The sequence below is a fragment of the Pieris napi genome, chromosome 21, assembly GCF_905475465.1.
Source record: "Pieris napi chromosome 21, ilPieNapi1.2, whole genome shotgun sequence".
In the NCBI taxonomy this organism is placed as follows: domain Eukaryota; kingdom Metazoa; phylum Arthropoda; class Insecta; order Lepidoptera; family Pieridae; genus Pieris; species Pieris napi.
This window is the reverse complement of record NC_062254.1, coordinates 3,996,330-4,140,508: the sequence shown is the minus strand read 5'-3', so window position 1 is coordinate 4,140,508 and position 144,179 is coordinate 3,996,330. Positions and strand designations below refer to the sequence as shown.

The following is a 144,179-nucleotide window of genomic DNA, read 5'->3' as shown; positions in this document are numbered from 1 at the left end:
CATACAGGGGTCATAGAAGTTGCAATCTCCAATCGCGTATAGTAAAGTCATTATAGGGGCTTTAGCGCATCGAACCCACGACCTTAAGGTTGGACCGCACGCTAGGCTAACAGGGCTCTGGTTTTTTAATGATAGCTCATGGCTCATCAGATGTTAAGTGATACCACCGCCCATGGACAATCTCAATGCCAGAGGGCTCGCGGGTATGTTGCCGGCCTTTCAATATTGGTACGCTCTTTTTTCAAATACTTCAGTGGCCAGCTGCAAAACTGCCTAAAAACGGTGAATCTTTGTATTCCAACTAATTCATAATGGTCTACTTATAATATAATAAGATATGATTTTGAATTTCGTTCTCAAACAAAAAGCCACAGCCTATTTCAATACTAATTTCATTTACACAAATATGTAAACTAAACCATAATTGCTTTATGCCGATTTCACAATACAGTGTAAATAGAAGCAGCGAAAATGCGCAATATTTGATATACCTTACATTCAAATAAACAATATGCACGAGCAAACACTATAAAATCCACATAAAACGCTAGCACTGGCTTCCGTGCAAAGCGATCGCATAAAATGCAGCTTTATTTATTTCTGCGAGATAAACATTGAAGTGAGGATATTCTAAGCACGTACCGACTCGGACTTGTGTCAGGTGAGGCTTATAGCCTTCTTAGGCCGATACAGATCGCGCGCACGTGCCCCGCCGTTGGCGGCTCTGTGATAAGAATGTGCGTGTGTCTATGGTATTTTTAGCAAATTGCCACACGTGTCACTTTCGATAACAGTTAAGTCAATTTATAAATATTTTGTTTTGGAATACCGATAGTTTGGTCTAAGATCCCGCTATACAACGACCTTCACCGAGATGCTTATTTAATGAAACTTATTTTATATATAATTTAATATGTCCATAAATATAATCCATATGGGTTACCTAGCAAATTTCAGTCCAGAGTATTTTTAATTAATTAAAAAAAAAAATATTTTTTTAAACATTTCACCGGTATGATTATTAGATAAATTCTATACCAATCGAAAGTATGAAGCCCATAGAATATGCAAAAGTTAGGTTGTTTTTAATCAATTAATTATTTATGTGTATATTTTTTATGTGACACTAAAGTATATATACATCTTTAGTATAAAAGAAGGTTTTAGTGATACATTTATAATACTACCCTGATTAAAAATATTGATTGAAAAAAGTTCAAAAAATTTACTACATGCAAATTATAAAAAAAAAAAAAATTTTTAATATTAATTAAACATACTCTGGACTGAAATTTGCTAGGCAACCCATATGGATTATATTTATTGACATATTAAATTAAATATAAAAAAGGTTTCATTAAATAAGCATCTCGGTGAAGGTCGTTGTATAGCGGGATCTTATACTAGTTTATCACTGCGATCATTTGAAGAATTTGTCATTAAATTCGAAAAAGGAACACCGTTATTTAAATTGGACTCTAAAAGGATTCTAAATTTAAAAATAACAGGGTGACCATACCGAGTTAGTTTCTGTCTAATTCGAAAAGTAAAATATCGAAAGTTTTAAACAGAATTTGTCATTAAATTTGAAATAAGAACACCATTATTGAAATTGGATTCTAAATTTAAAAATAACAGGGTATTCTAGTTTCTGTCTTATTCAAAAACGGAATATAAAGCTCGATTTGTAGTGAGAATAGCAATTTGAGGCTTACGTAAAATGAAAACAGTAGGTAAAACATAGACAAACAAACATATATTTAATACAAAAAACTAACAAACTAATATAGTGTGCGGCTCACCAGCAGTTCCAATTACCAATCTATCCTTATTTATACACCACCGTTTTATTGTAATATTGGTAACAGAAAACGTAGACGGCGCTTGTGAGTAAATTCACATCGACATAAAGCAAGTTCCCCGAAGCGCCTTAGGGGCTACTAATTCAATCAATTTACTGACCATAAATAAAACGGAAGGCATTCTCGATACTCACGTAATTGAGAAGCAAGGATACAGACGGCTTAAGCGACAAATCAATTAAGCGAGATAAAAAGGATGCATTTATATGGGCGAAAAGGTTTTTGACTTGTTAATAATTCATGTTGAGCAGTGTTGGCCTAGTAGCTTCAGCGTGCGGCTCTCATAGCTGAGGTCGTAGGTTCGATCCCCGGCTGTACACCAATAGAATTTCTTTCTGTTTCGCATTTAAAATTTGCTCGAACGGTGAAGGAAAACATCGTGAGGAAACCGACATGTCTTAGACCCAAACAGTCGACGGCGTGTGTCAGGCACTGGAGGCTGATCACCTACTTGCCTATTAGATTTATGATCATGAAACAGATTCAGAAATCTGAGGCCAAGATCTAAATAGTTGTTAAGTTAATAATTCATGTAAGGCTATTCAAAGTTTCAGCAATTAAATATGGGACACGTGCGTAATATTTTATTATATTTTGACTGAAAAATATTATTGATTTTTTGTAGTTCACGTGGAAATCTGAAACGTGAAAACTCAATCATAGTATTCATCTGCATTATAGGTCATTAACAATTTGACCCGTATTTGAGCGTACCAATTCTTAAAAGGCCGACAACGCACTTGCGAGCCTTCTGGCAGAGCGGCGGTATCACTTAACATCAGGTGAGTTTACTGCCCGTTTGCCTCCTGCAACATAACTAACCTTGTTTTAGCAGTATTTAATATCTGAAAATAGACTGCTGTAGCTGAAAGCCATTGGCGGAAGGTGGCATAGAACAGGTAGTGCTGGAAGTTTCTCGTTTCGGAGGCAAAGACATTTTTTTAGTAACCGCAGTTAGTAAAAATAGATTATAATATTATACTAGCAGACCGGCCAAGCGTTGCTGTGGCTAAGGTTTTTGTTATATTACATAGTAGTAAACTATTCAAGGGAAACGGTAGGAGAACACCAGTCATGGGGACCACCATGCTTTATTGGTGGTTATGCCATTAAATTGTAGCTTATATGAAACGTTAGTACTTTCAACACAGCGCCATCTGTTAGAATTGTGACTATCAAATAATAAACAAATATTTTGCAATAAAATAATATTGCGGGTATAAATTGAGATGTAAGCTATCCTTTTAAGTTAGATCAAACTGCACACGGTGTGCAAATTTGATTTAAATCGGTTCGGTAGTTATAGATAAGATTGGGCATATTTAAAATTGATAAAATCTTTAGATTATGTAATAGGCCACTTATTAGGCAAGTTATTTTATTTATATGTACACGCAAATGTTGTGTATATTTTTTACACAATATTTTCTTTTTATGTTTTAAAAACTAACTACTTTTAAAAGAATTATTTATAAAATCGAAAACAATATGCATGAAATTAGATACAAAAAAGGAAAAGAAGTACATAGATATAGGCAAAACAGACAAAAGACTTATATATCTATATATTATATAGATAGATATATACGTATATCTAAAAAGAATTGCCAAATCAAAATGGCAGAATGCCGCCCAAAACTCATGCCCATCTGTCAGCTGTTGTCTTATATAATTTATATAAGAATGTTCCAGTCAAAATCCTGCAAACAATAATTACATTTTAAAGTTTCCTCTACAAAATCCACGTAATTAATAATAATGAGGATTAAGCCGATCCTGTCTATTTTCGATACAGCTTAACGTGAACATAAACAGGCTTCCCCCATACGTGGAATAAGATAGCAATACCTAGAGGGCTTAAGCGTTAATCCTTGTTTTTGTCAAGGGTCTACACAAATGGAACTGACAGCCCTTTGGAAGGGAAAAATCTTTTAAGCGCATATTATGAAACAAGCTGTTTGTTATTAATTATTTTGTACAGCCCTATATAGTTTGGTTTCGGTATTTCTATGATGAGTTTGACAAAATATTAAACTGCAATATTTGTTCGATTATGTCTTAGGTTACTTAAAGTAAATAAAAAAATCACTTTATTTGACGAAAAACATTTGGTACTTACATTCTAAAGGTTATAAACATACAATGTGCAACGAATCGTTGTGTTTTCACTATTAATTTTGTTCAACCTCGTTCATAAAATAAATAATAATAGGTTATGTATATATATAACCTATTATTATTTATTTTATATATATATACACTCTCTAGGTACATACTATATGCTGTGTTGGCCTAATGGCTTCAGCGTGCGACTGTCATCCCTGAGGTCGTAGGTTCGATCCCCGGCTGTGCACCTGTGTACACATATACGTGTACGTGTGTGTGCTTTTACGATAGGGATGGTTTAATACTGATTCGAGTTCCGTTTAGTTTCAAGGACGCCCACGCATCGCTATGCAAGTAATGTTACTTTTTAAATGACACAATAGCATCAACTATTTGATTTTTCGTATTACAATATGCAAATGAGATTCACGCAATAAAAATATTCTTTTCTTTGCTATACGTCGTCGATTTTCGTACGTTTTCTCGTAACGTTATTAGAATTGATTGCTAACTAGAGAAGGATGGGTGCGCTAAATCTGCCACGTGCGTCGTCTATTAACAGTTGACATTGTTGGGAGGACGCCAAGGGGTGATTCAGTTTTTAAGGCCGGAAATGTGTAAGCAATCTTTGATAAACGAATTAATATCAATTTACTCATTTAATTATTATTACTTTCATTGTTAGTACACTTAAACGGAATGAAGAATGTTTTAATAACTAGAAAGTGTTATTTTATAATCAGTGGCGCTATAACTTATTTAGGTCTGGGCCTCAGATTTCTGTATCTGTTTTATTATCATTCGTATGGCATATGGGTGATCAGCCTCCTGTGCCTGACACACGCCGTCGACTTTTTGGGTCTAATGCAAGCCGATTTCCTCACTATGTTTTCCTTCACTGTTCGACGAATTTTAAATGAACAAAGGAAGAAAGTTCATTGGAGCACAGTCGCACACTGAAGCCACTAAGCCAACACTGCTCTAAAAAAGTCTTTATAAAGGTAATTAGATACTTCTTGGATGATTTGCTTTCTAGCAAGTGATAGTTGCACAGAAAGAAATAATAACCGCGGCGCCTAGCGTCCACACCCCACCTTATGGTTGCAAATCACACGTCTAATTTGGCTAACTAAATAACTTGGAAAATAAAGAATTATATAAAAGTTTAACAAATGTATGTTTCCTTATTAAAGTAAGAAATGATACCAGATAAACGTCAAGTAATAAAAGTCGATAAAAATATTGCAGTGATTTCGAACTTCCGAAGCAATATTTCAACTACTTTGTCCTCTCATTATGGCATTACTTATCTCAGCAATAACAGAGAGTTATGGACAACAAATTACCAAGTATAGTGTTATCATTGGCGGGAATCGTCAATTGATTCTTGGAATTTTAAAATTATCTTTATGGTCAAGGACTGGAATAGATAGTAATATGTGACATTCTTAGTTGATTGTTAATATCTATGAAAACAAATGATAGTCTGTGAATATTATACTCATTTTGTGCTAGTTCTTTTTTCAAAATTTCGTATATTTTTCTGTAGAAATGCAGCTGTCAAATATATCAAAGACGCACTTTCTGTAGATCATAATCCGACTTCGGTGACGAGTGGACAAGCTGAAGAAAAGATTTCTAAGTTTAGTATATTTAACATTAAATCAGTATTTTATATCCGTTATATTTTTATGATCTGTGAGAAAACGTTTTTTTATTATTATCATTATAAGAAAGTATAAAATTAACTCTTTTGCCGATAAGATGGTTATAAAAATACTATAATAATTGTCAAGATAAATGTAATAAATATGGCACATAATGGAAAAGCATTATTATGATAAAAATATATTCATATTTACATTTAAAATCCCGTAATTATCCAATTAGCTGGCATATATATTTCTACTATTTTATGAATCTATTACTCAGCTGGTAGATAATAAATAGTGGATGTAGTTACCTACTACTTACTACGGTATTTATTACCATGGCTACCACGGTTACCATGGTGACAATGGTGGTACAGGTTCCATCATTGATACATTGATACAATTGAAATAATCCATACATTAAACAATGCATGTTTACCTTTTGGACAAAAACTATGTTTCATATCGAGCAATTATAACCGTTTAAGTAACACGGTATTGTCGCAGTATTAATAGTAAATTCACTTGCATCTGTTACGCAAGATACATTAATTACCTACCGCTGTCATTTCAAATAGGATCTTTATCTTTATTTTTTATATTTAGTTAGATAATTAAAAAACAAAATTGTGGTTAGTTAATGAATTAGGCGGAGTTGGCTATGATGGCCTGTCTCTATTGAGACTGGCCATTTACGCCGAGATATTATTCAGAAATGTGTTCGCATATAGACGACAGCGACTTAGAGGTAACAAGGAACTTAATAAAGCTCATTATAAATAATGTTACAGAAGCATTCTGTTAATTATAACAGTAAATTATAAGCTAAAAGTATACACAAGATAGTATCATACGTTATAAGTTTAATATTATATTCAACTGTTTAAAAAAAAACAAGATTTCCTATTTATTTCTGCAATTCTACGGACGAATTATGTTCTGATAACGGCGCTTATCAGCAGTAAGCCCCTAAGGATGGGTAACATGGGTCGGGCTTCTTCTTATCGTCTGCTAGGGATACAATTATTCTAATATTTATTGGCTATGATTACGGAATAATCTGCTATGGAAGATATTATGTGGTACTAATTCTTGTTTATATATAAGCAACTATACTGTTCCGTAACTTAGTTGGCATAGGGTTTCAGGAGTTCTGGTTCGTTTCCTGTCGAAACAATAATTTCTTCTTAGTAAATTTACTAGATAAGAGATACTTATTATTGTCTTATTAGTAGTATGGTAGGTGTTCCTTGTGTATTCGCGCGTTCACCAGAAAGGGTTAGATGCAAAGAAAGTTAATTGGTGCTTGGACTAGACCTGTGACATCAGAATTTTCATACGTACTCTTAGTACTTAACACATCTTTATATATACATATAATTCTTCTGTGAGTGTGTATGTCACTGAACTTCTCTCAAACGACTGGACCGATTTTGATGAAATTTTTTGTGTGTGTTCAAGGGGATCTGGGAATGGTTTAGATTCACAAATCAGCCCGCCAGATGGCGCTGCAGTCGGTACTTTCATACTTTGCTTTACTAATCGCTTGAAATATCATGCAGGACAACGTCTGTCGGGTCCACTAGTCTACTATATAAAATTGAATGAAAAAACCTGTTTAAAAAGAGAAGGTTCTACTTAAAACGGTGCAATTTGAGTTTGATTACGACACTTACATAATCAAAGATCTCGAGTATACATTAAATACCTTTACAGCCCCACAACACATAGACATTAAAAATAATGGCCTTGTGGTACAGATATAGCAATAATGCCGTGTTCACAGTACATTTGCTCAACGACTGCCGCTGATACTGTGACAAAATGTCCTAAATAGGTTGCTGTTATCGCTAAACACACGTTTGCAAAAATGTGTAATATTTGATTTTTAATGTGAGTAAGTAGGAGAAACGTATTTTTTAAAGGAAAAAAATATATGTATGAATCGCCAAAATTCTTGCCGACAGTTTGAATGTCTTCATATTTTACGAGTCAAATACTTTGAAATTTGTCACCTAAAAAACCTTTTCTAAAAAATAAACTTTTTCACACTGCAATACTATATAGACGTTTTATAATGGGCAAAGTGGTTTCAGCTTAGGCTTAAATATATTCCAACCATAACCAAAAATCTTTAATACAGGTTATTAAACTGTATTTGTAATAATTGAAGTTTACAAATACAGTTGAATTGAATTGTACTATGCAAGAAATTTAAACATATCTAGGCACTTTTTGTCCCTAACTTTGACTATGTGTAGCAATACTAATTAGAAAAAACGCGTTCCAATTTTAAAAAACTAAGAACCGAAAAGACTCTTAACTTAGACTTTTTTTTTCTTTTTTTTTTTAAAGACAATTCACACCAATTGACCTAGTCCCATGCTAAGCTGGTGAAGCTTGTGTTATGGGTACTAGGCAACGGATATACATACATATTATAGATAGATATACATATAAATACATTTTTAAACACCCAAGACCTAAGAACAACACCAAATGCTCATCACATCGATGTTAGCCTCAGCCGGGGATCGAACCCGGGACCCATGGATTCGCAGTCAGGGGTACTAACCACTAGACCAATGAGTCGTCAAATACGTCTATACTTTGTAACCATATAGGAGATATATTATTAAAGACAGTGAATCTAACGAAACACACCTTTTCATAAAGTCAAGCTTCAACCCTAAAATGCTTCCCATAAAATCGTGAAGTAGATTGTTTCAATACTCAACCGGATGCCAGTGAATGGATTCAGTGTAATAGGGATCCCTTCCTTTGTCCTTGTTAAATAGAAAACATTTCCGTGGCACAGACTAGGGCGTTATCTGTCAGCTTTGGGAAAATCCAGAAAAGGTTTGACGAGTTTATCCTGTGTAAAGTAACATAATGCAAGGTAGGACAGTTTTTCTCTAATCAAAGTAAGCAAAAACTAAATGGAAATTTTTAATAGCTTTAAAAAAATCAGTGGGGCTACAACCTTTTTAGGTCTGGGCCTCAGATTTCTGAATCTATTTCGTGATTATTTGTCAATCTAATAGGAAAGTAGGTGATCAGCCTCCTGTGTTGTCTTGTAACTAGCAATTTTTGGGTCTAGGGCAAGCCGATTTCCTCACGATGTTTTTCTTCAGAAAGTCCATTGGCGCTCAGCTGGGGATCGAACGCTGAAGTCACTAGGCCAACACTGCTCTTTCTATTAATAGCCTACATTAAAGAATAGTAAAAATACATTTTATATGCTCCGCATATTTGGAAAACCAAAGCGTGAAAATCATTCCTGCAGTTCAGTAAGTCAATACGTAGGTGTCAACGGACGTAGGTAATCCTATCGACCAAATGTACTCGACAAGAGGGTCAAAAAGGATGTTATGACACAAGTAATTACTTCAAGGCGTAAAACCCAGAATTTAAATCCCAATGGTGAGCATCATGGCAGTAATGATGCGATGATAAATTAAATAAATGTTATTGAAGTTATACTTCTTTTGGCGCGTTAGGGAAAAATGATGAAAGTACATTTTTACGATACGCGCGCACGCCGTCCCAAAAAACCGACACCCTGAAGTTAGCTATAGTCAACATTTTAGATTTTTTGAAGTTATACACCTTTTGGCGCGTTAGGGAAAAATTATAAAAGTAATTTTTTTCTATTGTTAGTGTCGTTTTTTCTACAAAATAAGGCGAAAGATAAAATTTTTGAAAACATTTTTATCTTGTTACGCCAAAGAAGTATAACTTCTAAGTACACACACTTTTTTTGTATTATTTGAACTCAATTTCACCTTGTTAATGTTCTGTGAAGTAGACATAGTGCGTTTAGTATCGTTACTTTCGCACCATATAACTTTCCTAACAATGTAGGGCTCATCGTGTATAACATTATATTGGTGATTCACCTTTTGTTAGCCCATAGTGTGAGGCAAACAGATAACAAATATAATAGGGAAAAGTGTCTACAAGCTGCTTAACACTTTGCTGTCTGAAACTCGTTATAATCATTAACACATGGGTTTAACATATACATATTATGTATTTACAAGTTAATTGATATTTCCCAGCATTTTTTATATACAATTTTTAAATAAAATATATAAACGAAATGCACCATACTATATACTAACAAAGACAATGTAATAATAATGTATTTGTTGAGATGTGTATGGAAATGTCTGTGTGTGGGAGGGGGAGGTGTTTAAGTGTGTGGGTGCGTCTTTATGTTATCTTAAAAATCAATTCGATTTGTTTCTTCTTCGAAAATGCGCTTTTAGATACAATATGGAATAAGCCACGGCTCGCGTACTCTTTATTCTATTGATGTACAATACATCTTTTTGTTTCATTAAAGATTTTAAAGTCGAAGTTATGTTTCTAGTAACTGGAAATTCTTATTTTGCCAGGAGTCGAATTTAAGACATTATTCAATTAGCTCTGATTAAGTATGGACTCCTGTAGTTATTACCTTCCAAATAGTTAAATTAGTTACCTTTCTTTAATTTGGAGTATTCTTTCGTTCTTTTTTTAGAGTACAAACATTTTTCAATAACACGTCTAAATTATTGGTTCTTTCAGTATATACAAAAGAATTCTGTTGAAGACATTTCATATTTCTTACCTTATAAAGGTAGCGTCCCCCGAGGCCGGGATTGTCTAGACAAGGCAGTGTTTCGTAATGTGAAAGGGTATGTACTAACGCATTTCGTAGTGACAAGCAAATTGGAGGCGACAACATGCTTTTAGCGTCTCGTCTGAAACTCCAGTGGGTACAGGAATCGCGTCATATAAGAGCGGGCTAATATATGAACGAATTGATGAACTAATAAAAAAAAAATCAGTGGCGCTACAACCTCTTTAGGTCTGGGCCTCAGATTTCTGAATCTGTTTCATGATCATTTTTAAATCTAATAGGCAATTAGGTGATCAGCCTCCAGTGCCTGACACACGCCGTCGACTTTTTGGGTCTAAGGCAATCCGTTCGAGCGAATGTTAAATGCGCACATAGAAAGATCAAACAAAGTCCATTGGTGCACAGCCGGGGATCTAACCTACGACCACAGGGATGAGAGTCGCACATAATAACAGGATAATGTTCGGTCGTTCTTTCCACGGATATATCAAAGGATGTTGCGCATTAAATATTTTCATGTAAGGTGAAGGAAAGGGAAGAAACCAGCATTTTTAGACCCAAACATTGTCATAGAAGCATCATGTGCCTGCTATCATAATACACCGTTAATCGAACATCCGGTCTATTGCCATGAGAGTTATGGGATAAGGAATGCACCTGTGTATCACATTTTCTATGTATAAACATAGGAGTATAGACCACATACTAAGTAACAAGACGTAAAGGAAATTTTTACTAAAAACATATCACTACTTTTCCTGTCTTAGACCATACCACAAAGAACGTCGCCACAAACCACAATAAGACATTTTTTTAACGTCTTGGCAATTAAAATATTGAAGTGAGACATCCATTTTTTGATTATAATTAGCTTCAAGCGTATTTCATAAAGAAAATCATTAAATATTTATAAGAGGTTTTTTTGCATGTGTTAATAAATATGCAAAACAAAATTTTGATAAGTGCTAAACTTTAGCCTTGTCCTTAATACATATTAAACCGTTTTATGTTGACATAGAAATTACATATTAATGACAAATTAAATAATCCAAATTTGTCATATTCCTGGACTGCTGCTGCACTGTATTGCTCGCCTGGGCGTCTGTAAACACGGAGGCGACCATCGCAACGTGTTAGACGGAATCGTGATTCGTTACATATAAACAGACGTTTTGATCCTAAGATGCTATTTTTTTTATTGAACATGGGCAAACGAGCAGAAGGCTTACCTGATGTTAAGTGATACCGCCGCCCATGGACACTCTCAATGCCAGAGGGCTCCAAGTGCGTTGCCGGCCTTTAAAGAATTGGTACGCTCTTTTCTTGAAGGACCGTAAGTCGAATTGGTTCGGAATACTTCAGCTGTTTCTACATAGAGGAGGTGCGGGGGAAAATCTGCCTTAAAAAAAGAGTTTTCTGATCACTCAATAGTGAATATGGTAGAAGATGCAAAGTGACCCCATATCCCTACGCAACGCCAAGGGATCCAGCCGGTCGGAAAGGGATTGGTCGTCGTACGCTTCGATTTGTGTATCTGTTTCATGATCATTTGTTTTGTATATTAGTATATAGGCAAGTATGTGATTTTCTTCGGCGCGCCAAACGATCCCGAGAACTCACGTTGAACATTAAAAAGAAGATAAGTTACTTGGGACATGTGTTTCGACATAAACGGTACCGACTTCTTCAAGTAATCTTGATGGGCAAGGTCGATGGGGAAAAGATGCGCTGGCAGAAGGAGGAAGTCGTGGCTCCGCAATATTAGAGAATGGACGGGAATGTCCAGCGTAGAACAGCTGATGCGCTTGGAAAAGAATAAGAAGCATTATGACGAGCTGACCGCCAACGTCCAGTAGTGGAGAGGCACTTCAAGAAGAAGATGTGATCAGCCTTCACACGCCGGCTGTTTTTGGTACACCAGCATGTCATACATGCTGGTCTCCTCACGATATTTTCCTAGAGCGAGTATTAAATGGAGGTGCCGGATGATGCCGGGTTTCGAACCTTAGTGATAAGAGTCGCACGCAGAAGACAACACTGTTTATTATTATTATTAAATATTCGAAATAAATTAAGTGCTTTATTCGTTTTAAAGTAATTTTTCGTATTTAGTACTACCCTCACTATAGCCACATATATATTAAATGAAATGACTAAACGCCAAACACAAGTCTGATTGCAATAAAAGAAGCCAACATACAAGGACAATTAGCTTGCATATGACAGGTCGTTCGTCATCGCAATGAATGAGGGTAGATCAATTAATGCTCACCCGAGCCAGACGGATCGAGTGATGTATTAAATGAATGTACGAAATTATTACCAATCGCTTTTATTTATGATATTCCATGATTTTAATTGAAAATAAAAATGCAAAAATCGCATACATTGTTTTATGTAGATGTATAAAAATTAATATCCCTTCTTCATTAAAATATCCCAACATGCATGATGGTGTTACAATTTCGCTATATATTTTTTTTTGTTTTTATTATTGTCAGGAGAAGGTTCTTGTGTAACCAAAAATTAAGGAAGAAGAAAGATTAGTATTTTGTCCCGTTTGGATTTGACTGGGCCCTGGTGTTCAAGTGCACAGGCGTTAATCAAAGAGTTATGTTGGCGCCTAGTATAGTACCGGTGACCCCAGAGCTGGTGCTTTCCTCGCTCAACGAATAAGTATCGCAATACAGCGAGGAAATGCTGTCAGCGTTAAAGGTACCCTGCCACAGGGACCAAACTTTTTAAATTTGTTTTAATTTTTAATTATTGTTATTATTACTATGTAGGTTAAGAAAATTGTAAATACTGTAGATATGCTTGTTTTTTTTAGTTACATGAATATAGTACTAATATATTTTAAAAAAGGAAGATTAGAAAATTTACGACAATATTAATTTTTCACAACGGTCAGTTGTTTGAAATAAATGGCAGCGATTGACAGAATGCGCGTTGCAAATATCGTTTAACACAGACCATAGAGCATTACAATACTAAACACTATGTTTTTGAATATTTATTTTCATTAATTATGCCTATTCGAATTCAATATTCATAGTCAGGACATGATAACGTCCGTCGGGTAATGACTCATACTTACTAAGGACTTAAAACTACATACATATAACATCTAAACATCATAAATTTATGGAGCCAAGCAATCGCCGCCTAGGTTGCTCATAGCTAATAAAATAAATTAATATTTTCATTAATGTAAGTAATTTAATTCTTAGAGCGAGATAGCCTATTTACAGGAGCATTAAAAGTAGCAGAAAAGCGAACCGTAGCTAAGTATAAAAGGCTTTTATTTCTAGTAACTCTAGGGTTACAAAGAAAGGAAAATTTTGCAAGAAGGTTATGACTAAGTTAAGTATTTTATGCAAACAAGGTCATTTTTAACTGTCTCAATGGTATTTTTGTGCAATTTGTAATGTGACCAGATGACAGTGGCATATTCTAGATTACTACGAACAAGTGATTTGTTTTTTTTTTACAATAATTTTAAAGGTTGTATATGATTTACAGGAATTCTTTACACTTTATATATTCTTAATAAATCCTCCATTCGTCTGTACTACAATAGTTATTTTGGGTTGAAATTCCACCTTGCTTAAATAACGGAGAAATGTTTCCATTTCATTCACCAACACAAATTTACTGGCGAAAATACAACAATGGAAATTGACTCGTACTAAATCACGAAAATCTATTCCAGTTTGGCTGAAAGACCCTCAACAATCGATTCGAACTAATCCTATCGTCTGTCAAAGAGGCCGGCAATTAGTGGAGGGATAACGCGCTAACGAATTTCATGACACTTCTAAACCTCGTCAATCAAATGGATTATTTAGGAATACATAGTTTAAAAATGATTCGCATAGAAGCAACAGAAAATATGCGTACACGGGGCAATGAAATTTATAGTTTAATTATTATCTATCTACACAGTACGCTAATGTTATAAATAGGAAAGATTTGATTGCTTGCATTGCATAAATAAAAATAAAAATGTGTTTATTAATTATAACAACGTGTAAGATTTGGAAACCCTTTTATGTAAAACATACCTGTGTCAGACTTCCCAGTTCTTCCATAACAAACTTAACAAAGTATTGAAATGAAATGAAACGTTTATTTGCAAAGATAGTGGTACAATTTCATACATTAATTATAAAAATCCGCACAATCAGCCATATAAAGATAGGCATGGCATGCAAATGTCATATTAATTTTTATAAGTTTATATAATAAAAACATTAAAAACATAATATCATAATAATAAGTTCAGTTATTTAGAATTAAGGTACCCACAGCCGTGTTGGATCCCTCGGTATATACAGGCTAGTTTCTTTATTTTTTTTTTCAGTTACAATTTTGATTTTTTTTAAGTGTGTGAGTGTATGTGTAACTAAAAGTCTATAAAACATAGTATATAACCACAGAGCACAGCTAGTAATTCAATAAACATGAAAAATGCTCATCAAGGAAACATGTAAACATGGAAAAAATCTTATAGATTAAGTAATTCTTTTTATTATTTAAAAAATCTACGTAGGAAATTTAAAGTCGTATATAATCCCATTACTAATATTTGGGTAGAAATATGTATTACTCTAGCCACAGACTCTGCATACTATGGTTAAATAATACTAGTATTCTATAATTAGCTAGCAGTATATAATTAAAAGTGCTACCTCGTCAATCAAATGGATTATTTAGGAATACATAGTTTAAAAATGATTCGCATAGAAGCAACAGAAAATATGCGTACACGGGGCAATGAAATTTATAGTTTAATTATTATCTATCTACACAGTACGCTAATGTTATAAATAGGAAAGATTTGATTGCTTGCATTGCATAAATAAAAATAAAAATGTGTTTATTAATTATAACAACGTGTAAGATTTGGAAACCCTTTTATGTAAAACATACCTGTGTCAGACTTCCCAGTTCTTCCATAACAAACTTAACAAAGTATTGAAATGAAATGAAACGTTTATTTGCAAAGATAGTGGTACAATTTCATACATTAATTATAAAAATCCGCACAATCAGCCATATAAAGATAGGCATGGCATGCAAATGTCATATTAATTTTTATAAGTTTATATAATAAAAACATTAAAAACATAATATCATAATAATAAGTTCAGTTATTTAGAATTAAGGTACCCACAGTCGTGTTGGATCCCTCGGTATATACAGGCTAGTTTCTTTATTTTTTTTTTCAGTTACAATTTTGATTTTTTTTAAGTGTGTGAGTGTATGTGTAACTAAAAGTCTATAAAACATAGTATATAACCACAGAGCACAGCTAGTAATTCAATAAACATGAAAAATGCTCATCAAGGAAACATGTAAACATGGAAAAAATCTTATAGATTAAGTAATTCTTTTTATTATTTAAAAAATCTACGTAGGAAATTTAAAGTCGTATATAATCCCATTACTAATATTTGGGTAGAAATATGTATTACTCTAGCCACAGACTCTGCATACTATGGTTAAATAATACTAGTATTCTATAATTAGCTAGCAGTATATAATTAAAAGTGCTACGTAAATAAAACTCATTTTTATAGTAAAACGCAAGCGCAAATGTCGGTATAATGAATTCCTAGAATCGTTAAAGAAATACTAAGTATATCTAACTGAAAATACTCGTGCTTTTCACTATCAAATGCTGGATTCTGTTTAGCAAACAGACACTGGAGCACAGAATAATTATGTATAATAGTACTTTACCTATTACCTAGTTTCTACTCGCTGTCTGTCCTGTTTAAGTAGATATGATTATATGTGTCTTCAGTAGTGTCCAAAAGTGGATTCTATAAATAGCTGACAAGAAAAGCCAGTTGATTTTGAAATTTTTAAATAGATATGGATTTAAAATTGTTAGTAATTATTAATATACTTAAAAGGAGTATTAAGAATATCCAAAACGCTAAATCACCTGCATGATGAGCACACCCTACACACCCTTACTTTCACACCTTCACACAGCACAGCCGAATTAGTATTACGTATTTAATAATTTTTATTGATTTCTTTCCTTTCTATATTTGAACATTTTTGTATATATTTTAGGTACTTACGTATTAACGCTACCGCGGCAAAGATTTAATGGTTAGCAAGCATTGCCCATAGCGCCGGAGCTGTCGAAAAAACCTATTATTATTTATTGGTTGGTTAGTTTAGGTTAGTATATTAATATACTAAATTTTTTAAATCGTTACGTTACGTTTTACGTTAATACGTAAGTACCATATTTTATGTTTACATTTGTTTTTTTGGATTAAAATATCGTAAGGTGTAGGAATACGCAAATAAATAAAATATTAATGATAATTTGTATTTATAATGGTTAATAGTTTAGTTCGATTTTCGACGAAACAATTGTTTAAGCTTTGACAATAAAGAAAAATGAAAAGAAAAAATGTCTTACTGACAAACATCACTACTAGAGCAAGATCCCAGGGCCGCCAGACGTCACGTATTTTCTGACGGATGAAATGTGGACGATTGGGTAGTGTTAGTATGTACTATGATCGTATGCCTACCTGCTAGCTTGGTCAAACGGCCAATTTCCAGGTATCAGGTAATCAAGGTACACAAAAACATTACTTACTTCACGTAAATTCTCATGGCTGATTTTTATATATGTTTTCGAGTGTATAGTTAAAAATAAATTGTCAATACTCCCAGACACTTTCCGTCGGCCATATTGCTTAACAGACGCTTTAAGGGTCTCAAAATAATTAGTCAACTTCACGTAAATTCTGACGCTCCATTTTTATATATGTTCATCCGACAACTATTTTAAAAGCTTTGACAAGAAGACAGACCGATCCAAGGGGCCAATCATCCCCTAAACTAAATTTTAATATCTCTATGAGTGAGAGAGCATTATCTACGCGCATGAGACTGAGTGAGACCGACTGCGCTGTTAAAGCCATGAAAATTACTTGAACAGATATTTTATAATTTTTAGAACTTTTGTTGACAAGTAAATTATAGCAACAAATATAAGAAAAAAATTGACACAATAAATAATACTAAAGTTAGCCGACATTTTTTTTTTTTTCAATTTATTAATTAGAACTAAAAAATATTTTTTAAAAATACCACTTATATTTAAATAGCAGCAATTTTTTTAATTAATTATTTATTGGAAATTTGGAAACAAAGTGGAAAAATATTAATTCTTCAATATTTCTTAACAGTGGCTTTTAATCTTCATTATCATCATCATCAAATATCAATCTTGAAATTGAATATCTAAATCGTGATCGTCATCATCAGCATTATCCTTATTTTCTTCCTCTGTAAAAAACAAGTTAAACAATGAAGGTCTGAAAAAACTAAAAAGATACAAATAATATGAGAAACGAAAATAATTTACCTGATTGTTCTTCCAGCGACTCACTGACAAAACCCGGTAATTGATCTCCATCGAACCAATGAAAATCATATTTACCATCTTGTAGTGTCCAGCCATTGTTTTCGGGGTTGAAAATATTTATCATCTTCATACTTGCATTGTTCCAAAGCTAGCCCGTCGAAACTGTTGCCAAAGCTCACTTTTACAAGGTGGTAAGTTACTGGCATCGAAGTTTCTTAAATTCTTTCGATTGAATTCTTCATTTATATCAGATACCATGTATGTAAATGATAAACAACTGTAGTCTGGCAGCATCTACATCAATTATTCCAGGAAAATTGTAAACATCACAGATAAATTTTTGTATTATGTTGAATACACGTTCTTCTTCATCTATATCACCAACAAAATCCAACGTACCAAAACGGTGAAATGCTTTGTTGGTACTCTTCATTTTTCTTCAAAATATTAAACGGCTTTTGCTTGCCCTTTTTGAATAATAATAATTTTTCAAGTAATTTTCATGGCTTTAACAGCGCAGTCGGTCTCACTCAGTCTCATGCGCGTAGATAATGCTCTCTCACTCATAGAGATATTAAAATTTAGTTTAGGGGATGATTGGCCCCTTGGATCGGTCTGTCTTCTTGTCAAAGCTTTTAAAATAGTTGTCGGATGAACATATATAAAAATGGAGCGTCAGAATTTACGTGAAGTTGACTAATTATTTTGAGACCCTTAAAGCGTCTGTTAAGCAATATGGCCGACGGAAAGTGTCTGGGAGTATTGACAATTTATTTTTAACTATACACTCGAAAACATATATCAAAATCAGCCATGAGAATTTACGTGAAGTAAGTAATGTTTTTGTGTACCTTGATTACCTGATACCTGGAAATTGGCCGTTTGACCAAGCTAGCAGGTAGGCATACGATCATAGTACATACTAACACTACCCAATCGTCCACATTTCATCCGTCAGAAAATACGTGACGTCTGGCGGCCCTGGGATCTTGGACCATACAACGTACTTCGTTGAAACGTACCGGACTTCTTAAATAAATGAACAGATAATAATTATTGAATGGGTTTATTACGGACCCTACTCTTTGAAATATTCTATAGTCTATAGCACGACAATCGATTCGTACTAATCCAGTCGTCCTTCAGTGAGCCGGGCAATTAGTGCCCGCACGGATATCCGTCTATCGATTTGCATGTGTGTGTGTATTTATACTTGTCTATACCGCTACACCCTCGTATAAACCTGTATTTATAATGCAATAGATGTTTGATGATACTAGGAAATGGAATCAATATTAACGAGTGAAAGTACGCAGGGTTTGGTCCATTAATTAATACATATATTTGAAATTTGCGTTGTGTAAAACTCACGATGGTTGTTTTTCTAGAACGTACCGTACCCTATATGTATAAGTGTCAAAATAGAAAGGTCCACACCAGCAAGCATCTCTAGTTTGACACTTAAGAACGTGAGCACATTACTGAAAAGTTTTATTCGTTCTATGTTACTTGCAAATCATCATCAAGGCGCTACAACCCGTACTTGGCCTGGTCGAGAAAGAACCTCCTGTCTGTTCTGTTGTCACTTATTGTTTCTAGTTCGTTTCCCATGGCTTGGAGGTACAGGTCATCACCATCCAGCCATCATAACTTTGGCCTGCCACGGCTTTGCAAATACATATTGTAAATAAGAATATTATGCTGGTAAAAGTACTTACTTCTACGAGTATTATATAAATCCCTATACGTTTCAATAGTATATTCTTCATCAATAGGTAGTCGACATACGGTCAATATTATTTTTAATTCAAACACGAATTTTAACTTACATTATTTTGATTACTGCATATTATGACTAGACATCTTTCATATGTAGTCCGATTTTTATAGTATGAATATAATTCTATTACCTCTATAGGGTTGCCGAAATTTGATTTAATAAAAGGCTTTTTGTGATTGAATTTATCCCTTAACCTTTGATCGTTCAAATGTAAAAACATTTTGGAAAATACATAAGGGTGGGCTGGAGATGATATATGTTTGGTAATATATTTACCTAACATCAAAAAACGAGGTGTGTTTTTGTTCAACGGTGCCTAACTAATATGGAAAAATAAGTCATTTACTTAATATATACGTATAGTACAAAGACCAAAGGCATGAAATTGGAAATAATTCTTTATGACATTTTGAATTTTCATCCAAAAAAAAATTCAAAAATCATTTAATCATATGGGTAACACATTGTACACTTATGACTTGTCAGTAAAGAAATACATATTAATGCTTCTAATTTTACATTTAGTGCCAGTTTTCAAATCAAGGGCGTAGAACGGAAGAGAAGAACTGGCAATAAACTCTCCGCCACTCTTTTTAATCGCCATGTTTTTTTTTTACACAACGTTTGTAAGGAGCTGCAACCATTAAACCATGTTCCACATGACATCTTAAGTAATTAATAATAATAACTACTTCCTTCCTTCAGTCGATAAAAGAATAAGACACTAGTATAGAGCTTTGCCATCTCAAAATCAAACTACTATACTATAAAGAAACGTAATATAAACTGAAAATATTTCATAGAGTAAAGAAATAATAATTTCAATTTTGTCATCACAAGCAAAACATTTGCATATTCAGAGGGGTGATTATTAAGTTACGCCTATTGGCATTTAAGATTCCTAGATCAAACAAGACTGAGATATTTGTAACACAATTTAAAGTTTGGAGCCCACATGAGCCTCCGTCGGTTGCCATGGCAACGCCCCTGCTCCCATGGCGGTAAAATTTTGGGAAATGCACGTATAAAGGAAACAGTTTACGAAGTGAATATCATTAGCTCATCTGCGCCTTGCTCAATATTATTACTAAAAAGCTATATTTAGATGTTAAGAGGAGCTTAGTGTTTAAATAAAACTATTTCGACGGACACATTTAAATTATTTCAATAACTCAACTATCACAACAAGCAAAGAATCTTTGAAAATTTAGAGAGTTATTCACTCTTTTGGCTTTGTAACATCGCATTTTTAGGTCTGCAAATGTTTCTTGCTTATACAGACTATTCTGTCTATACCTAACTGTTATTGAAAGGAAACTGGCATCTTTAATAAATATTGAAGTGTGGAATTCAAGCCATTTGCCTATAAAGGTTAAATATACTGTCCTCATCACTCAAGTGTCATTCAAATCATTAATCAAATCCATAATTACTCGGAACTAAAAGTATTTTGTGTGTAATGAGTAGGACTGTCGAACTCGAGGTATAACGCAAACTAAACAAAAATATAATTTGAAAATCGAACAAAATAAGCCTCTCTGGATTTCCTATAACGTAAATGCTTTGGAGTCATCCTATTACATTGAGTAGGTAGGGTATTCTTATTCAGTGAGCGAGAAAATCCTATATCAGACCCCACTCACATTAGTAGTGTACCGAGCATTATGATTTCGGCATTCATTAATAGGCATATAGCAACCAATATTACTGTCGACTTGGATTGGACTATAAACTAAATATATTATGAGAATGGCTAGACCAATTTATTAATTTATGATTAAAATTTTTGTTATTTTAGATTTTTCTTAGTTCGGAATATGATACTATTAAATAATTTATAGATAAAAACATAAGTCTAGGCGTTCATATTAACGGATGATGGACGGATGAAAACCATGAGCTTCATTTGTTCTTGAGTCAGAAAAAAAAAATAGTCTCAACGTGCTTAACTGTAGAGTGCAAGTAATGCACCAAAATGCATCGCCATTGCTTGATTATATGTATTTAAATTTAATATCCTTATTTAAAATATATATAACTCTTCAAATTTACTTAAAAAGCCTTCTTTTTGATCATTTTTCTTCTACCTCGTAATTAGCTACTACTTATATAATTGTGGCACAATTGACCCTTTTATTAGCTTTTACATTTTTGTTTATACAGAATTATTGTTTATTTATTTATTTTTTGTTTTTTTCTTTAAATTTTTAATTTATTTTAGTTATAGGTAGTGTTATATGTTATTTTGAGTTGGAGCTTTAGTTAATTATTTATGCACTTCTTGTACTTTACTGTAGGTGTTTCTTTTTGTATTGTTCCATATTAGGGTTGCCTGGAAGAAATCACTTTTTAGCGCTAAGGCCTCCCGTTGCCTAATCACTTATGTAACCTGCTTTTTTATATGTATGCTTTTGTATAAGGTAACGAAGTGTAAATATATAAATTTGAACTTATAATTTTAAATCCAACACGGCCGTGGCTGCCATCAATAGCACCGCGCTGTATTAAAAATAAAGGAACGACATGCCAATCAAACTATTTAATAACCCTTCCACAGATTACACAACACTACCGTATCATGCTTTCAAAGTATAATGTAAGGGAGCTATTAGATTATAAGTTTTGATATACTAACATATGGCATAATAAATAATTTAATTGCTTTTACTTATAATAAAACATTACTTACTCATAAATCTGCTCATTAAATGACTTTTAGGCGGAAGAAGGTTCGCCGTAGGGCAGACATAAAATAGTCACAATGATTTAATTTGTTTACTAGCTGACCCGTCAAACGATGTTTTGCCATGTATATTATTTACATACAACTACCACGCGTCTCAGTTCAGTAGCCGGGGGATGAAAAATAGATGTTTTGCGATTCGTAGACCTAACCGACAGGCACACAAAATTTCACGAAAATCGGTCGAGCCATTTCGGAGGAGGTTAATTACAAACACCGGGACACGAGAATTTTATATGACGTGTCACAGGGTAAAGTCGCCCTGTCTGAACTTCGTTTATCGTAAAACGAACGTTTTAATGTGAGTTAAAACCTGGTATTATGGTTATAAAACCTAGAATGAAATGATATCCGTGTTTATATAACGCTAAAATAGACAAATACAGAATTCATTTCGCTCGAGTTTTATTTCGCTTTACGGAAAGCTTTTTGTTCTTATTTCCGGGTTTTTCCGGATCTTACAACTCCTTTCTTGCACAGACAATGTTCTGTTTGTTTCTAAATATATTCTGTAACATTTAAAATAATACAACCTTTTTATATATCCTTTGATGAATTGCTATTTCTATCAGGATTCGTGGTAAAGGCACTTAAATAGGACGATTCAAATTCCAGAGTTGGATTCTCGGCTAAAATAATTGAGTCTATAGTCAAAATAAATTACAAGACAGCACAAATTCTGAGTGTTTGCCCCATGACCTTTTTTTTAATACATCTGCAATCAGCCTCTTGGCTTTTATCAGATTTTATGAGAAATTATGGCAATTAGGGAACGCAAATCCAATATTTTTTTATTCCCTCCGTATTTCCTTAACTGTCAGACTGTCAGAAGTTTTGCCCTTTTCAGCCGATACACACGGTCCGTCGTTTCCAAGAGGCCCGAAGCTAGGGGGTTGCCCCTACAGATTTTTTTGAATACATGCTCAATTTGTATTCATCAAACTTTTTTGACAATCATGAACCATTTACTTTTTTAATATTTAATTTAATTTTCAAATCAAAACAGAAAGAACATTTCGTGTGTGTAAGTCATAACTTAAATTAAAATTAATTATTATTTTTCTAAAATCACTTTTATATAGTCAATTAACTAACACCGGCTCGAAGTTAGCTAGTTAGCTAGTGTATTATTAATCTGTAATATGATATATGACATGAAACTTCAATTTCCTCTAAAATTACGCGCCCACGGAAGGGTATACGGTACAAACAAATGAGCGATTAATCTAAATTAAACAATTATCTAACCCTTTCTCTTTGTTAGTGTGGACGTGACTTACAACGCATAACATTTATGCATGGAAATAACCTTTACTTGTAGTATTTATCCTTAGGACGAATATTTTACAAGAAATAAAAAACTTCGGTTAAAATCTAAAACCAAACAGTAATAATTTAATAAATAAACGAATGGCATATACATCCGTTCATGCTTTTATGTCTGAGCCTCAAATTTGTATAATAGTCAAATAGGTGATTAGCCTCACGTGCCTAACACACGCTGTCGATTTTTTGGGTGTAAGACAAGCCGGTTTCCTTACGACATTTTCCTTCACCGTTCGAGTGAATGTTAAATGCGCACATAGACAGAAAGTCCAGTCGGACATCGAACCTACGACCTCTAGGATGAGAGTCGCGCGCTAAAGCCACTGGTCTTTATATAACTTCATATAAAAATACTAGTATTTTCTAGTTTCTAATAGTTCTCAAGAAATTTAAAACCATTATTTTAATTTCGACTTAGGATCCTTCAATAAAATAGCGTACCAATTCTTAAAAGGCCGGCAACGCACTTGCGAGCCCACTGGCAATGTGAATGTCTGCGGCGGCGGCATCCCTTAACATCAGGTGAACTTATAAAAAACTTTGAAGTGTTCTAAATATTAACCAATTTACAAAACATTAAATAATAAATCTGTAATTATTGTAATATGCACTCTGAGTTAATAATAAGCTGTGAAGTAATGACAGGTTTGTGCCCATCAATTATATCAAAAACACTTTAAAGTATCCAATTTTCGTTTTTTCGAATTCCTCCTTTCCCGCTTGTTTCGCGAAGCTTTAAAACTTGTCAGTCTGACCACATTATTCATCATTCTGTCAGATCTGTTAAAGCATTTTCCCAAATTATATTCCATATATTTCTTTGCTGAAGAATAGAATATATAACAACGGTTATTCTAAAAACCAATAACCTTTAAAGACTATCAATAAGTAGTATGAATCACGTCTTATTAATCGTTTAGGAATTTGTTGTATAAGAAAGCACGCACCATCCATATCATAATATGGTGAACAATAAACCGATTGTCAATTGTTCCAAAAACAAATTAAACTATTAGTAATCGGAAAGAATTGAGCGCGGCCAAACGTGTTGGCACGTTCGAAATTCGAACTTTGTCGTTGGTCCACTACGTATGTAAACACGCGACCATAAGGTTATCGTAATTATACTTGTCATTTTACCGCAGTCAGTCGCGTTAGCGAGACTATGTTTTTTGATATGATATCGACATGCGCTTGTTGCTTGTGCTAATTTTGTTTTCGTGTTTGTGTCAGTGTTGGAATTACGACATGATTATCGGTGATACGGTGCATAGGAAAATGGTTTTTCACCAGAGGATAAAGGACATTGCAATACCCTTCAAGAAGAGGATTAAAACCTTGACATACGCAGATCCGGAGAAAAGGATAATAAAGGTAGAATTTATTCTTATTCGCGATACTGACAATATAATAATAGTATAATAATAGTCTATGTAATTTACACGGTTTTTTGTTACGCACCGTGTGTACTTTGATTTTAATCCTGCAACATTTCTTATCGTAACTCGTGCTACAGTTATTATTTAAAATCGTGAACATGGCCGTGAGAATTCTATATTATAATGTATAAAATGAACTAAGTTATAACTTTATATTAGTAACTTCACTGTAGACACTTTTGTATAAAATGTCGAACTAGTTAACACCTAATTTTTATGTATTTTTTATACTAATTTTATACAGATATCACAACATTTAAATGTCTTTGCAAAATATTTTAATGATCAACAAAAACCTTGGCACGTCATAAAAGACAGATTGTTATCCTTCGCTGATGGACATCAAGTTAAACTGGTTTTAAGTGAAAGGAAAAGTGCATTCCATAGATTCTCAAATATAGATTGGATTAAATAACGATTAAAAATATTATAAGATGTTATCATTTTTTACAAATTTTTAAAGTGAAACTTCTTTAGGCGCATGAGGGTAAAATTGTTAGACGAAGACGTGCAGCGTTGTTGTCGAAGAAAAGGGAGAGAGCGATTGAGACCGATTGAGAGAGAGTGAGAAGGGTGAATTACTTTATAGAAATTCTATTTTTAAATTTAAAATTTCGTAAAGAGAATTTATGAAATAGTATTTATAGTGTTTTATATTTTATGCAAAATAATTTATTGAAATCTCAAATGACGAATTGTAAATTGAAATGCCACGTGCTTTTATTCTTTTAATATTTTTATGACAATTAAATTCATTAAATTAACTAACTTATCTTCCTTTTTCCCTCCAAGTCTCGAAAATCTAAAGTTTTAGATTTGTATAAATATGAATAACATTTAAAAATTAGTTTGCCAAAGAAGTTTCACTTCTGACATGTGTACTTTGTACGCATGCACTTTTTTATTTTTAATTAAACAAATTAAAAGTAGGCTTTACAATAAAACAGCTATCCTTTTTCATCAGTTAATGTGAATTATATTATACATATATGGTAAATTTTAGATGTATGGCACTTATTCTTGCCATAATGTTTGAAGTTGTTAGATCTAGATGGCCCAGAGAATGTAACAATCAATGGTTTGCATAAATATCATTTCCATGGGAACACCTACACGTTTAGATATACAGTTTTTGAAGTTATACTTCTTTCGGCGCGTTATGAAAAATTGATGACAGTGAAATTTTACGATGCGCGCGCACCGTAACACAAAATTAACAGAATAAAGTTGCCCACGGAAGATGCTACGGCATTGGACATAATTTAAAAACAACATTCGAATAATAATAGAATTTATGTTTTGTTTTATTTTTTTTTTAATGTAAGAGAATATAGAAGAAAATATTTATTTTATTTTTCAAATGTAAACTGAACTTTATTGACTGCAATGACTCCTTTTCCAGTCTTTGATTATTTAATTGTAATTAATTATTTGCATGCAGTCAAAAACTATTTTTAATAATGCCAAAGAAGTATAACTTCTTACATAACTACACGCACCCTTTTTTAATTAAAAAATGCGTTCCATTTTCAAATTCATAGATTCGACCTTTGCATTTAAGTACGTATCACGACAATGTAGTCTTTGTCTAACCAGATGATATTTACTTTTTTCAGGGTGTTGCCGCCATAGACAATGACTTTTCCCACGCCAGTGCCAACATAACTGATGGGGGGGTCGGCTACACACACGTCACAGTAAGGATGAAAAGCCAACGACACCACCCTCTTAACTTTGAAGTCGAAATATACGTCTAGACGAGTGAAGAATTTGAAACCTTTGTTAATAGTTAATTTGTTATGTTTAAAGTATTTATAATCTTATAGCAATTCCCTGAGTAAGATTAAAGAATGTTCTAGAAATCTTGAAATCAATTATAAATATAAATGATTGAATGTATATTTCAAGCATATAAAAAATCGTAAACACTTATGATATTAAAGTGAAATCTCAGTTTTCCTATAAATAGTATATCGTCGACCTAAATTGAGTTAAGTCTCGGTAAATGCATGTTTTCGCAATTTTTGTTATTGTATTTTGTAATTAATTTCAAATATAACCGTTGGGTTATAAACTTGAATATGTCTAGTTTTTAATAAAGAATTTTATTAGTCGTGCTTATATCTTATAGATAAATAGTAAGTACTGTTCTATATTAATTGGCCGATATTTAACCTCCTTATTGATAAATACTGTCCGTCTCTTTCTATCAAAAGGTTTACTTTTGGATAGCAAGAGACAGCAGTTCTTGGGATAAGTTTTGAAAAGCTAATTTACTCTTAATTGAATCAATGATGTTAATCACCAGCATTTTTGTTAATTAAAAAATGAATGTAAATATATTGACAGAAGGAAGTAATTAGTGTCATTATTGCTGGTTTATTGACAATTGTCTTGCATTCTATTTATAAATATTCTCATTTACTATAAATTGCTTATAACGATTGTTGGTTAGTAAATATTTGATGTCATTCGCGTGGGTCATCGATGACGCATGGGAAAATATGTTTTGAATTGTCTTTATATGATCGAAATATATAAAATAGTTTGCTAAAATGTATTTCTATTACCTTTATTATTACAATTATCAACTTAACCATGGTTCGCCACTAGGGTGCGACAATCATCCCAGAGGTCGTAGATTCGACCCCGGCCGTGCACCAATGGACTTTCTGTCTATGTATCTAGAATAGGAGAATCTGAGTCCAAAGACCCATCTAGGGTTGTAAGGCCACTGGATTATTATTATACATTTACTTAGGCCATGTACCATAATTTATTTTATTTGTCGCTTGGTTGGCTTTTCGGTACATAATGCCAAGTAATTTATTAAATTATCATCATGAGAGGTTTCCTAAGTTTTAGTAGAAATTTTAAGCGAACTTGCCCATAACATATTGTTTATTAATGGCAATTTTATTTTTTATATAAGTGCAACGACCGATAATCGGAAACCTATTAAGTTTTATTAGGAAGTTTTAAACCTTCTAAACCTATTAAGGAAGTTTATGATTCCAACATACTATATAAATCTATAATTTAAAGAAATAAATTCGATAAATCTGCTAAAATTCAGAATGGAGGAATGGAGGTGGTTGAATTAGGGTAAAATTCGAGAATAAGCGCAAAGAAAAAAAACAATTTAATTGTTTAAAGCAAATGCTTAACCCGAACCATGACTACTATAATATTATGTGTCATTAATGCATTTTTGACACACTAATTGTGCGGTTTTTATAATTAATCAATCTGAATGTATCACTTTCGTTTACGATTTATTTTTATTAATATTAAGTCTCGATTTAACTTGACTCTTATTTTGAATTGACTCCGCGTCTTGTACGTTTTATTTAATTTATCAAAAGCCAAATAATAAAGTGAACATTTAAAACGAAACAAATATTGTATAAAATCGTGTTATTTCTATTTGTGTATGAAGGAAAACAGTATTAAGATTAATGGAAGAAAGGAAAAAGTATTTGAATTGTGTGTCGGTGGAAATGGCTTATGATGGTGAGCTTTTTGTCGAAGACCTCCATAATAAATCAGAGAACAGCTATTCTAACAAGGAAAATCTCGACGAATGTTATTTCTCGTTTTCATTTTTATTGCAACTTTTTTTTTATGAAAGACATTTTGAAACGATTTTGGTTTTAACGAATATAATTCGAAATACAACTTAATATATCTGAGTTAAACATAAGGCATTTTAGAATTATTTTATTTAATGTAGTAATTTGGTTGGTTATGCTTATGGCGTATATGGTCTTGTTCGATTCCCGGCGAAATAGTAACTTTACCGACGCAGCACTTGCTTTAAGCCGGGTCCACATTTGTAGCATTTCGGTGTATCGTATCTCCGTTGCGTGGCTTCGGCGCGTATCATGATCGTTAGTTTGGACGCAAAATGATACCCGTTTATGATACATGCCGTATCGGATACGGCCCGATCCGCACTAAGCGCGTATCTTGATACACCTCGTATCCGATACGCGTATCACGATCGGTGGTATGGACGTATTTTGATACTGTATCACGATACTGTATCGCGATACGATACTTGATACACCCCGAACCAAACTGTGTCGGTTTTTTCGCGATCATCAAAGGGAATACACATCGTATCGAAAAAGTTTGGACTTGAATGCAGTGAAATAAACATTGTTGAGCTAAGTGTAGTAGTTGTTAGTTGTAGTGAAAGAGGAAAAAAATGAGCTGGGATAACGAAAGCAATTGACTTTAATGAATATAACGTGAGCAATTGCTGACATGGCTAAACCGTTTGGGAACGAAGACATGACTGAACCGTACGAGAAGGGAAAGGTGCACTGAAAGATACGCGCATCAGGACAAGATACATCGGAAGAAAAGTGAAGCGTCTATATTTGTAAAGTTAAAGCCGATACACTGACATGATACAGCATTTGATAAGTATGGACGCGTTTTTTCAAGATACGCCTTAAAAATACGACATGGACAAAATGAGCGTCCATATTTATGATACAAATACTAGACACGATACGACTGATCGTGATACGTCAACATGCTACAAATGTGGACCCGGCTTTAGGGAACTTCAAACATATTGAGTGACGAATTATAGAAAAATTATATTATAAGGACATTTAAACAATGTAGATTCGAAACCCACATCAAATTACAAAGAGGGCATAAAATTCTATGTAACAAAAAAGTTTAATATTATTTTTTATACTATTAAGGTTAATGTTACTATTATAATATTTACCAAAATATTGGCACTACATTTCCGAAGATTTTTTTATAAGAAAAATCGTGATAACTACATAAGTTAATCGCGGCTTGCAAAATTAAATAAACGTGTTATAAGAAGCATTAAAGCTTTTTACAAATTTCACGTATATACCTCATTCATTATTAATATTTTTCAAGTTAATTCAACAATTTAGTGAAACAAAATTAATATATTAACAGAATTTGCAAATGACAAATTACAAACCGCCATTTTTTCTGGAAAAAGTACAATAGGACTTTGAATTTAGATCGACAAATGGGCGCCAAAAGCCAGCACGTCGCCGCGCATGCGCTAAAGCGGTCACCACAGATAAGTTCGCGCGCGCACGTTTCCTAGTTATACTAAGCAGCAAAAATTTAATGATGTAAGGTCATTGGTAAGTAGCATTTTGGACTTTAGACTGTCCCACATAGCAATGGAAAAAATAAATATTATCATTACTTTGCTAAAGAAATGTGTTTATGTTTTTAATTTAGTTATTTTGCTATTAAGTATTAAGTTACGATTTTGTTTGAAGGTATTTTGAATTGCTAATTTTTTGTACGGCTTTCGCGTATCTTGTACATAGTTTCCATTATTAAGGATGTATTTTCTTTTATTTACCATGGTAAAAGAATATGGAAAAATTCGAAAGTGATGTTTGTTTTTGAAATTTACTATTATTATCGGCCTGTATAAACAACAAATCCTAGGACATATACTATATAATAAACATAGTGTTACCAATATTTGATATATTCTTAAGTCAACATGAGCAATATAGTAATAGATTTATCTACTTGCATTTCCTCATTTCCCAGAAATCGATTTACAAACTCACCACGAACTTGATAAATGTTCTCTGACGGCCAAACTAAGGATAGTCTGACGTTGAATTCGATCAGAATTTTAATAAGTACTTAGTAAGGGTAAATTTACGTTTTATAATAACTTCAAGCGCTTTGAGCGATGAATTATATTAGTATAAAATAATTATTTATAGTATAATTTATTTATTCATTTGACAAACAATTCATTATAATGTGATCTGGGAACCCTTTTAAGTAAGAAAATACCTGTGTCAGGGTTCCCAGCTCTTTCATAACAAACTTAATAGTAAATTCCACAAAAGATATAAATAAATTTTTTAAATACACTGTTTTTATTATTTGTTTTTTCAATGAGTGAGTGTGTGGGTGCATGTGAGTGAATGGGTCAGTGTGAGGGTGCATGTGAGTGAGTGAGTGAGTGAATGAGATGAGATGTGTAACAACATAATATTAGGTCGCAGGAGCATCTCCAAGTTCCAACACTGAGTAAGGTGTGTTCATAAGCCAGTCCTTTCGTCGTATTTTTAGATGTGGACGGTTAGCGGGTAGATGTTAAGCAGCCTATTTAAGTTATTACAGATATATGTATATTTATATGTTTGTTTGTTACATTACTTATGTTGGAATTAAAATGAACTTGAATGAAATTTTTTTCATTCGTAGTTTTCTCAAGCAAAACAAAATATAAATTTTCGTACAATTTATTTTACACGGACAATGTGGAAAGCATTATCTACGTATAAATGCCGCTAGCTATACATTTTCATTGGGGTACGGAAACGACCCGAGGGGTAAACAAAAAGGGTTGCCTTTTTGCGGTTAGCCCATCCTTATTAATGTAATAACTGACACTATGTTTTAACTCACACTATACACTTTAAATAATGAAACTAGGGCTTGGGAAAGGTAGTTCTTACAACATATGTAATTTCTAAGAATTTTCAAAGCACCTACGCTCTCACTTATTAATTGGCTTGATACCTGCAATGGACACTAATGACGTCATCTAACAAAACCCAATTTAGATGTAGTTCTTTCCACCACAATCTTGGAATTATGTTGTCCAAAATTTCAATAACACTTAATGAAATTTATTGAAGTTACTTAGTAGGCATACAAGGTATTGACTCACTCTGCTGACACTGTGACCCAAAAAGTGTCTTGGACTCCGAAACGAGAAACCTTTTAACAATTCCTGTCCTGGCCACCTCCAGTCAATATGCCATTAGTTGCAGCAGATCCTCCTCCATTCTGTCGAGACCTACCTTAGCCGAGCTACTGGTCCGACCATTGTTTTACATATGGCAAATAAATTATTTTTGAAACACATTTTCCATATATCTGTTTAGTCCTATAAGGGATAAAAATCTCTAAATAAACAATGAAAAATCCAAAAGACCCAAGACGCTACATCCAATTAAATTTTATAAAGGCTTTATGAAGACATTAAAAGTTTACGAGCATATAATCCTATAATACTTTAAAACCTTTTGCTTGTACCAAAGTTTAATCCGCTCAAAACAAACTTTAACAAACGTAAACAAGGGTTAAACACATTAATAATTAATATGAAAATTCGCTTCTTTATTTTCTAGGTAAGAATAATTTATAGGTAAAACCAATGAGTCATGTTGCATTTTCCATGTTATTAAATTACTTTTTATTAGGCTTAGATTACAGTGAAAGGGAGGTGTAGTTTCCATTTAGTTTACTTTTTACTTATGTTTGGTTTTATATTGTTAATAATATTTGGGTACAGGCTTCCCACTGTAATCTTCTTTTTTAATCCGACACCTGAGTACTATTTGTAATTCTAGTTATTTTATTATATATCAATAAAGATATTATGATGATATCGTTATGCATTTAGCTGATTATTAAACGATAAAAAACAGATTTTCTGCAATTAAACTTGTATGAATTGAAATGAATTTCCCTGTAGTTGAGGATAAAGCTTTACGTAAGCATTCAATTCAGTTCATTTATTTAAATTTTGTGTACCCTCTAGATGCCCCAGGCATGTCATTCCCTCCTTTCAGAAAAACGCATTTTGGCTAAAACTCAACGATATCTAGACTAAGCATTCTTATAAATGAGCTAGCTGGATCCATAGGTACTCCCCTCGCACTTTGAAATAAATTATTCTTAAGTTTTTATAATTTATGAATATATTTTTATTGCCGATGTATTTTTTTTAGTGTGCCTAGTTTTAGCAAGCTTTTATAAAAACAAAAGCTTCTAATGTTACTGCTAATACACATACGGACCAATCGTGCAATCAGGCGTCTGCCATGACTAATATTACACGGAATACTATCACACCTAAACTTCTAAGTAGAACATTCAAAATTGCTAAAATGCATACAAAAACATATACAATCGCACTGATAATCGCTAAATCGATATATGTATTTTAAAACTGAAAATGCTCCTTCACGTAACTGGAAAGCCAACACGTCCGTACTCCAATCGCAGTTCAAACTGTCGTCGTCGACATTCGATATCAGACGTTTTCGACATTCAGGAATTTCCAATAATACAACCCCTCTTATAAGCCTCATACCTGGAAAATCATAAAACGAACCATATTTTCATACTAATAAGGTTTCAATTTAGTTGGCGTTTTCAAATAAGCTCCAAGTTTGTGCACGCTCCTGCACAGGTAAATTCTAAAGAGTTTCAACTTTGTTTGGCATGATTGTTGTTTAAATTCCTTTAATTTTGAGGCTAAGATCGATTACATTTCGATGTAGCTCTAAGTTATAACTATTGCGTGGTAAATGAGCAACTATAAGCACACATACACACTGTATCCCCCTGATTGACCCCCTGGTATGTTGTGCCCTGTTACGTTGAGAATAAAAAAATGTAACAAAATATTATCTATATATATAAAAATGAAACCCGTTTTCCGTTGTCACGACATAACACGAAAACGGCTTTTGTTGTGTTTGTAATTGTCAGGAGAAGGTTCTTATAAAAGAAAAAAATTGCGCGGAAAATAAGAAAATTTAAGAATACTTAACCACCATACAATTCGAACTTTTTGATGTAACCTTATGGCGTTTGACATAACATTGACAGAATGCGTGCTGCAAATATCGTCAAAGAGGATGTAAGAAAAATTAATATCGTTTAAAATAAATGCTTCGATCGGAGTTATTATATTGATAATATAATAATATGTGAGCCAGAAAAACAAACAAAGAATGTTGTATAACATAAAGCATTAGAATAATAAACACTTTGTTTCTGCAATATTTTTTAATTAATTATACCAATTCGAAATCAATATTCATAGTTAAGACAGGACAACGTCTGTCGGGTCCGCTAGTTATATATACTTTCGTAAGTCTAATCAGGTGTTTATTGTAATGATGTAATGATATACTCACACCTTGGGTTACATTATCAAGAAATTATGCCTATGTTCATCAGGTACAATGTAGGATTCTAACTTTATTTATTTATTTACAGCCTTATATCAGAATACAAAATATATACATTATAACTGTTATGTTCCTTATTCTACGATAACTGATTCTGTGTGCCTACGGGCAAAAGCCTCCCCCATTGTCCTCCATTTTTCCTTATTGTATACCAATCTCGTCCAGGTCTTAGTCTTTCCAGCCATTTCCATGATTTCATCGGCCCACCTTTTAAATTGCCTACCTCTGTTTCTTTTATGGCCTCTTGGTTGCCATAGTGTTACAATTTTGCTCCATTTATCTGCTCCTCTTATGGTATGTCCAGCCCATTTCCATTTTAGTACTTTTGTTTTATACACAACGTCAGCATACCCTGTTTTATCTCTTAATTTTTTGTTACTGTTCTAACTGTGTTAGAATTTTTCAAATCAGTTCTGTTGTTTTAGAGCCTATTCAATACAAACAATCAAATATTTCCTCTCTATAATATTAATGTAGATAAACAGTATAGAACTCTTCTAAACGATAGGCTTTCCTAAAGGTAGTTTAACTATTGTTTTCATTTAATTTAGAGTTTAACAACGTGGTACAGTTCATTAGTCCGAAATTTCCCTCCAAATTTCGTGTACGTTTTGTTAAGTTAATTGCTCAAGACTATCTGCGGGTTCCCATCCATCAATCAGGATCTGGCGGGCAATTTGCTCGTTTGTTTTGCCTTAAACCCGGCTTATACTGATAGGTATTTGAGTGAACCCTTTTCATTAAATTGTCTTTTGAATATATCACTTTTTGTAATGTGTTTTACATTTTGTCTATAAAACTACTTCCTAACTCGCCTTAGAAGGATTATTTAATTGTATGACTAACGAAGTACGAATTACAAGGATTTGCTGTTTGCATTAGTCAATTCTAGGGTTTAAGGCTATAAATAAAGATTGGGAATATGTGATTGATTGCATTGGAATTAATCCTACGAGTTATATTATGTTTTTTATAATATACTAGCTGACCGGGCAAACGTCCTATTGCCATGTATATTATTTATAATAAAAAAATTGGGGTTGATCGTAGAGGGATGAAAGTTAGGGGTTGTATGTATTTTTTAATGCTGTATCATAAAAACAGAAAAAAATATGTAAAAATAAAATTTAGGGAGGGACTATCCTTACCATTTAGGGGGATGAAAAATAGATGTTGTCTGATTCTCAGACATACCCAATATGCACACAAAATTTCATGAGAATCTGTGGAGCCGTTTCGGAGGAGTTTAACCACAAACACCGCGACACGAGAATTTTATATATTAGATTTAGTTATAATTAATATATTTAGTAGTAATTTTGTAATCGTAACAGAAACTACGACGTGAGCATTTCTTTACTACGAGCAACCGGCCCAGGCTACGCACCTTGAAAAATTATATATACCTACCTAGACCTTACTCATGAATTTTTCTAGATATTGGTGAAAATCTAAATAAATGTGCGGTCGTTTTTGAGTTGAGAGAACAGACAGATGATTTTTTTGTAGGTATTATCAAGTTCTACAACTTTTCTATAGACCTCAATCATATATCTCGCATTGTTAAGTTTTCTTTCGACCGTTTATGTCCCAACTTACTATGCAAATCCGACCACGAAAAAGTCTAATGCGAAATGAAACAGTTAATATTTGACACTCACAAATAACATGGTTTTCTATTAGTAAAATAATTTTCAAAACAAGTTCAGTAGATCCAGAGATACCCTCAAAAACTCACGATGTACTTCTCAGCGAAACTTTCTAATGTAGGTAATTAATTAAAGTACAATAAAAACTTTCCCGAATTACAGGAAAAGGGCGAAATGGAAAACTTGCGTATTTAAAAAGTTCTAGACAAAAAGGGACGAAGAAAAACGCCCCGAGCAAATAAAAAGTGTTCGACGAGTTTCTTCTAAGCAATAAATTCTTTTTGAATCGCGAGGCGGCCATTTCGAAGTGTATTTGTTGGGTGACCCTTTACTATAGTATAAACTACGCTATCGGCAGTTTTATTCGAACTTTGATATTACTGTTACCTTTTGTATATACAACAATATGCCTTACTTTGCTATTTCTTGACAAGCTATTTTGCTATTAATATTATAACAAGTAATCTTAAGAGACTACCTTACATATAATAATAAATACTAAATTGTTATATATATAACTAGCCGTTTCCCGCCCGCTTTGCTGGGCGATCTAAAATAGGAAATAAATAAAATTTTATGTTTCATTATTATTATTTTTTCATATTTTTATTATTCTTCCTTTTAACTTCCCGCTAAGAAAATAGAAAATTTTCGAAAATCGAGTTTTTAACAGATGTTGACGTTTTGAGGTTCCAGGAAGCCTCCCCGAATGTTTCCGCGGTGAAGTCCGTATGTATAAATTTTCATAAAAGTAAAACAGAATTTAAAAAATAAATAGCCATAAACCATCTAGGAAAAATTTCGCATCGAATGGCAGTAGTTTCATGTCGGTGAAGGAGTCTCAAACGAAAACAATTTTCTTATCTATATATATATATAGATTTTACAGACTAAATTTAACTCGATATTATTTACATTTTTTCCAAGAATATAACATTGTTTTTGTTTATTAGTTAAGTAACTTTATAAAGTTTAACAGTGAAACTATAAACATAATAATATTCTTTATTAATCTCCTCATAACAATCAACCAATCTAGAATAACAAAATAGTTTTAATCCTGGTTAATTAAGAGGAAATAAAAACAAAATCCGATCACCAAAGCCTTAAACGTTACAACGTAAACACGCGATTATTGGTCTTTACAAGTAGGACTGTAATTCTTATTAAGTCCCTAATTAAAACCAAATATCTATTTCAAGCTAATCGTAAAATTTAATATGGCCCAAAATTAACAAATAGCCGCATTTGTAGGCACTTAAATTCTTAAAAAATAACTGGCAAGCGTAACTGATATCTAACCGAAACTAATTAGGAGTGACATTTTTATAATTACAATTTTAATTGAAGCTTGGAATAGAATCTTACGTTCGTAAAGAGTCGTTTATTTATAGATATCTAATATCGGTACATTAAGCTTCGAAATTGAACATACTATTTTCAGCTAGATTTCATTAATTAAATTAACTAGCTTAATGCTCACTCAGCCCTGCGATTCTGTATCTCACTTTTCGAACTCACACAGCGGTTTTCGCATCGGCGGTCGCTCTCAAATCAGTCGTGAAGCAGTCATATTATGATTTGGCATTCTGATAAACAATAAACTATAAGCTCCCACATTATCAGAATGCCAAAAATAAACGGAATATTTGGAAAAGACTCTATTCTGAATCAGAAAATTCAGCGTCATTATTAACGCCAACAACGAAAGATAAATGCCTGAAAAAGTCGTGATACGTAGCTGGAATAATTTCAGTATGACACAGGTTTATTAAGTCATCGTAAGTGTATAAATAAGTTTATTTTTGGACGAACGTTCTATTAGACGCTATGTACGCTATCACCTTCTGCCTGACCTTTTTCAAGAAATGTATGTTTGTTAGTAATATTTAGCTTATGAGCAATATAAACATAAAACGCAAACACAATACGATTGCGATTCTGACCGGCACAATTGTCAGACACCAGAATCTAAATTCTTTTGCACCTTGTTCATGAATTTTACGTATAAAATGAGAAAGACAGCCTGATACCTCATTAGAACCACGTTTGGCTTCTCCCTTGTGCCACATATAACAATGACCCTCTTTATTTGCTAAATCAAACAAAGTAAAATTAAAGACGGACACCTTCCGTTTGTAATATAAAATAATTCCGTTAAGATTTCTGAAGATGTGACACTGATCGCACTGATCTTTCTTAGGAATATGAAAACTGAGCTTAAAGTTTTCATTTACAATGTCTCGATATAGACGTTCGGATTTAGCTTTCTCTTCATATATTGATTGAAGCCACTCATTATACATTTCAAATAATTTATGAAAATTTAAATCTCCATCCAAACATAACTTATTTGACCTTTGCCTAGTAAAATGTGACTCAACTGGCTGCAAACTCTTGATATGGTCACACACACTGGTTATAACAGACTCTGTCTTTTTTAAAGGGTGGTTTGATTGTTTTCCTCTTTGATCTGGAATTAATACTCTAGTAGTCGCAGCCATCTTTTCTAGGGCCTTATTAATAACCTGATCACAGACAGAAATAGTGCTTAAGAAATGTTTTTTGCATACATCCACATAATTATCTTCACCATGATCTACTGGAAATTAGTACTTTAACGTGTACTTTCGTCTTGAAGTGGTATCTGTGTAGACTCTGCGTTTATTTTGCTTTTTTACTAAGTTGACTATATACATCTATTGTTTTTCTCGATTGCCCGAATTCCAAAAACTCTCAAATATCTTCTGTCTTTTACCTTCACTTAATTTATCAAAACACTTCTTGCGGCATTGACATGGCGGCCCCATCTTTGCTTGAATTTTACCATTTCTTGACATGTACTCTTTTCCCATATTACGTAAATTATTTCTATTAGTGTCTATCTATTCATTAAAATGTCTTTTTCTTATATTACCTTTATCTTTCCTTGGTTGACGACGGCGATCGCTTGTGCTAGGACTATTATTCGAAATATCTGACAGCGGACTATAACTGTTTATTGTTGTATACGTTGAGCAGCTAGACAGATAACCTGGTGAGGGTACGGGCAAAATATCAAAAGTTGATAGGTTTTCCTTTTGTATATAATAAGGGCAGATATCATTATCACAGTCGTAGTCCAAGTGGTTGGTACCACAAGAAGGTGAAGGGTGCGATGTTTCGAGATTTGCAGTATAAGAATCTGAAGCAACTTCTAGGTTATTATAAAAGATATCTGCTGCTAAAACAATGCACTAGGTATGCATCTGGCTATTGAGGCAGTCGGACTTACCATTTAAAGATCAAATTTTGAACTGATGACTTGACTTACAACGTAAATTTTCAGTAAAAAAAAAGTAAATCCAACGTAAAATATTGCATTTCACTATACAACTACATTTTGATGAACGATTTCCGAAGTAAAACGATGTATTTATTAGATACAACAAAATGTTTAACTTCAACGAAGACGTAAAATATTGTATGTATTACATACAACATTTTCGATGAACGCTCACCGGCGTATATTGTTGTAAGTAATCTATACAATAGTTTAGGTTGGGGCCACCATGAAAAGTGTTAGTAATCTAATTCATGCGACTAAAATAATACAAAATGAAACTTATTATTAATATTTTGTAGGTTTGAATCAGAAAAACTGTTTAATTCTTTTTCATTTTATGAAATATTGTCCTTTTCCATGGGTGTATCGGAGTTGTTATTTTGTATATTCGCATTATTCAGCAAATCACATATTCGATGCCCTCTTGATAATATAATACTTGCACGTTTCATTATAACAAATAAGAAGTAAACTAATTACTTCAATGAATTATCAAATAATATATGCGATGGCAACGTGCGTGCGGCCGGTTGAAAGTCCGGCGTAGTCTGTTGTATGTAACCAATACGAGGCGCGAGCGCGTGATTTTACCCACCTCGCGCCCCGCGTACACAAATGCATAGGCATATACATTGGTCTACTCCGTTCGCGTTTGAAAATTACAACATTATGCGTCTGACAAATCCTTTAAAAATAGTGTTTTTGTTGTTTTTTTTACTTTGAATGGATATAATAGTCCATATTAGGATCTTTTCAGCAAAAAAGCAAAATAGCATTTTTGTGGCATACAACAACTTACGTGGGAGGTATCGATATATGGAAATGTGGGGTCAGAAAGGAGTGTCATTGGATTAATATTAGAGAGATCTAGGCTGGACATTTGTCAAAGACTTCCAAGAAGATATATTATGTAATATAACTGTCATTGCTACGTTAGTATATTTGTGGCCGCCTATAATAAGAATGGAATCGGATTCCATGAAATTTTACATCGAAACACGTATAAAAATATATTCTTTCACAATTTAAAAGTTATTTCAAATGATAGTGGTAATGTATAGTAGGTTTATTTCTTCCTTATCTATCATAAATTTTTTGGTGATACACAGCGATAATCAGATTCAGATCAGCCCTGCGATTCTGTCACTCACACAGCGGTTTTCGCATCGGCGGTCGCTCTCAAATCAGTCGTGAAGCAGTCATATTATGATTTGGCATTCTGATAAACAATAAACTATAAGCTCCCACATTATCAGAATGCCAAATCATAAAATGACTGCTTCACGACTGATTTGAGAGCGACCGCCGATGCGAAAACCGCTGTGTGAGTGACAGAATCGCAGGGCTGATCTGAATCTGATTATCGCTGTGTATCACCAAAAAATTTATGATAGATAAGGAAGAAATAAACCTACTATACATTACCACTATCATTTGAAATAACTTTTAAATTGTGAAAGAATATATTTTTATACGTGTTTCGATGTAAAATTTCATGGAATCCGATTCCATTCTTATTATAGGCGGCCACAAATATACTAACGTAGCAATGACAGTTATATTACATAATATATCTTCTTGGAAGTCTTTGACAAATGTCCAGCCTAGATCTCTCTAATATTAATCCAATGACACTCCTTTCTGACCCCACATTTCTATATAATATATTTAATTGATAATTTTAAGGCATTTAGGTAAATAGCCTTCTGACACACTTCTCTCTCTCTTCTAGTGTTTGGGACACAGACAAGCTGGCCGTTTAGTTATTATAGAAAGAAAATCATTGGGACACATTTTTGTGTACAAATACACAGTCTCACAGCATCACACAACACTGCCGAATTAGGTTTTACTTAATATGTTTAATAATTTTTATTGATTTTTCTTAGGTAACTGTTTGAACCTTTTTTGTATTTGTATTCCATGTTATGCTATATCTTAAGTTTAATTGTTTTTTTATATATTAATTATTTACGTTAGCTGTAGGACTACTAAATAAATGGTCAAAATAATCAAAGTCGGAACTATGATTTCCGTATATGAATGCATTACATTTTTCAATAAAACTACTTAACAATAAGTGTTCGAACTACGATGGAGAATCGTACACAAGGTGGATATTTTTAAGGTTTTAACAATGCCACTCTTAAACAGTAAGCTAAGGAAACAGAATAGTATCTGTCTGAGATAATATGACCTTTAGATCACCTATTATTAGAGATGATTAATGGCCTAGTGACTCTAACGTATGAATCTCATCCTCTTATTAGTGCCACCTAATTTCGGTAAAGGAAAACAGACGAAGGCGTGAGTCTGGCACAGACAGCTCACCTACTTGCCAATTAGAAAAAAACAAATGATCACGAAACAAATACAGAAATCTGACCCAGACCTAAAAGGCTATAACGCAACACTTTTTTTAATTATTACTATATAGATGTGTTACGTAGATACAGTAGAAAATTAAGTAGAAGTAATAAAATTGGATATTCAAGCAATAAAGGCGATTTAAAAGTTGTTAAATCCCGTTATTACGAAACTACGCGATTAATTTAATTAATTTAACACCAATAAACGCCACGTAATGGCTAACTAGAACTTCAAGCCAGCTTCATTAACATGGAATAATCCGCATTTAAACATAGATTAATTTTATATTAAGATCTTCTCATATAGCGGTACCATGGCTTTCGTCAGCGCATTTGGTGTATATGTTAACGTAAAATTGTAAATACCGTTAGATTGTAATCTATCTCGCGAGATTGTAAACTGTCGAAAGATTGTGAACCTCAACGAACTGCTTACAATTTAACGTAGTATTATTCGGTAGTTATATGAAATTGTTGGGAAGTAAAATTAATCTGTAATTGACCAAAGAAGTTTGAATGATAACTAAGTTAGTGTAGTACAATCTACCGAATAATAATACGTTAAATTGTAAGCAGTTCGTTGAGTTTCACAATCTTTCGACAGTTTATAATCTCGCGAGATAGATTACAATCTAACGGTGTTTACAATTTAACGTTAACTAGAATCTGGGTTAGACTCCCGGTGAAACAATAATTGATTAGGCCCAGAAGGATAGGATATACTTTTAATAATACGTTGAAAATGGGTTTCGACTTAGGGTCTTTCGAGAAAAGAACGTACCAATTATAAAAGGCCGGCAACGCAATTGTGATTCTGCATTGCTAGTGTCCATAAGCGGCGGTATCACTTAACATCAGATGAGCCTCCTGCCTGCGTTACCTTTTCTATAAAAAAGTCTGTTCGATCGATTGAAAAAATATCATTAATTTAATTTTGTCTAGGTTCCAACTAGAAGATAGATTTTCCGCAAATAGTTTGCTACTTGTAATAAAAATTGCTAATAAAGTAATGTATGGAGATTTTCGCAAAAATACGATTTCTTTACAAGGTACGTTTCAAAACAATGAAAACCTAAACGTATTTGAAAGTGAGTGTTGGTATATTTCGTTGCAAGGGGAAGAAGTTTTATGACCCCGCGCCCTCGACGGGGGCTAAGTCCGGGTTGATTCCTTGATAACCTAGTACATGGAAGGTAACCAGATGAAATATAGCGCCTGGTAGCTGCGACTCGCAAATGCATGTCGTCTACTAAAACCATTAAACAAAGCAATTCTAGCTGTACATAATAAGTTGAGTGCGACATGCACAGACTTAATAATATCAATTTATTAACAAAAAGAAACGTTTCCACTTAATCTCTTATGTCTCCTACAGAGGGCGTACCAGTAGTGTTCCATCTTCAGCATTATACATCGCAATTTATTGTGTCTAAACATATTCTCTGTTGCCGACATTGATATGCAAAATATGTATTGTATATTACTTACTGGCGATGTGAACTAACGAAAGTTTTCAACTACCCTCACACATATATATGTATATATACTCCTTTTATCGTGTCGACGGTACTTTAAATAACGTTGAAATCACTACAATCACATTCCGGGTTAAAGATGTAACATATTTAACAACACTAAATTATTAAATGTCCATTTAAGACAATAATTAATTTGGTAGCTTGTGTCTGCGAGTTACAAAGCCTTATACACGGGAAGTTATTGATGAGGGAGTAATCGTATTAACCAGGTTTAAAAAAAACACTTAGTAAATAATATTTGATATCACATGTTAGAATTATTGTAGCATCTGCGACAACGTATACTACACAAATAAGAATGCAGGCGTCTTGACTCTTGAGACGTTCCCCTCAGGGCTGACTGCAATTTTACGAGTAACTGCCCCAAGCCATCTAGGACTCCCTCGCACGCACAATCCTATACCATATATTCTCTACGTTTTCTTGAGCCTTACACTGTGTTGTTGAAGCTTTGTGAATGTTTTAATAATGAAATTATGTTACATAATTGTATAGAGAAGCTTTAAGATTTTTTGTAAATTGCGTGCTTAAAAGCTATGGAGTAAATAAAAAAAAACATTTTGTCGACTTACCTGTTCAAAGCGGTTTTAGCTCCGTATTATATCATATCAATAAAAGTAAAATGTGGCGTCCTGTCAAATATTTTTTTTCTGTATTTTGACATATTTGACAGCTTTAAAGACGAAATTATAAGTTACTGGCGGCTAATCTACTCTTTAAAGGCATACCAATCTTTTATTGTTTTTATTTTGGTCACCTATTACAACAAAAAAATTACAAGAGTTATGTAATCTAACATTAGTTAAGATATATTTGAGTTAATAATTAAAAGAAGCCAATAACTTTTTACCACACTCATAAATTGTAATATAACATTCTCGTTTCTGATGATGCCCAATAACATATTAAGTGTCACTTAGATATACGAATTCTTCAATAAGTCAAGTTAGTTTTTAGTCCAGCGTCGCAACCCCTAATGTTATCTTAGTTATAAGCTCATGTTTTAAACAATTAAAGCCAGTCGACACCCACCTTCAAACAAACTGATCCATTTAACATATATCAGAACTTATCCATACAACAACCGCCACCGAACTTAATTCAGGCCATGAATTCTTAAAAAAAACTATTTAAAAAAATTTAGTTTCCCAGAACTCTGGACTTATAACTATTTTATAAATAAATTATTATTATATAATTTTGACTGCGACCCAACTATTAAGTAATTATAAAACACCAAGATCGAGATCCAAAGCGTTTCGTAGATGGGCAATTTACAATTTCATTATACAAGATGAAGATTTATTATAGAAAGCTTAAACGATCCAATTACACGTAATTTATCGTTAATGCATAGCCTAGTTTGTTATTATACAGGTAAGAGCTTGTGACACCTGAAGAGCATGTCCAATTTAAATCCAGGATATTGAAAAATAACTCAATATAACCGGGGTAAAGTAATTATTATGGCAGTAAAAGACGTCTAATACGCTTTATAAATAATATTAGAAGCCAGTTCCGACAAATTCTCTAAAATGACAAGTTTTTTTAGTAAGTAGTTTTTGAGTTTTCTCTTTTCTCTCAATAATATTTGAACAGATTAAATTAGATCTTTAGGCTAACTCGTGGCTGAGCATACTTACACTGATTGCGTTATACGAAATTTCTACTACGGAAGCAAAACATTCGGTATGTCTTACGACCAAATCGATGAAATATGCCACGTATCACCTTCTTTTCTCTTAATGATGCATTCTAACTTCCAAGTACTAAAGGTAGTTTTTTAGAGATATATAACTAATTAATTTTGGTGTAAATAAATTAAATATAACTTTTATATCACTTGAAGAAATGAGAGCGATCTTTGAAAAATTTTACCACTACTGGAATGTTGATTATGTAACTAAAGACAGACTATATAAACACGTTTGCGTGGTCCGTTTTCTGAATCTATTATATCTATGTATACTACTAAATAGTACTTGGAACTAGATACAACGTCAAATAGCACAAATTCCCGAAACTCCATTAGTTGTAAAATTAAACAAAAGGAAGTGGCGCGTAAATGCCACTTCTGAAATACATCGGTGTTAATGTGTTGATTTTTTCAGAATGCAACTCGAAAACGATGCAGTTTTACAAACTATGGCCTGTTTATTTGCCGTGCTGTGGGGAATGGCAAATTTAAAATTCCATTTTCTGGCAACCCCGAAAGTTAAAATTGCCGGTGTGTTTAAACAACGATGCAAAAAAACCGCTACCTAACGGCATACACTAGGGGCCTCATAGCCTAGCGGTCTTATTAAGTGGTAGCTAGGTGAGGGGTACCGGGTTCGATTCCCGGTTCGAGGGCAAGTTTTAATTTAATTTATATTTGCTCTCGGCCTTTGGGAAGGTTGTGCGGTACCGGGCGAGTGCCTACAACCGTACATGGAGGACATGGTCGAATTTCTAAGGCAAAAAGCACTAATTATAAAAATCGTATACTTGACGCTGGCTAATGCACAAACCGTGCCAGAGCCATAAAAAAAACGGCATCCACTGCCACTGTGGCTCAAGGATCAGTATTAAGTTTTTTCAACGTTTAAACTTAAGGACATAGTAATACTGTGACGAAACAGGAATGCAATTTGTTTGTAGATGAAAGACACGGAAAGCTGATTCATTATAAAGCATCAAAGACTATTCATCTGCTCCACTGATCGTTTCCATTCATACTATGAACAAAGATATAATAAACTGACTTTCTCAAGCATTGATACTACAGTAAGAAATATAAAAAGTCAGTAAAATCGTTTCTGATGGTGTTGAAATTTAAAAATTTAAATATTTTCGTAAATAGTTTTATTGCACTAATTATTTGCGACAATTAAAAAATCAGGATTTAAATAATCGAAATTACACGTATTCGATGTATATTAACTTTATTTCATTGAAAATTCAATGAATTTGCAAAATTACGGCTTTATTTTGATTTATGTTTTCTGTAGTTTACGCCATCTATTCAAATCGAACCTAATTCCAAAAATAACACTGAACAAATAACATTGAAGAAACTCATATGCTGCAAGACAGGTGGTGCTTATTTAGAAAAAATAATAAGTATACTTTTGATTTGATTAAGCGCGTTGCCGCTAGATGACGCTATACAAAAATTTACGTCCGGAATATTAAATGAGATTATTCACGTCCACTGGTGTTGCGTCATAGAAAATTTAGACCATCCAATTATCCGCCACCTTTCTAGTTTCTTCTCAGTTCAATGTTTTTTGTTTAATTTAGGTTACATTTCGGGATAGCACTATGAATTTTACATAGCCAGGGTGACAGTCCGATACAACGTGATTTTTCGTTCTCTATCTAGACCAGAGTTCCCCAAACTTTTTTGTGTCGTAGACCCCTTGCCATGTTTTTCCGTGTTGGGTAGACCCCCTACTTATCTGATATTGATTTCCTGTACATTTCTAACTATAGTGAAGTTTAGTGTTAAAAACTTAAAGTAAAAACGCATGTTAATTTATACATTTATTCATTGAATTTAAATTAAAACTACTCAAAATAATATTTTGTATCTGTTTGTTTGTAATGTATATGTTTTGATATTATAAGATAGTATGATGTAAGTAAATAGGTACTATCAGTGTATGTGCTAAGATCCACTATCGTGGACCTCCATTTCATGGACCCCCAAATTTTTTTTCGCTGACGTAGACCCCTTGCAGGTTGTCATAGACCCCTAGGGGTCGATAAAGACCACTTTGGGAATCACTGATCTAGACGATCTCGTAGATTCTACTGTGCTCAAGAGATGCCGCTTTAGTCAAAAATATGATTACCTTTTCAAACGTTCAAAAATTTACTTTGATTTACTTTTACGCATACTTAAAGGCAAATTAAGTGAATAAATAATTCAATTATACCTTAAAAAGTGCATAGCTGTGTGTGTGTGTGTGCACATTGGTTAGTTAGTTTTCGATAAAATAATGAACATATCTTAGAATTTTGGTCATGCTTAAGATTAAATTAACGTCTAGCCATTATACCTTGATAGATATCGACCCTACTATTTATATATTTATATGAATATTACACTACTTTGGACGTCATATAACTACATTAGTTATGTTTGTACTAGATGGCGCAACACGAAATATTTTACACTAGTAGTATGTTCGTATTTTTAATTAGACGAAGCCAACTGACAGTAGCTAATGTCACTTTGTAAAATAAAGTTGCCATATTTAAAGTAATAGTGATACGTTCAGTTCTTGTTCAATCAGATGAATGAACAATGAGTGTGAATAGTTCATTTCAAACAATAAAATAATATTATTTCTATTTTAAAATTGTATAAAAGTGCTCTGATATAAGTAAGGTACTAGAAGTATGTTACTACAATCAGTTTTTTGACGGCTTATTACAAAGCGCGGCTTGGTGACTAGTGCCATCACCGATCATTAATTCAGGAGTTTTTTCAATCATTCGCTTTGTCACAACACTATTTTTATTTCATTAAAAACTGACAACACCGTAAACGTCAGTTGACTTCGTCTAATTAAAAATAGGACTGTAGTGCATCACGCATGAGCCTGACTCTTATCTGACTAAAAACCTTTTCTCCGTGAACAACAAATGCCACTTTATGACTAATACTTCTGTGCCATATTATAGCAAAAAGTTCAAAGAAATCGTAGCCTTTGAAAAACATATATGTATTTTCTTGTTCTTTTTTTATTGAAACCTAGCATTAATTGCGAATCATGAACCTCAAGATTCGCTTTTGTTTTTAATATTTTAGATTTTTGTTCAGTATTTGTATCGTTTTTTATTGATACTTGTAACTTTATTTTTGTTAATTTGGTTACACTATTACACTTTACCTTTAGTATTTCTTTTTCATTACTAGATTCCTATGAGATCGCATGTTGGTGATAAGGCGTAATAATTCATTTTTTGTTACCTGTTTTTGTCTATAATTTTAATAAACCAAAGTTTTAACATAAAAATCACTGTCTCCATCTGGTATGGTCATGGTTCATATGTGATATTCCATGTTTCCATATGTACACTTTAATTATAGTTAACAAGGAAATTATATCCATTTAAAAATGTAATTCTTGTCTATGTCAACCACATAATGTCTGTCTCATTACTGCTGGATGAATTGCCAAAATCGGTTCAGTAGTTCCAGATAAATAATTTCTACAGCTCACAATATATTTTTTTTTAATTTCTGTAAATTTAATATGTATGTATTTCTTTACTATAGCTATACAATAGAGGTAACTATAAAGAAATAATAAAATCTCCATAAATTTTGAAATAATATATTTACTAATGCCAAATCTTAAACACACGTAAACACATAAGTAATATGCACAATCTCACTTAACCAAATTTTATCGTAAAATATCTCTATAATAGATTCAATATAGATAATTTGTTTTTGGAAAACAATTTTAAGAATTCATTTCCATCTATAATACTTTTTGATATATAATTATTATTTACACGTTCATTAAGGCACTTGATTTTTATTGCCAAGAACAATAAGTACAATTAATAAGACGTTGGTTTTACACGTCTAATGCCCTCATACTCAAAGACTACATCAATCAGAGATCTCCAAATATTGCTATTTCACCGAGTAAAACATCCATCGATAATTTTTTAATTGTTCGGCCTTTTGAAATACAACATTTTAACACCCTTAACTAAAGTTATCTATTGCGTATTTAGGCATGCATGGCACAGTTATATCGCGTTGCTTTTGCAAGCCCTAAGCAGCTGTATATATATGTATATTTAATATACTTAACATATGGTGAATTAACTTTGTACGACAAATTGTATTCTTATTCTATTGCTTTTGTATGGCATCGCAAATTAGTAAATGCATATATTTGTTGATAATTTGAATTCAAACTAATAGACTAAAAATAAAATTTGAATTTAGAACATCTATCGAAATATTTTTAAACAAATTTGAAATTGGAATTTTTTCGCGATGCGTAATATGTGTATAGTTTTCACCCGTTATGAGCGTTGGCCTCAGATTGCATCTCTTATTTTTATATAAACCGATAATGATAAACTTAATTAGTATTGCGGATTATTGAATTTACCAACAAATTAAGTACTAACACGATGAAGTAATAATGGACGGACAGCGTTTTAAAAATGATGTATATTCTGAGGACACGTGTACTGTAAGCCTAAGGCATAAATTGCATTCTTCAACTTGATTCAACTAAATATTTTCACTCTATAAAGATTTAATCTCAATGTCAGATCTCGTAAATATAAAATATGAAATCGTTTCAACATAGAATTTATATATCTATTGCACTAACTAATAAATGATTTTATTGAAAATATTGCTTTATACACTATTCCCAAGTTGCGGATCAGAGTCGAGACAGTTCTAGAGATTCTCGAACGAGATTGCAACAATGGCTGATATAAAAAATACCAAAAATACAAACTAACATTAAACCTACGAAAATAAAGAGATTAATTTCTTACTCCATTGATTTAGATGATAAAATTAACATTTAGTAAAGTTAACAATAATTTAATCTCTTCTATCCTTAACTACTCAAGAATAACAATATGTATAGAACCAAAAAACATGAACATTTTACAATGTATTAAGGCACTTGGCATGCACGTTTTATATAAATTATTAAGCACTAAAAATAAAAATAAATCTATGTAACTGGACAATTCATGTACGCACCGACATTTTTATTTATTTTAGGAAGACTTCTTCAATAATACAACAGATGCATCGTCTGTTATCAATAGTCTTTGGTTATAAAGTTATTTTGCCAAAATTAAAGTCGACTCGTACACGAATAATCGAAAGTCAACAGTCGAATCTTGATAACCGGATGTCAACCAGAATACTTACTACCACTTCCGCCATCTTGACCTTCCAGATTCGAAAATCCATTTTTAATATTTACTTTGTACTAAATTAGACTACCACATAGATCAGATGTTTTCATTAAAAACATTGAAAGCATAATATGAAATAAAATCTAGAAAAAATATAAAAAAACGTAGAAAAAATCTTGTGAAAGTTTTACAACTAAATTTTCACTATGTTTTAGATCGTAAATATTTAATGCAATAATCATAGTAAATAAAAATTTAGCGCTAACAGGAAGGGAATCCTAGCCTACTCGTGCTAAACATTAAGATCAAGCGACAACAAAATACATTACAATAGTGAATATAGTCGATGGCGTGTGCCACAATAAATATATATTGTTAATATCATTATGTTATAAACATAACAGGCATATGTTAATAGTTAGGCTAAAAATACATATGTTAACGTGAAAGGCCCAACATAGCTAAATGGTGGACGATGTTCCGATGATAATGTTACGACGCGCCGGGTAACGCCGGTCTTCTTCTGTTAGTGCCTCGGCGCCTTAGCACGCACCTAGCCGGGTTAACGAGAAGAGAGAAAACAGAATGTTAGTATCGATTGAAATGCCATGGTCCGACTACACGTAGCCTCAATCGCGAGCGGGTCCAACGCCTGTGCGCTGCAAGTCCCGGCGACAGTCGTTTGTTTCTCTCATATCCCAGTCATACTCTAGATATTATCAAACGCGTATGTACTTACCAAACATCATTGATTATATGTAGAGCTAAACTGAGGGTAGATGTCATAAACAAAAGACAGTCGATAAAACCGGGGCATGCTAACAAAAGCGGTAAACCGAGACCTCGGATCGACGTAGGTGTACGGAATTTAATATAAATAACTTAACAGCGGGAGGCTATCAGGCATTCGTGCCGCAACATTCTAGTTAATAAAACAGGTACCTATTTAATTAGTTGACGCGGTTAATGGTTGATGTTAAATAATAATTTAGTATGATGAACTACAATATAGGATTAAATGCCCAATAGTCCCCATTGCAGTGCTTGAGACATTTCGTGTCAAACACTGCGCAACAAGCATAATAATAATATTCTAATATAACCATAGCACCCGATGCAAGTATGTAAGTTATTCAACACATCGTTCAAAATATCGTATATATGATAGCATTCAAGTTGTTAATAAGTTTGTGATAAGATTTACATATTTGCATGTTAGTGACTCATATAATAATTACATATCTTTGTGACTCAGCAGTTATGACAGTGCATATCGTAGACAAACGGTACTTGGCCTTGTGGAGCGGTTAGTGTAAGCCTATACCATAGACAACGTCATCAACTTTATCGACTTTTATAATAGATGTCAATATCGCGGTCAAGCTAAAAAGAAAACCCAACGAGAATTTCAGATAGTTTATTGAATATATCAATCAAAATGCATTTGCTATTAACATTCAACAATTGAAACATTTTACAATATAAATCTCCATAAATCTATTTAGCGATTCGATTTTATAATAAAGCGTGAAAAATAAATCTAAATACGCCTTTATAATCCACAAGGACACAAGTGCATAATATAAACTTAAACTAAACCTTTCAAATACGAAAGTAATAATCTAAGGCAAATAGAAACAACTATAAAAAAACTTTTAATTGACTAAGAAAACTTGTGATGTTTATATCGAGTCAAAGGAGGTGCATTGTCTAATACTGGATAGATGGCACACATAAATGCTCATTCCTTTGACTAATACTGGGGTAATAGGGAAAGAAGGAGTCACAACCCGAACTAAGCACCTCGAGAACTATTTGGCAGGAAATTGAGTGAATCAATAATATAACACCGATTCCTTCTTCCCACACTTAAATTTCTAAATACCCGGATATAACAATAGCTGTTAGACATGTTGTGACATCAAACAACATTTGGTAACGTTTACCGGGTCTCGGTTGTTACTGATATCGCAACACGTAATAAAAAAAATCTATAAAATGAAATATAAAAATCACAGTTTAAAATTATGCAGATTCACTTCAGATCCAGTGTGAAGTAGTGAGGGGCATAATACCTATACGAACTAATTATAATTAAAAATAAGTACATAATAAATAAGACACAGAGATACCATAAGCAAAGGCGCTTACGCATTCTTACTGACGAACATGATTGCTAGACAATCCTACAAAGCGATATTAAATAAAAGAACAAAGCTAATTAGACGAAATTTGGATTAAGACAGGCAATACTTAATCTTTTAATTCATATTCGTGTTTATCACTTCTTAATCAAACGTAGCTTATTTTCTTTAATTTAATAGATTTAACAAGCATATTCATAGTAAGCATGCGTTCCGTGCGCGCTTCTCACCTTTTCAACAAAATGGCGGCGTGAGAAGTTTTGGCGGGAAATTTAAGGCGCGGGTAAGGCAGTGCGCTGGTAAGGGTGCTCCCTCACTTGCGCTAGACGTCCCGCCCTCCGCACGACACCTAGCGGCACAGGATATTTATCATCTGTGTCTGAACAGAGCATTTTCATCAACCAATGTTTTTTTTTATTACCACCCAGGATTTGACAACCACAAATATGACATATTTGCTGGGAGTCTCAGTCTGGAATGAACTTTTACGGGATTTAGTCCTGGGTGATTAGTAAATGCTGTGAAAAACATAATCTCATGAGCTGACTTTATTTCTACATAGTTTTTACTAAAGTGTGTATAATTTCGAAGATATATTTTGGCAGAAATCCTATCAACTAACCTACGTGCTCTATTCTATACAACCTATTTTATTGCTTTGGAAAAAAAGATAAATTGGGTATTCGACCCTCAATAAGGTACAGATAATGGCTGGTTTGAAATTTGAAGTTTTAAATGACGTCAATTAAATTATAAAGCTCACTCGTTCCTAAGCTAAAATATAAATCTTCAGAAGTCTAAAAATACTTAAACCTATGGTATGTGTATAAATACGATTACACTAATAAAATAATTCAATGAAACGATCGAAAATTGGGGAGAAATGTAAACTAAATATCGTCTAACTTCGTGTTTTGTAGCTATCGTGTAAGTGATCAGTTCTGTTAATCAAGTTAAGAATTAAATTTGTTTCAAATCGCAATTGGTCCCTTTTGCTTGTAATCGCTGAAAGTTCGTAATTCAGAGATTTCACCGTTAATAGAAACTCGATGTTATTTACAACTGGAAAAAACATGCAAGTGTGAAGTCTAAATGTGAATATTTGTTAATTTATTAGTTTTGTTACAAGCAAGGGCATACTAAAGTTGTTCGTAATCGATAAAACTTATGTGAACGTATCGGTAACTAATAAATCTACGGGCAGTAAAACACTCCGTTACGCTACGCCCTCTAACAATACTGCCAAAGCCCGATTCGATAAAACCATATAAACATTTGCAATAAACATATATTAATTCTGTGTAAATATTAAAATCTGCTATATATTAAATAACTCTTTGTTTTAAACAAGTTATACTCTGTACATAACAGACGATAAAGAAATAACGTTTAAGGTACAAATATCGGAACTAAAACTAAATTGTTCTTAATTAAATCTTATTCTAGATTAATCGATATTATGACTCTAGAAAGGCATTCGCGTACAGATCTGTCAAGGACGGTAAATATGTTGTGAAGGCCGGTGACTGAAGCCTGTCGGATCTTATCGAGGTCTGCGAATGCGGCCAATGTCAAAAGCCAGCAAGAAGGTACCTCGACGCTGTAACCCCACGAAAAACATTTAATTCACACTTCAAATAATTTAGCCTGGTATTAGTCCGTTAATCCGGCGGTCTTGGCTCTCCTTATTAGTCTGTTACCATTTTCTAGAAATACAACTCACACGTGTTAGCGCATCGCGATAAAGGGTTAGGCGGGCAAGTCATACCAAAATTGAAATTAACTTACTCAACGAAATCAAGCTGCAAATTGAAACATGCAGTTATTAATCTATTCTATAATTTCATAATGAATTTCCCTACCTAGCTTTATACTATATTCTTGTATCGACGTACCCAGTACCTGTATTAGTATATATTTGCTGACCCCGAGATATCGGTGTCAACAAATATCGTAACGCGTGGGTCGCAGAATAAACGTTACGCAAAATATCACTACACTAAATCAATGAAATTCATTCAACGTAATTTTTGGACACGTTTACGAGTATTCTGCCTCCCTTAAGATTAGCGGTCGAATAACCCACCGGTATGGTCGGCAGCGTACTCCGCAGTCAGGAGCGGATTGGCGGCGGCCGTCAGCGCAGCGTAGTTGGCGTAATCAGCGTAGGGCGATGCGTAGATCAGCTGGTGCGCCTGCTCGCCCGGTGAGAGGAGTCCTGCCGCTGCGCCCGCGCCTGTACCGTTAAGCAGGCTAGCTTGAGCTCCCGGCCCAGTGGTCATGCGCGGGGAGAGGATCAAGGGCGCACCGAGGGGCGCCTGGGTACGCAGGGCCACGCTGCCTACTCCCCCCGTCGGGGCGAGGAGCCTCTGAGTCTCCGCGGCAACGCGACGCCACTCCTCGTCAGCTGTGGAGTCCTCGTTTGTTATACAGCGAAACTTATACACAAACTTGTTGTACCATGGGCGTAACTACGTTATCAGTAGAAGAATAATCTCCGCGTGAGACATGTCAAAAATAGCAATTTTTTTTGACATGTCCAGACTCTACCCACTAAAATACTCATACTTTATGAAGAATGATTTGGAGCAATAAGTTCCTCTGAACAAAAGCGCATGAAAACCCTTGGCAAGTCAGCAATTTGTCATTATGAAATCACCGATGTTAGTTAACAACCGTAACAACGCGCCAATCAATTAGTCAGTCCTGTTGCTTAGATGATTCATTAGTGAACAAAAGATTTAATAGCAAATGTATGGTAAAATTATTTTGAATATACCCGCAAATCCCCCGTCTTAAAAACTAGACTAGACGTATCGCATCAGTCGTTGAAATTATAATTTTTCAGCCCTTATTATGTAGTTATATTTAGAGCTTAATGGGATAATTTTAGGACCACGTGTTGAATAAACTAAACTTAATTACTTAATTTCAGAAACCAATATTCGTGCAGCAACTTTTTCATTTGTCATAATTTTAAAGTTATTTATGTCCCAGATAATTTAGAACATATTTTGATGTCATAAAAAATGGATTTTAAAGAGTCTGTATGGATTTTCAAAACGTAGTCCTTGTAGTTTAAGACACTTTTGAAATACGAAACACCTGACCGCTTGGTTCTGATTGGTCGACAGATACTACCAATCATAATCAAGCGCAACACGATGATTCGCATTTCAAAAGGGCATTTAAACCCGTGTTAGTAAGATCTTAAAGTAGATTAGCAACAAAACATAAAAGTGTCCATACTTAATACGCACTGACCGTTGACCGGTACCACACCCTTTGCGCTTGAGTCGCGGTACGTGCCATTTATAATGGCCAGTTCCATCAACTGGCGTTTCTTTAATTCATCTTCGCCATCGGCTTGCTGAAAATTATGACATAAGAATATGAGGGATAAAATACTACTGGAATGTTTTTTAAATAGTTTTTTGAGAACACATGATATACGTTAAAGAAATTATTTATTTTATGCTCCCATTTAACTTATTTATAACTATATAAACTATACGTAGATTTTGTCTTGGCAGGCAAATATTTCAAAATTAGGTTTAAGTTTTAAGAGGGTTTAGTTCAAGATCTATTAGACTTTTAACAATATGAGCAAACGGTTTATCGGAAAGGTTTATCTTGTCTTTGAAAAATTATTATACAAGTATTTGTCACGCTTTAATTACAAAACCGATCCCAATGAGTAACAGATACATAGAACAAAAAATGTTACTTTTATTCTAATTCTAGACTAATAATCAGTGAAACGATTTCATTATTCTAAATTAACAAAAAATATAGCGACAAAATTGTCAAAACATTTATATTTCTTGACAAAATAAAGCTTCTACGCAAACACAAATAAATTCTAATTTAAAAGCTTGAACACTTACAAATTGGTGACTACCTTTTCTAAGACATGTAATTATTACAAGTCATGATCAAAGACAGATTTAGTTTGACCTAAAATTGTTGTTCGTGTATACCTCATTTATCTTCATGCTTTGTAGAAACGCGACGTTAAAGTTAATGTTTTGAAATGCTAGATTTCGATGTGTTTTGGCAACTAGCTGCTTTTCATCGGGATTCCATTGATGAATTATCGGAAACTTTTTAGGTTTATATTAGTAAATTTCTTTAATTTTGAAGCGAAATTCGCAATGCCAAAGATTATTAGCTAAGTTGGTAACTTACAGGGATGAGCAAGCGTTTCACCTCCTCGACGGCTCTAGCGAGCTTTACTTTAGCCCGATTCTCAGTGTCCTCCACTGTGAGCAACACGTGAAGATCATCCGCTAGATGCTCCCAATTCGGCTTGCCCCTGTTCGCATCCTCCTGGAATGTACCCAACAAATAAATCATGGAACACTGCGCAACGTTAACTTCATTTTAATTTATATCGTACTAAGAAATTATTGGTTGCGAAAAACCAATTTTGGTGCCAAGAATGCCTTGGTCCGGAGTTTCTACTATTCGCATAGCGGTTAAATTTTACGCATGCATGTAAATGAATCGCATTAGTCAATACATATTAAGCAATAATAAATAAATAATAATACTAACAAGTACATAATGTATCTGTATCAACTTTCTCCTGAATTACGGTAATGCTTGTGAAGGAAGTTCAATTCGACTCTTAAGGAATTGCTACATATTAAGATATTTAAAGAGATAGTTAGTTAAACTGCAATGGACTAAACTAGTGGAGTGAGATGAGATTTGAATAAGAGTCGCCCGGTTCGACTTCTGAATGCAAACTAACTTAAGTGACCAAAATAAAATATAATGAAAATAAATGCACTTGTAAATCGTACTGCATGGTGTCTTTAACATTGAATTACCTGTACCTACGTACATTAACACTCTTAGAGACTGGATATTAATAACATTATACTAATAAAACAAGAATATATTTCTAATCACAATTCACCACTTCCTCGTTTGTATGTAAATGAGTGCATACATCTTGTAAAAACAGAATTTAAAATTCAACATGAGCCGCCAGCGATGTTTCTCATGAGCATACTAATTATGGAATTAGCAAACCTAATGAGGAAAGTCGACATTGATAATTACCTTCTTCTTATCCCTCATGGAACCTTTTCCTCTGACCATGATTTTGCAGCCAGTCTCCTGCTCCAACTGTTTGGCAGTCATGCCTCTGGGTCCGAGAATCCTGCCCACAAAGTTGAACTGGAAAAAATAATAAATAAATTAGAATGTTGAAAAATGAATTCAAACCGAGGCAGTAAAAACAGTTCATTAAGGCCCATCAATTTAAATCATGCGCTCATTATATCGTTCGAGATCAGGAAATGATCCCACGTGCGCAGTAGCATGAGCTACATTTAATGCTATTAACTACTGGAGTAATTGCCAGTTTTCATTACGTACAAAGCGTGTTTCCTGGACGCTTGATTATGGAGTATTTTGATTTTAATGCATCGGTCAATCCTGGACGTATGAACCGTGAAGCCATCACTAAATTCATAGGATGAACTAGATGGCATCTTGCCAGCATCCGTTTAAAAACGAGCTTGCTTTTAAAATGAATGTGCAGAACTAAAATTCGGGAAACGTAGATGCTTAATGGTGGTTGAAATGAAATTAGGGCGGTGTTGATACATTATTTTTCAGTCGACAAATGTTACAAGAATTTCGTTTATAACCTCTCTAACAGACATTTTCAATGATATTTTTTTCTATTTAGCATATATTTTATGCTGCTTACATTATATTGTAGTTGGTGGTAGCCGTTTTGATAAATCCTAATTTTTTTCAAATACCTTTATGTTGTTAATCAATTCGTCTAGCTCGTCGTACCGAAATACAGTTTTTTTTAATTATTTAGTATCAAATTATATAGTCATGTTAATTTCACAAAAGAACAAAGCTCTGTCTAAAGGATTTTAAAACAATAGTCAAGAAATACGAGACACGGAAGTGTAATGTTAGGTTAGGACAAGTTTGTCGCGGTCCATCTCCAACAATGCCTCATTTGGTATCGTAATAAGTTACTGCTATATAAAACATAAAACTATTCATGTCATAGGGCCATCTTGAAGAAAAAATATCGTTTCTAAGATCCTTTACTGAAGAATGATCTTATTTTGAAACGTCAATAAAATATCTTGTTTTTGTAGAACAAAATGGACGCTGAACGCGAAACTGTTTTGAAACGTCGCACTATTGGCTTTGCGCCCACGTTTTCTCAGCGGTAGTTAACATTTTCATGACAATGGTGATTGCTCTATGCTCTACGCTAAACACTATTTACAGCTACTCGTTTCCCAGTATTCGGTTAATGGCTTGTACATAGAGAAACGGTATTACACTTATTTTTAAATCAACTTTAACTTTTAATGTAACCCTACCAAATATGCGTGCTCCTATTTCACCATGCCTCCCGCTGAGTTCTGATAGTGAACAAATCCTTGTTTTAATTTATTTTATTATTATTAATTACTTAAGATATCATGTGGAACATGGTGTCATGGTAGCAGCTCCTTACAAACATTGTGTAAAACAAAAATCTTGGCGATTAACAGTGGCGGAGAGTTTACTGCCAGTTCTTCTCTGTTCTACGCCATTGTTTTGGGAACTGTCAGTAAATGTTAAATTAGAAGCATTTAATATGTATTTCTTTTTGACGTTCATTAGTGTATATTGTGTTACCTCAATGAGTAAATAATTTTGATTTGATTTGAAATATTTATTCTCCATTCAAAACCCTTCATATTTTAAAATTCAGCCGCCATTAACCTATGTTTGTCTCGTGTCCCTATAAATGTTAATCTATGAATTTAGAGGCGTAGTAGTGTGAGTGCCATACATATGTATCCGCACTATTCCACCGACCGCCTGTTTGTCCTAAAATAACATCGAAATGTGGATTTATATGCGATTTCAACGGAATGTGTTTTATACCAACTGCCTCGCTAAACATCGAAGATTTGAATCTCGAGAAATGAAGTTTTACTATTTTTTCGCTATAATCGACTTGAGGTTGCTATTTAATGAAGTAAATTATAGTAAAACGCTTGTGTCTGCAGATATAAACATGATGTTAATAGAAATTTATGTAACATATTTTATGAATGATGTGCGATTGTGTTGTCACAACTAATAAAATAAAAATACTCTATATTCGAGTACTATAATAAGGATTATATTATGTAATTATTGCATTTATTCATTCATTAGTACACGACCTCCGATAGAGGGAAGGCATCATCATCCATTTGTTTCTCATGTTTGCTTCTATTTTCCTACTTCTCTTCTACTAGTCACTTTTACTTTCTCTTCCCAGGTAGCTGGTGGGCGTCCTCTCATTTTTACGTTAAGTCACAATTAATACACACTTAACAATACAACAAATCGCACTGATGTCTCTTTCCGTCATAGTGAAAAGAGAATTTGTAACAATGAGACAATTGCACTCTTTATCAAAAAGACGAATTTAGTGAATTTGGGGATAAATTCTACACTTAACATATTATCCAATTAAATATGAAGTTATGAATAGAATAGCTTTATTCACATATCACTGACAGAGTAAAGCTATTTATACAAATGGTTTAATGTAGGAGTGCCCATTCAAAATAATGTTCAATGCACAATCTGTATGACACATTTAACTAAATGCAATGAATATAGTACCAGTAATATTGATAAGTTTTTACTACATTTAGGCATATGTATTGTAATAATATATATTTTTTTTAATTTTCCAGGCAATAATATATTATGGTTACGGAAGAGACACAGGTATATTTCACTTAAAGGGTCCCAAAATCTAAAAAAATTTAATGCATTGTGGTAATCAATATAAGAAACATTTAAAAAGCAATGTTTATAGATTAAGTCACTTTACATTGCATTAATATTATTATAAAAATTGTTTTGATTAGAATAATTGTTTGAATGTCGTTTGAATTCTTTATTTAAATTTAAAAGTTATAATTAAACAAACTATAATGATGTCGTATTACATATTATGCCCATTGCTGACAATGGCATACAAACCGTATTCAATCGAAATGATATGTTTGCCAGTAATTGGCAGTAACCATAATGATAGGTCATGGACAAAGTAGCAATGTCAGCTGAGTCCAATATTTAAGTAGAATATCAGTAATATTCACTGTTAAGTAATATTTTGTGTATCTGAGGTGATGATGATTAAAAACGTTGATATTAATTTTGAAGTTCCACTGGTACCTCAATATAGCTTTTATATCCGATTTCAATTTTTATTTCTTTCGAAATGGTTTCCAAATTATAATAAAAATCCTCAGTACCAGTTTGCTATTTGCTTTGGATGACGTTTTGTATTGACATATTATTTGTATGTAAAGAGGTATTTGCACGCGAACACACATTAAAATGAATATATACAGTTTATTAGATCGATACGCTCTTCATAACCTAGAATAGTGTTTGCAAGCGATATTTTATTCCAAATAAATTATTAAAATATGACAAACTTAAACTAGTTTTATTTTGGAAATCAAAAACTTATCCCATCTTAGTTTTAACATTGGTGTAAATTATAATTATAAAAAAAATCGCAACGTTAGGGAGTGGCCTGCAGAAGAGTTGCTGCATCTGGAACAGGACTAGAGACGCTTCACGAGACTGATAGTCAACCTCCAGTAATGGAGAAGCACTAAAAGAAGAGGGATTTGAAAAAGTAGTGTTATCTACCGTAAGACTGCCTAATATCGCTTGCACACATAGAAGGGCAAATGATTTCCGCGAATCTAACGATTTTGTATTTTAAGACTGTCCGAAATTTTACGTCCGAACATTAGTGCAGATTTAATAATGGCCATATTACACTAAATTCAACATTAGTGCAGATTTAATAATGGCCATATTACACTACATTCAACATTGGTGCAGATTTAATAATGGCCATATTACACTAAATTCAACATTAGTGCAGATTTAATAATGGCCATATTACACTAAATTCAACATCAGTGCAGATTTAATAATGGCCATATTACTTACATTATTGGCCATGTCACAGGATATTAGGCAAATGTGTGTGGAACAGAAATATAAAAACAACCGTTGTACAAGAAAGTATTGAATCAATTTAAAGGTCAAATCCGAAGTCACTGCACGACTGTATTGTTTAGCATTCCCACGGATACACTCATGTTTTTTCAGCATTTCTCAATTGTTACTTACAATGTTTTCATTTCACATATTTATTACATTATACGATTTAAAAACAAAACAGCTTTGATGTATTCCTTCAGCGTACTAAATTCAGTTATTGTTATGAGTTTGACCTTCTATTTTATTGAAATGTGGCGATTTTAAAGCTGGTACATGCAGTTCGCTCGTCATTCACCACCTTAAACTTGGTTGCTATGTATGACTGATACATGTAGACACAGGGCTGATTACCTATTGTATAATATTAATGATTCGACCATAGAATTTATCTAGTGTATATAAACCTAAGAATAAAAAAAATATATATATTTGTTTCACGTATTAAATTTCATTTTTGAATAGCCCATACATTTATCATAGAATCACTGACAGTTTGGCTGAAACTATTCATTCACACTTACAATTTCTTTGGCACCACGTAGTAATAGTTTCGAGGATTTGTCCGAGAGATTTGGCTAAAAACACATTTCACTAGCATTATGAATGGTTTACAGAAATAAACAGCTCAGTTTCTACTGGACCCATTTGCATATTGCGTCTCTTTTCATGTCAATATACAGTTAAAATCTGTTATAACGACATAGATGGGACTACTCATATTTGGTCGTAAAAACCGATAGTCGTAACAGCCGATGACGTTATAAAGACCTAATACAATAGAAATCAGCCGGGACATTTGATTTTGGTCAATATAATCGGTATGTGTTCTAAACGATGTCGTCGTAAACCGTTTAGTAATACAAAAAAATTATTATATATGTTTATAAAATTGTGTAAGTTGTAGGATGTTGGTATTCGCTTTGTGGTCGCAATACATTTTGAAATTTACAGGAAATCAATATCAGTAAGTAGGGGGTCTACTCAACACGGAAAAACATGGCAAGGGGTCTACGACACAAAAAAGTTTGGGGAATTCTGGTTTAGACTGTAGTAACACTAGAACTATTTATGAATTTAAAAATGTTACCGACACCGGTATACAAGCTTTTAGGTAAAGTACAAACAGGCGCTTAATTAAATACGTTAATGTGGTTATAAAATAATTGATTCTAGTGAACGAGTGCGAGACAACTCATGATCCGTAATGTGTCAGACTCACCCGCTTGACCCTATCAAATGAAATGTTAAATGACTTCGTTCCTGTGTACAAGTCCCCTATTGGGGCATGGGGTTCAACAGATCTGCATCTTTATAATTATTATAATTATTCTCTCAACATGTGTAAAACGCATTTTCGTATCTCGGGTCGATTCGTTAAACAACATTATTGGGAATGTAGCCGTATAAAACAAGCTTTACTATCACACAAAACAGATGATATGTATAAGAACATCTACGGGTTTGTTTTATAAGACAAAAAGACTCAGATTTTTGCAGGACAAAGGTCTAAAAATTACAATTGTTTGATTCCTGAACAACTGTCTTACTGCCATTGCAAAGTTGTGCTGAAATCGTTACATTAGGGCTAATGTTATAAGGAATATCAAATATCTGTTTCGCTATTAAAAGACAACTGGACGATACTAAAAATATATAAATTTTGGAAAAAACTTTAATCTTCAACATCGCAATAAAATCGCGCTTTAACGCGAGCGTCATGAAAATGTGAGTCACCGTCGAACTTTTTTTAGGCCAAAAATTTGCAAACGGTATATTATGTTTACAACTTTAGCATTGAAGGTTAAAGGATAGTTATTTGTACTAAAAGGTTTTTGCTTTCATAATGTACCGTTAGCTTTTATTTATTATTTAGTTGTATTTTGGACAAGAAATCCTAACAAATTTTGACTATCTGATCGTGGAGTCTGAATATTTTAATTAATAATGCCTGTACATTATTCATTACAACATCAAGGAATTAAATGTATGATTTTATAGGTAAGGTCACATTCACAGTAAACCTTTACTAAATATGTATAAATATGCGGAGAGTTTATTGCCAGTTCTTCTCTTCCGTTCTAGCTTAGCTTGATTTGAGAACTGGCAGTATGTGTAAAATTAGAAGCATTTAATATGTATTTCTTTTTTGACGTTCAGAAAGTGTACACTGTTACCTATTTGAATAAATGATTTTGATTTGATGTGATTAAAAGTTGCTCTATGATTCGCATAATTTAATTTTGAATCATAAATATTATCGATTTAAATATAGAATTAATTTGTAATTTAAAATTAATATATTATCAAATTGTCACAACTATCTAACTAGTTTAAACATGTTTTTAATGAACAAATTATAAAAAAGCATTTCCTCTAAATTAATAATGCAATAGAAATTTAAAAATATTCGTGGTTTAGCTTTTTTAATGGGCGGACGTTTTGCATCAACATATTTGTAACATTTTATATCTTCCTCTAGTTTTACGATGTGTGACACGATTCGATCGATCTTGTTTATGTTTCCTTTGGCTCATATAAAAATATTTTAAAATAATATGAAAAGTTTTAATATGCGACACCAGGAATCTGTCTTCATAGACATATATATTCAATAAAGACATACAAAATGATAGAAAACCAAAAATCAGTATAAAGCTTTTACAACTTTAAGATAGAGATATATATGGAATATATTATCTATATCAGAGGAATGTGGAATAACATTAAAGAACAGAATCCAATCGGCTTCCGCACCTACTTCCTACCTATGCTTGAGATATAATTGTGACATTTTAAAAGCACCATGTCGTAGTTTTAGCTTCTAAATTTCTAACTTATATATATAGATACAAGATAGATGTACGGTCTTCCCGGACCGGTGGCAAATAAATCGTCAGAAATTCTAGACAATAAAATTTACAACAGGACGTAGAAACACTAAGTTGCAGTGCTAGTGTATGCAGCAATAACACTGAAGAAGAACTTTCAAAAGAATTTGTTATTGTCGCGGTTTCTGTTATTGCAAGAGGAATTAGAAAGGAACAACTGATTACAAATGGCGAGCAAGGGGCAATGCCATATATTCTTTACTTGAGGACAGGTAATGCTATTTTTTCGTCCAGATGGTCGACACACGTTTCTTAGTGCGCTTACAGGTTTGGCAAGTATCGGTTGCCACAAAAAGCGGTATTAACGGGACAGACAAATATGGAAGGATTTAATAACATTACAGTACGGTAGCGGATTTTCAACTGAAGTTCAATGACGTTTAAAAACTAATACATGTGATATACATACAATTATCAAACAAGAACCGTTACACCCACAGACCTAGATGACTTATAGAAATGTCAGTTTTAAACATTTTGCGCTATTCCGTGGTTCAAAGTAAAGGTTTATAATATGTTCCTAAAATGAAACAATATACGACTCTTATTCATAAACAATACACCGCAGCCCTTGTTATGTTATGTTCCCTTCACTCTCGTGTTTTGAAAATAAAGCCACGTGACAAAACATTCTATACTATTTCAGGTAATATGAATTAGAACGACAAACGTTAAAAGTAATAAAAAGTCTATTGGTATATGTAATTTGGTATATGTAAGCAAAAGAAAATACATATAAAAGTAAAAACGAGTAGTACTAAATATGTCACAGTACACAGAGCAAGTCTATGCAATGCGGAATTGATATCTACATTCGCTATGCAACGATTCTATTATGGTAATACTCTATCTAATACCGCTTAAACGTCTTTGTCGGTTATGCACATGGTATAACGCGGAGGAATGGTGTAAATGCCACATTGAACGAAATGGTTGAGAGATTAGGTGGAAATCATTCGGCCTCATGCCTTTTCTATTTACTAGATAACAGACAGATACATCACTATAGTAGAAACTAAAAAAGGCAAATAAAATACAAAGTTAGAATATTGGATAGTTTAGTAATAGTTTCACAGAAACAAATAGAATAATTCTAAAAGCAGAACAGTACGATAAGTAAACACTAAAATATTTAAGACACATAAAAGGACAATGACAAGAAGATTTAGTTTCAAGGTTTAAAAAACAAAAGGCATTGAAATATTTATCGTAAAATACACATATCTTATTAAATCTAAAAATTCGGTAAACTAAAGAATCATTAGTTATGAATGGTAATGTTATACCATAAATCATACGTTATTGTGATACATGCATACCATATAATGCATTAAAACGAATGTAAATCATAAAAGCAGATAAAACTAACGTAGAGCATCACACGAAGATATGAGCACAAACAAGTCATTAAGACAAAATTAGAGTGGCCTATATAATGCGATCTGAGGAAGAAAATTTACTAGGAACTATACAAAAATCTATTTTAGATTAGAAATAAAGTCCAAGTTTTGTAAACTAAACAAATAAAATGGCGTGAGGATGTTAACATATTAACGCTATTTGCGTCTAGAATATAAGTAAAAATTAAATAAAGGAAACATAAACAAACAGTTATTGTTACATAGCAAATTTGTTAAATAATTGCCAAAAAATAACCATGCTTTATATATTTAAATGTTTTTCTACTTCTGTCTATGGTCAACTGTTTCTAATATTAATAGAGATAAGAGAGTTTAAAATTATTCTTCTGGTACAATATCTATCATATAATACTTAAGTGGAGACAATGATGATAATAACCTAATTATATTATATAATACGATATCTGATATATTATGGTGTAAAATTTTAAAATCGTACCCTTGTAATTATAGTAAAAAAACTAGTCGCGATATAACTTTTAAGGTCTGAGCATCAAATTTGTATGTTTCTTGATAAAAAATTGTTCTAAGAGACAACTAGGTAATTAGCTTCCTGTGGCTGACAGACGCCGTCGACTTTTTGGCTTAACGGCACCATTATTTCTTTCACCGTACGAGTATTGTATGTGTAACTGGTTCAACAAAATTTCAAATTTGAATACGCGAAACTAGAATATATAAACATTTTATAACCAAGCGTTAAAGCAAACACTGAAGCCATTGTTTCGACAATTTGCGTTCAGTATGTTCTATTTCTAGTTTTGTTGAAATCTTGTACCGTAACAACATGGCGTTTGTTACGAAAAAGTGCCAAAAAAATTAATCATCTTTATAAATATAGAATCTATAAAGATTTGCTATATTGTATCAAATAATGTTTTTGACGTGTTTTCTAGCAACATACATTTATAGGATTCAACACAGCGTGAAAATAATGTTAGATTATTGAGTTTTTTAACTTTAAACCTGCAATTTAGTCTGATTGGATTCTGTCTCTCAGGTCTAGTCTATTAGGGCTACTAAACAGATTTTTTACATAATAGTCCTTTAGTTAATTTACATACTAGTGTCTTTAGAGAATGGTCTAGTTGTCTTATAATCATTTATGTTCACTGTAAACAACAGAAACATAATGGAAAGCTACGTAAAAAAATTAGCAGTTGTTTAACGTTACTCTCCCTAGTAAGAACACTGACCTGAACGTTTACAAGGACTACATAAATTTTCTTAACTATGAGCATTTCAATGAGTTCATGAAATCTATGTTACATAGTAAATGCTTAAATGTCAAATTCTCAGAACTGAATAGTTTCCATCACGTCAACATCTGATCTCATAGTTCGGTGTCTTTGATCAATAATCAATATAATTTACCATTCAATTTATCATAAGATTAATGTATTTATTGTTCTCCGCAATTATATTGTTTGTTCTAAGAATTATTAAGAAAAGTTATTCATAGAAGAAAATCATATGTTACGACTTAAAGATTCTTATAAAATATTTTACGTATCAAAACCTCAATTTTAAGATTTAATTGACAGTCCCATGCTGATGAATAAAATATGAACATGTTGCTTCACACATAAAGAAATAGAGGGATAAAAAGCTTTTAAATTGTGTTCAGGCCTTATATGGAAGCTGATCGTGGATGGCGCCTACAATCGCTCACTAATAAGTAACGAAGCACGTATTGAATGTAGATAATATAAGTGTAACTAAAAAACCGATGCCAAAAGTACTCCAAGGCTGAGAAAAAGTTGTTGACTGCATAATTATTTTCTATATGACAAAGGCCTCCCCCTAAAACGATATACCAATTTCCCCGTACTAGACTATCTAAAGTTGGTAATTCTTTTTTGGGAAAAGGGATACTCGTTTTTAATAAAATCCCAGAGGCTTTGACTTTTAATAAATTTAAGAAATGTTTTAAATAAAAGCTGTGTAAAAAGGCTTACTATAAAGTTAACGATTATCTAGTTGATAATAGGGCCTGGGACTAGAGCTAGACAGGCTAATTCTTATTAATTTGCGATATTTGTTTTAAAATAAGTGTTGTTTGATGATTTGATATTTTAAAAGAGTACCGAGAGTTTTTTACGCCGGCTTTTTCACTCGGCCTACACCCTCTGTCTTCTTTGCCGATGAGTAGGGATGACTACTTATTCAAATTTAATGACGTGTAATAAGTGATACCTGATCTTATGTTCCATAATAAACATATTCTATTTTATTTTTATTTTAATGAAAATACTAAGTAATACACATACTCTCATACACACACACACATACGCATAGATATACGTTACGAGGATAGGCTATTCGTGGCAATTATATTTCCGATTTTTAATTGTTATTTAAGCTAAACAAATATATGATCAAAATAGTTAAAAGATTTTAAAATTTTTCTTTTATCACCAGAAATGTCTGGCATAACGCATCCCAAAAATAACAGGGTCAGTGACTTGCCCATCTTTAAAACAGATTGCGTCTATTATAAGAGTATGAATGTGAAAGATGAATGCTACTGTTAAATGTATTATTGTTGATTCAATTATGTTTACTACATGACGTGTTACTAAATTATTGACGCCTTTTGATTAAATCGAGTTCAGTAACATTTCATTATTTACCATTTACATTCATAAATATTGCATCAAAATTAACATAGATCGAAGCTTCTGAAATGAGCATAAACTATATTACTGTGTAATAATTAACAAATATGTTTTCAATTATAGGTCATCATAAACAAGACAACATTGCCGCTTTAAACAACGCTATTATTACGTAGACAGATATTATATCTGTAAACGTATTACCGGCATCCAAAGACAAATGAACAAGAAACTAGAATTTGTCTTTTTCCTATCATAGTTTTGTTGGTGTAAACTTTATTACGAACCTAATCGTACCACGAGATCGCCCTGACATAAGTCGCCAAATGCAGCAAGCTGCCAACCTTGTCTTTCTATTTATAAGAATTAGTCCCTACATGCAATAAAACTCACAACCTGCGACACTTATCTTGATTGACGTTGAGAGAAAACCCTTTTAAATGGTTAGAATTGCGTCAACGCTAGATAGCTTTACTGGGAGTAACGTGATGTAACCGACAAGTTTTATTTGGTTTGTTTGTTTTTACTGTTGTAATTTTCATTACACGGCTAGGTTCATTCATTAAATCTATTCGTATTTAATTTCTTAATTCTTAACATGATTCTTCCGTGTTATTACGTGTGTCATTATACAGTGTAATCAATATTTTATTGGTATCTACGTGTAATTATTCGCAATGATTATTGTATATAGCTTTATTAGATGTAATTTTGTAGTCTTTTAATGTACATTGTAAGATTTTTCAACATGGAAATGAAAAATTATGGAAAACTACTTACATCTGGGTGTTCCTTGACCGGCACATATACTTTTTCAGTCAGTGTGGTGAGCATGCCCTCTGCCTCTGGCAGAATGAGGGGCTCTTTCTTCACCCCATTAATTTGGAAAAGACTCGCGCGGACTTTTGCGATTTCTGAAAATAAAAATTAGTGTATTAGTAATGGAAGTGTTATGACATTTGGACGATAATAAAATCATATTAGTGACTATAATTCAGGACGCCTTAACATTTACTGGAAATGATAAAATTTAATGGAGCATTGAAAATTTGCATTTACGAGAAGTCTATTACGAGTCCAGGAAAACTGGTAATTATCCGCAACAAACACGACACAAAACAGGACATTAGTAGGTCAGAGATTAGAAAGAATTATTGGCAGGTCAACAATGACATCATTTATAACATTGCAGCTGTGTATATTAAAGACGAAATTGAAGATATCGTAATGATTTATGAAACCGCGATAAAACTCATTTTAATACTAATTGAATCCAGAAATTCTATAGAAATAATAAAAAACAAAATATAAAGTGGCCTCACTGGGCTACACTTTTAATGAAACATGTGGATAGATCATTGCCAACTATATCCCGAAAATACAAAAAAAAACACGACTGAACAATGTATATCTCGGCAATATTTCTGCAACAGTTATGGCTCATTATTTAGTCTTTACACGGTCTACATACATAGCTTGGCTAGTAGACGAACTCATACGCGTTGCAGCAGCGTTTTCAAAACAAAGTCAAAACAAAAAAAAATCTGAAAAATATGAACACGACCTTATTTCAATAGGTGTGAAGTCTGGAAATTTAAAAAAAGGCGAAGTGAAAAAGGGACTTAGGCCGTAAACCGAGATAGAAATAATATAGCTTAGAAATATTGCAGAATTTTCGATTGCAAAGCGATCGTTCCGGCCATACGGCTGGGACTCTAAACATTCATCGGACATACAAAAAATAATTGGCAATTTACCCCAGCTATAATATTGCCGAGTATTGCATAGTCTAGCCGTAAATGCTAGCTGATGCTACCAGCCACACCCTTGCAGCTACAAATTTTCGTGAAAATTTGACCCGTCTAGGAGCCCCTTTAGGTATTTGTTCAATAAGCAGTGAGTCATATAATATCCGGGATACAATTGTCCGACCATCTGTTTTTGCAGCATCTCATGCATTAAAAGTATGTCAGGTCACATAAGTGCCGCATGGTACAAAGGCATTTAATCTACACGTAGATGAATCTCGACTACGATTCTAATGTGTCTTAATTAAAATGGAGCGCATAAATACTTCAGAATTAATGTTCTATGTGACGCATAATTAGTTGCAGAATGAAATCGAATGTTTTTGTATCAGGTACGTCTGTCACCATACTGGGTCCATCGGGGTCTGGCGACAACGTGGCTTTCACACCATATAGGGACGTGAAGAGAGTAAACAAGCCATTAACCCGCCACGGGGCTCGTTTGATCAGTGGATTATGTATTTAATTACGTACGTGCGGACATTGATCGCACTTTTTAAACATGTACTTACATTTTACACTGCCTACGGTTTAAGTTATTAAAAATTGACATTTTTTTGTACAAATTAGATAGCTTAGTCAATCGTAGTAGCGATAAATAACACTTTTAAACTAATATTTTTATCTGACAACAGTACTCACCCGTTTCGTTTCATTACAGGGTAAGCATAATTTGACAGAAAGAGAAAGACTTTGGCTAAAGAGTTCAATTAGACTCAATTTAGTGTTTATGAATGAGGGCGATAGTCAGAATATAACTGTAGGTACTAAAGTTAAAAGTCCTGGGAGAAAAAATAGCGGGAATAAGAATATGTGTTTTTTTTATATAACAGGAGGCAAACGGGCAGAAAGCTCACCTGATGTTAAGTGATACCGCCGCCCATGGACACGCACATTGCCAGAAGGCTCGCAAGTGCGTTGCTGGCCTTTTGGAATAACATGACATCGTTACAAATATGGCCTAACTTGAAGTCAAGGTATCTGACAAAGACCTTATATTGACGTAGATCTTGAAGTTCCGTCCATCATCTATGATTAATGAATACAAATTTATGATAAATGAATTCATAGAACATGGTCTTGTCACTAATGTTGCATATTGTTTCGTACTTTTGACTATAGGCGAAATATAATAATTTATCACTTGTTGACAGATCCGTCACAATTTGACAATAGCTGTCAAGATACTAGATCATAAGTTCAAAACTCTCAAAGTGAATGGTTAGATTTTTTCAAGCCAGTCTTCGCGTTTTCAGCTATTTAAAATTTACATGACAACATTAGCACGAAAAAGACGTAAAATCTTTAACGTGACAGAATAGTACATTTTATATATATATATATATAAAGGGTATTTCAACAAGAAGTTTGTTTTTCAATTGTGGCAACACCGAGAACGTGATAGTTTTGACATTTAGTTTTTGGCGGTATTCGTAGCAGGTGCTTTGGCAATTATTACAATGAATTCAATTTCGCTCGAAAATCGCATTAAAATAATTCAAATCCACTATAAAAATGGTGGTTCTGTTAAAGTTACATTTCGTAAAATTCGTGATATTTTCGGCCAGCATAATCGTCCTTCAGAGACCGCTGTTAAGAATTTGGTCGCGAAATTTGAGTCGACAGGCTCGGTACAAAATGTGCCAACACCAACACGTGTTCGACCGGGTCGTTCAACAGAAAACATCGCCGCCGTGAGCCACAGTGTTGAAGAAGATCAAAATTTGTCAATTTCACGACGTTCTCAACAATTGGGGTTATCCAAAAGCACAACATGGCGAATTTTGCGAAAGGATTTGGCTTTGAAGCCTTACAAGATTCAACTGGTGCAGGAATTAAAGCTGATCGACCATTCAAATCGCCGCAGATTCGCTCAGTTCATTCAGGAACAACCTGCTGGTTTTTCTGAAAAAATCATTTTTTCAGACGAAGCCCATTTTCATTTGTCAGGGTACGTCAACAAGCAAAATTGTCGCATTTGGGCTTCTGAAAATCCTAAAGCAATTATTGAGAAGGCTTTGCATACTCAACGTGTTACTGTGTGGTGCACTATGTGGTCTGGAGGCGTGATTGGGCCGTTTTTTTTCGAAGATGAGGCTGGAAATGCGGTAACAGTCAATGGATCACGGTATCGCGAGATGTTAACCACTAAATTTTGGCCTATTATTGATGACATGGATATCACTGAAATGTGGTTTCAACAGGACGGTGCCACATGTCACACAGCCAATGAAACGATCAATTTATTGCAAACCAAATTTCCCGAGCGCATAATTTCGCGAAATTCAGCTGTTAAGTGGCCAGCCAGATCGTGTGATTTAACACCACTGGATTATTTTTTGTGGGGCTATGTTAAAGACAGAGTCTATACGGAGCCAATCGAATCGATTGCAGCCTTAAAACTCAAAATCCGTGATGTCATTAACGAAATAGACCCTCCATTTTGCCAAAAAGTGATTAAAAATTTTGATGAAAGAATCAACATCTGTCAGCGTGGTCGTGGTGGACATTTGCCAGATATCATTTTTCATTCATAATTGCCAAACTTTTCTCTTTGTAATACAATAAAAATTTTATTCATTTTCCTCTAAATTCTTTGTTTTATTTTGTTTTAGAAAACAAAGTTCTTGTTGAAAAACCCTTTATATGTATATATTTTATTTTTTATATATTTTTTATTGGACAATTCACACCAATTGACCTAGTCCCATGCTAAGCTGGTGAAGCTTGTGTTATGGGTACTAGGCAACGGATATACAGACATATAAATACATATTTAAACACCCAAGACCTAAGCACAACACCAAATGCTCATCACATCGATGTTTGTCTCAGCCGGGGATCGAACCCAGGACCCATGGATTCGCAGTCAGGGGTACTAACCACTAGACCAATGAGCCGTCATATACATCTTTGTTTTTCTAAACAAAAATTTAGGAGTGTACATAGGCGTCTTTGGTCCTTAAAAGAATACATCGTTCCAAACGTAGTAAACTATACTATGTATATACAATATCGAATGGAAAAATTTCTTAAACTCTTGACCTAAATCTTTACAAAACCGAGCGCCATAGCGTTTCCTTTTCGTTCAATTTTACCTCATCTGAATATTGAGAGAATAACATCGAATTTGATCTTCTCGGGTGACTTCTTTAGATGACGTCATCAGGGTCTTATTAAACCATTTGTTAACCATTGTATTAGTCATAGGTTTTAAGAATTATTTTGAGTCGCATACTATTAGAGAATTTTCCAAGTCTGTAACCGCAGAGTAAAATTACAGCTAAGAATATAATACTATGTACTAAAGTATATTAACCGCAGTAGATTCGATGCTTGTAATTCTATTCTACTTTTATTTAACGATTGGTTGTATCAGTAGCAAGGTTGTTCAAATCAGTTTACGTAAGATTGATTTCATATTGAGTCCAAATCCAAAATATCTAATTAATCTTAATCCCACAATTTCCAAGATCGTTGTGGACACACGTTTATGCTCGTTTCAGTAGATTTTTTTCCTAATATGCCTTAATAAATTACCGATAAAATCTGTTTATGGTAAAATTTTGTCTATTGTCTAATCAACCTCTTATTGCAACACTGTTGTGAGATTCTTTTATTACATAAGACAAACTAAGGAAGGTATCTAAAATGCCATAGAATAGTTTTAAATAGGTAATAATAGTGTAAATATTTTCAGCTAATTTCTAATAAATAAATAAATTTCTAATAAATGACCCGGTGCTTACATATTAAAGAAGGTGGTTGGCAAGTTCTAAAGAAAAATATACTGCAATTTTCTATTTTGAATACCATAGTCATTTCATGACATTGCATATTATATATGTATGGTTTATTTTACTGTTCAAAAGCTTACGAAATCCGGAAATGAGATTATCCACTTCAAAGTCTTTAGATAAACATTTTAAACTTTTTTGACACATTACGAAATCACGTCATGCGTTTAAAATAAATCTGTAATCAATGTGTATGACTCAGTAACGAAACATCTTAGTAATTAAAATAATATAGTTTTAAAACGTTAAACTTTATTATTCCAATTCTATTCCCCTGCCATATTGTCTAGGGACTTTTTTCCATCTCTTATATTGTTATTAAAAATATACATAAAATAAAATCATACTTTGAGATAGGCCCCGGCTATATCGGTAATATTACTTTTTTACAATATACCCGGCAACAGCCTCCTTCACATATTTAATAATTTTGTCGCAGAAACGTTCCAGGCACGGTCTGTGCTTTGTTAACATGGCCTATAGGCCGTTACGGTCTACTGTCATCTGTGTTGAACTAATCCTGATATTCAATAGGTTTGAAATGCCATATGTTCGAACCCCGGCCCATGGATGGATTTTTCTCTATTAGCATTTGCTTGTACGGTAGACATTGATAGAGAACCGGCATGGATTTAACCGAAAATTAAGGCCGCGCAAGCACTGAAGGCAGATGATCTGCCTATAAATGAAGAGAATATTGGTAAATGCAAGATGCATATGTACTGTATCATCTGTACTCTCTTTACTCAGAATATGCTATTGTTTGCAAGTTCTCTTAGTAGGAAAAGAAACCTTCAACTTCTCGGGATACAACGATTTGCATTTTCCATAAAATGTGCCGAGATTCCGCAAGTCTGGCCACGTCTATAATTAAACATTGTTTTAAAACAAATGAATCACTTAACGCGTAACTCATAAATCAATACATCTCAGTCTCAGAATCACTTTCAATTTTGCCGCTGCTTTGCGGAACATTTATATAAACAAGAAACTAAGAGAAACATGTCTGAAACGAAGCGTTTCTAGCTTGAAGGTTCAGCGCACAGAATACACAGAATTTTATTCTAGAAACTTTGACCCCATCTATTTTATACATGCGCAAATTCCATGAAATATGTTGTTCATGCAGCAGGCATAATGCTTTGCACGCTTACTATGCATGTTTGATTCCTCCATCCGTTGTTGCACAGGGCTCATACGTACCTTGTCTAGTAAATGAGGTTCTGTTGCGAGTGCAAGTCTGCAAGACTTTGACCAGCCAATAATTTCAAATGGCGCAAACGAGGATACGGAGACGCCATAAAAGGCAGCTGCCGCAGCCCATCGACATCGCCTTGCCGGCCTTTAAGAATACCTGGAAGATACAGTAAGTATGTCCTTTCTGTATCTTCCAGGAAAGACCACTGGAATTCGATTCCACAGCTCGTCAGTTTCACAACTTTGAAGTCAATAATGTACAATTATATTTATACTTATGTAGTACACTGGAAGAAATAATAATTGCGTTCGTATTTTTGTGGTATTCTCTTGCTTATATTATTTATTTGGCTGGATTATTCCGAATATTTGAACATCTTTTTCTTTCACAGACACACGTCGTGGGATCTCTATCTTCATCTTACTAGGAATTTTTAAGCTTGCATATAAAACGATCCATTGGTTCCATTTGTTATCTTATTATATTAGGCTTGAGGACTCGATCCCAGAGTAGCCATGCTTAACCAATAGACCGTATTAGCATGAGAGCTTGTTAATATTACAGACAAGAAAACGGTTTCATGTTACACGGTTCCTTAAAAAGAAAGTTCATGTACATAGATTCGAAACAATACAAATGAGGAAAGAAATGAGAACAATAAGAAATAAGCGGAGTTTCACACGTGAAGTAACGAAGCGTAAAAGTCTACGGCCAGTTTGCGTGAACCTCCATCACGCAAGATTCATTGACGGATATACTAATGAAAGCAAAAGCATCATTATAATATATTATTCAGTGAAACTTTAATTAATATTTTGCACAGGTGAATGAATAAGCAGAGTTATTACATTATTTATATTAATCAGTTTCCAGTGCTTTACAGCAGCGGTCAGCAAAAAAGTATACGGATATTAACTCCATCTACAAGCATTTTTTTTTACTGACGTTCATTAAATTAACATACAATTTTTTTATGGATTTTTGATGTTTTTTTTTTATTTTATTGAATAGAGGGGCAAATGAGCCTACAGGACACCCAAAACGGGCATCGTAGCCCATAGAAACCCATTTAGTGGGTGCGTTGCCGGCCTTTGAGGTAGGAGTATACTTCTCTTTAAACAATTGGAGGTCGTATCTCCAAGGGAAGATGGGGGACCAGGAGTCGATTCCACAGTTAGTTCGCAATAGAAATTGTCGAAGTTTTGTAAGCAATTTTAAACATTAAACTACTGATTTAATTTCGAATGTATTTGTATATAAAAAAGTCATTTTTCGCTTTGTCTGCACAATCTACAAACGTATACTTTGCGCGCTACAAAATGCTTGTAAAACCGTGATAAAAAACGTCTAAATATGAATTTCAGGTTAAATATGTTTCAAATCAAACTTGGGAATATAATCCAGACCAAACTCGCAGCATTCAAACCAAGATTTCATAAAGCACAAAATAAATAAACAATGATATTCTCGTTTATAACATGAGTCAGTGAAACAGCAAACATTAAATATTCCCATTCAAGGAGCCATAGGCTAATGTTATTTTAAGAGCATTTAAGAATGTTATCCAAACAGCCGTTCACTTTCAGTCAATAGAACGCACTTCCTGCTCTCAAGTGTCAATGGTACCTATTGCGTACATTATGGCGATCTTTGAAAAATATTTACGGTATTACGGAAACAGGGCACGTCTTGAACGTCAATCCAACTTTAACTTGTCTATGAAGTTGACTATGGGCGAGATTGAGACTTGGTATAACAGATCACACCATCATACATATGTCAAAAATGACATTAGCAAACATTTGACCGCCATTTGGCGGCCATTTTATAAGTTACCATTGTCTAACGAGATTCGATAAATGAATAAAAAAACATTCTTAAACTAATCTAAATTACCTATTACTCAGATTAAAACTAAAACCTCCTTTTTCAAATTAGTTTAACATTGAATTTCCCTCCATCGGGTCTTGGTTGCCTAACATTCAATTGTACATGTGAAGTTGACAAAGTAATATGCGCCATACAATGCATTCAAGAACTTCGGATAAGTTATTGTGTGGGACGACATTCATTCCTCAGAATAGTGAATAAGATTGATTCTGACTCATTTTTCAATGACCACATGTTGAGGACACGAGGCAAAAACTGGGCTCCAAGTTTTAATTACATTTGTTTGACTCAGTAATTTAATCGCTAAATGGTGAACATAAATGTTTCTGTGAGATGTATTTAAAAGATTATAAGTGTTAAACTTGTATTATTAGAGTTAATTTGTTTTGTAATACGGTCTTAGAGATTCTTATAATATATATTTATTAATATAACGTTATATAATACATTATATAACGGTATTGAAATAATTATTTAACAATTAGAAAGCGGTGTCTTGCAGTTTACCTCCCTTACGTATGCAAGTAACGAGTCGAGAATAGAAAGAATTCGATTCGAATAATTGTATATATTCCCCAAACCCCAATACGGAACAGCAAAGTAAATAGTTAAATATTAAAGCAATTCTCTATTAAGAAAGCGGCAAATACTGAGTATTGGCAAAGTATCATCGAATGAGACCACGATAATTACTTTCAATAAACATTGATTGTGAAAATTTACGGGTACACGATGAATGTACTATTTAAGTGTTATACACCCGCGAAATCGGAACTATTTTTCACGCGCAATTTCGTAAAAAATGTAGATAGACATACCTTCTTCTTCTTTAAATTTTCACTTATACTAATCTCGACTCTGAATCTGCACCACTAAACACAGAATCCACCGGGTGACACAATGTGGTACAGGTCTGACTTGAGTAAACACTCAAACCACCTCGGCTACTTCACAAACTTCGCATCGCAGAAATCATACTTACATATATCATAATCTTACCCTATAACTCAGAATTGAGACTTAGCACTAAGTATTATGGAACATGGTGTAATGGTTGCAGCTCCTTACAAACTTTTTGTAAAAAAAAATTGGCGATTAAAAAGAGTGGCGGAGAGTTTATTGCCAATTCTCGTCCGTTCTGCACCCTTGATTTGAGAACTGTCAGTAAATGTAAAATTAGAAGCATTTAATAAATACTTCTTTATTGACGTTATGAAGTGAACGGCCTAAATGAATAAATGATTTTGAATTTCTATAACTTCCCCATCTTATCGCATCGTATCCTTCTGAATTCTTGGACTAACCTTACCCTAAAAAAAAGGGTGCGTGTACTTATGTACGCGCGTAAGAAGTTATACTTCTTTGGCATTATTAAAAATAGTTTTTGATTGCATGCAAATAATTAATTACAATTAAATAATTAAAGACTGGAAAAGGAGTCACTATAGTCAATAAGGTTCAGTTTACATTTGAAAAATTAAATAAATAAATATTTATTATTATTCTCTTACATTAAGTGTAACATAAATTCTATTATTATTCGAATGTTGTTTTTAAATTATGTCCAATGCCGTAGCATCTTCCGTGGGCAACTTCATTCTGTTAATTTTGTGTCACGGTGCGCGCGCATCGTTAAATTTCACTCTCATCAATTTTTCATAACGCGCCTAAAGAAGTATAACTTCAAAAATAATAATGAAACTATCGCATACTCAAATAAATCTACAATATTAGGACACTATTTGGACACGAAAACCGGCCGATGTATTATTATAGCTATAAACCCGCTAGACCGAACCGACAGTTAACTGATTTATCGTCTAATATTTATTTTTCACGGTTTACTTGTAAAACAGTGTAAATAGAACACGTTTACGGTGGCGAAAACTATTCGATGCGCTGCCAAAGATTCTAAAGTTATTTGTGTAATAAACTTTTGTTTTATCTTTTTCGTCGTATTATTTTATGTAAAAACTAATTACTCGTTAAATTAGTTTATGCATCCGTTGTATATTTTTTAAATTAGTGTCAGCTGACATAAAACGAATATAGCTATTTGGCGATGATTAAAATGATTTGAAAATGGAATATCGTATATCGTAATCTGATTTAGTATTGTCTTTTATTAACATAACTTTTGCACATTTAAAAAAACATTTTAAATCAGATTTTTCAATTTTTACTAAGTTACTCGGGCTTAACTTGAACTCAAAATTCTTCTTCATCAGAAAGGTATACGATTTTCAAATGATATACCTCACGAAATAGGTATTTGATTGTGACTTACTGGACTTGACTAATAGCTTAGAAAACCATCTTGATCGGTCTTTTAACTTCACTTCAGGTCATTCCAGCTTCCTTCGACTATGCAATGAGGTCTTGTATCCCTATGGAGCGTATGGACCACCCACTTCCACTTTCGGCGTTTTATCGCAAAAAACGCACACTACCGTTGCATATTTCTTTAATACATTTGCACTAACACTGTATTATTGGAACAACACGTTATATATTGAACGACGAATTGTGGATAATTCTTCAATTTAATGATGTTAAACATAAGAGAATTTGTAACAGTTAAGTACCTACCTACATGAATTTTCTTATAAACATAATATATACTATAATCGTATTTTTAATTAGACGAAGCCAACTGACAGTAGCTAATGTCACTTTGTAAAATAATGTTGCCATATTTAAAGTACCTAATAGTGATGCGTTCAGTTCTTGTTCAATCAAATGAATGAACAATGAGTGTGAATAGTTAATCATTTCAAACAATAAAAGAATATTATTTCTATTTCAAAATTGTATAAAAGTGCTCTGATATAAGTTAGGTACTAGCCCTATGTAACTACAATCAGTTTTTTGACGTCTTATTACAAAGCGCGACGCGGCGACTAGTGCCATCACCGATCTTAATGATTAATATGTAATGATTCAGGGGATTTTACTTTGTCACAACACTATTTTTATTTCATTAAAAACTGACAACACCGTAAACGTCAGTTGACTTCGTCTAATTAAAAATACGACTATAGGTATGTTATGTAGCACAAATTCATAAATCTATTAGAATACATAATGTTATTTTGACACGGAGACAATGGATAATTCGGGCACTTGGCATGTACAGGCAATAAAATGCTTGTCAACTTAACCATTAATAACACTTCACCTACATGACTGTACTTCATACTGACAGATAAGTGTAACTGACAACTGACAGCTTACAAAACTTAGGTAGGTGTTTGTTATTAATGCACCCTTGTTTTAAGTAACAAATTAGCTTTATGTGCAATAGATACGGGTATTTTATTATTCTTGACTTTGTTAATGCAATAGTGAAATTATGTTACCGTGACAATTGACGTCATGGATGACAGTTGACAGTAGAAGGCAATTAAACTGATTATTAACATATATTTAGTTTTAATGCGATCTACGCCTGTCTCATAATCCTAAACTTTTTAACGATTACGATCTGTCTCATAATCCTAAACTTTTTAACGTACTTAGTTACATTAAGTTTCGACTCTGCCAAGAAAGGATTTCTTAATAACGCGATTTAGCTATAAATTGGTTATTGTTTAATTGAATATTATTTTTCTATCATAGGTATTTCTCTCTCTCTTTTAAATTCAATCATACTAAATACTGTTGAAAAGCAGTTTTTTTTTATAATATTATTATAAGCTATTCTTGTGTTTATCTGTACTAAAGGATATCAAAGTCAATTTTGACGAATGCATAATAATGTGTAATTTATGCAAAGTCGTTTCACAAAAGCCCGCCTACGCGATGCCTTGACAATAGATACAGGTGATGTGTCATTGTTATAAGATGTGGTTATAAAAGTTATGTTTTAATCCTAATAGCTCTTGACTCGGTAATTATCGATTTAATATGCATGGTTTGGTATAGGGTATAAAGTATATATACATACATGAGTCACAAAGAAGAAAAAATATTTTTTTAACTACAAAAAAAAATTATTTTAATATTATTAGTATTTGAAAACTTCTGGGAAATATTCTACATATTAGTTTACATGTTCACTAAAAATAACTGTCTACAATAATAAAAAACAGGAGTTGACCGTAGAGGGGCGAAATTTAGGGGTTGTATGTATTTTTGTATGCTGTATCATAAAAAATAAAAACAAAAACAATTCTAAGAAAAAAAATTGGGGTAAACACCCCATTATCACTTAGGGGTGTGAAAGATAGATAGTAGCCGATTCTCAGATCCTGCCGCGATGGTTTGGGTAAAACTTTTCATACTATTATGCAGGTATATTTTAAATCCGCGTAAAATACTTTTTTAATTTAATACTATTTGATATACTAGAGTAATAGATTTCAATATAAAAGATCATTAGATAATTTCTTATTAAACCAGCGAACTGCGACTTGATCTGCGCTACTTTAAATACAGATTCGTCCAATGTCCAATGAATTCAGAAACTATCAAATAATTTATTTAAAACCGACGCAAAAAAGCTTAAATCTTTAACCCAGCATTCAAAAATAAAAACTCTTTTAATTATAAAGTAGGTACAATATAAAATACTGTCATAAATAACTGATGCCAAAACACGCGTAACTACAATGCGACACAAATTAACACCACCTTTTCATGATGTCTAAAAATAATGGACCGGCCGCCATCTTAGCAGCAATTAGTTTTCAATTGTTTAATTATCTCTCCCACGAAATTGGCTATTTAAAGGACAACAGTGACTACGTTTGAGGTTTTACTGAGCTTTTGTCATAGACAAGATGTAACTAACAGTATAGTTTTAATTGTATGTTAATAAATTTATAATTTTATGAACAAGTTACAGTATATGGTAATAATAATAATAATTAAAACATAATAAATTAAAATTTAAAACAAATTTAATAATTGTATAACGACATCGAAGGGACTACTCATATTTGGTCGTAAAAACCGATAGTCGTAACAGCCGACGCGCGTTGTTATTAAGAACCTAATACAATAGAATTCAGCTGGTACATTTGATTTTGTTTAATATAACCGGTATGTTGTTCTAAATGATGTCGTCGTAAACGATTTTGAATGTATATTATATAAAAAAATATTTATGTTACTACTTTTGAAAATCTTTTGCGAATCAAAGGAAATGTTATTACTATTATTTATCAGATTTAAAAAACTAGTGTTGAAGACACTAGAAGACAAGAGTGAGGGCGGAGCTGGAAGAACTCGCACTTTTATGGACCAAACTCGAACCTTCTTAGTGAAGGAATGCCGTCTGATAGCGGCGCAGGTCAGGGTTGCGCATTCGAATGACAATTATTTTCCACAGTATATGGGTGAATCAAATTCAGGCATGTACTCGTTGGTGACTGTTGCTTGGTGACTAGTGGAACTCTATGGGCTAGTTTTTGGAAGGCCTTGTGTATGTGTATAAACTATAATGAAAAGTGTATACGTCAAACTTTTAATGCATACGATACGTTTCAGCTTGTAATAAACAGCTATGAGACGGCTTGTCCTCGGACATTTGTTTTAATAATTATGACCTTTTGGTATTGTTATCTATATAACTGTAGTACATCACATTCTATTGCCAATAGTTTCCATTATGGAGATTTTTATTCATATTTTCTTAACACCAATAGTCATCCCACAACACATGGACACCCTAGTGTTGGGACTAGCGATAGATGAATTTTGTCACAACCTATTTGTTAATAAAGTTTTTATTATTACATATGCTGATTATCAGGGATAATGTAGGATACATGTAGAACTTGCATCATTAGTAGGGTCGAACGGTCAATCTCTCACTCGAATAGAATTTAATTAATACAGTACTGCATTAATGAAGTAATTGATTATTTAAATGGAAAACTTACCTTGGCAGAAATATCTGTAGGATTATTACGTACTTTAGACATTTTACGACGGCTTAGTAAGTTACTAAACGTTTTATTAACTTTAATTTAAACACAATTATACATTGATTTAATCATTAGGTTTATTATATTAGTAAAGATGGGGAGATAATGAAACTGATTACATCATCAGGAAATAGCGAAATTAATAAATTCTTGGGTTGAGAATATTAAACGCCCATGCCTATTTGTCTATGACAAAATGTATCATAACCGTGGTAAAATCGATTTAGCATCGGTTTAATATAAACTGAAGTATTTCCGAGCAGTGTTGGCCTAGTGGCTTCAGCGTGCGACTGTCATACCTGAGGTAGTAGATTCGATCCACGGCTGTGCACCAATGGACTTTCTTTCAATGTGCGCATTTAACATTTGCTCGAACGGTGAAGGAAAACATCGTGAGGAAACCGACATGTCTCAGACCCAAAAAGTCGACGGCGTGTGTCTGGCACTGGTAGCTGATCACCTACTTGCCCATTAGATTTAAAAAATGATCATAAAACAGATTCAGAAATCTGAAGCCAAGACCTAATGGGGTTGTAGCGCCACTGTATTTTTTTTAAAGTATTTCCGAACCAATGAGACTTAGGGTCCTTCGAGAAATGAGCATACTCATTCTTAAAAGACAACGCACTTGCGAGCCTACTAGCAATGTGCCCACGGGCGGTATCACTTAATACCAGGTGAGCCTCCTGCCCGTTTGTCCCCTGTTATTAAAAAAACAAAAGAGACCTATCTGGTCGCCGAATTATTCCCATTTTTTGTCATCGTGCCTTGAAGTAGGACGAATGGAAAAAATATATGGTGGAGTTGAGTAGTTTATGTATCCATTTTGAAAGATCGATACACGATTTAAATACCTTCGCTCGATTGAAAAAAAATCCAAACATAGCCATTTTTTGACACTTTGAATTCATTTTATGACGAAAATGTATATAGAACATGATTTTGAAATTTACACGATATGTTTTATCGCAAGCCATGTAATCAATTTCATAAAAAAGGGTGATAAAATTACATTAATTTAATGTTTTATATAACTAATTGTTATTACGGGCCGGCGCGCCTCAGTGCTAAAGCTCTCCACTGCGGCTCGCAGTCCACCCCGAGACACAGACACAGCAATTCGTGCTGGGATAGGGCCTTAATAGGAATTTCGGTCTATGTGCGCTATTTAATCCTCGCTCGTACGGAGAAGAAAAACATTTGAATAAACGGCGTAGGCACACATGGCGGCTGATCACGTACTTGCCTATTAGGAAAAGCTAAATGATCACGAAGTAGATACAGAAGAAGGTCAAGACGAGGTTTGTGGCGCCAGTGTTTTGTTTTTAATAGCAATTTAGTTTTAATAAGAACATAACATTAAGCATTTTAAAATAAGTGTTTAAAAGTTATAACAAATGTTAAATTTGACTCAACCTGATATGTGTGCTTAAATTACAACTTGTTCGACAAGACGTCAAGAATAACAAAATATTTCAAGCATTTATATAGAGGTCTCGAGGTCTATTAATCAATGGCACAGTACTAAAAAGAATAGTCGGATATATTAAATAATATTAGAAAAAAATTTACTTATAAAAGCGGTGTCTATAGGGTAAAATGTTTCTCACATTTAGCTTATAAATGCGTGTTTATTTAAGACGTTTTATAAACAATAGTTAAGGCGTTTAAAATTATGAACTAATATTACAATACCTACAGCTATACTTTAAAATTTGCAGTAAATGATTGTATATATGCAGTAAATGGTATACGCGCGGTTAACGCTCGATTCTATAAGGTTTCATAACTAAACCCTACTATAATCTTTAATGATGGTATTCTCCGCCAAAGGGCAGAGGTGACCGGACCTCCCGCGGGTCCACCACTCACTAATTGATTAAAAAGGCGCTTGAACATAATAAAAAAGTTCAAAGGTCTTACGATTACACGTCAATCAACTTTTTTTGTCAAATTCGTCTATGGTTAATTGAAAACCAACTAAACTTACTCAAGTTAATTTTAAATGGATAACCTAAATTCCATGAATGATGTACTTTTAAAAACCTCCTCATCGAGGTGACGGTATTTAACCACAAACACACATTTAATGTCTCGACGTCAATCAATTTCTCGTAATGATATTTTAAATGTCCTAATATTTATACAAAACCACTAAGGTCTTTTTCATATTATTATTATATTTATATAATAGAGCATGTATATAATTCAAAGTGTTCTTTTGTGATATTATATGATGAGGATTGTTTCTCAGATAGTAAATAAATGATTTTTTTAACTACCTCAAAGTTGATAGAGAAAATGCAAGACGGATAGCTAAAACGCACTTTTGAAAAAGGTAGCTAAAACGCACTTTTGAAAAAGGTAGCTAAAACTCACTTTTGAAAAAGGTAGCTAAAACTCACTTTTAAAAAAGGCAGCTAAAACTCACTTTTAAAAAAGGCAGCTAAAACGCACTTTTCAAAAAGGCAGCAAAAACGCACTTTTGAAAAAGGCAGCTAAAACGCACTTTTAAAAAAGGCAGCTAAAACTCACTTTTGAAACAGGCAGCTAAAACGCACTTTTAAAAAAGGCAGCTAAAACGCACTTTTGAAAAAGGCAGCTAAAACGCACTATTGAAAAAGGTAGCTAAAACGCAATTTTAAAAAAGGCAGCTAAAACTCACTTTTGAAAAAGGTAGCAAAACGCACTTTTGAAAAAGGTAGCTAAAACTCACTTTTAAAAAAGGCAGCTAAAACGCAGCTTTGAAAAAGGTAGCTAAAACTCACTTTTGAAAAAGGTAGCAAAACGCACTTTTGAAAAAGGTAGCTAAAACTCACTTTTAAAAAAGGCAGCTAAAACTCACTTTTGAAAAAGGCAGCTAAAACGCACTTTTGGAAAATGGAAACGTTGGATCATGTCGCTTTAGAGTTGAACAATTACAATCAAGCGAGGAAAGCATTCTAACGGCAAAGGCTTGTCACAGCTAATATAGCATTATAATCGCAAGAATTGTCGACGATCCTTAAGTCGTAATAGGCTTAAGGTAAACCAGATCCTGTACACTTTTAGATCCTTGATTAAAAAGCCATTAGATAAATACGTATTACCATACACAGTACACATAAAACACTCAAGCAACTTAAGGAGTAGTAATTAAAATAGCTGAGGGGTTAGTTTGACCACTTCAGTCGGCACGGTTGGGTGATTCCGGTGTAATTGCTTGTCTAAAGCAATGCCGACAGTAGCGGCGTGATTGTAAACTATTTAAATGCTATATAAATTGAGTTATTTATTCAAAAATGCTTTTGAATCTGTGGCACAGCGTAGTAGGGTAGCCCTATAGTTACTCTGTGGACTGTGTCATATTCTGTCAAAATGTATGTTGAATTTGACGTTTCTCAGGAGTAAGTTGAGTTTGAGTCTAAGAATTGACAGTTATTCCGTAATACACGTGAATAGCAAAAAGCAACAACATCCATTTTGTTTTCAATTATATCCAAAAACCAATTAATCTGGTTACTGTCCAGACCAAACGCGACAGCGATCGCTATAATTCTTAATAATTTTGATAAGACGAATTATAATTTTAGATACATATATTTTTTCACTTTTCTCATTGTACAAAAGTTATCTATATGAGTAAATAATATTTCGTTTCAAACAACCTTTTCCGTAAACACTCAATGTCACAATCGAAAAGTGACAGATGACATCTAACCTTGATATAGTGCACTCAATTACTCCTACGTCTAATTAAATTACGAAACACTCTTCCTATTCAATAAGTGGTCACCCACACAAGACTTAATATTGAAGGCAAAATCGCCTACGTGATTACTAAGTTCTAATAAATGCCGATTCATAGATATTCTTTTGTTTTATATATACGATATACAAGCTTTTTACACCACCTAGAGGGGAGATTTAAAAAAATTAAAACTAAATTTGATAATTTTTAAAAAAACGTTAAAACAGCCACCATTTTTACAAATTGAATCTCAATTTATTTTATAAAGATGAGAAAATTATCGCTAGCATTTTAAAAATAAAGAAAATTTATCTAGAGTGAAGTGTATGATATTTAGTAACTAGGTTTTTTCAAGTCATCATTAAAAAGTATCCAGGTCTAATACATTGTTGTATTTGAACGAAAATATGGGTTTAAAATTTTCGTGTTTAATTTACTATGATACTAGAAAACTTAATTTTAAAAAAAACACGTCAATTATAAACATTTATCTTAATATTTTAGAGAGGTTTAAACTCTAAAGCAAAATCACAATGTATAAGTTTAACAACATTGTGAAGATTCTTCATGTATAATGAAGAAAATGTTCGCTTTCATCTGATAGGTACGTCTCACCACAACCGGTTGTATTTCATACGAATAGAGCATTGTGCCTGTGACAAATTGTGAAACCTCAGTCTACATTACTTGATGACAAATAACATATTGTATGGAACTCATTTTGCATAATACAACAGTTAGACTAGAGAAGGTTTATCGAACCTAACAAATGTAATAGAGAAATCGAAGCTGAGGTCGAAACAAACAGATATGTACTAATATGATTTTTTTTTTTTTTAAAGACAATTCACACCAATTGACCTAGTCCTATGCTAAGCTGGTGAAGCTTGTGTTATGGGTACTAGGCAACGGATATACATACATATTATAGATAGATAGACATCTAAATACATATTTAAACACCCAAGACCTAAGCACAACACCAAATGCTCATCACATCGATGTTCGTCTAAGCCGGGGATCGAACCCGGGACCCATGGATTCGCCGTCAGGGGTGCTAACCACTAGACCAATGAGTCGTCAATCAAAAATTATTATTTTAAACTAAAATAGCAAGAGAACTGAACTCACAACCTGGTGGCAAGAGAAAACCCGGTAGACCGAGGCTGCGATGGTGAGATGGAGTTGTCAATGAAATGATAGGGGATCGAAATTGGACGCAAGAAGCACTAAATAGATTGCGATGGCGAAATGTACTTGAGGAGGTTAACCTCCAGGGGGACTGTTAAGCCATTGATGATGATGATGAAACTAAAATAGCAATTAAAGTTAAGTATAAAATGAAGATGTGTTCTGGGCTGGGTGTATGCTAGGTCTCGTGTGCTGCCCGGAGGCGGCGCAAGGATCAAAGATGTCAATGCTGCCTTAAGTGATTTTTTTTGGCGTTTTTTGGCGCGTTAGGGAAAAATTACGAGAGTAAATTATTACGATGCGCGCGCACACCGTCACGAAAAACCGACACCCTGAAGTTAGCTATAGTCAACATTTTTGTTTTTTCTACAAACGTAGATTAAATTTTTTGAAGAAATTCAAAAATTTTAAATTTTAATGATATGTACAATTGTAACTAAATGAGCCTTGGATAAAACGCAACTGTTTCGCTGTGACGCACAAATAATTACGTCAAAAGTTTAACAACTAAAGATGTTATACATAAATGTATAAACCTACATTAAAAAAAATGTGTCTCAAGTTTCTTTGCAAATGACAGGAATTATAAGGCATCTAATACACACTTTAATACCTCATTATAATTATATACATAAAGTTTATCGTAGATTCTTGTTTCAATCAACACGTTTACCTTAAAAGGCGAGTTTGCGGGTTAATATTGTTTACATTACATAGATTATGTCACGAGTCGAGTTTAAAGGGTACTTCCAAGGGCATTATTTGTCGCCTCTATTGAGGTGTATAATTTACACAACATTAACTACTTAGCAATTTTTTATTTACTGTCGAGAAGAGGGAATTAGGAAATCACATAATACATCTTTAAATAGCTTTTATTATTGTTTATTTAGAGCAGTGTTGGCCTAGTGGCTTCAGCGTGCAACTCTAATCCCTGGTATCGTAGGTTCTCCGGCTGTGCACCAATGGACTTTCTTTCTATGTGCGCATTTAACATTCGCTCGAACGGTGAAGGAGAACATCGCGAGGCAGCTGGCATGCCTTAGATCCAAAAAGTCGACGGCGTGTGTCAGGCACAGGAGGCTGATCACCTTGCCTATTTGATTGACAAATGATCATGAAACTGATACAGAAATCATTTATTTTATTTTTGTTCTATAATAATAAGTGTATTGGTAAGGAAAAAAAACAAAAGATTTTATACTGTAAAATCAAACCACAAAGGAATTCATATTCCATAGTAAATTACGTACAGGAATTATAGGCAATATATTCATCATCTGTGATCAATTTGTAAGTGCCAGTTGTGAAATACAAACCATAGTCTCTGTAACAAGATTCCTACTCCTGCGAGCGGTGTTTATAATTATTACGCATGAATTATTACTTATAACTGCAACGTATACTTTCTGAATGCCGCTGCCAAATTGTTTTTTTTTTCTTCACATGCGCGATTGAGGCTGATAGATAGATAGATAGTTTATAACAAGACAAATCAGATAGACATAAATAAAAAAGCCGCTGCTGTTTAGTTTACATGTTAAGTATCAAGTAAATGAATAATACAATATTTAGTCCATATCTATTGTAAAGGCTTTTTCTCACGCCCTACACCCTCTGTCTTTTTTGCCGATGAGTAGGTATGCCTACAAATTCAAATTTAATGACGTGGAATAAGTGATACCTGTATCTTACATTCCATCATAAACATATTTGACTAAAAAACCGGTTATTTATTTATTTACAGCTTTCGTCTAACGCCTCCAAAAAATTTTCCAATCTTGTTCTCTAGCGGTTCGAATACATTTTGGACCACCTTTTTTATCGTCCAAATATATAGAAAATGCATCAAATTATCGGCATACACATAATTTTATTACGTTATCGAATTAGCGAGTTTTTTAAACTAGTACAAGTATCGTCGTAATTGTATGAACACCCTGTATTAGTTAAGGTATCAGCATCACTGCAACACAATGAATGCCTGTTTCTATGAATTGCGGTTTGCTCGTAAACGGAATTGGAACAGGGTTTACAGTTCATTGGTTCATTGAATAAGCTATTTATATAGAGCGTAATCGAAAATGTTCAATTTATTCTTAGATTCTTGAAACTTAAGTATATATTAGTTATAGAGTCAAAATCTGTTGTAACGACATCGAAAGGACTACTCATATTTCGTCATAGTCGTAGAATAGTGACGGATCTGACAAATAGTAAACTTTACAGGGCAACTATTTCAAAATAATAAATGTTAGTTTTTGTCATAACTATTTTAATTTATATTCTGTTATTATGTAAATTGGCATTCAAGCAAACAAAAGGGTTTATTTTGAAACAAAATAAAGATAATAACATTAAATTACACAGTTTTCTAGAAAAATCCCATGTTTCTACCAAATCCGTCACTTTACCGACTGATTAATTTGAAATTTAAAACACATAGATTTTTTTTTTAATGTAGCCGTAATATTTAGTCAATTTAGTATCCAAATATGATAAAAAGTGGGTTTTTGTTTTTTTTTCAAATCCGACATAGTTCTACGATCACATTTGGTCGTAAAAACCGATAGTCGTTACATCCGATGACGTTGTTAATGAGAACCTAATACAATAGATTTCAGCCCGGTCCTTTGATTTTGGTCAATATAACCGGTATGTTGTTCAAAACGATGTCGTCGTATACGGTTTTGACTGTAGTTCAAAACCCGACTACGCGTCTTAAACACTTATAAACCTCAGACAGAAGATTTTGTTTGCCTCACTGGTTAGAATGTTTGACTGCGCTTAGGAGTTGATATAGCCAAGTAACATTCCTACAATATCACATAAATACAGATTTAACTGATAACCTCATTTGTAGGTTAAAACGGAATAAGATAAAAATAAAATAATCTTAATACGTTATTTTTTGTAAAAATCGTGAATGACAATGTCATATCTTATCTAATATATAAAATTCTCATGTCGCGGTGTTTGTACTACTCCTCCGAAACGGCTTGACCGATTCTCATGAAATTTTGTGGGCATATTGGGTATGTCTGAGAATCGGACAATATCTATTTTTCATTCCCCTAAATGTTAAGGGTAGTCCACCCCTAAATTATTATTTTTTTATTTTTAGATTAAAAAAAAATATTTTTATATGATACAGCATTAAAAAATACGCCCAACCCCTAATTTTACCCCTCTACGATCAACCCCTATTTTTTATTATAAATGACATACATGGCAAAACGACGTTTGAAGGATCAGCTAGTTATCATATAACAATCTTTTGATTTGAGCTTGTGCCCACAAGGTCGACATGAGGATTTTGCTCTTCATCGCTGTATTATCCAATTTATATTAAGGCATATTAAATTATGCACCTCCTAAACCTTCCTCAGGAATCACTGGTGAAAATGGTAAAAAAACGTTTTTATGGCGTTCTTACCTCGGTCGCGTCTCTCTGAACGCCATAGCCTGCATTTTAAAATATGTAAGAATAACTATTGAACAGAGCAGTGTTGGTCGAGTGGCTTTAACGTGCGACTCCATCCCTGGGGTCGTAAGTTCTATTCCGGACTGTGCACCAAGTCGGTACGGTGAAGGAAAACATCGTGAAGAAACCGGCCTTTGACCTAAGAGTCAACGGTGTGTCAGGCATAGAACGTTGATCACCTACTTGCGTACTAGAAATGATCACGGAACAGATAGAGAAATCTGAGGACAAGACCTAAAATGTAGCACCATTTGTATATATATAAGAATTATGATTGATAAAAGTAAACCCAAAACTCTATTTAATACAAAAGTATGTATTATATTTATGCGAAGTAAAAATAACAACGTTTAATGAAATGATTCATGCGGTAAAAAATATCTTCATTAATACAAGTTACGACACATTCGTATGCAATTAAGAGCGTATTTTTTATTACATTCAATTATAGAATAATGAAAGTGTATCTTAATAGAACATATTGTTTCACGATGATGAACCGAATTAATAGATATTTTTGATGGGTTATTTAGCTGTTATACTTTTTTCATACATAATCTTATATACGTCTAATTTATTCTATCGATGCGTTGCAAATTTTTTAGGAGGCTCTTTTTGGGTTAAATAAACCATTTGGACAGAATCGTACACTCAGAGCCGAATAATTTGCCAGGGATAATTGCCTCGTAAACTGCAAAAGATTTTCACGAGGTACTTTATTTTATTTTAAATAAACAAAACAATTATCTATTCTACTTCTACCATATCAAAAGTCACAGTTTGTGTTATAAAATGGTTATACAATAGATCCGTACAAAATTCCAGGTATACGATATTAAAACACCTGTTAAGTTGCCAACAGAATAACAAAGTGTTTTGTTATGTTAAGTAGTAAGAAACAGCGTTAGTTGATTCTAAGACACGGTTCAAAACACTGATAGAATGAAAAGATGAGTATCTGGCGGTCAAAGGATGAGGTCATTAAATGATCGAATAGTTTCTTTGTTTTTATTAAACTTTATACTAAGTAGATATATAGGGGCCTCATAGCCTAGCGGTCTTAAGTGGCAGCAGCTAGGTGAGCGGTACCGGGTTCGATTCCCGGTTCGAGGGCAAGTTTTAATTTAATTTAAAATTTGTTCTCGGCCTTTGGGAGGGTTGTGCGGTACCGGGCGAGTGCCTAAACCGTACATGGAGGACACGGTCGAATTTCTAAAGACAAGCACGAATTATAAAAAATCCTATACTTGACGCTGGCTAATGCACAAATCGTGCCAGAGCCATAAAAAAAAGTAGATATATTCCATATTTGAAAATACTAGTCTACTATATAAAAATAAGTCGGGTTTTCCTTCCTGACGCTATAACTCCAGAACGCACGAACCGATTTCCACGGTTTTGCATTCGTTGGAAAGGTCTTGGGCTCCGTGAGGCTTATAGCAGAGAGAGAGAAGAAAATTCAGGAAAAATTTCATCAGAAAAGCGGGATCACCAAACGAAATGTTACATAAAACGAAGCCATCTGGTGGCGAAACGGAGTTCGCCGAGTTTGCTAGTAGTACATAAATTACTCGAACATCCACTGCATGTTATTGTGAATATTGTTTACAAATGAACAGAGATTTCAAAATATATTATTAATGCTTCGTACGTTTTTATTGAGACAACGTTACCGAGAAATCTGAAAATGTGTCAGTTAATCGCCGTTAATGGCCATCAGCGGTTTCGTGAAAGTTACTGAATAATAAAATAAGTTAAAAAAGACGTTTTTTGCTTATATTGCTGTCCCTATTCACGCTCTTGGCTGTGTTTACTTTATTACTAATCTTTATCGCAATCTTGTGTTGTGACATCACCCCTCGAAATTCTGAATAGGAGTTAAATATGAATGATGATCTACTGCCGAACTAATAATAATTATATTCGTAGTAAAAACTAACACGATACAAAGTCTAGAAAAGTATTTTTCTTTGAGCTCTTTCGATAGATCGAGTAGAAATATAGAAAAGATTTAAAGTTGATTGGATTTCTCCGAAGCTATATAAAGAAAAAGTAAGCACGCCATTTCAACAACAGTTATGATGATAATATTCCGGAACTGATTCGTAATAGCAAAAGAATTGTACAATACAAGTTCAAGGCGAAAACGAACTGATAATTTTTTTTCACTGGCGAGTCGAACACAAGCTTGTCCCTTATCAAAATAAATAAAACTGCAATCACAAACTGTTACGGACGCTAACCTGATTATACCGTTAGGTGAGACACGAACTGACCTAGTGCCGAGAAAGCTATCAGGCCGAGTTTCGCTTTAGGTACGAAACCAATACATGAAGATCATTTTCATTACGACCACGTACCATCAAAAGGCGATAAGATCGTTAAAGCTGATGTCATACCCACAATAGAACAGGACGTCGTTAGAAGAACAGAAGACCTGAGATAGTCTCATTATCATTGCGCTGTAGCGTTTGTTAATGAATGTTAATTCACTGCAAGTGGAACTGATTCAATTGCTATCACTGTTTGAAGATGGCATTGAACTTTGTTTACGTATTGGTTAGTTTTAAATAGGCCAAAGACATTAAAGACATTTAATACTCTTCATGGATGTAACTGATTTGACGGCATTATAATATTGATTACGTAGACAGACTCGCTAAGATTTGGTGTAGGATAACTGAGTTTAATTTCACTTAAAGCGACTTTGAATAAAATAGGAAATCTACAACTTATTGAACTGCCATGTTTGTTTATTTTTACCCGTATTAATCATATTATTCATGAAAAATAAATCCGTAGTTTTATTGTTTCAACTAAAGTACTCATCCATCTCAGTCAATGACAGTGTAAACACAATTTCACAGAAAAATGCGAAATACTATTAGTACTATTATTAGTCAAATGACAGCCTGGATTTATTTCTATGATGTACACTGAGTTTACCGTAGTTTTATTTGTATATTTTATGTATTATATTTTAAACATAACAGACTAATAAAATAAATACAGATGTTGAAATCTAAGATAATAAATAATAAGAAATTTCCATTGTTCAACACTTGTTATCTTAGCCACTGTAGATTATAAAAAACATCGAGTAGCAAATGTTAGCGAGGAATTTCTAAGCATTGTATTAAGTAGCAAGAAACTAAGGGAGATCCCAAATGCGTGAAAGCAGGGTATTATTAGCTCCGTGGGGTCGACGTGCCTGTCTCCCACGCTGCGCCGGCGCGCCTGTGTCAGATCTGCTAGTGAAAATGTGTGGAACCAACTGTGAAGTTACATTTTAATTACGTCAAAACTTAGAATCCGTATGAAGGGTACTTTCGTGTAAATATCGATTTTGGAGTATTTATTTTAAATAATGAATTATTCTAGAATAACTTGGACACCTAATGTTTTATCAAGCAGAGTCCAACATATAAGACAGCTGCTTGCTTCGTCATCGTTATTTCGTTGTCATCGATATCATCCATATCAAGCGAGCTAAGTTTTTGAAAAACTTGCTATAGTATATTGAATACGTACCCAACGCTTGTACAATTTTAACCCATTTGTGTCTCATTATTTTCTTTATAAATCATCATATTGCTTCCTTATAAGGAAGGTCGCTATCACAAACTGATCTAGACTAGAACAATGTCATGCGTCACATTTATGGTCACGGAATACTAAAAAGTGAATGGATTGCACAAAAACAAGTTCTGTATGATTGTAGACAAATGTTAATGTAAATATACACGAGGCAAAAATACATAAATTACTATCTGTTTAACGATTATTGATGATTGGAAAACCATTTAAAGAAATTATCTATGAAAATATCATCCATAAAGAGATCTTTAAACATATGTTTGCAATAAGGTTTGCCTTGATTAGGTAAATTGATAGACTTTTGCATAATTTCAGTAATGTGGTTTTTTTTATAGAACGGGGGGCAAACGGGCAGGAGACTCACCTGATGTTAAGTGATACCGCCGCCCATGGACACTCTCAATGCCAGAGGGCTCGCGAGTGCGTTGCCGGCCTTTTAAGAATTGGTACGCTCTTTTTGTTATTACAATTAAAATTTAGCGTGTCATTAAAATTCATTTTTTTTTCCATAATCATAATTCAAAATTGATTTTATGATTTACAGCGATTCAATGGAATCAAAGGCCAGATCCGTTTCGAAAAAGGATGTCTTCGTGATAATCCTTGACTTGGTAATAGTGCATTTCCTGTTAATGATTGAGTTCGTAACATTATATTGATTCATTAAAATTTATAACATTGCCAAACGACGGATGATAAAATAAAATATAAAAAACTTGCAATAAGAATAATAAAATTACGAAAATCTACGAAATTGTATTGAAATTAATAAAGTATATATTTCTCAAGTATTTTTGACTAAAGAGGGGATCGAGAAAAATATTAGAATAGCAAGCAAAGAGAAATAAATAAATAAATAAATAATAAATAAATCCTTTATTTGCAATGATAGTGGTACAAAATAAAATAAAAACAACAACAAGAAAAGTCCGCACAATCAGCCGTACGTAACAGGCATGCAAATGTCATAATAAGAAGTCATTTATGAGTAATTGTTAAACTTATATTCTAAATACTCGGTTACGCTGTAAAAGCACCTTGACTTTAAAAATCTAATCACCTTCCCCTTGAAAACATTACATGGCAGTGATCTATAATTTTTAGGAAGGTGATTAAATATTCTCACAGCCATGGCGTAACAATTCTTCGAGTATAGCGCGGTGCAACATGCAGGCATATGATATGATTATGATGATGATTACGATGACAATGATAAGGGATATGATTGGCGACATGCCTGTATGTCAAAAACGTTGGAGTTTGACATATTTTTTTATATAAAATAGAGGAGCAGAGCTACAGGACAGCCATAAAAGGCAGTCACTGCCTCTCATGAACACCCATTTTATTGGCGTTGCCTGTCGTAGAGGCAGAAATAGCTCTTTTACATAATTAGTCGTATCTCCCAGGAAGGACCTCTATTGAAGAGGCCTATTCCACAGTTTCTTGCCAGTTCTTCCTACCCGCTCTACGCCCTTGACTTGCGAAATGGTAGTAAATGTAAATTTACAATTAATTTAACCTATTTTTGACGATTCATAAGTGTACTTGTTTACCTATATGAATAAAGATATTTTGAGTTTGAATTTTGAGTTTGTTAATTTCCAAAAGAATGCCTAGTAAAGCTGACGGTGTCTTCCACCATCCGCTTTACTAGGCATTATTTTCAGCCATCGAGGTAGTGCGGATAAAATCTGAAATTATTATAATACGGGAGTTCATGCTTCTGTGTGTGTAGTTCAGCTTTCTAACACTTAAAAACCTATCTACTGCGTGTGTTATCGTATAGCGTAAACAATTACTATACACAACAATCGTAAACTTTGTTCAGTACTGAGAAACAATCCTTGTCGTAAAGATTCTCATTTAATGCCAAACTATTTGTAGAGGCAAAATTAATAGTTCCCATGAGAGAAAATTGTATCAACTATTAATTAAATTATATTAACTATTTATTTAGATTGGCATACAGAGTGTACGTGATATGTCTGCCTACTAACCTACCAATTTCCATAATAGGTAGTGCACGATCTGTCGTTTTAACAAACCCACTTACCTCAATATGGCCGTTTATAAAATTATTACCTACACTGTACAAATTTGTTGAAGTCCAGTAATAAATTGGTGAAATAGTTAATATAATCTCAGCTGTCCCTTGAGATACCTTCGCATTTAAATTTATAGATTTATTTAAGTTTTCATAATTATTCACGCAATTGTGTTTTTCATATAGGTAGTATGGATTAGATAAATAAGGTTTCTGCCATTTGGTCTTCAATCATTTCACATATGATCTTTTAAGTATGATTGCTTAGTACACTATGCGAAGTGCCTACATCAGAGGATCATTCTAACATCTTTATAAATTTAATCGTGTCATTATCAGGATTCTGTGTCTGGAATGCTTTTCTTAAATTGAATCTTACCCCTAGTGAGTGACTATACTAAGGCGGATATATTAAATCAGTCCAAAATAATTACTCTTTGGACGGTGTCCCAACAGATAAACACCTAAACCAGCCAAAAATACAACATGGCGTCGGGTTCATAATAAAACAATTTAATGGGCCAGCGCGTTTTCCGCGGTGACGAAATTCAGCGCCGACGCATTCGTTGCGCAATAGCGAGCGAGATTTTAAGAGAAAACTGGTGATACTAAAATATGCTACGTATAATTAATTGCTGACATTATTTAGCAAGAATGTTGTCAGATTAATTTACTTGCAGGAAATTATTTTAATAACTGGACTGACTATTACAATTACAGATATAGATTTTAAAATAACAATTGTCTTTTTCCGATAAAACAGTACTTAAAATTCATTACAATTAACATAAATCTTTTAAATTAAACCTTAACTTCCTTCTAAGTGTATAATAGAGGAAATGAACGACAGGAATGCATTTTTAATTCTGTTGCCATAAATGGTTTATGTAAATTCTAGAGATGATTGTCAATTGTCAACTTGCGGATCTTTGTATATTTTAATATTGACAAGCTTTTAATTGCTCTCTTAATAATGTAAAAATCTAATATATATATATACAATAGTACATAATCTAAATATTTTTTGTCTAAGATTGTTACGACGCACTTTCTCAAATTCAATTCGTGATTGAAATGCATGACTTTAATACATTCAAATCTACAAATGTTCTAGAGTATAATGAAATGAATTTGTCAGAACCGTAGAGATCTTAATAATAAGTTACTTTTAGTTTATACGTATAAAATAATTTACCTGAAATATTACGCATACAGTTAAAAGGACCTCTGTCCTTAGTCCTAGGTCTCTACCTATAGTCGAATTTTTAATTAGACGATATCAACTGACGTTTACGGTGTTGTCAGTTTTTAATGAAATAAAAATAGTGTTGTGACAAAGTAAAAACCCCTGAATTAATGATCGGTGATGGCACTAGTCGCCGCGCCGCGCTTTGTAATAAGACGTCAAAAAACTGATTGTAGTTACATAGTACTAGTACCTAACTTATATCAGAGCACTTTTATACAATTTTGAAATAGAAATAATATTCTTTTATTGTTTGAAATGATTGACTATTCACACTCATTGTTCATTTATCTGATTGAACAAGAACTGAACGCATCACTATTACTTTAAATATGGAAACATTATTTTACAAAGTGACATTAGCTACTGTCAGTTGGCTTCGTCTAATTAAAAATACGACTATAATGATATTGTGTGTCCAGCCTCCATATACTTTTCAATTTATGAAAAAGCTGTTTATTTAAAATATTATATTCGATTCAATTTAAACGAGTAATGGAAATCAGCGCTAAAAAGGGGTGATGAGTGGGATTTGTTTACAGGGCGCGGCGGAAACGTCTCGCGTCATTGCATCTTTATATAACTGTGTTCAGTAACCGGAAGAATTTTGTCACTGATGATAATCGAGTTCTTAATTAGAAAGTAAAGTTGAACTAGTTGTCGAATTTACTATTATGGACCAACTCTTTATTGCTGTTATAAAACAGTATTTGAAAACGAAGATTTTTATGTGTCGAGTCAAATGTATATTAGTCTAAAGTAAAACTATTCAGCCGAGAGAATTGATGAATAAGATTTGATTACTAGCAAATTCTATTAACATTCTTAAGAACGCTTATTTGCGGCAGGCGGTACCTACTTTTTGGCGGTACTCTTGCATCTTTATTGAGTGAACACGCCTTTTCATAGGGATGTTTTATTCAAAATTAAGTATAAATGAGAGAAAAACAATTACAAAAATTGTACAACATACACGTAAATGATACGAAACTGTAAATACTAATTGAGCAGTTCAAAATAAAGAACACGATAACGAATTTACGATGCCTTTTAACTGACAGTTTTATAATTGGTATTATGAGCACGTCAGAAAGAAATTTAATAAACGTAAGACGTTTCTCTCAAGACATACAACTTGGCACACAGACTTGGCGTAAAACAGGAGTATACATCTATATATTTAGTACATAGTGTGTCACAAATATTATGCAGGATGTCCCAAAAGTTTACGTCAAGCCAAAAGCCGCCACGCAGTGGTTAAGTCTAGAAAATAAATCAATTCTGTCGTGACTTTTTTTATTATTGCCATTTAAATGAAATTAATTTTATGCGCTCTGTTCATTCCAAAATTATAATCAAATATTCAACGGTGTTGATGCAAGTTACATATCCTGATAGCGCATTTAGTCCCAATTCTAAAGTATTATGTTTATTTCCAAGGATTTCCCACTATCATCTGATTTCGGAATGACGTTAATGGGACACACTGTATAAAACTTATTCATATTTTAAACTTTCAAGTGACATAAATTGTAAGTGTCAATAAATATAATTAAATAAATGATCTATCCAAAATACTACGCACTAATTAATTCTACATCAGCTCACTAGCTAATTGCATATTTGAAAAAGCAACCGCTTTATAAATATTCAAGAACACTCCCATATATAAAATAAATCATAATCATTAATTCCCCTACAATGTTACGGTATTCGATCTTATAATTAATGGGCGTTGATTGAAATTTTGGATTCATGTCAAATTCTAATAAAATGCAGACATTGATTTGACCTGCTTCGTGCTGCTTAATTTTACTACAATTTGGATTTCTCAGATTTCTGTATCTGTTTCATTATCATTTGTTAATCTAATAGGCAAGTAGGTGATCAACCTCCAGTGCCTGACACACGCCGTCGACTTTTTGGTTCTAAGGCAAGCCGGTTTCCTCACGATGTTTTCCTTCACCATTCGAGCGAATGTTAAATGCGCACATAGAAAGAAAGTCCAATGGTGCACAGCCGGGGATCGAACCTAAGACCTCAGGGATGAGAGTCGCACGCTGAAGCCACTGGGCCAACACTGCGCGCTAAAAATACTTAGTGGTTGTATTTACTTATGAGATACGGTAATGCCACAATATTTTTTACAATACCTTCACCGTACGAACGATTGTGAATAGCGTACATATATAACAATAGTCTATGGGTAGGTACACAGCCAGGATCGTTGCTCCTACTAGTATGTAAGGGTACAAGTATGTATACTTAATCTAAAATTAATTATGGCTGTATAAAAACATAATAATTACCTATTTTAAATTGGAAAGCCAAACCGTAAATAGATTATTGGACATTCAGTAACAAAATAATGAACCGGATGTCCATATTTTGAACCTCACAATATTTGGTTCATTGGTTTAGACCATTAGGCGCACCCATCCTGGAATCTTACCGCGCCTTGTCATCTTAATGGTAAAATGCTTCCGCGCATGATTTTTAACAATTCTCTCTGAAACAGAATCTATGTGCCAAGTGTGGGAGTGGTTATATGGTTCCTAGACCAATTATTACAGATTTTTTATTATACTGTAACATATAATTAATGGCAATTTTAATAGGTAACGACAGTTATAAAGGTGCGTCTGTATGCGGACAATTATATTTCCATAAACTACATATTGGAATGCAATAATTGATAGAAAAAATACAAGTAGTTTTGCATAATACTGGCGCCATTTCCATATTACTCGCATTTATGTCTCGTTTTTTTAAAGTCATAAAATACATATGACAAATTTCCTTACTTATAACATACATTATGTATGTAATATAATACAGGTCACTCTTGGGCCGTGGGGTTTAATTGCACAGGCTCTAATTAAAGATTTAAGTTGCTCGTAGATAGTACTGTACCCCAGAGCTGGTTCTTCGCTCAACGAATAATTATCGCATTACGTCGAGGAAATGGTGCCAGCAACAGCCACAGAGACCAAACTTTTTAAATTGTTTCTATATTTCTATTTATCAATTTTTAACTAATATTATTATTACTACATAGGTTAAGAATACCAAATACATTGTAATATATATATATATCGAAAAAATTACCTTTACAGGCTTACTGTTAATTTGCTCTTATTATGAATCAACGTTAAAATTTGTTTTTTTCTTGTAGTTGTCACTTGCGGTGAAAATTATAACGATTAAATCCTTAGCGGTTTTGCGTTTAACCGCTTGCGGGAAAACACTACATTAAAGTACCTTTCATACTTGTTCTTAGAATGAGTGAACTAGCTTCGACTGAGGAAATTAATTTCCCTCACATTCGCATTAATAACATTATAGCTTACCCGTCAGGAAATAAAAATAATTAGAATGGTGACATACCTGTAACAAAAAAACAAATTATATACTGGTTTTTATATGTACGTACGGTAGATATAATAATTATTAAGCACCTATCATGTGAATATCGATTTAAATGATCATTAGAAAAAATCATGAAACGGCACACTAAAAGGGTCTTATTCATAAATGTCACAAATAGTTAACGATTTTGTTACGTTTATTTAAGATTTATGTAGCTTTAGCGAACTATTTAAAAATAGCTTTCCAAAGAGGTGAAAGAATTTGAAGAAAGAAAATGAGAACAATTTTGAAATCTGAGCAGTAGTTTTTGCGTTTATTCGTTACAAAGATTAAAACGTTTTAAATAACAAGCCACTATTCGGTCATATTTATAGGTGTGTGTCTTATGAAACACTGAAATAATATTTATTAACGTATACATTAACAATTACAGATGTTTTTCGTCCTAAGACGGCAAATTAAAAGCAAACTCTTGAAGTAAAATGTGAGGGTGTTGTTTACTATCCAAACCACGGGATGAAATATATATCATTTATTAGCAGAAACCTTGTAAATATATAAATTAAGGGGTTTTATCGAATATTTTTGGCTTAAAAATACGTAATAAGAATCAAGAGTGCGACCGTGGGATCTGTGAATACGTTTTGCGTTAAATTTATTCCGCGTCCAGACAGAGCCCATGATCGTAGTTCCGGTCCCAGGCAACCCTCGTTTGTTATGCTACACAAGGATTCACTCCATGACCGTAAAATACAATCAGTTTTTTAACGACTTCAATAAATCTGTTTTTACAATTTTCAATCCATTCAATCTAAATTAATAAATAATAGATAAACTTGACTTACTAAGGTATATTTATCAAGGAATACTTTTTATTATTTATTTGAAGAAAAAAAACAATCTTGTTCTAGGGGCCATTTACTTATTACGTAAGCAGATTAACTGCATTCCCCCCCCCCCCCCACTCTTGTCAGCAAAAGTAAGCAAAGCTATCAAAAATAATAGTACATAAACGCATTAGTTTTTTGTAAGAATCCTCGAAAATGTACTTCGTTTTCAAGCATAGACAATGTGTGGGTAATATGTGTAAAAAAGTAAATAATTACTGTTGACGTAATCACCAAATAAGAAAATCAAAGACACCCCTCCCCTTTACCCTGCTTACATAATACTTGGACGACCCCCTAACAGCTGACCCTAAATCAACTAGGATGCACATATCCAATTAAAATTTCAAACACGTAATAAAAATAAACATAAGATATTAATAAGGAAAAATAAGCTAAAGAATAAGTATTTCACTAAACAGATAATAAAACTCATCTGTTAATTTAGTTAAATCAAAAAAATATAATTCTCACAATATTTTTACTTCTCTACTCATAATATTTTCAGCCCCACCCTTTATATCGAGAACTTAAAAACCGTTTAAAAATCATTAAACACCAAATTCGCACGAATAATAAGCAATTTTAAAGTCAATGAAGTAATTGCTAATTGCTTAGCGGTAATTTGAGGGGTTATCGCTAACAATAGGACCCGTACAGTTATCAAATAATGCAGGAGTGGTCGATAATAAAAATGCGGGCGATATAACTGGCAAGCTTTTTCTTAGATTATTAATATTGATCGCTGTAATGAGATTTGAACGAAACTGTTTTTGTTTATTGACAATTTGTTTTATGTCCGTTACAGACGCTTTATTTAAATGTACTAATTAAATAATTGTAATAATAATTAACTTAGGAAATACGTCAAAAATCAGTCAGTTTATTAACTTCTTTTTGAAGCAGATATTAGATATGAACTTCACGCGGGTGTACCTGAATAAATAAAACCTGTGGCTACAACCCCTGATCTTGGACTCAGTCTTCTGTATTAGATTTATGATATAAAATATAATAGGCATCTCTGACACTCGTGTAAAGCTTGCCGGTTCCCTCACGATGTTTTCCTTCACCGTACAAGCGAGTATCATAAAAAAAAGCCACTAGACCAACACTACTTTTGCTAGTTTAACAAAAGATTAACTTTTAAAATTTACCCTTGATATTTATGCTTGAAACGTTTTTTGAAGTCCAAAGCAAACACAGTAATGTAAAGATAATCCAAGATTTTAGTAAAACCTTTTTAGAATTATTAATATAGCTAATTTATAAGCGCGATATTCGCAAAATGTGCAATATAAATCGCCTAATTATGTATGTTGGCAACACTCCAGATCTACATCTAGTTTTCTTACAAGCGTCATTTTCGTTTTTAGATTTACATTTAATTTCGTATAAAAAAATTTACTTCTGAGCGTGGAATAGACCGCTGCGTCCGTATCACAAGTCGATTTTATTCGGTTTAAGGCCGGTAATGAATCACGGCTTTTTATCATCGCAGGTTTTGTTATCGAAGCAACGATCTTGATTGTTCAAATAACTGAATTTCATTATGCAGCTAGGAGAACGCACCATCTCAAGATTGTGCAGTTTATTTCTTTATATAGCAATGATCTAAAATAAGTTTTGATTCAGTGCTAAACGAACACGAAAGTACTGTTAATTACATATTTGCTCATGTAAGTAGAAATAATTAAATTAACACATGATGTCGCGTCGTGGGCGAGCCAATAGGTTATTGTAGGAAGGAGATGAAGATACGATAAATAGGAAGAGAGAGGGAGATAGTTATCCGACTAGCTAATGACAAATTGCTAACTTCATTCCGATGAGTCACATATTTTGGTCTAGAATAAGATGTATCTTTAGTGTTGCTAGCATACAAGTTTATTCAAAAAATATAAGTATATATTTATTTTAAATTTGAACTTTAAATTAATGGAATAAGATAAATTATAGCCTCAACAATAAACACGTTTCTAAGTTTACTTAAAATATGTTTGCACCAGCGACAGTTTTGACTATTTGTTTTATTTTAATTTTAAGACAAGGTCGCTAGATACAATTAAATAAATAAATGTTAATAGAATAATGCACCAAGATTATATTTTCCACTTACTATAAGATATTTAGTACCGAATGGAATTAAATTAGATAATATAAGTATAAAATATATAAATAAATAAAATATATAATGATATTTCTCCCTGCATTAATAAAAAACACAATAAGTTTCTACACAGCGTGGTAACAGCTACATTAATTAAAAGATCTTTCCATTAATATATATATATATATATATATATATATATATGTATGTACTTGGTTAGCGAAGCACCACTCACGCGAGCAATACATATAATAAATAGAATTTCTGTTAAGGTAGACCTATTTGTTCGTACACTGGCTGAGTTCACAAGAGTTGCTTCCTAAATTATTAGTTATAAGATTTAGGTATATAAATATATTTTTTTAAATGTTTTTTTATCTAGGTTAATTGGTGTGGGTATAAATATTGTGTCGTTCTATCGAATAAGTAATTACTGTAAAGATAGAATAATGATATGAAATAAATAAATAAAAAAAAAAAAATGTACTAGTATTAGAAACCAAATGGTATGCGAGGTCTGCGAAGCCTCAGGAAAATGGTAACCAATGACGTAATGTCTAAAAACAATTACAAAGTAAGCCTTCATGTCAAAGTAACATATTAAGTTGCACGTAGGCATGAATGAATCGGTAAACATTGGTTCACCAAATTGCCTAATGCGAAATGAATGGGACACTATACACTTCCACAGAACATAGAACCATTCAAAATTGCAATCCTGTCAAAATTTATGGAAAATACACTTAATTAGATTAAAAATATCATAATTGTTTTAGAATGTAATTTGTATTACTTAATTATTCTCCTTGGTTGTAGAAATAGTTTCAATTATCTGAAGTGAATTGAAAAGAATACTAGTCGCCTACAAAGTTGTCAATGGTAAAATTATGGACAAAATAAAATATGCTTATTTAGATTGCTTACATGAACAATATAATTTTATCTAATCTCAGTGTTTGCACCAAATTACAATGTTTATGAATGTTTTATTTAGTGAGTATTTACTTCTAAACTATGAGATTATGAGTTAAGTTTTAATTTATTCCTAATCCTCTTCTATCCTTAATTAGTTTCTTAGACTTAGTTTAAGCGCAAATAGCAGCATAATTTTGGCAGATGTCAAAGTTAAATCGCAGCTATGACGTGCCTTTGAATAATATTATAGTAGTTGCTTAGATTGTAGAAATATTTAATATTATTGTGTAACTCCTAGAATCAATTTTTTAAAGAGACATTCCCATTATTGTACTCAGTGCGTCTTGAGTGTGTAAGGCTATCTCAACTGTGGTGAGGTAAACTCTGGCACCAATACCGGCGCCGCTGCATCCCACACATGTTTTGCAACAGAGGCACTTTCAACATTTAACTGTTTGGTTACCTATTAGTAACGTTTGGTTTGATCATTGAATTCGAATAGGTTATGAAAATCGTATCCTAAAATCGAGGCTTAAATTGATTTCTGATTGATCGTTATAACTGTAATGATCAGCATTTAACTGAGTGTGTGAACCAAATAAAGGTTGTATATTTTAAATTGTTAAAGTGATATTTTATAATAATTTTTAATGCCTCTTCAATAATTACGCTGAGCATGAATTATTGGAAATCGAACTAGGAACTCCGGGTTATACGCTTAACCACTAAACACTATCTCTCATTTCAGTTTAAGAATAAGTTTATTTTTGGTAATTTTTTTGAAAAATCCATATAAAAAAGTTTCTTATACTTTCTTGCATACAAAGATTATTTAAAATAACATTCTTATAAATAAAACTATGCCTATTAGCTGCTGCGTGAGTGCCATGTTTTTGTCACCGAATACTTTTTATCTCGTAGAGAAAGTTGAAAAACTAGACGTATCACATTTATAATCGGACTGTTTTGATTTTCACAAGCCGGAAGTGTAGCGAAAGAAAGCTCGACACGGGTGAGGTCGTTGACATATTTATTTTTAAGTCACCATTAATTACCCGAGAGTATGGCATGATCGAATGCTCTCTGGAACGTTTTTAAAATAGGAATTTTAATGGGGTATTAAGTTGTAATGAATTTATTTTTATAATTTTTACAGGTTTACAGACTTCAAAAGCACGTGGAGCTTTCTAGTTTCTAGACAATGTAATACGCGTTAGGCGTTTTTAAATCAAATTCTATCTTATTTCTAGTTGACAGGACATGAGACATCCATACTTAGCGCTAGTATCGACTGTGAATCTGTACCATAAGCGTACAGATTTAGGAGACCGACTTATTCTATACAAAGATTATGTTCTAGAGCAGATCGTGGCGTCAGCGTGCGTCTCTCATCCCTGTTGTAGGTTCAAACCCCGGCTGTGCACTAATTGACACATCGTGAGCAAATCGACTTCCCTTAGACTTAAAAAGTCGACTGTGTTAGGCACAGAAGGCTGATCGCCTACCTGTCTATTACAAAAGGAAATGATCACGAAACATATACAAATCTGAAGCCAGGACCTAAAATGTTGTAGAGCCTTTTATTTTACAATGATTGTGTATGAAGTTCGAATAATGATATTGTACGTGTACTTATATTCAATTTATTCATGTATATATAACCACTTGTGTCAATATTAAAAGTCCTATAAAAAATTCAACATAATTGTTCGATACAAAAATAACAAGAAGTATTTAGCATAATAACAAGATCTAGCACCGATTAGCATAATCTATGATTAAAAATAAATCATTAATATTCGCGTAAACATAACAGGTTATATGCGCAGGAGTGTATCGCGTGAAGGCCAAATAGCACAATGCACAATAATCAAGCAATTTCTATTAATGACACTGTTATAAATTAACTAGTGAAATAGGTCATAAGCTGTCAATACATTTTATGTTATTCTGAAGTACGAACGAATCACGAATGGGGACCAATCAATGGGCTTGGAAAGTAAAATATAAAACGACGCGACGTCAGCGCTTCACAGTATCTCGAATACGCGTTGACATGCGACAAGGTATTGCGTTCATTTGACCAATCACAGTGCAACGTTGCGTCTTGCGTTTAACCAATCACAATCAAACGAAACCTTTTCAGTACTAAAACAATTTGACAGGTAAATTTTTGTATTAGGTTTATACGGCTATTTTATTTATTATGGAAAGCAGATAAATTGTCTATGAGTAACAGGACTTTTTTTTGAACCATTACAATTTGACCGTTTAAGCGTTATTTTTTGAGATAAATACTACTCTTTGGAAGAAAATAATGACAATGATTTGTAGGCAAAACTAAAATAACGTGGATAGTTTACGTACAATTTTGTGGAAGGATTTTAAGTTTTTTTGGTTCTCTCAAAAATGTATTTGTTTAAGAAATGTAAGTTTTAATATAGATTTGTACTCGACACAATATCTACTATAAATGGGACTCTTTCGCTTAACAATAATTCTAGATATAAAAAATTTCTAAGCTTGGGCAAATACTTAAGCTAAAGTAAAGGTTCGGTTGGTACCGGGGTCTGTATGTAAGGTGTTATCCGACCTATATTAAAAAAATAGGTAAAAAAACTTTTTAAGTTAAACGGTTTTATGTTAAACATACATTGCAATGTTTAAGATAAATGTACTAAAAACCAAAAAATAATAAAATAGATACAGTCGTGGGAATTATAAACATATGCATAGACTAGACTAAAATAAAACCATGGGGCACGTCAATTGTCTACAAATTATCGACTTAATGTGCGATAAAAGAATCGTTTAATTCGTCATTAAAATAGGCAGTTGGCCCGCAGACGGTCAGGAAATTACTTACTATTTTCTTGCTCATGGAAATTCCAATAGTTATACACTCCATGTAAATAAAAGAGTTGTTTCAACTAGTTTATCGTTGGACATTCACACTGCTGGCTGGAAGGAATCGTTTCACTGCTCGTAGTTTGTCTTTAATCGACAAAACATAATATGATAAAAGTACTACTCGCTCACCACTATGAAACCCTAAAACTCGCCTATAATCGAGCTTGCTAGCTTGTTTCCACATTTTAGCCCTACTTATCACACGTCCATCGTTGTCGGTTGAACAACTGCCTAATTATAGTGTAACATTACAAAACAAACATTTTAATCAACGATTGTAGACAATTGACGTGCCCTACGGTTTTATTTTAGTCTAGTCTATGCATATGTTTATAATTCCCACGACTGTATCTATTTTATTATTTTTTGGTTTTTAGTACATTTATCTTAAACATTGCAATGTATGTTTAACATAAAACCGTTTAACTTAAAAAGTTTTTTTACCTATTTTTATTTTCTAGTTTTTAGTTTTTATTTCGCATTCTGTTTAATTCATTTAGTGCTTCATTATTGCAAGGTTCCTTGCCCGTTAGTTTATATAAATAAATCAATTCTATAATATATATTTAATTAATAAAATAGATACAGTTTTTAATATAATGTTATATATATATAATATTTATTTATTTTTATTTTATTTATTTAGTTTATTGTATTGTCACCAAAATCCAAAGTGTATACAAAATTTCAGATTAATCGGTTGACAGGAAGAGGGTGAAATTTGAATTACTAAATTTGACCCAAGAATAAATAAAACAAACGGGGTGAGCTAAATAAAACCGTTTAAAAAAAACGTGTGTGTACTTATGTACACGCGTTAGAAGTTATACTTCTTTGGCGTAACAAGTTAAAAATATTTTCAAAAATGTATTCTACGTTTGTAGAAAAAACTACACTAACAATAGAAAAAATATACATTATACGTTTTATTATAACGCATTATCTAGTTAAATAAAGTTTATTTAAATAACACAAAAAACTAAAATGTTGTCAGGGTGACTGAGTGCACGTAAAATTTTACTCTCATCATTTTCCTAACGCGCCAAAAGAAGTATAACTTCAAAAATATATAGATAGATGTTGCTAGCGTATGTTCACTCATTAGAGTAAAGCGTTGTGTTTATATCGTACTAAAAACAAAAAACAGTTTAACAAAACTGCATCGCGATCTTGAAAAGAACATTATTTCTATTGTATGGCAACACAATGCTTTAAGTACTTACATGTAACTTAACCCATGTCACACGAAGGTTGCAGACGAAAAATTATCTCTATGTACCAACACGAATTTAAACATTTTCGGAGATTTCCATTGTTCTATTTAGGTCAAACACTGTTTATATCAGAAATACCAATGCACGGCTTTATTTAAACTAAATTCTTGACATTAAGGACCTATCCGGTCGCCAAACTCCAAAAATGTACATAGTTTCTTTCCATTTTTTGACATCGTTTCTTAAAGTAGGGCGAATGGAAATAATATATGGTGGAGTTGAGTGGTTTATGTATCCATTTTGAAAGATATACCATTTTAAAGATACGATTTAAATAACTTGGCTCGATAGAAAAAAAATCCAAACATAGCCAATTTTTGACACTTTGAATTCATTTTATGACGAAAATGTAAATTTCAAAATCATGTTCTATATATATATAGAACGTGATTTTGAAATTTACACGATATATTTTATCACAAGCCAAGTAATCCATTTCAGATTTTTTTTTTTATATAAAATTACATTAATTTAATGTTTTATATATATAACTAAGTAATTGTTATTACGGGTCGGCGCGCCTCTGTGCTCCCTTGTGGTGGCCTTAAGGCGATTGAAGACGTAGAATTCGTTTTTGAATTCTTACAACTACAATGGGGCTTAGTCTTCAGCGTGCGTCCCTGAGGTTCGAACACCAATGCACCAATGGACTTCCATGTGCGCATGTAACAGCTCGTACAGTGTAGGAAAACGTCCTTAGACCAAAAGAAGTCGACGGCGTGTGTCAGGCATAGAAGGCTGATGACTTACTTGTCTATTAGAAATTATCATGAAACATAGACAAATCTGATCCCTAAAAAGTTGTAGCGCCTTTTAATAAAAAAGCTTTAGAGTTTAAACTTTCAATACAATACCCAAACTTCAAGTGGGCTACTTAAGCGATTATTATAGAAAGGTGAACGATGAGAAAAATGTACATACAAAATCTTAGTTTTGATTTTTAAAATATTTTCATTAGCTTAAACTGATCTACTGCAGATACTCTTTGTCCAGATGGGTTATGCAATTATATAAAAAAATTAAAAAATAAATTAGTGGCGCTACAACCTCTTTAGGTCTTGGCCTCAGATTTCTGAATCTGTTTCATCATCATTTTTAAATCTAAAATGCAAGTAGGTGATCAGCCTCCAGTGCCTGAAACTCGCCGTCGACTTTTTGAGTCTAAGACATGTCGGTGTCCTCACGATGTTTTCCTTCACAACACAGCCGGGAATCTAACCTAAGACCTCAGGCATGAGAGTCGCACGCTGAAACCACTAGGCCAACACTGCTCTTATGCAATTATATATATGTAGTAATAAATACATAATTATTTTGGTATGTTTATCAGATATCTCGATGAATTAACTGGATTGATTATTCGACTCCGGTCTTACTGTAATATTTACATAAACGCCTTGAAATTAAGACGCAAATATTGGAACGGTTGTGTCATTTCAACGACATTTCATTTCATTTAAACATAATTATGACCCAAATACCGCTTAAACAAAAGTTATGACTTCCCAAATACCAATTTTATGATTTATAAAACTATAAATAAGTCATGCGAGCTTAAGAAAGTTGGTGGAGAGGATTGGGAGGAAAATGCTCAAAACAGAGAGAGATGGAGTCAATTGGAGGAGGCCTATACTCAATAAGAGGTCCTTGAAAAAACCGAATATATATATGATGTATGTATATATATGATGTATGTATATATATGATGTATGTATATATATGTAAGTATTTTATGTGTGTGTGTATATTTTGTAACTTTTTGTAAATTTTATTTTGTAAATTTTTCAAGGAATAAATGAGGCTTAATTATTATTATTAAATAAGTCATGATCGTAAAAAAAATTCGGATTTGAAAAAAAATCCAAAATCCACTTTTTATCATATGTGGATACTACATTGACTAAATATTACGGCTACATTAAAAAAATTCCCATGTGTTTTAAATTTCAAATTAATCAGTCGGTAAAGTGACGGATGCGATAGAAACATGTGATTGACAACTGTGTAATTTAATGTTTTATTTTTTATTTTTTATTTTGTTGCAAACCAAACCCTTTTGTTTGCTTGTATGGCAATTTTCATAATCACAGAATATAAACTAAAATAATTATGACAAAAACTAACACGATTATATTATTTTGAAATGGCTGCCCTGTAAAGTTAACTATTTGTCAGATCCGTCACTATTCTACGACTATGACGTTAATTGTTAATTACTTATTCAAACAACGATGTTATAAAACCCTTCTATACAATTTTAACTGCAATGATTACTAAGATATAGAAATTATGTACGTTGTTAAGTACATTAACTGTACATTGTCATACTAGACGTTATTTTCAGCTTTAAAGGTTTTTTTTATTATTTAAAAAAAAAACTTTAAAGCGGAAAATAAAGTTTGCTAAAATAATCTTTGTCACGGTTTCTTTATGTCCTTCTTGCCAACCTCGGGACGTCCGCTGAACGCACCCATGATTGCTTGCGATGCAGATAAAGAGAACTTCCGTTGCTTTTCATCCGCCGACTTGAGCCGGGACTTGTTCTTTTTTTAAATATTTAAAAAAAGAACATGTAATATTACTGCGTATGATCTAGGTGAATGTTTGAGTTTTGTCTCATATTTTCTTTGTGTTTTCATCTTTATATCAATTAATATAGATAATGGACTTATTACTTTTGAGTTTTGTAATTAATTAGCTTTAATTATAACGTGATTATGTTTTAAGTAAAATAACAATTACATATAGTTTTGTAGTCCCTAAGTAATTATAATTAGTATTAATAATAATAATATAATAATATTATTGGACAATTCACACCAATAGACCTAGTCCCATGCTAAGCTGGTGAAGCTTGTGTTATGGGTACTAGGCAACGGATATACATACATATTATAGATAGATAGACATATCAATACATATTTAAACACCCAAGACCTAAGCACAACACTGAATGCTCATCACATCGATGTCTTGTCTCAGCCGGGGATCGAACCCGGGACCCATGGATTCTGGACTAGACCAATAAGCCGTCTAAAAAAGTATTACAGCCAAGGTCCTTAAATGCGAGATAAAATAACCTTTAAAGAATACCAGATGGTGAATTCGTTGCTAAACCATTGGCATAAAAAGCCCGGGAATTAATAAGTCAAGATGAAATCTAAATAAAAAAGTCAATTTGGAGAACAATGGACGGTAAAAGCTGTGTAGGTGACCAAATATTACGGCACCTAAGTGCGTAAACGCAGTCTCTGCGTAGGCCCTGTCACACCCACTAGACTGGTTTTTGTCGTTCTGAAGTCGGTTTTCATTTCAAAGTTCTGCCCACGCGACCCTTCCGTACATTCTTTGGGCGTTCAAGTACGACTGGCAATCAACTTTCGTTTACATTACTAAGATTTTTGCATTCAATTTAGGCTTTACAAATAAATCTCTTCTAAATTAGGAGGCGGTTGTGCCCATAACTTCGGCAATGTATAGCCGTTTAGATTTGTCCTTGATCGAAATACTATACATATTTCTTAGAATCATTCTAGAGCTATCTAGGTGACCCATTCAAGTCACAGTTCTGGCGCCGAAACTTATATTGTATGCATTTTCTTGCGTGGACTTTGATCCAAGAAATCGATCTCGTTAAAAATGTTCACGTCGTAGATTTACCACTGATATACAACTACTTGGCTTCGTGGGAACGGACGAAGAATTGTTGCCTGAACCAGTTTTCTATGATACAGCAGCCTTATCGAGGTCGAGATGATAATGAATCGCTAGAAAATATTCTTCTTAGCTGTATAGCTTGCATGACAAAATAAATAATTGCTTTGGGTGCAAAAACTCGAATCAAAACATACATTAAACTGAATGCATGTTTTTATTATGAAATATCAGATTTAATCTAGATCAAGGATCACAAACAGTCGACTGACTAAAGCCGCTATATGTTTTAAATATAAGTGTGAACAAAGTTAATTTCATTATTTGATATTATTTGTTAAAAATTAAGAAGTATACTTTTTTTATTTACGATCCTATATGAATTTTGTTAAAAAAAGGGTGCGTGTACTTATGTACGTGCGTAAGAAGTTAATACTTCTTTGGCATTATTAAAAATAGTTTTTGATTGCATGCAAATAATTAATTACAATTAAATAATCAAAGACTGGAAAAGGAGTCATTATGGTCAATAAAGTTCAGTTTACATTTGAAAAATTAAATAAATAAATATTTATTATTATTCTCTTACATTAAGTGTAAAATAAATTCTATTATTATTCGAATGTTGTTTTTAAATTATGTCCAATTCCGTGGGCAACTTCATTCTGTTAATTTTGTGTCACGGTGCGCGCGCATCGTAAAATTTCACTCTCATCAATTTTTCATAACGCGCCTAATGAAGTATAACTTCAAAAATTACTGTGTCAAAGACCAAAGACCAACATCAGATTCAAAGAGATCAAAACAATAATTTTAATTCATAATTAGTTATTACTAATCTACCCACATATTACGTGTTGAAAAACGACTGGAACAGCCTTGGCTTCCACACCTCCACGCTGCCCACGACTACCCTCATTTGGTCATCGTTGTGGGCGCTAACATCTAACAAAACAACCTTATAATAAACCAGCAAAGTTGCTTTACGCCAGGGTTAGGCGCCTACACACGATAATTATAATCATTGAGCCTGATTTAATTTTAAACAGCAAGTTACACAATACTTATCAATACTTAGCTTTGAAATAGTGAAGTAATCTTTGCTGATGAACATGTAAAAGGCTATTAAACTCCGTTCGTTATCAGTGCTTAATCTGTAGCCAAGTGCGTGTAACGATAAAAATTATCAGTAAATCTGGTATGCTCACTTTTGCTAATATCAAGTATATTGTCCATTGATGTATTATCTAAATTGGACAATCTATGTCATATTTTATCATGTAAACTGTTTTGAATGATTGATTTGTGTTTACATTGTTCGGAGATTGTTATTTTACGACAGTTATTGTATTTGTATCAACCTATCGACACATAGAGTATAAACAAATATGCATAAATATGTAACGCTGTTCTAGATTTTCAATTGTTTAATTACTTAAAAAACATTTTACTTAGTTTACGTTACTTTGTTACGTTTTACTTAGTTCTTATAATGTAACTACGAAAATACCCAACATCTTGAACAAGAACCAATCATTCTTTCGCCGCCATTTAACATTTTAAGTTGTATTGATACATTATTTAAATCAATAATCCACGGAATCTTTTTGAATTTTTAAACACTATAAAGCTTCCTGACACCAGTCCTTTTAACCAAACAAGACCTTGCTTAGTTTGCGCTTATCATAATTTAAATTGAATAATTGCTTTTGTTTTGGGTAGTCTAAATCGAGCATGGCTTTATAACACTATGCTTTCATTGAATAGCACGTATCAAACCATGGTGTACAGCTAGTTTGTGATTCAACGAAAAAATTTCCTTCCCTCTTATTTATCCATTCCGTGGATACTCCATAATACACCGCAACCGGAGCAGACGGTTTTACATTTGGCAAAGTTTCAAAATATGACCACAGTAAATGAATATCTATAGTGTTTTGTATATTAATATAACTTATTTACTAAACATAACATACAAATACATTCAAGACGTTATTGTTCGTAAAATAATTGTGAAAAGGATCAAGATTTTATTATTAAATATTTGAATATTAATAATTTGTATGTGTGTCAAAAAATGGCTCGTTTCTAAAGGTCATAAGTGTTAATAGAGCGAGTTCTTTCTTATTCATAATTTGTGTTTAAAACATTACCAAATCCAAAGTTTATGAGAAATAACCATCCGTTAAAATACTAAAATGTGACGCGTATTTTGTTCCTCTTTATATTATTTTTTATTTCTTCATTTGCTTAATAACAATAATCAAATTACAATTATGCGCATGCTTACAAATAATTCCGATATATTAATATATTAATCAAGATTATAAAAGCATAATTTCGCAAGGAGCCTATGAGTCAACCATATCACGAACTTATCAAAAGACTCGAAGCCTTTTTAAGGCAAATGTTAAACAACTCGTGTTATGTAAATGACAAGTATTCTTGCATGCCCAGGCAAATTTAACGCAATTACAATAAAATGTGAGACTCATAAAGGCGATGTTACGAAATTTTTATTGTTTTCACCCATCGCGTAGGCGTCACGTTCTGGTGCATTTAATCACCAAGTATGCAATAATTTTGGAAATATCGATTTTTTTGCAAGACTTGAAAAAAATGGTCACGAAAATAAAACAATGATAAACTTACTTGTTATTAACTATGTAAGGATTAACCACTTTTGAATGAAAGTCATTATATTCATGTCATAATAAAAAATCTGTGGCGATACAACTTTGTTAAGTCTGGGCTGATTTCTGTATGCTGTGCCTGACACACGCCTTTTTGGGTCTAAGGCAAGCCGGTTTCCTCACGATGTTTTCCATCATCGTTAGAGCAAATGTTAAATGAGCACATAGAAAGAAAGTCCATTGGTGCACAGCCGGGGATCGGGATGAGAGTCGTACACTAGGCTCCAAATTCCTTTTACTACCTAAACATCGTGTTTTTGATATTACACATGGAAGTCGCAAATGAAAACGAAAAACTCAAAGTAAATCACAAAGCTAAGAAAGTGACTGCCTCACTCATGCGCATTCCATAGATAAGAACAAAATGGTGGAAGTTTTCTAACATTAACTCTACCCTCAGTAACACAGTCAAAGAAGAAAGAAGTCCAAATACATTTAGGCCCAATATAGATCATGACGCAATTTTAAACGTAATGAATATTAAACGCTTTACAATATAAATAGCTGACTATTTGTACCATTGAAACATGCGTACAAAATGATTTTAGCTTCGTGCTACTGGCATGTTTCACAAGTGGCTTATTTAAATACGAGTAAATATAACAAGTGTGAGAGCAGCTCGCGACATTATATCAATTTTATGACATCATTATGGCTAAACAGTCTGAAACTATTCAGAACACTCGGGTAATAACAAATATTTTGCTAAAACTGTGTACTTTGGCAGTCCCAGCGAACATACTTTATTTAGAACAAGAATACCAGGTTCTCTAACATTAAATAAAGCCTTTTAGTTCATGAGGCAAAATGGCTCCTTATTGAAACATCTTTATCTCCTAAATAACTATTGAATATTTTATCCTAATTATTCTGAAAACACTTAGCAAATAGATCAATTTAGTAGAAAATTATTGATTAATTAGAATTTAATTACAACCCATTTAAAATATCTGGGGATAATGCGATCGTGTTCTAAAAGGTACTTAATACTTTAAAGAGTCATAGACAAGTTTTTGACTCTGACAAAATCCAATGTCAATGAAGCCTTATTTCAATCTATAAAAACGTTACATATATAGAAAACTAGTCGATTGTAAAGCAAGAAACATTCACAGGCCTTCAGTCCCAAAGTAGTGTGAATTGTTACGATATTATGACATGTTCTATGGAGGTGTCAACTGTCAAGCCTTACTGGTGAGACGTGACTTGACTGCATGATTTTAGAATGGCAAGTGCGTCAATACTGATTGGGATTACAGTAGATTTACTGAGTACATTAAAATTTAGCTTCGGGTAGCATATAAATAATATCTCTAAATATAAAAACTTAAAATATATAAGACTAGCAGACCGGCCAAGCGTTGATGTGGCTAAGGTTTTTGTTATATTACATAGTATCATAGGGACCACTATGCTTTTTTGATGGTTATGCCATTAAATAATTGTAGCTTATGTGAAACGTTGGTACTTTCAACACAGCGCCATCTTTTAGAAGTGTAACTATCAAATAATAAACAAATATTTTGCAATAAAATAATGAATTTTAAAATTGAGATGTAAGCTATCATATCCTTTAAGTTAGATCACCGCACACGGTTTGCAAATTTGATTGAACTCGGTTCAGTAGTTTAGGAGTCCATAGCGGACAAACAACGTAATTTATATATATTAAGATTAGTTATTATTTTGCGCACACGTGAAAGGAGATTTAGTTTATCAACATTTAAATTTCACTGGCGAATTGTCAAGCAAGAAATACAGTTTTATAAAAAAACAGTATTTCTTCAGTTTTTTATTCTGTAGCTTTACTAGGCAGAACTAGCTATTGTAAGGTTTAGTCCGACATTCAATGGCATATGCTTATTACAATTGTCATTTTGTGTTAGGCAATGATGATCATTTAAATAATTCCAAGTTAATTCAGCTATTAGCGGTAATCACGTGTTTTTCCATCAATGGAACCTTGTAACAATAGACATAATAATGAGACTTATCAGAGAATGAATAATTGCATTTCTTTATTTAAAAAAAAACAATAGTTTTAATAATTTCAACGAAAATACCAGTTGGAAAAAAACTTTATTCTAAATAGGAATAGACAAAATATGTCTACATATTATGAAGTATGATTTATGTTCACATATTAAATGTTGTTTAAATTATACAATATCAGCCAGTTACATAAAAAATTACTAACATTAAAATCATAGTAATTTATTTATTATGATATTATGTATCTTACCTGTAAACCTAACAACGACTATATATATTATACGTAAGCTATAACTACTGTTTTCCTTATCAACGGGTGTTTAAATACATGTAATGATAACAATGTTACTCGCAAACTTCCTCAATATTACTAAATTATTGAAAACGAAACTCAAACTAGAATTCTATTTTCAAAGTCTTAACAAGAACTGTCGGTAACTACAAATCAGTCGGCGGTGTTAGAAATCCACCGCGCGATTCCAACCAGTAATAAATCGAATACCGAGGTGATAGCGGTCAAAAGTGTGCGCCTGAGTTGCGTACAAATCTCGTATGGCTGAAAACGGCGCCTACGGTACCTACGCGATGTGGCGACATTCCATTAACTTACGCGGAATGTACCTCGGCCCTACGAACAGGTTATCCCCACAGGACATGCGATCCTTCTCTTTACGCGCCCTCATTTCGAGACATTCACTACTAATTAGAATCAAATAAACATTTCATAACTAAACCGATAAGTTGAATGTTTCAACATCAACGCCGTCTGACCGCAACTTATTCAGAGACGTTCTGCTTTACTTCACTCTTTGAGACGAGGATCGCATTACAAAATTCACTGGACCATAACTCGGCGGAGCGAAGACAAAAATAAACTTAATATCATGTGCATTTCATTTATCGACCGGGTGACTAAATCACACCGTACTAGATTCAACATGTTTTGGGAGGTCATTAACTCATTAGCTCCGCGGTTTGTTATCTATGATCAAGACTTACCTTCATCTAAAAGTCGCTCCATGTGCATGAAAACATTCGGGAACGCAGCGAGTTGCTTCCTGTCTTTGAGCAACTGAGCCAAGTAGTCCGCTATACTTTGCGTTGATGGATTGGTATTATCACACATTTTGAATACTATTCAGAAAACTAGACACGTTGAATGTTTCTTTTATCACCGTCAATACGTTATTGTACTTTAGTAGTAGATTAGTGTTATTTTGTGAAATGCTATGTTAGAAAAGTTAACTTCACTACCACACACATCGACGTTTTGATCACCACTAAATGACGATTGACGGAGTTAACCGAAGTGAAGTTGTGGGTGAATATAGCTGCGCCTGCGCTGTTGTTGAATACTTTTTTTGTGCGCGTGCGGCTTCTATCTACAGCGTAGGCGTATAAATAACATATAGTGGTCTCGCTCTCTCCCGCACGGTTCGCGACCCCTCTCGCTCTGGCACGTTATGATGACTGCATATGTGCGCCATCTAGTTAACCTAGTTTCAACTACATTAACCGGTCATAAAACAAATGACTAATAAAATCTGTGACTTTAGCCTGCGGTACCTTGTTTACAGTATTTCATTATAAATGATGAAAAAATTATGAAATACGACATCGTTAGTAATGTATAACTTACATTATATTAATACAATACATATAAATTTCATATAAATTTTTATAATTATACAAACTAGATTTATTTGTAATCAAGAAAATATTGTGAGTTCTTTGGCTACCTGTTTTATACAATGTTTGTACTGCATCAGTACGTGGTCAGCGGATTACACTAATTAGCAAACGATTGATTGGCCTTGCCTTGAATCAAAGGTCTGTCGAACCAGGACTTATTAGATGCTTCCCACACTCAATACTTAATATCGAGTTTCCTTTTTAAATGATTTGATAGATAAGTATGGATAAGGAGGTAAAAGATTTCTAAGATTAGGTCAGTTTAAGTTTAGTTTTGTAAATATTAGTGCTTGAAAAATAATTGAATAACAATAGTCACACATTAATCTCTAATTGTAGGTTATTCAAGTTGCAACCTCAGATTCGAAATGTTATTCCCACTTATCTAGTTCCCTGATTTAAGAACAAGAAAATGCCTTGAAATAGACTCAACCCACTCTTAGTGTGGGTACTTTTACTAGCTTTTGTTTTAAGAGGATTCATATCATTTGTTTAAACGACCAGAAGGGGGTAAAACCAGCCAGTACTCCGTGAGCTTATTGAGGCTTATGGAAACACACACATTGCTTGTATAGAATTCATGAAACATCGTAAATTGTATGTATGTCTCGATTGAAAAGAATTACTTATCTAGGTTCACAGGGCAATGAGTACGCATTTACAGAACGTGTGGTATACAATGAAAAGTGAAAGAAAGTCAAATACACCTTTAAAACACAGCCCTTTAACTTTAGTACTCACCTCTTTTCATTAAAGCGTAAACAGAATCACAAAAAGAGACGAAATGGTACTTTAGACAAAAAAGTGCAATTAGATTTAGTTGAAAAACTCCCATATTTTAATTAAGTTATTATTAAAACCAGTGGCGCTACAACCTTCTAGGTCTAGGCATTAGATTTCTGTATCCGTTTCATGATCATTAATTTTTCTTAATAGACTTAATAGAAAGTGTTAATAAATAAAATATTTTCCCTCACCGTTTGAGCGAATGTTAAATGGACACATATAAAGAAAGTCGATTGGTGCACAGCCGGGGATCGAACCTAGGACCTCAGGGATGAGAGTCACACGCTGAATCCGCTAGGCCAACTTATAGAATTTTTGCACAAGATTATAATCTTGTAATATATGAATACATATTTGCAATCTGCTGTCGTATTATTTGTCGAGTCGTACATAGACCGAAAGAGCATTGGGTGCACAGCCGGGGATCTAATTTACTAGGGATGAGTCGCACGAAACCATTAGGCCAACCCACGCATAATTAAGGTATAAGATATCAAAATGACTAATTGTCTGCCAAAATAAAGACGTCACTTGTTTACTAGTCAGCAGGGTTATCTTCGTTAGTTATAAATTCAACTCTAAAGGCCTGCGTTCGAATTGCATTTACAACTAATTTCCAATAATTGTTCAATTGTTAGTTCGCATATACGCGTATTATGCACATCTATTTTACTTAATAGTTTTTTAAATCAATTTTCTCATTACTATGAGGAACTTTGTGGAACCAGCGGCCTACTGAAGTTTTTCCGAACCAATTCGACTTAGGGTCCTTAGAAAAGAGCGTACCAATTCTTAAAAGGCCGGCACGCACTCGCGAGTCCTCTGGCATTGAGAGTGTCCATGTGCGGAGGTGTGACTTAACATCAGGTGAGCCTCCTGCCCGTTTGCCCCCTGTTCTATAAAAAAAAACTATGGACATTTTCTTATAGGTACTTAGTGTTTCTCATAACCCTTCACGACTCCTTTAAATTAGGCTTATCATTAGATAAGGGCAGAGCGTGGAAACTCTTACGTCGTCTAATTCAATAGATCCATGAACATATAGGGGTCAATTATCCATTTATCCGTTTAACGAAATTGATAAAACGTATCCAAGTTGGGTGAATTTAATTGATCCAGTCCGCTGGCTGGTTAAAAACGAATTTCGTCAATTTCTCAAACGATTTCAGTACCGAACAGATATGGAATTTATCTATTTACTCAATTAGGTACAGCTCCCACGTCTTGTGTGTAAATATATAGACGGCTCATTGGTCTAGTGGTTAGTACCCCTGACTGCGAATCCATGGGTCCCGGGTTCGATCCCCGGAGAAACATCGATGAGACAAACATCGATGTGATGAGCATTTGGTGGTGTGCTTAGATCTTGGGTGTAAATATGTATTTATATGTCTATCTATCTATAATATGTATGTATATCCGTTGCCTAGTACCCATAACACAAGCTTCACCAGCTTAGCATGGGGCTAAGGCAATTGGTGTGAATTGTCCAATAAAAAAAAAAAAAAAAAAAAATATGGGAACTTCTTTGTATGTTCGTTGGGTCTTGTGTGTTTCCTTCAATTTTTCACAAGTGGGTGATAGGTCTTGTGAGCGTACCAGCTAAGTGTTGCAGATGACGGAAAGTTAAAACAAATGTTCTCTACCGTTCTCTACTCAAAAATATTTGATAAGCTGTCCGTATTATATTTATGAAAATATTATGTATGTATACAAAAATAGTGAAAAGTTTACTAGAATAGAACATACGCACAATGTTAATACACGGAACAAACGCAGGCTGCAATTTCCCAGTACTAGACTATCTAAAGTTAGTAATTCTGTTTTGGGGAAAGGGATACTCTTCTTTAATAAAATCCCAGAGGCTCTTTTATCTCTGCCTTTCAATAAATTTAAGAAATGTATTAAAGAAAAATAAAAAATAAAATCTTTGCCGATGAGTAGTGATGCCGACAAATTTAAATTTAATGACGTGGAATAAGTGATACATGTATCTTATGTTCCATAATAAACATATTTTTTATTTTTTTTATTTTTTTATTTATTACCAGTCATAAGTATGAAACAGATTAATTACAATCTTTGTATATTCTGCAATAGGTTTTTATTTATGTTCTGTTTCTTTCTCTTTTTCTCTTTTTTTATAGAACAGTGGGAAAACGGGAAGGAGGCTCACCTGATGTTAAGTGATACCGCCGCCGCTTATGGACGTCCTTCCATTCTTACGGCCTTCTTTTTTTGCATACTTTACTTTTGATAGATTAGACGACTCAGCTTTACGAGTTACGTACTTACAGTACTTTAAGAGTTGTAATGAACAATATACACAAAATAATGTTAAATAATATTTCCGTTCCGAAAAACTAAAGGATCAAGCAACTACAGCCTACATTGAGGAAAATCTAGACATATTGAAGCGAAGGCTACTAATTAAAGGTTTTACTTTAGTGAAAGTTTAATTCTTAGTAAACTTTTTTAATGATGGCAATACAGTATTGCCATCTTCGTCGAATCAAGTTTTCAAACGCTTGGTATAATTAGTTAAGAGCGGGTTGCCGTAGGTGGTGCGAGGTCGCATAATGATCGTCTGTTTATGGAAATGCAGAGTTTAGGAGTGAAAAATGTTGTCATAAAATCATTTTATTAGTATTAGACATGCTTATTGCCTCGTACTTACTCCTAATTCAGATATCAAAACTCTCATACATTGAAAAATAACTAGTTTAACTCATAATAGTGAGTGAAATCCCGTTACGTTGCTACATGTGTCCGTGATACATGGACATATTCATTGACGCGTCATTTTCAAGGAAAATTATAATATTCAAGGAAATCTGTTCCTTAGAAAATTAGACAATTTAGCTACTTAATTTTCTAAAACTAAACATGCCGATGGACAGATTTATAGACAAGTTTTGTTATTTAATTATTCAGTTCACCACTTCATAAGATAATGCTTTATGTACAGTATATATTCTAATATACAAGACAATTGTGGTAAAGATAAATGTAACAAAAAATAAAAAAAATATTTTAATAAAAATATTACACTTACAATATTAGATTTTACGAGTTATTTTTGCTTAACAATGCCGATTAAAGCGGACTAGTAATTGTTCTTCTACTCGGAAATAATTGCTTCTAATTTTTTCCCCCGAAATCATACCCAATTTAGCCTGACTTTATTATGGATATACGATGGATTTTTCTTACTCTTTTACGTAAAAACTACTGAATGGATTTTAATGAAACTTTACAATAATATAGCTTTTACATCAAAATAACACATAGGCTACAATTTATAAAGATATTGTGAGAATAGTCCAAAATATCAAGGAACTAGGAAATAATTCTGGCGTGCACTCCCAAAACTGCTAAAGTTACACATAATGATGGTAATATTTATCTTAAATAGTAATATACTACAAAAAGGTCGCCACAGTATATATCTATATCTTCTGTGTAAGCCATTATAGACAAAATAAAAACTAATAATTTATTTCAAATGCACAATATTAAGTAATAAATTGATTCCTAAATGAAAATAGATACTTTTATCGCTTCTGGTATTTAATGTAGATAAAATGTCTTTCACGCTACATCTCGAGTCTCGGGCACCAGCTAGTTTATAGTGTAGTTATAGTTATAGTGTATAGCTTTTGCGATATAAAATATATTCTTACGTGGGTTTAAGTGTCGTGTGCATTTTGCCTACTTCTATTTCCGGTGCTCGCTAAGTATAGATCTAAAGATATACATGACGTCATACCATATATTTTAACTTAAAAAGTACATAAAAGTTTTTTCAAAGAGATTAAAAAAAAATTCTATTACCCATTAAAAATATCAAAGAACCCTGATCGGTAATCACTTATTTCTTCTAAAACAGATACAGTAATGTGTTTTTACCGTTGTGAGTAAAATGCATAAGCGAATGCTATTAATAATGTTAATTGAATAGTATGCCTACTAGTATTACTTAAATTCTAGGGTGTCGTAACCACCTTGATTTATAGCCCTTCATTAAACCCACCGCAAGCGTCAAAGATGGTGATTCTTACGCAACAAGATTTACATAGGCTTAGATGAAAACATCCAGTAAAAATGCGTAAGTTTATCTTTTACATAAAAATAGTTTAAATTGACACAAGCTATTAACACACATACATTATTTTTAAAGGATTATATTTCCTTGAAACTCTATATGAGTCTTTATTCAGTTGGAAATTTCAATAAGTTCACTTGTGCTTCTATTAATCGTACAGATCTTTACATGTATAATTATAATTTCACATTTAATGGAAGGCTTTGTGTACGGCAGTATTTTTTTACTATGTTTTTACAAAAGTCAAAAATCATTTATTCATATAGGTAACATAATGTACACTTATGAACGTAAAAAAAGAAATATACAATAAATGTTTCTAATTTTACATTTACTGCCAGTTCTCAAATCAAGGTTGTAGAACGGAAGAGAAGAACTGGCAATAAACTTTCCGCCACTCTTTTTAATTTACATTAAACAATGTTAATTTTCCATAATATTGTAAAAGATATAAGTTAAACTTATAAAAGAATTCAAGACACTAAATGTCGTAATTGTATCCCATTGTAGAACTGTAGAAGTGTACATTTAAATCAAATCTTTCAAACCGAAGTATGTAGACGATATAAAATACCTTTCTCGATAGACAATTCAAATATGGATGGATCAAGCCTGGACATTTATAAATACAGACGCGGTAAAGACAAGCAATGCATCTTAATAAACCCGCTCGCCAGCGGACGTTACTCGGAAGACGTCTCACAAAATATTGTAATAGAAGTGGACGAACAGAAACGACAAAAAAGATACGCGATACTACAAGAGCCCAAATCTGACATCACCACAAATCGATTGCGTTATTTCTTACTTATTTATTCTAATCCAATATGGAATGTTTTTATTTTGTCCGTAATATTCGCATCCTACATGTTTGATACATGTCTTTACACCTTTTTTCGTGTGGAACAAAGACCTTTGTGGGTTGTTATTATGCTTATTTGCTTTAGCTTCATTTTTATGATCGATGTCAGTGTTCTTTTTGGTTTGAAATTTTTCCGGCAGTGGCGTAAGACGTTGAACATTGTCGAGCCTTGTACTGAGAGAGTCATCTTTGATATAATTTTGGCGATGCCATATCCGTTTCTGTATTTTCTCAGAAAAGAAGTATTTATGGATATTCATGCTATTTCTCCAATCATTGCTACCATTAGGACTTACAGAATAATAGAGTTTTCCTATAACAAATCTTCCCAAGCAGGAACTAATCAATGGACAACATTTTTGGCCCAATATTTAATTCTATTCCTGCTCTCCGTACATTCGTATACGTGTGTGTGGTATCTGTTTTCATATAGATCATTTGACGTTCATAAAATTCGCACCTCCTGGTCAATTGGGGCGATTTACTTACCGACTGAGACTGTTCTAGATTGGCATTTTGTCTGTGCCTACTGGTCTGTGATGATCTTAACAACCAATTCTTTGGGAGATCTGTATCCTGTGTCAACGTTGGAAAGAATAATAGCAACGCTCGCAATTTTATTAGGCTTCTTCATTACAACAATAGTCTTTGTCGGTTCATTAACTTCACAATTTATTACTATCACAACGAGACGATCCAAATATGTACGCAAATTGAAGAGAATTCAGAACCATCTGGCGTTGATACATATGGACGAAGATACAACAAAACGTGTTCTCAGGTATTATAACACATAAGAACATAAGGCAAATAGAAATAGAATATAATAGAATTCTAGTTATCAGGGGTAGATTATATTATTTATATTGATGTCTTTATAAGGTTTAGAAATTTCCAATTCCGTGACAAACTTGTTGCTTGTATTTATGAAAACGAACGGAAATAGCTGAAATTATATATTTGTAGGGCGTCAGAAAAAAAAACACAAATATAACTAAAAAAAAAAAACAGAGGCGCTACAACCTCTTTAGGTCATGGCCTCAGATTTCTAAATCTGTTTCATGATCATTTTTAAATATCAGGCAAGTAGGTGATCAGCCTTCAGTGCCTGACACATGCCGTCGACTTTTTGGGTCTAAGACATGTCGGTTTCCTCACGATATTTTCCGTTCCAGCAAATGTTAAATGCCCACATAGAAAGAAAGTCCATTGTTGCACAGCTGGGGATCGAACCTACGACCTCAGGTATGAGAGTCGCACGCTGAAGCCACTAGGCCAACACTGCTCTAATTATAACTGTATTAATTAAAAAAATCTAATGGTTAAATCATATATTCCCTTGACAGATACTACGAGGATCTTTGGTACCAAAAGTCTGGCGTGTTTAAGCCAAAGCTTATAAAGCTACTGCCAGCGCCTTTGTTGATGGAAATATGTTACGACCTGAATGCAGTACCTTTGTATAGCTCTCTGGTATTCAGGCAACTGCCAGAGCCTTTCCTAAGAAGGCTTTCATTAGCTATGTGTCATCAATTCTATCTGCCTGGCGATATTGTTTACAATCACAATCAAAACAAAAGTTTCATGGTAAATATGATTTCATAAGTATTTTTCTGTAAAGTCCCATAACTTTCGCATAGGGCATCGCGCAATCCTAAGCACAAAAAATTATTTAGTGCCGGGTTTCGATCCCACGATCACGGACATAGAAATTAGCATACTTTAATTCCAGACTATACTGTTTCTAATGCTGCTTAGGCGTAATTATGAGAAAAATAATAAAAAAATAATCAGTGGAGCTACAACTTTTTTAGGTCTGGGCCTTAGATTTCTGTATCTGTTTCATGATCATTTGTCAATCTAATAGGCAACTAGGTCATCAGCCTCCTGTACCCATGTCGACTTTTTGGGTCTAAGGCAAGCCGGTTTCCTCACGATGTTGAATGGGCGAATGTTAAATGGTCACATAGAAAGAAAAGTCCATTGGTGCACAACCGGGGATCGAACCTACGACCTCAGGGATGAGAGTCGCACGCTGAAGCCACTAGGCCAACACTCTCATCATTATAGAAAGTTTTATAGAATTGTTTGCACATGTAAGATTATAATCTTGTAATTTATAAATACATACACTCGGCGTCAAAAAAATCGCACCTTTCCTAAAATTCGTGTCAAGCGATTATAACTCCGAAGATCCTTCCTGTACCTTATCATTATTAGTCAAAAAAAATCAAAAATCAAAAAATCTTTATTTTTCTCCACAATCTTACATTGATATTAACTAAATATTAAGAAACAGATATATTGTCGCAAGGAAACATTATAAGATTGTGAGAGACTGGTGACTGAACTAAGCAGGGCTTGTATCTCAGACCACCAGCCTCTCCCCACATGGTGTAAAAAGTAACCAGTAACAAGAGTAAATTATTAATAAGGACATTTTACAGATGCAACATGGAGAAAAGAGGTACCTAATTAAAATATGTAGGTGTGCAATCGCGCCGATATAACATCCGTGCTAATTATTATATATATTATTATATATATATATATTAGCACTTAGATAAATATATATATATTAGTACTTAGATAAATAGATAACAGTACATAAATAAGTATAAAAATAAATAGTAAATCAAAAATAAGCTATAAATTGTAAGTTAGACCATTGGTTGGATTAAGTTTTCAGTCTCATCATAGTTGAGACCTTGTATGTAGGCAGTGACCTTCTTTTTACAACTGAAGGATAAGAGTAAGTGAATATTCAGCTTGCGATTTAGTTTGTTGTAAATAAAAGGGCCGAGGTAACAGTAGAAGCGGTGGGAAAAGGCAGTGTAGAGAGAAGGAAGGTGAACAGGGGGTGGGCGGCGAGCAGATCGAGAGGAAGAAGGACTAGGTTTATGTTCGTGATGCTGTTTGAGGGCTGTGTTTAGGATGAACAGTTGACGTACAGTAAGTATCTGAGCTTCCTGATAGAGGGTGAAAGTAGGGAAAAGAATGGGTTTGAATAAGCAAACTTTTAGAAGAGCCCTCTGGGCACGTTCCAGGGACAGCAGATGGGTTTTGGCTGCACCACCCCAAGTGGTGATAGCATATAATAAAACAGATTGACATAATGCTAAATACATCATTCTGACTATATGAGGCTCGGCAACATGACGAATTTTCTTAAAGATAAACATGAGTTTGCGGACTCTACCACACATATTCATAAGATGGGCCTGAAACGTGAGTCGACTATCTAGTGTGATGCCAAGATACTTAACCGTACAACCTCTCTTCAATGTAGCGCAAGAGCATGGAACAGAAGGAACAGAAGAATGTGTATGGGCAGTTAAGGAATACGGGATTAAGGCTATGGGAGGAGTATATATGGAGAAGGTAAGATAGCAAGTTTTCTCTATATTAAGAGTTAATAAATTTTGGCGCAGCCAACACGAAACGATATCAAATCCGGTCTGTGCATAAGAGAAAGCTTCCCTCCAGCTTTTTGCAGAGAAAACAAGAGCAGTATCGTCGGCGTAAGAGACCAATTTGCAATTAGGTATTTTCAGGGAACACAGATCATTCATGTACACTAGGAACAGCGTAGGACCAAGAATGCTGCCCTGGGGGACTCCGAATTCCACTGGAAGGTAAGAGCTGACATGGCCATCTACCACTACACATTGACTCCGACCGCTGAGGTAACTTTTAAATAAGGAAAGTTGAACTCCTCTCACTCCAAGCGCTTCCAGTTTCTGTAGAAGGATTTGGGCCGAGACAGTGTCGAATGCCTTCGCGAGGTCTAAGAATATACCCAGACACTTCCTATGGCTGTCCAAGTTCCTAACTATGTGATCGGTTAATTCATGGATGGCATCCGATGAAGATCTTTTAGCTCTGAAACCGAATTGGTTCGGAGAAAGTAATTGTTTATCTTCCAGATAACTAACGAGACGTTTGTTTATTAGGCGTTCAAGGATCTTGGACAGTGCTGACAGAATAGAGATGGGGCGATAGTTGTCGACACTGCCACGGTTGCCGGATTTGAAAATGGGATGCACTATTGCCTTTTTAAAAGCGGATGGGAAGATTCCCGTACGCATACTTAAGTTACATACATGGGCGATTGGTGTAGCTAATATTTTAAGGTTGCGTTTAAGTATGGCAGACGTGATGTTGTCCCAACCTGCAGCACAGCTTTCTTTCAAGGAATTTATAGTGATTTCGACTTCTTCAATAGAAGTGTCGAGCATGACGAATGATTGGAGAGGAAAAGGAGGATTTGGCCGTAATGGAGGTGGAGAGTCGTGTTGATGATTGGATTGTATATTTAAGGCAAGCGATTTTCCGATACCCACAAAGTGAGAGTTAACATGGTTTGTTGAGTCTTTTGGATTCGCTCTACATTTTAGGAGGTCACTTGGTCTATCATGTTTTTTATTAAGATTACTAACGTCTTAGTATCATTTGAAAGCTAATGAAATCCCTTATTTGAAAACGGTAGGAAATTGGCCACCACCCCCATAAAAAAAGAAAATTCTGTGAAAATGTGAAACAATGTGTATTCTGATCAAAATTACAAATAAAAGGAACAATACAAAAATTAAAAATAAACAATGACAATCCTTAAAAATTAGTCTTAAAACTTAGTGTTGCCTCCTCTATCTCTCCAACCAGCTTCCAAGCGGTCAGTCATGGACCTGATGAGCGTCACGACGTGTTCCTGGGGAATGTTGTCCCACTCCTCGATGACGGCATCTCGAAGCTCATCGAGAGTGGCAAGAGCTGGATTATGGGCCCGAACTCGCCGTTTCAGCTCGTCCCAGAGGTGCTCGATAGGATTGAGGTCAGGACTTCTTGCTGGCCAGTCCATAACCTTGATGCCAACTCGACGTAGGTAGTCCTTGACAATCGAGGCTCGAATGTTCGGCATGAACTCGTAGTTGGCGCCGACAATACCTGCACATGGGACCACATGCTCCTCCAAAACCTCGGTGATATACCGGTGGGCAGTCAGAGACCCCTGACCGCGACCATCTCCAGCTCTGGAGACGCACACGAGGTCTGTCTTGCCGTCGATAGAAATACCGCCCTAGAACATGCAGGATCCTCCTCCATACCCGACGGTTTCCACGGTGCAGGCTGGTGTGAAACGCTCCCCTGGCCGCCTGTAGACTCTCTTACGCATGTTGTTGGTGTACAGGCACACTCGGGTTTCGTTGGAGAACAGGACATTCCTCCACTGGTCGAATGTCCACGGCACGTGCGTTTCGTAAAATCGCTTCCTTTTCGTCCGGTGGATGGCAGTCAATAGGGGGCCTGTAGCAGCTCTCCGGGGCAGCAAATTCTTCTCTCACAGCCTTCTTCTGATAGTGGAGACGCTGTCAGCTGTCCTTCGAGTAGCTCAAAGCCGCTGCTGCAGCTCCACAGCGTTGAAGAAGCGGTTCCGCAAAGACGTCGACACAATGGAGCGATCACCTCTGACGGTAGTGCAGCGACGTCTCCCGGATCCATGTCTCCTGATGTAACCTCCAGTCTCTTGGAACCGTTGGTATACCCGTTGCACTCGAAATCGGCTGATTTTCAGTTGCCGAGCAACTACAACCTGCCGTAGTCCGATTCGCAGTAGGGCCACCACTTGAGCTGCTTCTTTGCCATGGTATCCATTTTCACTGAGTTTTTTCCTGTCGAAGCTCTTCAGGAGTGACCTGTGACGTCTGGATAGCGAATAACCCATCATTGACTTTTATCCCCTCGTTATATACGCGTCCAGGGTGGTATAATTAGTGAGCCTCCAAACGCGTACATCGCCACTTTTTAATCAAAGTGCTGATGATTTGTGGTTTTTGATTTTCCGTAAACAAATGATATTTTTTTTGAAAGCTTATTAATTAAGCTTTTAAATGATACTAATAATGATAGGGTACAGAAAGGATCTTAGAAGTTATAACCGCTTGACACGAATTTTAAGAAAGGTGCGATTTTTTTGACGCCAAGTGTATTTGCAATCAGCTGTCGAATTTGTCCCTATCACTCTCATTGCTAATAAATGTAACAAAAATAAATACTTTGAAATAACTATGGAAGTATAAAGTATACTTAAAAAGTCAAGTATATAAAATACTGGGGTACAATTTATGGTAGGGGAGCCCACGATGCTAAATGGGGATTTACTCGAGCGTCGTAGAGACCTATTGGGATGCAAAGCTTAGATAAAAAGAAGAAAAAAATGTTATATGATAAATTCCTTTTCATCGGTGGGGAAAGCGGCTATAAATAGTTAAATATGTAAAAAAAAACTGTTGCATGGACATCCTCGAGCGCGTCAGATATTGATAGCATCTATGCCCTACGTATTTTTAATAATGTACGTATGTTAATCTGATCGTTTGCATGATGCGGGTGGTTGTATTTAAGGGTAGAAAATGAAAAAAAAAAAAATTATCGAGCGCGTCAGATTTTCTAAGGGAGTGTTAAGTGCACCAAAAAAAAGCTCTCATTCACTAATCTGACGATTTCGATGGGACGCAAACCCACGGCCATTTTCATAATATGCAAAAAAAAATCGCAATTTTGAAATACTCAAGCGCGTCAGATTAAGATATATGTGGTTCATCTTTATGTTCTAAACGTACTGTCTCATAATCTGACGATTATCTAGAGGGATTCGTCTGATCTGACAAAAAAAATTTAGAAAAACGATTCACCGAAAGGGCCATTCCTGCAACTTCCCGCTACTTCCATTCCTGGGCGCTTAAAATTTATATTTTGAGCTCGCTGAGTTCAAAGAAATAACATGTCTATGCATTTGAGCTCTCCCAGCTCGAAAGTCTGATAGAATTTTCATAGAACACTATTTTTGGAATTTTCAAACCGCAATAACTTTTGAATGGATCAAGCAATTTTCACGCGGTTGGCGGCATTCGACGCAGTTTTATCATCATCATAAGTAATTTTGCAATTTTAATTGATAGAACCACAAATTTCGGAGTAATCCCGAAAAAACACTTTTTCGGGTTTCTTTCGTTCACGATATCTCTCGAACTAATCAACCGCTTTTGACGAGCTTGGTGGCGATCGACGTGGTTTTTCAAGCTCAAAGGCGGATTAGTTTTTGAAGTTAATCAATAAAGAAACCACTTTAAAAAAAAATATTTCTTATTTTTTTAAGATTTTTCAAAATTTCTCAAAATCTATCGGTCCGAATCGGTTCAAATTCACAGGAAATGTAATTTTGAGGGAAATATTTAGAACGCCGTTTAGTAGATTCCGATCGGTTAAAGGAAATGTAGGCATCACGCAGCTGCACGCATTTAACTTTATCGACGATTTTTTGTTATTTCGGCTTGCGGAAATCGTCAGATTATAAATTTTTCATTATTCTTGAATTATTTCCTTCAAAATAAAAAAAAATTAGCTACGCTCGAGAATTTCGAGATGACGGTTTTTTTTTACAACTTTGTTGCCCTTCCCTTTTTTTCCGTCACTCTCAAATTGTCAGATTAGTGGAATATACACTTTTTAGGATGTAATTAACTCACCCTACCTTAATCTGACGCGCTCGGGAATTTCTGATGGTCAATTTTTTTTTACTAATCTGATCCTGTCTCCTTCACGGGCGGCCTTATATATGGGCCTCATATTTTGTGGAGGTACTTAACCGGGTACAAGGTATCCCCCTATATATTAATCTGCCGCGCTTTAGTAAATCCCGAAATCCCCTCTTGGGCTCCCCTACCATTAGGAATGTCCAAAGGTTCTTTTTTGACGTCGTCGGGTTCAGTTTTAAATGAAGTTATGTAAGCGTATGCATAGTAGTACGGACCATTTTTCTTTCAGATTTGTATCACAAATGGGGTAATCGAACTACTGTCAGATGAGGATGATGAAAGTCCTATGATATCGTTTGGTAAAGGCACGTGCATTGGAGAAATATCTTTGGTATTTAATGTACCAGGTACATCTAATCATACCTTTATTAATAGGCTGCAAAACAAACACCTATCAATTACTTTGAATAACTATAAATTGTGTCTTTTTTTTCATTAATAGATATCATACGAAACAAAAAAGACTAAGGTTTTCAAAAGTAAAAGTAAATTATTTGTGAGTTATGTTATTATGTATATTTGAATACTTCATGTATATGTAATAAACTTTTGTGCCTCTTGATGAATTAACTTGTCGATAAGTGAGTTTTCTGGTTCTTAAGCCATAAATCAGCCACAACTCCTCTCACGCAATTCACCCCAATTGACCGAGTCCCATGCTAAGCTGGTGAAGCTTGTGTTATGGGTACTAGGCAACGGATATACATACATATTATAGATAGATAGACATATAAATACATATTTAAACACCCAAGACCTAAGCACAACACCAAATGCTCATCACATCGATGTTCGTCTCAGCCGGGATCGAACCCGGAACCCATGGATTCATAGTCAGGGGTACTAACCACTAGACCAATAAGTCGTCGTCTAATCTAAATACTTATTTTCGCTATTTAGGCTTCAACCCTCAGTTTCACAGTCGAGGCTTTGTGCTTAGTGTGTCAAACTCTGCCGTATAGCAAAAACGTATCGGATTTGACATATACATTATACAAGTCATCAGTCTTACCAATATCGTGACTATATTTTAGCGAGATGTACCGTTAAAGCGGCGACCTATGTTGAATGTCAGATCCTCAATCACACCGATTTCATCAAACTAATGATCACCTACCCTGATATAAGCGTACAAATAAGGAGTGAAATGTTGGAAAGAATTGGAAGAAGCCACACAAGGAAAATGAAACAGCATTCGAAACCACCTCTGACATTAAATATATACGCTTCGAAAGATCAAAAGAAAAGTAGCATAAAACGCTTGAAAGATAAACTAAGGTTTCTGCAAGGTAATACTAATTATATATATATATATATATATTTTAAAGACAATTCACACCAATTGACCTAGTCCCATGCTAAGCTGGTGAAGCTTGTGTTATGGGTACTAGGCAACGGATATACACCTACTATATACATATTATAGATAGATAGACATATAAATATATATTTAAACACCCAAGACCTAAGCACAACACCAAATGCTCATCACATCGATGTTCGTCTCAGCCGGGGATCGAACCCGGGACCCATGGATTCGCAGTCAGGGGTACTAACGACTAGACCAATGAGTCGTCAAATATACACTAATACTTATGAAGCCTTTAGATATTATTTATAAGCGCAACTCCGTATAAAACGTAAATTAATCAATAAACCTTTTTATAAATTTGACGAATGTTTAAATGATCCTAATCCTTGGGATTGATTTGCTCCAGTTCAAACAATTTGTATGACTCAAAACCTAGCGATGTGAGTGGCGGAAAGTTTCTTGCCAGTTCTTTTTGCCCGCTCTACGCCCTTGACTTGAGAACTGGTAGAAAATGTAAATTTAGAATGAATTTAACTTCTTTTCTGTAGTTCATAAGTGTACTTGTTTACCTATATGAATAAAGTTATTTTGACTTGGCATGACTTGAAAACATCGCCTTACTAAAACGGAGCAAATTTTACTTCAGTAAAGTATTGTAGCGACACCTACAATCTTCGGCTACAAATCACTGCGATGACCTCATACCCTGTGACGCGCTAACAAAGTTATTCCGACCGCTAAGAATATACACATTCCTTGACCTTAGCTACTGGGGCCTTCTGGCCAGTCCGTCTTAGATTGGTCAAGAGGATTCTCTTTAGGTTGGGCGAAGAGCAGCACCTTCCTTCCTTCTCAGTACTATGAAAGTGGTCTCATCTTAACAGAGGAATTTGTTTCATTGATAAGATGAGATTTTAAGGCAAATAGAGAATCCCTTAGAATCATACCTTTAAGACCTTCATGTAAGCAATGGAGGTCGTTCGTTGTCGTATCAGTTATAATTAATTTTATAATCCATTTAGTTAAAACTCTCAGTTAAATGTAAAATAAAAATAAATAAATCAGTGGCGCTACAACCTCTTTTAGGTCTTGGCCTCAGATTTCTGAATCTGTTTCATGATCGTTTGTTTTACACGCTTTATATTAGCTTCACCTGTATGTATGTATGTTTGTAACCGTCTCCTTCGGACTCGATTTTGACCCAATTTTAACGGACAGATTTAATTCAAACTTTGCGCACCTGTCAAAGATCGATGACAATGCAATAATCCGAAAAAAATAAATAAAAAAAACTTAACTAAAAAATAAAAAATAAATAATACTTAAAAAAAAATAAAAAACACGCTTTTAAAGCACATCAAACTAAAAAGTGAAAAATAATTCCTAATTTAGGCTGAAAATGGTAATGAACAAAAAATACTGGTATTATTGTGAAAAAGCGTGGGGCGCTCTGTGCCATGTTTTTCGTCTATCGAGCAACCCACGCTTTTTCATTTTTACTATTTTTCACTTTTTAGTTTGATGTGCTTTAAAAGCGTGTTTTTTAGTTTTTCTTAACTATTTAATCTAATAGGCAAGTAGGTGGTCAGCCTCCAGTGCCTGGCACACGCCGTCGACTTTTTGGGTCTAAGACATGTCGGTGTTTTCCTCACGATGTTTTCCTTCACCGTTCGAGCAAATGTTAAATGCGCACATAGATAGAATGTCCATTTGTGCACAGCCGGGGACGACCTCAGATATGGGAGTCGCACGCTGAAGCCACTAGTCCAACACTGCTCTTAAAATGTCCTTAAAGAAAAGAGGGTACTAATTCTTAGTCCTGCAATACCCAGTGTATTGATTATGTCCAAGTGACAACTTCACTTAATATCAGCCGAGGCTCCTGGATTTGCACCCTGGATTATAAAAAATATGTTAAAGACATTGTATTACAGGTTTTACAGAAGATAAAGGTATGGATACTGACCTGGACGACAGCTGTTTAGATCTCTACATCCTATCCGAACATATCAAGAAGCGATCCACTGTATTCACTTGCGTTAGCGGAAACTTTCCTTGGATTCTAGAAGCCAACTGCCATTTGGTGAAATACTGGCAGTTATTTATGCTCTGTATAGTTTTCTATATATGCATAGTCTATCCGTATTTTATCGGATTTAAAAGGGAATTTCCTGGCGGCATGTTTTTTTATACCGAAATATGTATTACGATATCGTTGATGTTAAATGTAATCATGTCAATCGTGACCGCCGTGAAGACTAAGAAAAAATATATCAAAAACTTTACCGGCATATTAAATTACCGTATGAATACACTTGGATTTTATATGGATTTAGTGTCGCTGATACCTTTTGAGTATATTGTGACAATTCATACGAATGTGGGGTATTTGGATACGCATAGAAACCATCTCTTTTATATGTGTAAAGGTGTAAAGCTTTGTCTGGTTTGGAGAATATCTAGTTTCTTTGAAGAGTTGGAGAAGAAAGTTATGTCCAATACAATCATTGTTAAGGTATGTTTATAACAACGTATTATTTGAACTTTGAATTTTGAACCTAACATAATAAATGGTTTATTACTTTATACAATTTCGTTGAATATAATTTATTATCTTAGCTTTCTCCTATGCCGACGCCTTAAATTTCTTTTATCTTGGAATTTTCTCTCTATAGGCAAGTATTTATATCTACGAACGCAAATATTTCTTATTCTAACGATGAAGGAAAATATCGTGAATATCACCACGTCTAAGACCTAAAATTCGACGGCGTTTCAGGCACATAAGATTGTGATTAGCCTTACGTATATTATAGATACGAAAATAACTTTTAATATTCATGGATGTTTCATTACGAGACTGAAAAAAGTCGATAAAGTTTTTATGTGCCTTAATTGTTTATATTTATAGTTCACCTGAACACTATCATTAAATATTGAAAGCAAATAGTTATAATATCTAAGATGTTTAAAAATAAACACGAATTGTAAATATTATTGTTTGATTTCAGATTGCAAAATATTGTGTATACATCGGATTGCTATGCTATTGGTCAGGAGTTATATTGTATATGGAATCTTGCTTTGTGAATAGATGTTCGCAACATTCGTGGTTTGCGAGAGCTTTGATTCGTGAAGATCAAAGGCATGGTGTGATGTCTACAAAGTTAGAAATTTTACATATTGTTACTCAAATCAAAATCATTTATTCATATAGGTAACACAATGTACACTAAACGTCAAAAAAGAAATATATAATAAATGCTTCTAATTTTACATTTACTGCCAGTTCACAAATCAAGGGCGTAGAACGGAAGAACTGGCAATAAACTCTCCGCAACTCTTTTTGATCGACTAGTATTTTGCTTTACACTGCTATGTTTAATACATACACAGCTGTATAGTGTTGTATCGTGACTTAGAAGTTTCTAAGTAGTTAAGTCTGAAACGTCAAAATAGATTTTGGCATACGAAGGTCATAGTTGGCGTCTTCCACTGTCCGGTTCACAAGACATTTTATTTTCTAACGAACTGTGGAACCGACTCCCGGTTGGGAGATACGACCTCCAATTGTTTCAAAAAAGAGTATATTTCTCCTCTGCCAAAGGCCGGCAACGCACCCACTAAAATGGATTTCCATTTTTACCTTTTTTGGGCGTCCCGTACGATCATATGCTATGACTATCCTATATAAATAAATAAGTCTCGTTTCTGAATTCCACCCTTTTTGATGTAAGTTCATGGTTGGGTTCTAAGGAAAAATTTTCTAGATATGATGTTTGTTGACAAACAGATATGATATGTAGATACGGGTACAATTTTTTTTAAATTATAGCTTACAAATACTGAAATACAACTAACTGGCATCATAGAATGACTTTGGTTCAAAGTTATAGATTTTTTGGTTATATTTGGATACATTATCGACATATTTTGGATTCATTAAATGAGTCTGAATGTAAGATTCAAGTTTCGCCTAGACGTCGTCTGTTACAAGCTTCAAACCCTGAAACTATCATTTGAATTATAAAATTAAGACATTACTTCCATATTACGCCAACATTCACCCTCTAGGGTCGTATCAGTGTGTCAAACAGCACTAATAATTATTATATATATATTACGGTAATAATATATTTTAAATATGTATGTGTAATATATCCACTTTCTACGCATTAGCATGTCACGCGGAAACTTTGATACATTTCTAAAATATGGCTAGTAATTACTACGAGTCAAAAGTCCATATTCTAATTCATATTTCAAGACACTGTCTCGTCTTGAGCGTGGTCAAATATGTCAAACTATATACAGAATAATGGTTTGACTGCTCTTGAAACTAGATTTAAGATTAATTCACAGGGACCATGAATGAGCAGTGTTGGCCAAGTGGCTTATACCCGAGGTCGTAGGATCGATCCCCGGCTGTGCATCAATTGACTTTCTTTCTATGTGCGCATTTAACATTTGCTCGAACGGTGAAGGAAAACATCGTGAGGAAACCGACATGTCTTAGACCCAAAAAGTCGACGGCGTGTGTCAGGCACTGGAGGCTGATCACCTACTTGCCTATTAGATTTAAAAATGATCATGAAACAGATTCAGAAATCTGAGGCCAAGACCTAAAGAGGTTGTAGCGCCACTGATTTTTTTTCACATGGACAATACAGGACATGCGTAGCAATAATAAATATAGTCATTTTTCCAGAACCAAGTACCACGTCTTGACTTCGATATATTTCGCAACAACAATACTCCTTTCGGTGGGTTATGGTGATTTTAATCCTGGCGATAAGCAGGACATGGGATTTGTTGCGTTTCTAAGTTTATACGGAGTCCTCTTGACAGGATATTGCGTTTCCGAATTTTCAGCTGTTGTTACACATTGGGCGAGGTAGGTTTACTCAAACACTATATTAAAATAAAATATGTTTATTATGGAACATAAGATACAGGTATCACGTATTCCACGTCATTAAATTTAAATCTGTATACATTCCTACTCATCGGCAAAGAAGACAGAGAGGGTAGGCCGAAAGAAAATACCGGCGTGAAAAACTCTCGGTACTCTTTTAAAATAGCAAATCATCAAACAACACTAATTTTAAAACAAATATCGCAAATTAATTAGAAGTAGCCTGTCTAACACTAGTCCCAGGCCCTTTTATCAACTAGATAATCGTTAACTTTATAGTAACCCTTTTTACACAGCTTTTCATTACATTTCTTAAATTAGGCAGAGATAAAAGAGCCTCTGGGATTTGTGGATTTATGGGGCATGGGCCTTCTTTTATTGGAACCTGGGACAAGAAGGCAAGTGGACACAATGTTTTAAGACTGCCGTGTATCAATGGTGTTTTAACCTAGGAATCAAAGATATAGCATAAACAGATATATATTATTTATGTTATTGTTCATTTACACGTTTTTCACACAGTAAATAATTATTTTAACAATAAACCTAAAATCACATGGAACAACGGGCGGTCTTATTGCTACTTAGCGATATTTTCCCTAATTAAACAGTAAAAAAAGAAAATAATTGTAAATACTTTTTATGTTATTACAATTTTATTCCAGAACAAAAACTGCATTTCTAGAAGTGATCCTAACAATAGATAGATTTATGATAGAAAATAATATGCATTCAGCAATTAAATCAAGAATAATGTCGTTCTATGAACTACAATGGCAATATAATTCAGTAAGTGTAACTGTACTAAATTAATTAACAGGATTAATTAAGATAAAAGTTGCCACAGAGATGTTTATCCATTTTATACAACCACAGACAATGCCGCGCCGATAGCTTTTTTTTCTTTACTCAAAATAAAAACGAACTCGCTCAAATATAAATTCCTATAAAATTGTACTCGAGGACGGGACTTGTGTTGCCATCATTCGACGACAATGTGCGTAGCTTTATTTAGGAGTTGTAACCCAGAAATATTTTTTTCCATAACATATATTTCCGAATGAAATGGCAATAAGCAGTGTATTACATATTCATATAGTGAACCGATTGGTTCACTATTTCTTAATAGATTTAAATTACGTGTCACGTTGTTTGTCCGCTATGGACTCCTAAACTACTGAACCGATTTCAATCAAATTTACACACCTTGTGCGGTTTGATCTAACTTAAAAGATAGGTTAGCTTACATCTCACTTTTTACCCGCAATATTATTTTATTGTAAATTATTTGACAGTCACAATTCTAACAGATGGTTGAAAGTACCAACGTTTCACATAAGCTACAATTTAATGGCATAATCACCAAAAAAGCATGGTGGTCCCCATGACTGGTGTTCTCCTACCGTTTCCCTTGAATAGTTTACTATAAAACGTAATGTAATATAACAAAAACCTTAGCCACAGCAACGCTTGGCCGGTCAACAACTGGAAAACACTAATACTAGCAGTATTAGTGTTTTCCAAATTACAACCATTCAAGGCACTTTCTGCCACCTCCTCTTTGTGAAACAGATACGATTTAGGAGTTCTTAATAAGAGCGTATTCCCTCATAGTTCGGCCACTCACCCGCTAGACCTCCGGCGTTGCAAGTGTCAATGAGAGGTGGTTAGCACTTTATTCAAAGTGCGTACTCATTTTCTTTCTACCATAAAGAAGAGAATTTAATTAATTATGGCATTGAATTGAAGGAAAACCCACAAGTATCACTCAAATGAAATTGAGTTTGTTTTATTATATTAAAAAATTTCAGGGTGTCGAATTAACTGATGAAAGTTGGCTCAAGAAAACAGTTGTACCAGCTGAGTTAAGAAAGAAAGTACTTCATCAAGCTAGGTTCAAGACGCTTACGTCAATACAGTTCTTTCAAGTGAAAAATAAAGCTTACATACACACGTTAACCGAGAGTAAGTATGGCTAACACCGGACGATAAACGCGCGGTTATTTGACACGCATTAAATTTTTTAATGTATTTAATGTCATGTATTATAATACTTTAAGTGGGATGTTTTTACTGTGCAGTAGTAGAGTTGTAGATTGAAGGAATTCAGGAAGAAATCTAAGATCATAAGCAATAAATAAATAGTTTATAACAATACAAACAACATTTCGTATAAGAGTTTTTGCAAGAGTATTCATTACAAAAAAAATAACAACAGTTGCTAAGGTTATACAAAATAGATTACAACGTACTATTTTAACAATAATATCATCAACCCCCGAGATGAGAAGATGATGGCAGACTGGATGACAGAAGTTACTGGATATTTTTAGAGGTGGCCTATGCCACGGCACCCTAAGCTATTTCACATTTTATAAATTTTAGTTCAGCAGAAACGGGCATGAAATGAAAACAATACGGGTCCATAAATTTTTAGATTTAACGTTAAAGTTTTTGGATTTTCAAACGTATTTTTGTTCAGACAGATGTCAAAACAAAAGTTGTAGGTACATATAGAAAAGACTAGGGTATGAACCGTATCTTTATGTAACTAACGTAATTTCACACTTAAAATAATATTCACTTATAATACCACAAGAGCTTCAAAATTATCGGGTATTTCCCGATAGGTTCGTTGCAAACAATTAATATAGTCGTCATGACGACTATATTTGTTTGCAGGGAACCTTGAGCTCGTGTGGTATTCGGGGGATTATTTTTCCGACCCAAATGTCGGCCAATAGAATTGCACCATGAGACGAAATGTACAGTTAACAAATAAGAATTTCATAATGAATAAAACAACTACTTAATACTTTTCTTGAAGCAACGACCAGAGAAAATTTTCACAAAAAATTATCAGTATAATACCATGTAGGTTGTACCACGTGACGTCGAATGGTGCAATTCTATTGGCCGATATTTGGGTCGGAAAAATAATCACAATAAACTGTATTCAATACGCTTACTAAAAAGAATCAATCAATCCGTCCTTAGGCTACAAAGCACGCGAAATAAATACAATGATAGTACGTAGTAATTCAGAAAAACTAAACTCTTTTTTAGTTGTGATGCCAAATAAGAAAATTATTGAGGTTAATAATAAATTATAATAATCAGTTCTGCTACCACCTCTAGGCCTCAGATTACTGAATCTGTCTTGTGATATTTTTTTAAGGCAAGTAGATCCTGTCGTCGAATTTTAGCACTGTGTCAGTGTTTCAGGTTTCAGTTTTAATTTCACACAATAGTTCTTTAACTTTAGAAATTTGGAGTAACTTTACGTTAGGTTTAAATCTATACTCTATCATCCTCTTTCTAATTTAAGCTATACTCTAAAGCTGTATGTTTAGTCTGTTTTAATGGCACTAGTTAAAAAAATCAACTATTTCGTAGCCTTACAAATTAAAAATAAATAGTTTAATTTGGCGCGTTATTAATAAATTTAAATATGTAATCGCTCCGTTTATATTAACCCTTAATAGCCTGGGTGTAACACGGTTTACACGCTCGACCTACTTATGTCAATTATAAAGCTAATTACCAGCTGCAGTATGAATCAAAATCGAATGTTGAAAGAAAGATGTATGCTGTTCCCAATTTTAGTTTAACGAAGTTTTCAATATCATTTTCTATCGTTATAACGATAGTAATGTAAGTACATTGAAATATTGGAAAATATCTCTGATTAAATTTTTATACACCAGCACTGGTATATTGTAAATTCCAATAGCAATTATTGCGATTCCGATGTCAATATGAGTTTTAAAGTACCGCGAGGTCTCAAGGCAATCAGCGCTACGGATATTGAAATAATTATTGCAAACAAAAACGTCAAAATCGATGTCGTTATCGCCACTAGACGACGCACACTACCGGCGCGGGCGCTGTTCGTTTTGTAATAAAAAAATCTAAGTTATTTTTTTTACGCATGTCGATGATGTCATTACACCAAGGTAGTAAACACTTATTTGAAGTACCTAGTGTAAATAAAGTTAACATAAATGTCAGTCTTATAAACATTATAGCGGCATAGAACATCAAAATTAATGACGTCATGAACGGATAAAAAGGAAGGGATAAAAATAGATTTTTGCAATTAATATTTTTGTACTATTAAGTTTTTTAATGAATCTTAAGCCTAGCTTCTGCACAGCTTAAGCTTTTTATGTACTTTTTTATGTATTTTAGAAGCAAACATTTATTTTCGACTACTATCTTATAATTAGTCGGGGAACTCATAAGAAATTAACTCTTTTACCCACAGCCGCAAGGGACATAATCCTACCTCCTGGGGAGATAGTGTACTACGGTGGGACCGTTACAAGGGAGCTGTATATAATTGAGAGCGGCTACTGTATCGTCACGTCCAAAGAACTGAGGGAAACGCGAAGGGAACGTGTCATCGGCCCCGGGAATCATTTGGGATTGCTTGTGCTTTTGTACGGAGTGCCTGCTGTTAGCACTATAATTACTTTAACACATTGCAAAGTAAGCGTTATTTATTATCTATGAATAAATATTTTTATAATTTACGAAGAATATTGTTATATTTTTGATTGTATTTTGTTAGGCTTATTACAAATTAAACGTCGGTACAGATACGTGAATTATTGTTACGTTATGTTACACTTAGCCTTTCTGTAATCATAATCCCGACGTCCGATGATGAAATTTTCTGAGTTTAATAATTTTCTGACGACGAGGCAGAATACGAAATTCCACCCGTATCACCTCGACGTCCGCCGTTCCACAACTGAGCGTTTTTCAAGGCAGTTTTTGCCACACACCAGTACTTTTGTGGAACCAGCTGCCCACTGAAGTATTTCTGAAGTATTTCGACTTAGGGTCCTTCAAGAAAAGAGCGAACCATTTCTTAAAAGGCCGGCAACGCACTCGCGAGCCGTCTGGCATTGATCGTGTCCATGGGCGGCGGTATCACTTAACATCAGGTGAGCCTCCTACCCATTTGCCCCTGTTCTATAAAAAAAGAGCTCAGCTCATTTTATTGATGTAACGAAATAATCAATATTGAAGACGCGCGTGTATTGAGAGGTTAAGGGGCTTTAAACACGCACCTGGTACCTAGTACCAAAAGGCTAGTAGCACCTTCATATATTTACCTTCATTTAGTACAGTACCTAACTACATGTAACTACCATAAATTAAAGAGTATATTGAACATTTTCAGTTAATTAGCATCGGCCACTTCGCGTATACTTCAGCACTGAACTTGTTTCCTGACATGAAGGAGCATGAGGGCTTACTGACATCAGACGAGTTGCATAGCATAGAACAACAAGCGA

The 144,179-nt window shown here is 33.6% G+C and overlaps 2 protein-coding genes across 7 annotated transcripts in view; one reads left to right on the top strand and one right to left on the bottom strand.

Moving 5' to 3' along the window:
* Positions 1–48,161: 48,161 nt before the first annotated feature.
* LOC125060161 (protein held out wings) lies at positions 48,162–118,929 on the bottom strand. 6 transcript variants are annotated; one of them, XM_047664927.1, is made up of 8 exons: positions 118,606–118,929; positions 68,665–68,798; positions 56,965–57,081; positions 56,083–56,223; positions 55,159–55,264; positions 53,981–54,301; positions 52,125–52,273; positions 48,162–50,303 (listed from the first exon to the last, which is right to left on the bottom strand). In XM_047664927.1, the coding sequence occupies exons 1-7, from the start codon at positions 118,730–118,732 to the stop codon at positions 52,167–52,169; spliced, it is 1,053 nt and encodes a 350-aa protein (XP_047520883.1). In that variant the 5' UTR covers positions 118,733–118,929; the 3' UTR covers positions 48,162–50,303; positions 52,125–52,166. The 6 variants fall into 6 exon arrangements, with proteins under 6 accessions (XP_047520883.1, XP_047520882.1, XP_047520884.1 ...); XM_047664926.1 differs by having other exon boundaries at positions 55,144–55,264; positions 118,606–118,928; XM_047664928.1 differs by having other exon boundaries at positions 52,125–52,243; positions 55,144–55,264; positions 118,606–118,928.
* Positions 118,930–128,349: 9,420 nt separating this feature from the next.
* Positions 128,350–144,179, top strand: part of LOC125060521 — a 16,024-nt gene continuing 194 nt past the window's right edge. Inside the window, exons 1-5 of the mRNA XM_047665487.1 lie at positions 128,350–128,432; positions 139,539–139,662; positions 140,685–140,838; positions 143,141–143,364; positions 144,065–144,179. The exon at positions 144,065–144,179 is cut by the window's right edge and continues 194 nt beyond it. Coding sequence (XP_047521443.1) covers positions 128,350–128,432; positions 139,539–139,662; positions 140,685–140,838; positions 143,141–143,364; positions 144,065–144,179 — 700 coding nt within the window. The remainder of the gene's footprint in view (positions 128,433–139,538; positions 139,663–140,684; positions 140,839–143,140; positions 143,365–144,064) is intronic.

What these genes read in the sequence shown, in the direction of transcription:
- LOC125060161 (XM_047664926.1), bottom strand. Translation starts at nt 118,732, where the DNA reads ATGTGTGATAATACCAATCCATCAACGCAAAGTATAGCGGACTACTTG. An exon ending in CGGTCAAGGAACACCCAGAT is followed by an intron (nt 57,082 to 68,664) that starts GTAAGTAGTTTT and finishes TATTTTTTCCAG; the next exon opens with TTCAACTTTGTGGGCAGGAT. An exon ending in CAACGGTCAGTGCGTATTAA is followed by an intron (nt 54,302 to 55,143) that starts GTATGGACACTT and finishes AGGACTCCACAG; the next exon opens with CTGACGAGGAGTGGCGTCGC.